Source organism: Cervus canadensis, chromosome 2 (genome assembly GCF_019320065.1).
Source record: "Cervus canadensis isolate Bull #8, Minnesota chromosome 2, ASM1932006v1, whole genome shotgun sequence".
Taxonomy (NCBI): Eukaryota; Metazoa; Chordata; class Mammalia; order Artiodactyla; family Cervidae; genus Cervus; species Cervus canadensis.
In genome coordinates this window covers 17,961,123-18,100,625 of record NC_057387.1, presented here as the reverse complement: position 1 = coordinate 18,100,625, position 139,503 = coordinate 17,961,123, and the positions used below count along the sequence as shown (strand labels likewise).

The 139,503-nt window shown below is 39.5% G+C and overlaps 2 protein-coding genes and 1 non-coding gene across 5 annotated transcripts; all 3 read right to left on the bottom strand.

The window, feature by feature from the left end:
• Nucleotides 1-50,565: 50,565 nt before the first annotated feature.
• On the bottom strand, nucleotides 50,566-59,895 carry PLEKHO1 (pleckstrin homology domain containing O1). Of its 3 annotated transcripts, none has more exons than XM_043457261.1 (6): nucleotides 59,767-59,895; nucleotides 58,460-58,606; nucleotides 54,013-54,153; nucleotides 53,223-53,327; nucleotides 52,740-52,841; nucleotides 50,566-51,387 (listed from the first exon to the last, which is right to left on the bottom strand). In XM_043457261.1, exons 5-6 carry the CDS (start codon nucleotides 52,746-52,748, stop codon nucleotides 50,683-50,685), a joined length of 714 nt encoding a protein of 237 aa, XP_043313196.1. In that variant the 5' UTR covers nucleotides 52,749-52,841; nucleotides 53,223-53,327; nucleotides 54,013-54,153; nucleotides 58,460-58,606; nucleotides 59,767-59,895; the 3' UTR covers nucleotides 50,566-50,682. The 3 variants fall into 3 exon arrangements, with proteins under 3 accessions (XP_043313196.1, XP_043313182.1, XP_043313192.1); XM_043457247.1 differs by lacking the exon at nucleotides 59,767-59,895 and adding an exon at nucleotides 59,287-59,635; XM_043457257.1 differs by lacking the exon at nucleotides 59,767-59,895 and adding an exon at nucleotides 59,100-59,226.
• Nucleotides 59,896-64,886: 4,991 nt separating this feature from the next.
• Nucleotides 64,887-129,683, bottom strand: VPS45 (vacuolar protein sorting 45 homolog). The gene is made up of 15 exons (XM_043457240.1): nucleotides 129,469-129,683; nucleotides 128,690-128,824; nucleotides 126,384-126,444; nucleotides 120,828-120,907; nucleotides 119,696-119,764; nucleotides 119,437-119,574; nucleotides 118,884-118,994; nucleotides 115,922-116,056; nucleotides 115,377-115,490; nucleotides 114,809-114,976; nucleotides 104,969-105,127; nucleotides 104,479-104,586; nucleotides 103,309-103,430; nucleotides 89,730-89,861; nucleotides 64,887-65,893 (listed from the first exon to the last, which is right to left on the bottom strand). The coding sequence occupies exons 1-15, from the start codon at nucleotides 129,559-129,561 to the stop codon at nucleotides 65,806-65,808; spliced, it is 1,713 nt and encodes a 570-aa protein (XP_043313175.1). The 5' UTR covers nucleotides 129,562-129,683; the 3' UTR covers nucleotides 64,887-65,805.
• An 8,505-nt stretch (nucleotides 129,684-138,188) lies between these two features.
• LOC122437411 lies at nucleotides 138,189-138,295 on the bottom strand. The gene has a single exon (XR_006268241.1). It is a non-coding gene; the product is annotated as a U6 spliceosomal RNA (small nuclear RNA).
• Between the last annotated feature and the right edge of the window lie 1,208 nt (nucleotides 138,296-139,503).

Genomic DNA, 139,503 nt, shown 5'->3' with positions numbered 1-139,503 from the left:
TAACGAAGCCATTCTTTGAGAGAATGGGATTCAAAAACACTTTTAAGTATTGTTTATTCCTTCCCTTATAATTCAGTTGGTTAAGAATCTGCCTGCAGTGTAGAAGACCCGGGTTCTATCCCTGGGTATGGAAGATCCCCTGGAGAAGGAAATGGCAACCTACTCCAGTATCTTTGCCTGGAAAATCCCATGGACAGAGGAGCCTGGTGGGCTGCAGTCCATGGGGTTGCAAAGAGTCGGGCCCGACTGAGCAACTAACACTTAAACACAACTTCATTCCTTGTTCTATATTTTAAAGAGAGGCTTTGGAACATGTGACATTTATTCTTCCCATGGCTGAAAATTTTCCCTCTGTTCTTCCTAGTACTGGATGCAATGATATTTTGCAGCTATTGCTTAATAATAGCATTCTATTACTGCATTCCTTTTTCATGTACTAATCAGCCTAAGATTTGAGAACCTGGCTTGGATAATTTAGTCTTAGGCAGCTACTTGTGTTACTAGTCTAATGGAGAGCCCTAACATGGAGGAGAACAGGTTTTTGCCACAAAATGGAAGTTACAAAATGATTTCCAGGAGAATCTTTAAAAATACTTTATATATTGGTAAAATACTTTTGTACAAATCTAGCCACTTTTTTGGGGGGCTTCCTAGGTGGCTCAGTGGTAAAGAATCCGCCTGCCAAGTAGGAGACAGATTGGATCCCTGTGTCAGGAAGATCCCCTGGAGGAGGAAATTGCAACCCACTCCAGTAGTCTTACCTGGAAAAACCCCACGGACAGGAGCTGGGCAGGCTACAGTCCATGGGGTCACAGAGTAGGACACACATGCCACTTTTTTTGTGTGGTAAGACAGTGTGGTTATCCCATGACAGCAGTTCTGCTTGAGAAAGAAGCAGAAGGGAGCCAAGTTAATGGCTTTCAATTTTATGAATATTTGCAAATAATTTATTGTTAAAGCATCATTTGTACCTGGTTATTTATAAAATGGACATGTCCACATTACACATCTGCAGGCCACTACAATATTGGTGATAACTACTCATTCTAGCTGTTCAAGAAGTGATTTTGACCCCATAAATAGCTCCCTGATTTCTCTGTATCTCCTATTCAATGCTCAGATTGTACCATCTTGCAGATGAAGGCCATGACCTGCGCCCCCCACTTTAGTTAACTTTTCCTGGATAGACTCACTCCCACAGCTCCAGAATTAACAGAGGCTACAGAGTTTCTAATCTAGCATCAGTCCTTCCAATGAACACCCAGGACTCATCTCCTTTAGGATGGACTGGTTGGATCTCCTTGCAGTCCAAGGGACTCTCAAGAGTCTTCTCCAACACCACAGTTCAAAAGCATCAATTTTTCAGCGTTCAGCTTTCTTCACAGTCCAACTCTCACATTCATACACAACTGCTGGAAAAACAATAGCCTTGACTAGACTGACCTTTGTTGGCAATGTAATGTCTCTGCTTTTTAATATGTTATCTAGGTTGGTCATAACTTTCCTTCCAAGGAGTAAGCGTCTTTTAATTTCATGGCTGCAATCACCATCTGCAGTGATTTTGAAGCCCCCCCAAAATAAAGTCTGACACTGTTTCCACTGTTTCCCCATCTATTTGCCATGAAGTGATGGGACCGGATGCCATGATCTTAGTTTTCTGAATGTTGAGCTTTAAGTCAACTTTTTCACTCTCCTCTTTCACTTTCATTGGAAGGACTGATGCTGAAGCTGAAACTCCAATACTTTGGCCACCTCATGCGAAGAACTGACTCATTGGAAAAGACCCTGACGCTGGGAGGGATTGGGGGCAGGAGGAGAAGGGGACGACAGAGGATGAGATGGCTGGATGGCATCACCGACTCGATGGACATGAGTTTGAGTAAACTCCGGGTGTTGGTGATGGACAGGGAGGTCTGGCGTGCTGCGATTCATGGGGTCGCAAAGAGTCGGACACGACCGAGTGACTGAACTGAACAGGATTTCTCCACCGGGAAGCATTTTTCTCCCACAGTCCTCTTTTCTCATCACGAAGAAGCCAGTAACTGTGCTCAACGGAGCTCAAGGCCATTTATAAAGACTAGCTCTGTCTGAGTAATACTGGGGTTGGTAGAAGAATCTATAAATATGGAAGGAACTGCAGTTGGAGCAACTTTTTTTTTTAAACTACTGACAGCAGCAACAGAGGAAGCTAGCATCTGCAAGGGAAGCAACAAGTACCATCACAGTGCAACTCTAGCCAAGAAACCAGTGCAGGTCATTTTTAGTGGTGCACCCCGCCCCCGTTTTCTGAAAATATTCTGAGTTAAGAACAGTCTCACTTGTGCAGTGTTGAGGATTTATTATTTGTAGGAAATGAGTGAAATCTTACTGAATAGGATTCCAGATTTGAGGCGGGGGTGGGGGGGGGGTGACCCATTCTTACCACGCTGTCCATATTGGGATATGTGGAGGGAAATTTAAAATTGTTTTGACATATTTGGCATTTTATCTTCTTGCAGTACTGCTTGATTCCCCACTGCGAAGGTTCCTGGGCTGTAGGAGTCAGTTCATGATGGATTAGAACCCTAGAATTCAGCCCCATTCATCTTGTTTTTACCCTATGCCCTTCTTACTTTGCGAACTCCAGCTTTAAGGCTGAGTTTCTCTAAAGCCTGTCTCCCGCCACACTCCTCTGGGGCGAACTAACCACACCGTGCAGGTTATTTTATCCCAGTATCAGTACTCTCGGATTCTTGATAGCAGTCTGGAATAAACAGCGGGAGATTTTACTTCAATGTTTATACTGAAATCTCAGGGCATGTCTTCGAGGTTATTATCTGTTGTAGTCTTTGCCTTAGTTTTCACCTTAATTTCCCTAATCCTCTACCACTGCGCTACAAAGCAGTTTTTCTTTCCTCAGTCAGTTCAGTTCAGTCGCCCCCGAGTCCGACTGTTTGCGACCCCACAGACTGCAGCCCATGGACTTTATCTTCCTAGGGGACCTTTTACAGCAAGACGCCCTCCAGCGATCCTGGAATCTCGCGCGGTCCTAACAGGAGTAGAGCGCGTTGGCGAGAGCAACAGGACTTGAAACTACAGAAATAACACTCTAGTTACAGGGGAAACGAAATAACAAGCGCTAATCACTTTAGAGTGTGCCCCTGACTTGATTAAAAAAAATGGCAAAAAGTTCTGACAAACTAGTTTCTTAAATTCAAGACCGAAGTCGAAACACCAAGAATTTAATAAGAGGTCAGGACCCTGGACCAACCGGGGCTACCGACATTGCTCTGCAAGGGCGCTTTCCGAAGCGCCTCCGATTGGGCCAGAAATGCCGCATTCCGGTCACGTGCCTTCGCCCCGCCCTCCTCCCCGCGCCTCTAGGTAAGCGGGGGCTACGTCAAGCCTTCAGCTTTAGGTCAGCGAGTTGCGCATGCGTGAGGCGTGGCGACAGCGGTCCCCGGTGAATGGGTCCCTCTGCCTCCCCCCTCTGACGAGGAGAGAAGCTCGTCCGTAGGCCCTTAGGGCCTTCCTTTTCTTTAGTCACTCGTGTCTTGCAGCTCTCGCTTAACAGTTTACAGGGCTTCCGTGCGTGCTAAGTCGCTTCAGCCGTGTCCGACCAGGTTGCCATGTCCTCCTTTAGGGAATCTTCCCAACCCATGGATTGAACCCGCGTGTCTTAGGTCTCCAGCATTGGCAGGCGCGTTCTTTACCGCTAGCGCCACCTGGCCAACAGAGCTTCTGTTTCCTTTCTAATTTTCAAATATTGAATGCTCTTAGCCCCACATTTGCGAATGTCATCCAATTTAATGACTATAAACTGAAGTGTGTTAGGTGCGATTCGAGCTGAGGTCACTTTGCTTCTCCGTCTCGTTCGTCCCTTTCCGCTTCAAGTTTGCACTTGAATAACCTTTGTTCAGTGGTAACCTTGGCTTCTCAGTAGCTAGCTAGCCTGCTCTCCGGTTCCTATTCCCATTTTCTCTATCTTGAAGCAAGAATTGCCGGATTGATCTGAGCCTTAATAGTTCAAGTAGGTACCTAAGGACGAATCAATTCTGGAGAATATTAGAGCAACCAACTAGCCGGAGGGAAATCACTGCAAAATGATGCGGAACCCACGTGTAAAATAATGAAGAGCTGTAACTAATATACGATCTTTTTCTTCTCTCCTAAAAGGAAAGAAGGGAAATATTGGGGAAATTTTGTGAAGGTCAGTTTGCAGGCTTTTAGTTAAAGCAACGGAACTGTAGTTTGTTAGAAGTGTCTCAAACTTTTGGAGAGAAATTGTCATCAAATTTATACTTTTAATATTTTTATTGGAATCAGTAAGTCACCTTTCAGGGACTGTTTCCTTCAGTTTGTCTAGTACACCACGAAGGTTTTTTTTGAGCTATAGAGGGTGTCAGCAAACGAATTCTTGGGTACACAATTTTTATAAAAATGTTAAAGGATGGGTTCTTGTCTTATATAAAAGTAGCAACTGTAAATGATTAACTTCAGTAAAACTAATGCCAGTAGTTTCTCAGGCATTTTCAGTGGCTTTTACAAAACAACGACAAAATTGGGTAAAACAAAGGCCATCTTCATTTGAAATAAAAGATGATAATATACTTGGGTTTTTAGAAGCCAAGATTTTCTGATGGGTAGCAGCATTTCTCAGAAAAGGATTTTCCAAGTCAGAAATTAATATGTAGGAGAAGTTTTTAGATTGTTTATTTCTCCTTATGTTGAGGGATGTTGTGTGTTTTCAGCATTGTTTTGATGCTGCTACAGTACTTAGAAACAATTACCAGAGGAAGTTGATAGTGAATTTTTTTTTTTTTTAACAACCCATAGGACATTGAGTAGCCACCTGCTGAGAAAGGGGCTGTTGCCATCTGGTCTATGTTATGAAGCCAAATCTTTACACTGATCCCATAAAAAACCTCCTTTCCTTTTTGTGTCATCTATTTTCCCTTCCACCACTGTTTTATATCAGCCTGCCGGAGTTCAGGGACAAATAAGAGGTCATATAATGTAGGTCATTGCATAATGATGAAATATCAATTCTGTACTCGGTCTCTAAGGCTCTGTCCTTGATAATATAGTGTAATGTGATTGTTGTAAAGCTTTCACTCCATATTTGATATTAGTTCTCATGGCTGTAATGTAACCACTTTCTTTCAGGTTTCTATGTGTTCAAACTTTATTAGTTACAATTAACAAATGAAGAAGTGAGGTTATCTACAAATTCTTTTCAAGGCAAGGAGGCCTGTAGCTATGATCAAAGGCATAAGATATGGAATAATGTTCATTTAACAAACTTTTTTAATATCTTTGTTTAAGGCACCCAAGTGCTAGGAAAACAAAAAAATAATACACGACTCTACCCCTTGAGAAACACAGTCTAAACACAAGATTATGAAACATGAGAGAAATGATGATGGAAGGTAGAGAAATGATGGAGCTGACCACTTGTGCCCAGGAAGCTCAGAGGATGCCAGAAGCTAGATGTGCTTACTTCAGTGAAGGTCTCATCTTCTCTTTAGGAGGGCTTCATTTTGTCAAAATCAGCCAGCTAGTGAGGGACAGGCTTGTGCCATGAAAGCTCACAAGAGGCTAATGTTCTAAATCAGAGTGAAAGTGAAAGTTGCTCAGTTGTGTCCGATTCTTTGCGACCCCATGGACTATACAGTCCATGGAATTCTCCAGTCCACGATACTGGAGTGGGTAGCCTTTCCGTTCTCCAGGGAATCTTCCCAACCCAGGGATAAAACCCAGGTCTTCTACATTGCAGGTGGATTCTTTACCAGATGAACCACAAGGGAAGCCCTCTAAATCAGAGGATCTGTTTATTGCTTTATATGCAGATTGTAATAATTATGTTGACTGCAGTATTCTTTTTATTTATTTATTTATTTTTGGTTGTGCTGGGTCTTCAGTGCTGCATGCGGGCTTTCTCTAGTCATGGTAAGTGGGGTCTACTCTTCATTGTGGTGCACGGGCTTCTTATTGCAGTGACTTCTCTTGTGGACTACGGGCTCTATGCAGGGGCTCCAGTAGTTGTGGTACACAGGCTTAGTTGCTCATCAGCATGTGGACTTTTCCTGCACCAGGGATTGAACCCATTCCCCCTGCATTGGCAAGTGGATTCTTATTCACTGTAACATCAGGAAGTCAACTGCAATATTTCATATTTATTTATTTTTATTTTTGGCTGCACTGGGTCTTGCTGTATGCAAGCTTTCTCTAGTTATGGCCCGAGGGCTTAGCTGCTCTGCCACATGTGGGATCTTCCCCAACCAGGTATTGGACCCATAGCCCCTGACTGGGCTATGGCAGGGGATAGGTGAATTCCTATCCTATTGTTAGGTGAATTCTTAACCGCTGGACCACTAGGGAAGTCCCTGACTGCAGTATTCTGTTCAATAGAAATATAATAATATCCGCAAATGTGAGCCAGGAAGTAATTTAAAACGTTCTTTTTAGCCATATTAAAAAAGTAAAAATAAACAAGTAAAATTAATTTTTATAACATATTTTATTTAACCCAATTTATCCAAAATGCTATTTAATTTTAATAGGTAGTCAGTATAAAATTATTACTGAGATTATTTTACTTTTTTTTTCGTATAGAGTCTTCAGAATTTCAGATGGATTTTATACTTAACAGCACATATCAATTTGAATTAGCCACATGAAATGTGGCTATGTGAAAGTCTAGGATATGCCTTTCCTGGAAGAGGTTAACTGGGAGGCCAAGTTAATAATCAGAAGACTCTCTGATGAGCACAGAATCAGAACAGGAGATGCTGGTTGGTCTTGGGGGATATTTTATTGGCCTGACAATTATGATGAACCTACCCTGATCCAGTAGAGTATACTTTTTTGGTGGTTTTAGAGTTTGTTGTATTAAACTTGTTTTGCATTATCAGTAATAGACTGATATTGCCAAATTCATCTTTTGATCTATTAATATTAGCATATTTTATTCAAAATAGTTAAAAAATTTTTTTTCTATTAATATTAGCATATTTTATTCAAAATAGTTAAAAAATTTTTTACCTCTTTTATATTTAGTCATTTGTGTATAGTCTCTGTGTGTAGACTGTCTGTGTGACTAGTGAATATTTGCTTTGTCTGTCCCTAATTTCTTCACTCAAGCAGTTACTTTATTTCATGGGGTTAATACTTTCTGTGCATATGTGCTAAGTTGCTTCAGTTATGTACAACTCTTTGTGATCCTATGGACTGTGGCCTGCCAGGTTCCTCTGCCCATGGGATTCTCCAGGCAGGAATGCTGGAGTGAATTCCCATGCCCTTCCTGACTTAGGGATCAAACCCTCATCTCCTGCATCTCCTGCATTGGCAGGCAGGTTCTTTACCACTAGCACCACCTGGGAAGCCCTAATACTCTTTACATCTAGATAATTTCATTCATGATGTGTTTTTTTAAAATAAATAATACTTTTATTATAGGTATATTTTAAGAATATAAATTAAAACCATATTACTGACAATTTGGAAAAGAGAAAAAATTTGCCACAATGCAATAGTTGCTTATTACAATACATATTTTAATTTAGTTTGACTCATAGGCTGTAAATTTACATTGTTTTTTCCCTTCACATAATAATACATAAAGAAGCATTTTCCCACATTATTAGAATTTCAAATGAAATTTCAAATGAAATAGAATTTTAATCTGTGGATAGGCAACCCACAGTATTCTTGCTTGGAATCTTCCACAGACACAGTTGTCTTGTGGGCTACAGTCCATCAGGTCACAAAGAATCTGACACAACTGAGCATGCATGCATGCAGGCATGGCATAATTTATCCAATAGTTTTGAATATCTATTCTCTCTGTTTTATTATTATTATTTTTTGTATAAATAGCACTCTAGTGAAAAGCTTGACATTACAATTACTTCCTATATTTTAGAATAGTTACTTAGAATGAATTCCCAAGAGTGGAATTTATAGGTTAAAGGATTATTAATATTTTTATGACTTTCAATTCTGAAAGGATTTTTAACATAGTATCATGAGACTAACAGTTTTACTTTACCTGTGCTTGTAATGGTTATATCTTTCTTCATGCGCTTACTTAATAGGCTTATCCATTTAAGCACTTGCTATGTCCCAGCAATGTTCTAAGCGCTCATGACACAACAGTGAATAAAACAGACAAAAATTCCTGGCGTCATAGGTCCTCCTGGGTGAAACAATCAGCTGGAAAAATAAATGAAATATATGTGCTAAAGGAAATAAAGCAAGAAGGAGAATATGAAGTTTCATACGGGTGAGCATTTTAGAGTAGCTAGTAAAGTTCTCATTAAATAAGTGACAAAATTTAAAAAAAATATTTTAAATTAAATCACAAACTGACAGAAAACTTGCAAGCATAGTAGCAAAATCTTTTTTTCCTGAACCATCTGAAAATCAGTTACTTACCCATATAATGTTCCACCTCCCCCCAAAACTTTACAGTATCTTTCCTATAAACAAAGACATTCTTTTATTATAACCAAAACGTAACCATCAAAATAAGAATATTAACACTGATACATTAATATTGTTTTATTCTCATACGGCCCGCCCCGTCAAATTTTGTCAACTGTCTCAATAAGGGCCTTCATAGCAAAAAGATTCAGTTCTACATTGTGAGTTGTTGCATTTAGTATCTTGTCTCTTTAGACTCCTTCAGTTTGAGATAGTTTCTAAGTGTTTTTTCAACTTTTATGACCTTGACACTGTTGAAAATTTCAGGCCACTCATTTTGTAAAATATCCCTTAATTTAAGTTTGTCTGCTGTTTCCTTATGATTAGACTTAAGGTTATGCATTTTTGGCAAGAATATCACAGAAGCAAAGCTGTATTCTTGTTGTATCTTATCAGATGGCACATAATTTCTATTTGGCCCATTGCTGATAATGTTTACTTTGCCACTTGATTTAGATGGGATCTTCCAAACTTCTCTGCTTCTTCTTTTTGTAACTAAGTATTTTGTGGGGGTGATACTTGATCACATTTCTCATCAAACTTTATTTGTTTATGTCTATGATGCTTTTGCACTGTAGTGTTGGAGAAGACTCTTGAGAGTCCCTTGGACTGCAAGGAGATCAAACCAGTCAATCCTAAAGGAAATCAGTCCTGAATGTTCATTGGAAGGACTGATGCTGAAGCTCCAATACTTTGGCCACCTGATATGAAGAACTGACTCATTGGAAAAGACCCTGATGCTGGGAAAGATTGAAGGCAGGAGGAGAAGGGGACAACAGAGGATGAGATGGTTGTGAAAGGTTGTTGCTGAACGATAAGACGCGGGATTCTTGGCCTCCAGAGGAGACGAATTCAATCCGGGGCCAGAGACGAGGCTGGATCACTCAGAGCTTTTGTGTAATAAAGTTTTATTAAAGTATAAAGGAGATAGAGAAAGCTTCTGACATAGGCATCAGAAGGGGGCAAAAGAATACCCCCCTCCTAGTCTTTAGCTGTATGTTATATAGTCACTCACAGTCTGTTAATGAAACGAAAGGAATGTCATAAAATTTAGAATGGCACCAGATAATTCATCCCTGGCCATAAAACGATTGACTTGAATCTTGTAGAAGGGCAGAATACCAACAAATAGTTCCGTTTACATAGATTAGGGGAACAATACCTGAGTAAGTAAGTTAGGCCGTTAGGCGGAACCAACTTGAAGATAGAGTCTGGGGTACATTAACATAGCTTGAGACAACATTTCTATAAGAAAAAGAAATGTATTGATTAACTCAAGGTTTGAGAGTAGTTAGCTTTAGGTGAGACCAGGTGTCATGGCAACACAGCGTGTTAAGAGAAACCTCCTTTTAAATTTGTATAGAGAAGGAAAAACATATCGCTGGTTTGTTTTTTCCTGCCGCTTAAGAGAGATAAAAATGTCTGGCACTTGCAGCCTCTTTCCTCCATTTGGAGACCCCTGGCCCTCCTGCCTGTTACCCTCTCAGTTGGATGGCATCACCAACATCGACATGAGTTTGAGTAGGCTCCGGGAGTTGGTGATGGACAGGGAAGTGTGGCATACTGCAGTCCATGGGGTCGCAAAGAATCAGATATGACTGAGTGACTAACTGAACTGATATGAGCTCATGGTTTCCTATTTTAGTCAATGAGTTAGTATCATTATTTTGGTGGTCAGATTGTCCTCAGACTTTCCCACTGGAACATTTCAAGTTAAGCTTCTGTCTTTCATCATGCCGCCATCATTCTCTGATTCTCTTGCTTTCTGGCATACCAGGATGTTCCAGGTTTATCTTGTACTTTGCTGCCCCAACTCTGGAATCAGGCATTTCTCCAAGGAGCCCATGGGAATGCTGTTTTGAAGCCATGCTCCGCATGCTAGGTATGCTCATTGCTAGTGGCGTTTTCCTTCTCCCAGGTACTCTCAATGGACTGAGAATATTTGTGTATGTACATATACGCAATATGCACATATATTTATTTTTTCTATAAATATATTTATACTATATATTGGAAACCATGAGTTTACTTCAGTTTCAGTCTAAAACCAGTTTTCATTCTAGTTTTATCCCTTTCCATCTTTGTACCTCTACACTCTATTAGTGAGAAATTAGCATCTTTATCGTCCATGTATTTACTTATGTGATCAAACCCTCTCTGTGTAAATAATCTCTTCCTCTTCTGTCACCGTTTCCCCTGCTTCGATGCCCTCTGACTAAATATAGGCTCGATATGGGCTCTGCCACTGCATGTGAGCACCTCTTCACCCTGCTCAGGTCTGACACCCTATTCCAAGCCACCCCTCTGCATGGGTGCCTTCTTGGTCCTGCTTGGCTTCAGCACACCTCTGTGGGCCAGCGTACCTTATTCTGCCCTGACCCTGAATATCTTTAAGACTGAATTGCCAGGAAAGGAAGGAAAGGGAGGAGGAAAAGAAAGGCAAATTTTTAGTAAAGACCAGAAGGAAATGAGAAAGTTAGCTATTTGATGTCTTCCTAAGAGTATTTCAGATAAGGAATAGCAAATGCAAAGGCTCTGTGGTAGGAGCATGGCTCGAGTGACTAGAACAAAGTAAACAAGAGGGGTATCCATAGTAGATGAAGTCATGGAGATAGGGAGTGAGGTGGGGTAATCATGCCTACGTTTTTTTTTTTTTTTTTTTTGAATGGGAATTGGATTTTACTTTGAATGGGAATGGGCAACTATTGGAGAGCTGAGCAAAGGAGTGAGAGCATGTGCCTTAGGTTTTGGCAGTTTCACTCTGGCTACTTTTGTAAGCATAGAGGAAGAGGGACAAGGACAGAAGCCAGGACATCAGCTGGAGGTCAATGCAGTAACCCAGCTAAAAGGTGGTGGTGGCTTAGATCCTGGTGGTGGTGATGGGTGAGTGTGTTGCTCAGTCATGTCTGGCTCTTTTCGATCCCATGGACTGTAGACTGCCAAGCTCCTCTGTCCATGGAATTCTCCAGGCAAGAGTACTGGGGGTGGGTAGCCAGTGGGTAGGGGATCTTCCGGACCCAGGGATTGAACCCGGGTCTCCTGCACTGCAGATGGATTCTTCTTTACCATCTGAGCCACCAGGGAAGCCCCCTGCTGGTGGTAGGGAAAGTAAAGTGAATTCTGGGTGTATTTTGGAGGTGGAGCTGACAGAAATTGTTGACTGATGAAATGTGGCATGTGAGAGAGAGGAGTCAGGATGGTACCAAGATTTTTGGCCTTAGCGACAGAAAGAATGGTGTTGTCATCAACTGAGAAGAAGGCTACAGGAGGAGCTGGTTTGGGGGAGAGAAGTATTGCATTAAGTTGGAGTCTGTTGTTAAAAAATTCAAGTGGAGATGGCAAGTAGGCAGCTAGATATCCCAGTTTGGGGTGGAGATACAAATTTTGGGGGGCTTCCCTGGTGGCTCAGTGATGAAGAATCCCTGGTTTGATCCCTGGTCTGGGAAAATCCCACATACTGCATTGCAACCAAGCTCGTGTGCCAAAACTACTAAGCCTGTGTTCTAGAACCCAAGAGCCGCAACTACTGAGGCCTGTGTCCTACAGCCCATGCTCCACAAGAGAAGCTATTGCAATGAGAAGCCTGTGCACCTCAACTAGAGTGTAATGCCCGCTCATGGCAACTAGAGAAAAGCCTGTGCAGCAATGAAGACCCACCTCAGCCTCTCAGAAACCCATTTTTTTGAATTGATAAATGGATTCTATTTAACCATGACACTGGTTGAGATCATTAGGTAGTGAGTCTAAGTACTATTGAATTCCTAGAGCACTTCAACACACAGAGATTGAGGAGATGAGCAAAAGAGGCTAAGAAGGAGTTGTCAGAAAAGTAGGGGGAAAAGTAGGTAAAATGGTACTTTGATGTTGCTTTCATTTGCATTTCTTTGGTTCTGGTTGTATATTCTTGTGTAGATGGTTTCTAACCTTTATCAATTAGGCTTCAATGATTTGATTTAAAAAAATCAATTGTATCAATTTTTATGTAATAGAGATTTTAAACTTTTGTCATACTAGACAAAAATATTTCTTCTCTTCTTTGCCTTTTTGTTGTTACATAAATGTTTAAAGTATGTAGGTAAATAATAAATTGATTAGTATTTTTGATTTATCTTCTTATGAAACCTAGAAATTTCTCTCACCCTTCAGAGGTTTGAAGATCATTTAATTCTACTTGATTCTAGCTTTTCATTTTCTTGATTTATTTTTATTGACCTTTTAATTTCTTGTTAACTTCATTTTATTGATCTTATTTTATTTACTTTCTGGAGTTTGTTTTAGTGCATCATGTGAGGTCAGGGTTTAAACCCATTTCCACAAAGGGCTCAGGCAGTCATCTGCCAGCATTATTTGGTTCAAGCAGGAATTCATAAATAGAAGGGTCAGCAGGCTGCAAGGGCCATGCACTTACCGTCCAGGAGAGCAGTGTACTTGCTTGAGTTCACTAGGTGTTCTGTGCTCAAACATGTGGGTGGCCTGAGAGTGGAGCTGAATTTGGGTGTTATATAACCTGACCTTGGGTGCCAGATCTTCAGAGAGCTGTCAGAAAGCTGCTGGAAACACTATCTGTCCAGCACTTGGAGACTTTGGGGGGAGATGAGATGAGGCTCCTTCAGATACCAGTCAGCTCATTATCAATCACCCTGGGAGAGCCCCTGGGCCCATTCTTTGGACAACTTTTTGTCTCTCTCTGCTCCCAAATTGTTAGTTTTTCTAGCACTATTTATTATGAACACATCTGTCCCTTTGCTGATGATTTTTGATGTCTCCTTTTTAGCATATTTTAAATTCTTATGTGTAATATTTTACTTATATCTAATTATTTTAAAATATTAATATCATTCACATCAAGATATTAAAATTCATGAAGTCAGATTTTAAACATATATGAATTTGATATGTAAAACATATACTGTCATTTAATACAGGAACAAATTAGCATTAAAAGAAAGCATTATTATATATATTTACTGTTCAATTTTCTGAAAAGCCTCAATTTCTGTCTCTAATATCAATAGAATTTTCTCTCTCTAGCTTGAGTGCTATGGTTCTCTATAGTTGAGAATTTTTAAATAAAGACAATGCTTAAAATAACGGTTTTCTATTTAATTAAAGCAGATATTTGCAAGTAGGTTTATTTTCACCTCACTTTTGGATACACTAAATTGTCATATACTCTGTTTTTACTTCTTCTTTTTTGGCTACTCAGCATGTGGGATGTTAGTACCCAGACCAGAGATCCAGCCCGTGCAGTGGCAGCACGGAGTCTGAACAACTTGGACCGCAGGGAAGTTCCATGTTGTTATAATCTTAAAGGTGAGGCGTTTGCTTATTATTCCTTTATAATTGTAAGTGACGGCCAACATTCTGGTTCATCTTTTTAAAATACCTAAAAGATGCCCTCTCAGTCTAAAAATAAAATTATCCATTGGAAAATAAAACTAGTAAGATTAATACTGAATACTAAAAATAAATCTTGTCTATAAATACAGACTTCAAATCTTAAATAAAGAGACAAGCAAGTAAATATTACAATAAATTGAAAGAATAATTACAGCTGAGAAATTGTGGAGAGTTCTGACAAAACATGGTCCACTGGAGAAGGGAATGGCAAACCACTTCAGTATTCTCGCCTTGAGAACCCCATAAACAGTATGAAAAGGCAAAAAGACACTGAAAGATGAACTCCCCAGGTCAGTAGGTGTCCACTATGCTACTGGATATCAGTAAGAAATAACTCCAGAAAGAATGAAGAGATGGAGCCAAAGCAAAAACAACACCCAGTTGTGGATGTGACTGGTGATGGAAAAAGTCTGATGTTGCAAAGAATAATATTGCATAGGAACCTGGAATGTTAGGTCTGTGAATCAAGGCAAATTGGAAGTGGTCAAACAGGGGATGGCAAGAGTGAACATCGACATTTTAGGAATCAGCAAACTAAAATAGGTGGAAATGGGTGAATTTAATTCAAATGACTATTATATCTACTACTGTGGACAAGAATCCCTTCAAAGAAGTGGAGAAGCCATCATAGTCAATGAAAGAGTCCGAAATGCAGTACTTGGATACAATCTCAAAAATGACAGAATGATCTTTGTTTGTTTCCAAGGCAAACCGTTCAATATCACGGTAATCCCAAGTCTATGCCCCGACCAGTAATGCTGAAGAAGCTGAAGTTGAATGGTTCTATGAAGACCTACAAGACCTTCTAGATTTAACACCCCAAAATGATGTCCTTTTCATGATAGAGGACTGGAATACAAAAGTAAGAAGTCAAGAGATACCTGGAGTAATAGGCAAATTGGGCCTTGGAGTACAAAACGAAGCAGGTCAAAGGCTAACAGAGTTTTGCCAAGAGAATGCACTGGTCATAGCAAACACCCTCTTCCAACAACACAAGAGAAGACTCTATACATGGACATCACCAGATGGTCAATACCATCAGATAGATTATATTCTTTGCAGTCAAAGATGGAGAAGCTCTATACAGTCAGCAAAAATGAGATAGGGTACTGACTGTGGCTCAGATCATGAACTCCTTATTGCCAAATTCAGACTTAAATTGAAGAAAGTAAGGAAAACTACTGGACCATTCAGATATGACCTAAATCAAATCCCATACGATTATACAGTGGAAGTGACAAATAGATTCAAGGGATTAGATCTGATAGAGTGCCTGGAGAACTATGGACGGAGGTTTGTGACATTGTACAAGAGGCAATGATCAAGTACAGCCCCAAGAAAAAGAAATGCAAAAAGGCAAAATGATTGTCTGAGGAGGCCTTACAAATAGCTGAGAAAAGAAGAGAAGTGAAAGGCAAAGGAGAAAAGAAAAGACATACCCATTTGAATGCAGAGTTCCAAAGAATAGCAAGGAGAGATAAGAAAGCCTTCCTCAGTGATCAGTGCAAAGAAATCGAGGAAAACAATAGAATGGGAAAGACTAGAGATCTCTTCAAGAAAATTAGAGATACCAAGGGAACATTTCATGCAAAGATGGGCACAATAAAGGACAGAAATAGTATGGACCTAACAGAAGCAGAAGATATTAATAAGAGGTGGCAAGAATACACAGAAGAACTATACAAAAAGATCTTCATGACCCAAATAACCACAATGTGTGATCACTCACCTAGAGCCAGACATCCTGGAGTGTGAAGTCAAGTGGGCCTTAGGAAGCAACACTACGAACAAAGCTAGTGGAGGTGTGGGAATTCCAGTTGAGCTATTTCAAATCTTGAAAGATGATGCTGTGAAAGTGCTGCACTCAATATGCCAGCAAATTTGGAAAGCTCAGCAGTGGCCACAGGACTGGAAAAGGTCCATTTTCATTCCAATCCCAAAGAAAGGCAACGCCAAAAAATGTCCTAACTACCGCACAATTGCACTCATCTCACACGCTAGTAAAGTAATGCTCAAAATTCTCCAAGCCAGGCTTCAACAGTACGTGAACCGTGAACTTCCAGATGTTCAAGCTGGTTTTAGAAAAGGCAGAGGAACCAGAGATCAAGTTGCCAACATCCATTGGATCATTGGAAAAGCAAGAGAGTTCCAGAAAAACATCTACTTCTGCTTTTTTGACTACGCCAAAGCCTTTGACTGTGTGGATCACAACACACTGTGGAAAATTCTGAAAGAGATGGGAATACCAGACCACCTTACCTGCCTCCTGAGACACCTGTATGCAGATCAACAAGCAACAATTAGAACCAGATATGGAACAACAGACTGGTTCCAAATAGTAAAAAGAGTACATCAAGGCTGTATATTGTCACCCTGCTTATTTAACTTCTGTGCAGAGTACATCATGAGAAATGCTGGGCTGGATGAAGCACAAGCTGGAATCAAGATTGCAGGGAGAAATATCAATAACCTCAGATATCCAGATGACACCACCCTTATGGCAGAAAGCGAAGAAGAACAAAAGAGCCTCTTCATGAAAGTGAGAGAGGAGAGTGAAAAACTTGGCTTAAAACTCAACATTCAGAAAACTAAGGTCATGGCATCCGGTCCCATCACTTCATGGCAAAAAGGTGGGGAAGTAATGCAAACAGTGACAGACTTTATTATTTTGGCCTCCAAGATCACTGCAGATGGTGACTGCAGCCCTGAAATTAAAAGACGCTCCTTGGAAGAAAAGTTATGACGAACCTAGACAGCATATTTAAAAAGCAGAGACATTACTTTGCCAACAAAGGTCCGTCTGGTCAAGGCTATGGTTTTTCCAGTAATCATGTATGGATGTGAGAGTTGGACCATAAAGAAATCGAGTGCTGAAGAATTGATGCTTTTGAACTGTGGTGTTGGAGAAGACTCTTGAGAGTCCCTTGGACTGCAAGGAGATCCAACCAGTCCATCCTAAAGGAAATCAGTCCTGAATGTTCATTGGAAGGACTGATGCTGAAGCTAAAACTCCAATACTTTGGCCACCTGATGCGAAGGACTGATTCATTGGAAAAGACCTTGATGCTGGGAAAGATTGAAGGCGGAAGAAGGGTCGACAGAGGGTGAGATGGTTGGATGACATCACTGATTCCATGGACATGAGTTTGAGTAAGCTCTAGGAGCTGGTGATAGACAGGGAAGCCTGCTTGCTGCAGTCCATAGGGTCGCAAAGAGTTGGATACGACTGAGCAATTGAACTGAACTGAACTGAGAAATTATTATCTGAGAAACTTGAGGATGATTCAACAATAAAAAATGTAATTTTAAAACTTTGAAAAAGTTTAAAAAAATACAATATCTTTTCAATGCTGAAAAGATATCTGATAAAAGTAAATATTCTATTTTAAGTACTTATTAGGAATGGAATAGAAGGCTACCTCAACGCGATAAAAGTCTTTTTCAATATAACAGTAGTATTCTTTCTTTCTTTTTTAATTGAAGTATAGTTGATTCACAATGCTGTCTTAATTTGTAGTTGTTTATTGATTTTAAAAGTAGCAGTATTATTCTTTTTTTGGCTGTGCAAAGTGGCATATGGGATCTTAGTTCCCCAGCCAGGGGTCAAACCCATGTACCCTGCATTGGAAGGCAGATTCTTAACCACTGGACCACCAGAGAAGTTCCACCAATATTATTCTTAATGGCAAAAAAAAAAAAATTCAGGATGTTGCCATTAAGATGAGGAGCAAAATTAAGGAAACCTGATATTGCCTGTGCAAATATATGAAGACCAACCAAATGAGAAAAGCAAAGGCTATTTTTTCTGAATTTGCTATAGCAAAGGAGTCAGCCTGGGTTACCTGAGTTTTGTCAATGACTCAAAGTCAGGTGCAGAAATGGGAATGCTACATAGTGGATGAAGGGAGGGCTTCAGATGTGCCCCAGTTGGAGGCTATTGGCTTGGAGAAACTTGTAGATGGGCCAACTAGAAATGGGGCATCCTTTGTGATTGGTTAGGAGTGCATATTTGGCTTTCTATGGTTGGTTCCACATCAGAAGTGGGAAACAAAATGAAGGAAACTGTCAGTTATTAATCAAATCCTGGCCATTTTGAGCCAGTTGTTACAGAATTTGTTGTTTAGCTTCTTGGATTGTCACTATAGATAGCAGCTTGGCTTACTCCAAGTCTGACATAGCAGGCCGGCTTCCTGGGTTGTTTATTGTCAATAAGGAGATGGCTTCCTGGGCAAGTGGCTGCAGCTTGTGGGTCAAGGTTCTATTTATTATGTAGTCTGGCCATTATGCACTTGCACACTTAGTCTCTCAGTCACTATAATTGAAAACTGTTTTGAAATTTTAGACCAATGCAATAAGATAGTAAATGAATAAGTGGTTTAAATCCCAGAGGGAAATAGATGATGGAATTTTTATGTTGAACTGAACATTTGAATTAATAAAGTAGTTCAGGAAAAAAATCATTCTACTATTCTAGCAGTAATTAGGTAGGAAATGTAACGAAAAAGATCTCAGTCATTATATCAACAAATGAAATTCATAGGCATGATTTTATTGAAGAATGTGTTTGACCTATATCATTCAAACTATCAAATTATTAGCAAAGAGAAAAAATATTGGGTGTTCCCAATAGAAAGGATGTTTATGGATGTTTCTATTAAAGGGTATTCCCTTTAATAGAAATATCCGTAGTTTTTTTTTACCACTGAATGGAAGGAGAGGCATGCTAAGTTTTTGATGGAAGCCCTAAACATTTTGAAAATTTTCAGGCCATCTTAAATCAACTTAGAAGCTCAATATAATTCTCATTTAAATTCCTTATGGAGCTTTATGGGGGGAACTGAAAATATTTTATAAAGTTGTTCTAAAAGAATAAACAAAAAGAGCAAGACTAATTTATTCATTCAATAAGTATTGATGTCTATGTTCCAAGCCCTAAGGATACATCAGTGAATAACATATCACAATTTAAAAGTAATCAGGTATAAGTAAAATGTGTTACTTTCTTTTCTTTTGAATTGTTATTATTAACAAATGTAATTTTATGAAGATAAAATATAGACCTGATATTTAAAAATTAGTGATAAAATTTTTAAAGAAATAAAGTTTAAAAAGGTGCTATATTTTTCTTATTAAATTCCTGTTATAGCAAAATACTGCTTTTAAAAAGTAGGTATATTAAAATGATAATTTAAATTTTCCTTATATTAACACAATTAAAAAAAACCCTTATTATTGAAATATATTTAGATAGGATTATTTCTGAGAAGTTATTCTAAGGAAATAATCGTAAAACGAATAGTGAGTACAGTAGGATGCTCATTGCAGGGTTAATTATACTAAGGAAAAACCGGAAGCAACCTAAATGTCCAATAGCAGAGTAATAGTAAATTATTCTTTACTCATAAGTAGAATATTATGATGCTTTGAAACAATTTAAATAAAAAAGGAAACATTGGAATTGAAAGGAACATTGGTAGTCATAGCCTCTTCATTTTACTGATAGTCTGGAGAGGTAGAGTGATTTGCCCAAGGACACTTATGAAGTATGCATTGTGGTTACTAGGACAGGCTCTAGAGTAAGGTGACCTGGCTTCAAATCTTTACCATTTACTGGTCTTATAACCCTTGAGACTTAATTTTCTTTCTTTTTTTTTTTTAACTTATCTATTTATTTTTGGTTGTGCTGGGTCTTCGCTGCCGTGTGCAGGCTTCCTCTAGTTTTGGAGAGCAGGGGCTCTTCTGTTGCAGAGCACAGGTCCTAGGCTCAGTCACTGTGGCACACAGGCTTAGCGTTGTATGTGGGATCTTTCTGGACCAGGGATCAAACCCGTGTCCCCTGCACTGGCAGGTGGATTCTTATCCACTGGGCCACCAGTCAAGTCTGAGACTTAATTTTCTCATCTGTATAATGGAGATGATAAAATAAGACCTTGTGAGAAAAATGTACCGGTTGCCTATCAAGTGAAAGTGTTAATCGCTCAGTTGTGTCCAACTCTTTGTGACTGGAGTCCGCCAGGCTCTTCTGTGCATGGTATTTCCCAGGCAAGAATACTGGAGTGGGTTGCCGTTCCCTTCTCCAGGGGATCTTCTCGACCGAGGGATCGAACCTTAGTCTCCTGCATTGCAGGCAGATTGTTTACCATCTGAGCCACCAAGGAAGCCCCATATCAAGTTCTTACTAAATATTAGTTATTAATATACATGGGCTTCCCTGGTAGCTCAGCTGGTAAAGAATCTGCCTGCAATGCAGGAGACCCCGGTTGGATTCCTGGGTCGGGAAGATCCCCTGTGGACAGGATAGGCTACCCACTCCAGTATGCTTGGGCTTCCCTGGTGGCTCAGATGGTAAAGAATCCACCTGTAATTTGGGCGACCTGGGTTTGATCCCTGGGTTGGGAAGATCCCCTGGAGGAGGGCATGCAACCCACTCCAGTATTCTTGCCTGGAGAATCCCATGGACAGAGGAACCTGGCGGGCTGTAGTCCAACCCATGGGGTCACAAAGAGTCAGACATGACTTAGTGACTAAAGCACAGCACGTTAGTGTGTGTATAATAAGCAATATATCCACTCTTTGTCTCCAGTTCCTGGTACAAACTGCAAAAACTTGGAATTTTCGAAATATGTTATTCATTACAAGCCCCTTTTTACCATACCCAAATTTATGCTAATGAAGTGACTCTTATTGGGTCTTTAGATAGCTTCAAGTGAGGGAATGGCCACACCAGAAAGACCTAGTGTGTGATTAAAGGATTAGAACTTTCAGCCCCACTGCCCTAACCCCTAGCCCCAACCTCCTGGGAGGGGAGAGAACTGGAAATTGGATTCAGTCATGTGGCTAATGATTTAGTCAATCATACCTACTCAGTGAATCCCCAATAAATATTCTGGATCTGAGGCTCATGGAGCTTCTTGATTCATAAACACATTAATGTGTCAGGATGGTGATGTACTGGATTACATAAGGAGAAGGGATGGAAACTCTTGTGTTCCCCTCCTCCGCTCCCCCACCGAAGACCTTGCCCTAGGTTTCTCTTCCATTTAGTTATTCCTGAATTGTATTTTTAATAATAAAACTGTAAGTACAGTGGTTTCAGAGAATTCAGTGAGTTATTCCAGCAAGTTGTCTATCAAACCCAAGGGGCTGTGAGAAACCTGAGAATTTGTAGTGAGCAGGGCAGATGCGCAAGTGGCTGGGGGACCCCTGACATTTGTGGCTGGTGTTTAAATAGGGGCAGTTTTGTGAAGGACTTTGCCCCTAACATGTAGGGTCTGCGCTAACTCTAGTATAGTGTCAAGAGTTGAATTGGAGGACATCCAGTTGTTGTTGGAGAATTGGTGTTAAAGTGTGATACAACTAACATAATAATGATAATAAATGTACACTATTCTCCTAGTCCCCAAATTGCCTTACCTTATTTCTTATCTCCTATAACCAATCTCTCTTGTATGTCCTATTCTTTATAAACCTTATGAGACCATTTTATTCAAGGCATCACAAACACATTCTTTTCCTAAGGTAGCTCTCTGACTTTGCCTGTTTATTTTTTCTTTTTCTATCATGAGTTTTACATAATCATGACAAATTAATTTCCCCAAATGGATCATTTCATTACTAATACTTTCTTTAAAAATCTTTTTTTTTTTTTTTTTTTTGTAATACTCTTTTACTTAAAAATATTCTGCAGGGGAATTCTCTGATGGTCTAGTAGTTAAGATACTGGGCTGTCACTGCTGGGGCCCGAGTTTGATCCCTGGGCAGCAAACTAGGATCTGGAAACCACGTGGCATGGCCAAAAAAGAAAAAAAGAAATTATGAAAAAAACCCTGTGGCACCCCTATTGCTTACTCCTCAAGGTCTTCTACAACTCTTTCCTGGGTTATTTTCATTCTTCCCCAAGGTGTAGTCTACTTTCTGGCCACACTGAACTTCTCATTACCACATATTGTGGGTTGAATTGTGTCCCCTGAAAAATATGTCCAAGTTCAAACTTGCAGTACCTGTGAGTGTGACCTTATTTAGAAATAGAGTCTTTGTAGGTGTAATCAAGTTAAGATGAGGTCATCCTCGATTAGGGTGGGCCCTAATCCAAATGACTGATAAGTCTTATCAGAATAGGAGAAGAGACACAGACACCCAGGGAAGACCTTCAAGAGAGACACACAGGAGAATGTGATGATGGAGGAAGAGATTGGACTGATGTCCAATAAGCCAAGGATTTCAGGCAACCATGAGAAACTAGGAAGAGGCAAGGAAAATTCTCCTCTAAAGCCTTTAGAGCGAGCATGGCACTGATAACACCTTGAGTTTTTACATTTAGCTTTCAGAACTAAGGGAGAATAGATTTTTGTTATGTTAAGTCACTTAATTTGTGGTACGTTGTTACAGCACCCCTTGGAAAACAATATACCATGTATCTCTGGTTTTGGTCAAACTTTCCCCTTTGCCCGGTACATCCCTCACCTCTACTCACTAAGATCCTGTCCATCATCAGGGAAGTTTCCTTTATGGATCCCTGGGGATACAGTCTTTCTCTGACCACATCCTTGGGTTGCTTGTCTAGTGCTCCCCCACGATATGGCTGATAGTCTCTTATCATCATTCTTCCTGCCCCCACCAAAGTGAAAACTCCTGGAAGGCAGGAATTATCTTTGCCTCTTCCTCCTTTTGCAGCAGCGCCTTGCTTATAATGCCTGTTTAGATTTTTAGAATCCGCTTAGTTATCAGTTGCCTCATTACAGAAGTACAAGAAAGGAAAAATTTCAAGTGTAGGTAAAAATGGCTAGAGTTTACTTTTCTTGAAATAGTTTCCATTAAACTCACAGTTTACTTCTTGTTCAGATATAAAGTTCTCGAGAAGCATTTTACCACATCAAAGGAGAAAAACAGTATAAAATATTCCACACAGGAGAACTACAATGAAATCTATAAATTACTATACAAATGTAATCCATATATTGCCAATTCAGATTAAACTGCTTAGTACAAAGGACACCGTGATGCCCAAATTGATGCCAGCTGAAAATAATGAAAAGATTCTGTAATAATTAATTTACTCTGTAGACACTATTTTAAAAGTCAATATATTAAATGACTGTTGGTTGAAGCTAAGAAATTGACTCATGGTCTAGTTGAAAGGCCAGCTGATACTGAAGCCTGACAGGAGATGAAGCAAGAGAATTTCTGAAGCTTACTTTCCTGAACTGCAAGTGCTAAGCTAAAGTGGGGCTTCCAGGTGGTGCTAGTGGTAAAGAACCTGCCTGCCGATGTGGGTTTGATTCCTGGGTTACCCACTCCAGTACTCTTGCTTGGAGAATCCCAAGGACAGAGGAGCGTGGCAGGCTACATACAGTCCATAGGATCGAAGCGTTGGATACGACTGAAGTGACTTAGCACAAGCTCAAATAATTTCTTACATTTCAAATCAAGGAATGCACATTTTGGCTGATTTAGGCCTATTAAAAGTAAATAGCAGGTATAGTTTAGTAAAGTACGATAGTTATTAGCAACCAGAGAACGAGCACCTATAATTTTAAAAATGATAAACACGGTAGTAATATGAGAAGGAATTACTCAAATGCTGAAATTCTGAATTAACAAGATATTGAAAGTACTAAAAAAGTAATGAAATAGTCCTGTGTGAGTTTCCTGGTGTTGCTACAACAAATTACCACAAACTTAGTCACTTTATAAAATGCAAATCACTTTTCTTATTGTTCTGGAGGTCAGAAGCCTGAAGGGGGTCTTACGGGAATAAAACCAAGGTGTGGGCAGGACTCTGTTCCTTCTGGAGGCCCTAGTGGGGAGTCCATTTCTTGTCTTTTTCAGCTTCTGGACATGGCCCGCTTTCCTCAGCACGTAGCCTCTTCATCTTCAAAGCCAGCTATTGCCTCACTGAGACCTCCCCTGCAATCATATTTCTTCTGACTTTGCTGTCTCCCTCTTTCACTTATAAGGACCTTTGCAATTGCATTTGACCAAGATAGATAATCTAGGATGTGCTTCCCATCCCAAATTGTTCATGTAATTACCTCCAGAAAAATTCCTTTTGCCAGGTAAGGTAGCATGTTCCCAGGTTCTGAGGGTTAGGGCATGGACTTCTGAGAAGAGGTGGGGTGATTATTCTGCCCACCACAGTTTCTTTAAATCAAAACCTAAGGAAATATTTTCCTTCACTGAGGGGTTGACAATGCTATGCAATTAACAATGAATATGTAAATGAATTTCCAGAGTAATTTGCTTTTTAGAAAAAGTTTTTAAATGCTTTAAAATAATTGCACATTACAGAATTTAACTAGGACTTTCTATACAACTGAAAAAAGTTCTACAAAATAACTCTTAAATAGTGTACTGGGTGACATGTATCACTCCTGTGTCTCTGATCAGAGTAAGATCCTTCCAGATTGTTTTCCTTTAGTTTTTTACTTTGCTCCAAATCATGTAACTTTCTATGTTACTGTTTTAAATATACATTCTATATCATTTGGTTTTCCTTTAAAAGAGCAAAGCCTAAAACCTCTTTGTTCCTGGCTTTATTATATGATTAGAAGCCTTTCTAATTGAATTTAATTAGGGAGGATAGAATGAAACCAATATAAAAAGTCAGCAAAGCAACAGGCTCTCAGAAGAGGTCAGAAGCGATCACAAGTGGCTCTGAGTGGCTAAAATAGATATCCATTCCAACATTCTGCTGATAAGGGCTTGTCAGTTGTAGAGCTTTAATACTTCTAATTTCACTAAGCAATAAATAAAATATTAGACCTGAATATATTAATAAAAAGTAATTTGCTTTTATAGTGAATTAAAGTTTATTGATTCTTATTTCTTGTTTATTTCTTCAGTAAAACCAGTTAAGCTAGAGAGAAATTTGATGAGGTAGTTTCAGTGTGTAGTCTAAACTACTTTTTTATGTTTAAAATATCAAATCCTCAGTCATTTGTAGGTTTTAAAATTCATAGAATCAGGACTTAAAACAAAGCGCTTACATGAGGAAAAAGATCATTCATAGCAGACCTGAATAAACCCTGCTGATCTAACTTTCTAAAGTCCGGATTTGAAACTTCTTTTGGTATTTTATAATAATTTTCGTATTATGTTTACAATCAATACAAAGTCTCCATTGCCTGATCCTCTACCCTTTGCTAAAACACAGTACAAACATTCATATTTCCCTCCACCGTTTCCTTATCATATTTCCTACATTCAGCTAGACGTGCAAGTTTTATTTTCTAAGTACTTTGAAAGGAAGTGAATAGATCTAAGAAGTGAAGCTGGAACATAAATGTGTAAAGACTTTCCCATCAGCCAAGATTTTGGGGGTGGGGAGAGAAGCTGAAAAATATTAATTTTTTTTTGTTTTTCACGCAGAAAGGAAATTTTCTTTTAATTTCACTCAAATGAATTAGTCTAGAGAGACTTCTTTTTTTTTTTTGCTTGTAAGAGACTAGTATGAATGTTTTGGACAGTTTCTAGTAGTTCTCAACCAGGGATGATTTTGCTCCCTAGGGACATTTAGCAAATATCTGGAGACATTTTTGTTTGTTACAATTGGGGTATGGGGGTGCGTCAGCATCTAGTGGGTAGAGAGGCTGGGAATGCTATTACACATACAAGAGACAGGACAGCCCCACAGCAAAGAGTTATTGACCCCAAATGTCAAAAGTATGAAGTTGAAAAATCTTTGGTCAAGAGGATGTTATTTAATTTTTGACAGGCTTGCTTTGAATATGTCAGTATTTAAAAAAAATTTTTTTTATAAACGTGTAAGCACTAGAGGGCAGTACCTGCCCAACAGTTGTGATTGATACTACTTTACTTTGGGGGGTCTTTTGATCTTAAAAAGGAGCTGTAATTTATGTTACTTGAAGATAAATGACTTTAGGAGACCCTTAAAGGACTATTCAAGTAATTCTAGATCAAAAGGCAGTTTTAACAATTACTCTTTCTGAAATCAGTAAAAGCAGAGCAAGCGGGATTTTTCTTCTTTTTATAAATGATGCCTTGTGAACTTTTGCCAGAGAAAGGGGAAAATTCACGCTAGGTTTTCACACACAGTAACACTAACGTCATTGCCACCTACACTTCTATTTGCTCTGTCGAAGCAGGTGATGGAAAGTCGCTATTCTAAGACATGTGGATCATTGTAATGCTGTGGAAGCAGTGTCTGGAACCCGGGGACTAACAGCAGACAGGCGAAGCTGATTGAACCCAATAGAAGAGGCAGAGGATCTGACTCAGCCATCTCTGAAACAGATAAATAATAGCCAGTTTGTGTGAAGGTATTTACATTAGCTAACTGTGCAAGAATGCAATGCCATTTTCTGTTTTCTCCTAAGGGTCAGTCCAGTTTTAAAAAATGAAACAATATTTTCTCTTTCAGTGTGGGACATCCAGGCTGAAGCCTAAGTTTTTGGGTATTTTAATAAAAATTGAAACTCCTTCCCCCAAACAGGACAAGCCATTTGCTAAACTACACATTGAACCTACACATTCCTGTTTATTAAACATTCAAGGTATGCTATTGTTGTTCAGTTGCTCAGTTATGCCCAACTCTTTGCAACCCCATGGATTGCAGCACAGCAGGCTTCCCTGTCCTTCACTATCTCCCAGAGTTTGCTCAAACTCATGTCCATTGAGTCAGTGATGCCATCCAATCATCTCATCCTCTTTCACCTGCTTCTCCTCCTGCCTTCAATCTCTCCCAGCAACAGGGTCTTTTCCAGTGAGTAGGCTCTTTGCATCAGGTGGCCAAAGTATTGGAGCTTCAGTTTCAGCATCAGTCCTTCCAGTGAATATTCAGGGTTGATTTCCTTTAGGATTGACTAATTGGATCTCCTTGCTGTTCAAGAGACTCTCAAGAGTCTTTTTCAGCACCATGGTTTGAAAGCATCAGTTCTTTGGCACTCAGCCTTCATTATGGTCCAACTCTCACATTTGCACACGACTACCGGAAAAACCATAGCTTTGACTATACTGACCTTTGTTGGCAAAGTGATGTCTCTGCTTTTTAATACACTGTCTAGGTTTGTCATAGCTTTTCTTCCAAGGAGCAAGCATCTTTCAATTTCATGGCTGCAGTCACCATCTGCAGTGATTTTGGAGCCCAAGAAAATACTCTGTCATTGTTTCCATTTTTTCCCCATCTTTGCTGTGAAGTGATGGGACTGGATGCCATGAGCTTCATTTTTTGAATGTTGAATTTTAAGCCATCTTTTTCACTCTCCTTTTCCACCTTCATCAAGGGGCTCTTTAGTTCCTCTTCACTTTCTGCCATTAGAGTGGTACCATCTGCAACACAGTATTAAGAATGGACATTTATGAACCAATTCAATTGAAACCCTCCGTGTACCCTTCACTAATCGCATTCTTCTCTTCCTGCCTCCTGTCCTGCCATCATGACCAGGAGCCCAGGTAAATGACTTTAATGTTTAACATTCCCATCTATTTCTTCATGGTTTTATTATATATGTTAAATATGTGCAGTAGTATATAACTTTTGCATATTTAAAAACTTACCAATGGCATGTAAGGATACTCTTAACTTGTGTTTTCCTTTCAATATTATGTGCATGATTTATCCATGTTGATACAAATATCTCCAGTTATACCAATACTTACTTATCATCCTCCTATTTTAATTATTTAGCTTATTTCCAATTATTTGCTAATTCAAATAATGATGTTATGTGTATTCTCATATGTATCTGCTTTTATGCAGTGGGAGAGTTCTCCAAGGCAGGAGTCAGCAAGCTATGACCTGGCCCATGGGGATTTCCACCTGTGCTTATATGATTCAGAAGCTAAGAATGGCTTTTACCTTATTGAATGGCTTTTTAAAAAAATTTAAAAACACCAATACTTTATGACACTTGAAAATTCAAGTTTCTGTGTCCACAAATAAAATGTTATTGGAACAGCCATACTCATTTGTTTATATATTGTCTATGGCTGTTTTCAGACCCAGTGAGTAGGTGCAACAGAGATTGGATGGCCTATAGAAACTGATATATTTACTCTCTGACCCGTCATAGAAAAAGTTTGCTGTTTTCTGCTCTAGCATATATACATAAGGATGGAATTGCTAGGTGGCACATATTCATTTTTTGCTGTCTTATCAGTTAAATCTGTTTAAACATGCCAAATTCCTATAATATGTTGCATCAGACTGTATATTTTCTCAAACTCTGAAACAAACATGAAAAAAATTCTTTGAATCTTATGCTTTCTTTTGGTTTAAGTAATGAGCTTAGACACATCTTTGTTGTAGCTTCTTTGCCCTTAGCTCTGGGTGGGTACTAATTGGTGTAGTGCTACAGAATACTAATTAGGTTTATCATTCTTTTGAGAGGGTGCTGGGAATGGGGAACAGACTAGGAAATTTTTTTTTTTATAATTTTTGAGCTGACTTTTAAGATCTCTTTCAAATATCCAAGAATATGTGATTGTGAAAAAACCCAAGTAGTTCAGATTGACTTTATTGTCAATTGGCTGTACTGCTGTTTACTAGAATGTAAACGCCATGAAGAGAGCAATTTTTGTCTATACTTGTAAAAATGCCTAGCACATAGTAGATGTTTAAGGGATATTTAGTTGAATGAATGGATATATAGAACATAATCCATCTGAATTATTCATTGAACTACTTTGGTATACATCATTTAATATTAAACAACAGTATATTTGGAATTATGCAAGATATTTCCTGTTTTCACCTAGGTATTTTATATACTAAAGGCATGGTTTGTGACTTTGCTCTCCTTGGTGAATAATAATGATAATGGAAATAGCTAACAGTAGTCTATAAGTGGCAGGCACAATTCTAAGTGCATTACATGTATACACTCATTTAACCCATATAACAACTCTAGAAGGGAGGTACTATTATTATCATCATCTCCATTTTTACTAAAGAGGAAACTAAACACAGGGAGTTTAAGTAGCTGCTTAGGGTTATAAAGCCAATAAGGGGCAGAGCAGAGATTTGAACTTAAGTTTTTGGTCAAGCCACATGGCTTGCAGGTTCTAAGTTCCCTGACCAGGAATTGAACCTATGGCCTCTGCAGTGAAAGCACAGAGTCCTAACCAGTGGACTGCAAGGGAATTCCTTGGAAGAATTTTATTGTTTAAACCTGGGAGGAAGGATCTTTGAAGTCCTGTAGTCCTTCAAGGTAAGCTGTATAATAGGAATATAACACAAACCACTTTTTTTTAATTTAAAATTTTTCAGTAGTCACATTTAAAAAGTTTTTTTAAAAATTGGTGAAATTAATTTTAAGAATATATTTTATTTCACCTAATTAACAAAATATTATCATTTAAATACATAATCAATATTTTACATTATTTTTTCATACCAGTCTTTACTTTAGACTGTGTTATGAGTTTTACATATTTGAATTTGCAGCAGGCTCATTTCAAGTGCTCAATAGCCACATGTAGCTCGTAGCTACTTTAACTGAACAGTACAGCTCTAAGTTAGAGAAGAGGGAATCTAAACCTTGAAAGCACATAAGTTGTCCAAAGTCATGCAGTTAGTTGGGTGACTCAAAGGTAAGGGTAAAAATTTTAAGGTTTTGGAGATGGTGGCAGTGGTGGCAGGGATGATGGCAAGTGAGAGTTTCTGAAACTCTGAGAGATGGACTGGGACCAGGGCAGACCCTTAGAAATGCATGGGTAATATGAGGTTCTCTAGAACCACTAAGCAGGTTTCAAATGGATTGACTTTAATGGCCAAGAAGTTATGTGTTCACATTCTGAATTGAGGTTCATTTAATATCATTTGTCTGCCTAATATGGTGAGATTAGTAGTAATATACTGTGTGTAGTAACTACACATCAGTTACATTTGATCTCAGTTATATTTGATTATTTCACTAGTTGCACTCTAGATACTAGCTCTTTACCAGTTAGGGAAACAAATAGTCATCGCCAGGAAGTTCTGGTTATGTGCAGAAAAGCGGGGGAGTGGGGAGTATGTTCAATACATTGAAACCGTGTGATCTTGGCTCTCATTAAGCTTGAAATCTAGTGGGAAAGTAATATTAGTATAGAGATTTAGAATTAACTTTAAACTATAGTCCCAAAGTGTTAAACTCCCAAAGTACTAAATTCATGTTCATTCATTCCAGAAATGCAGAAGGAGAGAGAGTTCATCATGGATTCTGAGTTAAAATGAAATATTTAGTTCTTTCAAAAACAACTTCATATTCATCCTAGCAGTCAGACTGGCATTATTTGCACATGTTAGAAACATTAAGTTTTAAAGTTAAGCTTAATCTGTTTTGTTCCATTAGGAAAAGGACCCTTTTAAAATTTGGAAAATATGAAAGAAAACATTAATCCATAATTCTAAAGACAACTATTTTTGTATATTTCCTTCCAGGCTTTTAAAAACATTAAAAATACTTGTGATTATGAAGTAGAATTGTTTATTTGTTTTTCCTTAAAATTATAAGCTTTAAAAAATGTCCATATATATAATTTCAAATACCTACTTGACAATAGTGAGATGTGTCATCGTTTGTTCATTCAGCCAGGCCCCATGGTTAGACATTCATTCAAATTTTTCACATCTGATGCTTCAGTGACCATCTTTGTGAAAATGAAAGTCGCTCAGTCGTGTCTGAATCTTTTTGACCCCATGGACTATACAGTCCATGGAGTTCTCTAAGCCAGAATACTGGAGTGGGTAGCCTTTCCCTTCTCCAGGGGATCTTCCCAACCCAGGGATCGAACCCAAGTTTCCAGCATTATGGGCAGATTCTCCAGCTGAGCCACAAGGGAAGCCCTACCATCTTTGTAAACAAACTTTTTTTCATATTCAGGATTCTTTTCCTTAGGTCCAACTCCTGGAAGTGGAGCTGCCAAGCAAAAGAGTATACCATTTTTAAGGTTCCTGATATATTTTGACACATTGCTTACCAGAAGAGTTATCCCATCAATGTGAGATCCATTTCACAGCAGTCAACAGCACAAAATAGTCTCATTTGTTTTTTATTTGCTAAATTGGGAGACAAAAAATGTTATATTATTGTTTTAATATCAATTCTTTGATATTACTATTAAGTTTGAACAATTCCTCATACTTATGGTTATTTCTTATTTATTTATATTATTGTTTACTTTGTAATTTTCTCAGGTTTTATCAGTTTGTTTGAGTTTTTGATGTGTTAAGACATTAATGTTAGGTTTTTTTTCTTAATGAATAAGTGTTGATGGTTCTTTTAAAATTATATTCCTTTAAACACCAATTTTCAACATGTAGGGTTTCTCGGTTTTAAAAAATATTATTTGGGGAAAACATTTAATTTCCGTTTTTTTTTTTTTTAAGGTACTCTTTTGGACTGGTTTCTTATGCTGTCAATGGATGTGGGCTCAAGTGGTATAAACTCTTTATACTAAGCAATTACTTTAAGAAAAATAAAATTACAATGATACATTTTCTGTAAAATGTATATAAGGTATACCAAAGTGTGGTAAAAAATTGTTTTTCGAAAAAAGTGTTTTGGGGAATATTTACTACTTTGAATTATCTGCACTATTTTCCTGTAGTAATGCCAATAGAGTAAGTAGATTGTATGTGAAAAGATTTTTTTGAGTTTTTTATATTTTTTTAAAGTTTATCTTTTGAGATAAAATTTACATGTGAAAAGATTTTTACCTTCAAATTTTGGAAAGCTATATTGTTTGATTTAGAAAGGATGGATGGGCTGTGTACCTTTTCTTTTGTATCCTCAAACCTGAAGCCTTGTTGTTAATTCCCAGCACCGATGACCTTTTTTTCAAATTAGCGCTGGTTTTTATGGGCTGCAAACTTTTCCCAATAGCTGAAGCAGAGACTTCTGGGCACTTTTTCATTTCTTCTTTCTTCACCGTTTTAAAAGCGCCCCTTGCCTCCTCGGTTTGTCATTACGTGTACTGGAGTACAGAATAGAAAATGCAAAAGAAGACAGCTGCACAGGAGGTTTTTCTTTTTAAAGAAGTTGATAGACAAATGGCACAGGGTTCACTGTTCTCGCCAGCTGAGAGTTTAGCTTCCAGAAAGCGCTACTTTAAGGGAACAAGTGAAGTAGTGTGCAAGGCCTGAAAGGCTTCATTGACGCAACAGCCGGGAGGCTCTTGTAGTACATTGTCTGGTATGCAATGCCCTTCGGAAACCAGCTCTTGAGATCTCTACACCCCCAACAACCCCCAAAGCTTAAAAAGTAGGCTTTTTTTTTTTTTTCCCCCCCACTATACTTGGTTTTCTAACTGAAATTCCTGAAAAGGAGTTTGTTTTTGTTTATCTTTTGCCTTTGAGTGTCAGTGATTCACATAATCTCTTGGCTTGCTTAGTGGGAACACTGGGGGTCTGGGCAGTAGGGCCAAATGGTTGTCCCTAACAAATTAGTGATCCAGCATTAGTGCTGGCTCTCTGAACTAGAATCTAAGAGCTGGAGTAAAAACGAGTCCTTGGGTGGGGGAAATAAGACAACTTTGAGGCTGATGATTCTGTTTTCTTGATGGTTGATCTGGAGAGATTTAAGTTTATCCTAAGGAATAACTTTCCAGTAGAAAAAGGTATTCAAAGTCATTAGATTTGTATCAGTGAAGTTGTAGACTCACTTGTAGGCTTTGAGAGAGTGCTTTGGGGAAGACACAACCATCTGTGGCATGCTAGTTTGCTGTAGAAGGGCTGGGGCCAGTCAATCTCTTTATCAATGGTTTTCATTCAAATATTAATAGAGCTCCTATTATGTGTCTAGCCTTGAGAAAGGATGTGGATTGTGCTCCTGAACTTTGAGGAGCTCAGTGTCATTGACCCCATTGACTGTGGAAGATCAGCAATTCACCCTTATTCTGCAGGGAGCACTGAGACCCAGTGACTTGCTAGAGATTATGCAGTTAGTGGCAGATTTTTGACTGGAAGCTACATCTTTTTACTCCCAGTTTGGTATTTTTCCATTTGACTGTTTTTGAAAGTACCCCTTGTTGTTAGAGAACAATTCAAGACAAGATATAATTAAGTATAGATTGAATAATCAGTTGCCATTGCACATGGGGAAATTTCATTGTTACCTGGTTTATCTGGAAGGTTTTGAGGAATGGGTATGATGTGAACATCACAAAAGAACCAGAAAAATCTGGTCTCTGCTTCTGTGTTGTTGGGGGACATACATAAAGAAATTTATATTCTTCAGTGCAAGTACAAGCCTTTAAATGTGTTGTCTGTCGGAGCATGTGCATACAGAAGTTCCTTTGGTGAACATCAGAATGAAAGTTGGGTGAAGGTTGGGAGGCTGAGGGTGGGGGATGAAGTGGAGTCCAAGTGATTCACAGATTTCTGAGTAAGCTGGGCCATCAAACATCAGAGGATGAACCTAGGTTGCTAAAACTTTGAGTTTATGACAGGAGTGGCCCTTGTGGAGGTCTTGATGTAAAGAACTTGAGTTACTCCCCAGGAACTTCTGCTCAGTTGCTAGGAATTAGTTATTGACCTTAATATTTGATTTCTTCTCATTCTATGCCTATGCCTTTAGGTTTTCTTTCCCATTTAAGAGCATTGCTAAAAGCAAAAGTAACAATCTTAACCATCTGCTACTTAAACCAGAGGGGATTTATTCCTTTTAATTGAAAGGATATTTGTTCCAACAGAAGGGTATTCTTTAGAGACGAAAGTCTGTGGCAGCACATATATTTTGGTCATTGCTCTGTAGTTACGCCGCGCGCGTGTGTGTGTGTGTGTGTGTGTGTGGAGGGGCGTTCCCCAAAGAGCAAATAACATATGAGAGTTTGGGGCCAGAGAGAGCACTGGTTCAGGGAACAGAAAGTTTTAGTGCATGGGCAATACGGCTGGAGTATGGGGTGAGGAGGGTGCTGGGCCCTGAGGCATCTGTTAAAGGCACCCTTTAAGGGTGCGGAGAGAGGGAAGATGAGTCTGCAGAAGCCAGATCTAGAGGGCCTTGTAAACTGTGTTAAAGAAAGCAGACCTTAATTCAAGGGCAATGGGGATATGGCTATGAGATTTAAATTTTAGATCACTCTGATCACTGTTGGATCATGGAAGAGGGAGATTGAGAAACAGTAGAATCAGTGAAACTAATAAGAAGAATGTTGCACTAGTTGAAGAGAAGAGCTGATAGCCTGAACCTGCAGGGGCAGAACTGCGAATAACAATTTTGGCATTCAAGGCAAACAGCTAAAAATTGACCTTCAAACAATTCTGTAATTCAAGCTATGGCTTGTAAGTGGGTGTGACTGTGATGTGCCTTCCAATAGCTTTCTATTTAACTAAATATTCTGAATAACCAGGTGCTGCTATTCCTTTAAAATACTTGTTTTTAAAAAAGCAAACAAACCCAGACTTCCCTCTCTACATGTTTGTCTCCACAGGCAAAGCACCATCAATTCCTAGTAGTTAGTCTCAGGCAGAGGCAGGGGGAGGGAGGGAGGTGGTCAGATCAAGGAGATAGTTGAAAAGTAGGATGGACAAGGAGAGCTTTTGAGGGAAAAAGATTTTAAAGTTTTTTTTTTTTAATTGAAAGAGTAACACGTGCCACAACAAAGTTCAAACAGTACTAAAGATGTACAATGAAAAGTATGTCTCCTTAAACAGAGTCAAGTTCTGTTACTAGTGCTTGTGTATCCTTCTAGAAGATTTTTGTACCACTGTAAGCTTAAATTTTTAGGATTTTTATTTAACAGTTTTCCTTTTTATGAAAACATTTAATATTTTTCTTTTTATAAAACTAGGAACATACAATACATCCTGCTTTTCCCTTTACTAATTCATTTACATTATATTGTGGCAATTTTGCCACATCTACTTCATTCTTTTTAATGATTGTCCATTGAATGAAATGTGTTATCATAATTTTTTGAAATTGATCTCCAAAATGATGGACCCTGGGGCTGTTTGCAATTTTTGGTATTTGATTTAGATTTGTACATAAGAGAAGAGGCATGAATTAATAAAGAAGGAATTTTAGGTTGTGAAAAAAAGGTTTCTATACAAACTGGACCCCCTGGCATTTTTGTGACTGTGGAACTACTCTTGCCTTGCCTTAGGGTGAGTATTGTTATAAGGGTGGAGGTGGGAGAGTAGTAAATGTTTACATGCACCTTTGAGTCTCAGGGACCAAAGAACTGGGTGTTTCTAACAGGGATGGATTGAAGCTGGCATAGTCACTTCTACACCAAGTAAAGATCTTTCAGGGGAGGAGGCTGCCACAGCTATGAACACTGACCACGCGTCCCTCCAGTAGAAATGCCCTCTTATCCATCCATGGCTGTCAGTCATGGTATTGTATCCTAAACCTACCTGCTGTCACAGTTGTTTATCTGGGTTCCCTAGCCACAGTGAGAGACAGGAAGTATTTGTGAAAAACAGAAAGTAGGTTTGATAGTTTGGGAGGAATGAGAAATGGGCCGTTTTGTAAGGCTGCCTCCCACGAGTTCCTCCCTTTGGTTTAAGCACTTTGTCCTCTCCCACTGATGCTGGAAGAAAGTTAGTTTCAGATGCAACCATTTACCAGTTGCATGCTCTTGGGAAAGTCTCAACATCTTCAAACTTCAGTTCCCCCCCCATCAGCAAAATGGGTATAATAATTCCTGGTTGGCACAGTGTTGGTAAGTTTGAATAAACCAATGGATGTGAAAGGGCCTATGTTTCATTTTACTGTTTTCCAAGGCCTGGCCAGAATGGAGTTTCTGAAGTAATATGTAATCCAACCCAAGACAGTGAAGCATATTCTATTCTTTCCTGGGATGTGCCTGCCAATGTAAGCCTCCTATACCCTCAGCTTTTGTGATTTATTGAATCTTTTCCTGAAAGGTCATCACCTTTAAGAAAATATAACCAGATTTGTATAGGACTCTATGGCTGGCAAAGATGCCTTAGTAACAATGATCTAACTTGAGGCTCCCAGCAAACCATCTGGATAAATAGGGCATATTTTATTCCCATGCAACAGATGGCATAACTAGCTTCAGAGAGATTGGTATAAAGAAACTGAGACTCAGAAAAGACAGGTAATAAAGAGTAGAGAGCAGCAAGAGGGCCCTCTAGACTACTGCATTACTACTCTCAATCTGCCTAGGCTTGCAATTCTTTTTTTTTTTTAATCAAACATTTATTTGGCTGCACTGTGTCTTAGTTGTAGCATGTAGGCTCTAGTTCCCTGACCAAGGGTTGAACCCAGGCCCCCTGCACTGGGAGAACAAAGTCTTAGCCACTGGACCACCAGAGAAGTGCCTAGCTTGGAATTCTTGAGTCTTTCTCCCCAGTCATGTTTTATATCCTAGTAAATACATGTCACTTTAAAAATAATTTCTCATTGAAAAAGAGTAGTATTAGTAAGATACTTTACAGTTTGCAAAATGCCTTAAAATCCATGGATGCATTTGATTCTTACAATAACCCCATGAAGTAGGTAGAGCAAATGTGAGTAATTCCATTTTGCACATGAGGAAATAGATTTAGGAATTGAGACCTGCCCAAGGTCAAACTATCAATAAAGAGAAGAGTCAGGATGGGAACCTGGCCTTCTGGCCAGCAACTTCAATGCCTTTTTATACTTTCATTATTGTTAGTCTGCTTTTTATTGGGCTATGTAATTCTTTTATTTAAAAATTCAAACTAGGTAGCTTTGTGCACACATTCATGAAAAAATATTTATTGAGTACCTTTGTAAACTGCTCACCATCTAGTTGGAAGAAAGGTAAATAAACAAATGGTTACCATCAAAGACAAAATATACTCGTCAGTTTGGAAACTTTAGTAAATGGTTTTTAATGACAGCATGATGACAACTTTTCCTCAAAAATTGATGATCACTACTGACTTTTGTGAAGAGTGGGATAAAGAAGCCATACATATACATGCCCATGTGTGTGACCGCTCCCTCTCCCCAACATCAGTGAAAGTCATCTCAATTTTACATTCTAATAAGTAATTTGCTTGGCATGTTAATCTGTAGGAAATTACAGGCTGGTGTTTGTAGTGTATCATCAGAAAATGTCAACTAGATTACAGTATTATGTTACTTTGATGTCACTGCCCAGCATTGTTTTAGTCTTTTTCTTACTAACAGATACATTTGCTAGATCTTATTTCAACAACATCATGTAAGAAAAAGAGAATTTGTAATAATTTCCTTTGCAAACAGCATATTTCTTGTTTGATAATAAAGACTTTGCTTAATTCTGTCCTCTTGCTTTCTTGGGGCCATAATTGGTTGTTGGTCTGCTCATCCTTCTCACTCTCCAGGGCAACATGTGACCTAAAGCAGACTCTAAAAGAGGAAGGATAGGTCAGACTCAGAGATTCGAGATTAAACAGAACAGTATGTTTAGAGCACTAGACTCAGAATTTTTTTTTAGAAAAGGAAGAGTAAAACTCCCCTGTATAATGAAGAATTATCTTTACCCAAAGAGATGTCTGGCCTTTGCCCTCAGCTACTGGGAGGTAATATCTAGGCCCCTCAGATGTCCTACCTGATAGGAGTGTCTTTGTCTGCCTGGGGGGTTTGGCTACTGGCCAGTCTAACAATGTGATTTAAGATGGGGGCTTTGAAACATGCGATCCATATTAGTTCTGCTTCCAGAGGAACAGTAGACTACAGGTCAGAGATGTGGGCAGTGTGTGACTGAGCCTCAGTAAAAACTCTGGACACCAGAGACTTGGGTAAGCATCTCTGCTTGGCAACACTCTTGAGAATTGGCACACATTGTATCCGGGAGGAGGTAATGTCATCCAGGACTCCACGGGAGATGACCAGAAACTTCATGTTTGGACCGCTCTGACATTTCACCCCATCTGTCTCTTCTTTCGGCTGCTTCAGATTTGTATCCTTTTGTAATGATAATACTTTACTAGCGTGTTCAGTGCTTTCCTGAGTCCTGTGAGTAGTTCTAGCAAACTCTCAAACTTGATGGAGTAACAGGATCCCTGCTTTTGAGACTAGTGTCTGAAGTGAGGGCAGCCTTGTGGAGGACTGCGCCCATAACCTGTGAAGTTTGGTGGCCTAACACTGGTAGTTGGTGTTGGACATCATTGCATTTCCCAAAACCCGATTTTAGATTTAGATTTTGGCAATTTCCAGGTTGGTTGCTTCTCTCAGCTTCAGATTTTTCAAAAATTTGTTTTTTAACTTTATTATGTTTTTAAATTTTTGGCTGTGCCCATGGCATGTGGGACCTTAGTTCCTCAACCAGGGATTGAACCCATGCCCCTGCATTGGAAGGCTGAGCCTTAACCCTTGGACCACTGAGGAAGTCCCTCAGCTTTAATTTTTTTTTTTTTAATCCTTCATTTGGGGGTCATTTCTGCCCTACTTTCCTCACAGGGTTAATTCTTAAGATCAAAATAAATGAACAATGTATGTAAAAGCTATAAATAGCAAACAAGAATATACTATTTAAAAACTGTAATGAACCATCAAAATATATTAACATTATTACAATGAAACTAAATGGTGGGGATGAATTTGGCAGAGGTGTGGGTGGGTTAGGTACCATTTTATTCAGTCATTCATTACACGAACAATTTTTGCCTTTATATTGTGTTCAGAGTGTTAGGGAGATAACAGTGAACAAGTCAACCCTGTCCCTATGGGGGTTATGTTCTACTCAGGGAGAGAGATAATAACACAGTAAACAAGGCAAGTAATGAGACTGTGCTAATTGTTGCTCTATTTGAGGGATATGATGGGGGCAGTTCCATTGGAAGGGATGCTTCTTCAGATGGAGTGGCCAGTAAAGAGTTCTCAGGAGAGCTGACATTTGAAAAAAAGATTCTAAGGACGAGAACTAGAGTGCTTTTTAGGCTGAAGGAATGGGAAGGGCAAGGTCTTGAGGCAGGAAAGACACTGGTGCATTTGAAAAACAAAAAGGAGATCTATGTGACTGCTTCTGGATAACATAGGGTGGGAGGTGTGCCTGATCAGAGGAAGGGGAAGAAGTCTGGATTTTTATTTTGTGATTGATGTGAAACTTCATGTGATGGTTTTAAGTAGGCAAGTAACATGAATTGCTTTAAGAATCTGGCTGCTGAGTGGGGAAGAGGAGAAGCTGGGGTAGCTCACCGGGTCCTAAGGGATTGCGAAAAGGGAGGTCTGCGGGACAACCTCCGGCTATTACTGTGGTTGGTCTTAGGGTGACAGCTGGTAACTTATTGTCCGCCTAACTCTGTTATCTAAATTCCACTCTCTCTGCTAGAGATGAGTCCACTGTTACCACTGCTGGCTTACCTGATGGTGTAACCCACACCCTTATTCTTTTTTAAATAATATTTATTTATTTGGCTGTGCCCGGCCTCTTAGTTGTGGCATGGGGAATCTTTGATCTTTGTTGAGGCATGTGGGATCTTTAGTTGTGGTATGTGAACTCTTGGGCTTCCCAGGTGGCGCTATTGGTAAAGAACCCGCCTGCCATTGCAGGAGATGTAGGATATGCAGGTTCGATCCCTGGGTCTGGAAGATCCCCTGGAGGAGGGCATGGCAACCCGCTCCAGTATTCTTGCCTGGAGAATCCCATGGACAGAGCAGCCTGGCGGGCTACAGTCCATATGGTTGCAAAGGGTTGGACACAACTGAAGTGACCAGCATACACAAGCACATACATGTGAACTCTTAATTACGGCATGTATGATCTAATTCCCTGACCAGGGATTGAACCCAGGCCACTGCATTGGGAGCACAGAGTCGCAGGCATCAGACCACCAGGGAAGTCCCCTCACACCCTTATTCTTGAGGTGGTCTGAGCCCTGATACCCTTATGCTTCACAGGCTGGGCTGTGGTTGCCATTCATGCCACAGTTAGGCCGCAGAGTGCCAAGAGATGCCCAAGTGGATCCCTGTGTTCCGTGTATCCCTGCCCCACATAGTACCAGGTCTACCTCTTTTTGCTGATTTGGGTCAATATTCCTGCCTCAGGCCCCTCTCAAAGCTGCAGCCTTGGAGAATGACATGCATGATATAACTTATATTTTTAAAATGTCACTCTGGCTGCTGTGTGGAACCTGAAGGAGTCAGAGTGGAAGCAGGGAGATAAGCAGACGTTCCTGTGGTTGTCCAGCTGAGACATGGTGGTTTGGGCCAAGGAGGTGGCCATGGAAATACTTCTACTTGCTAGACTACAAACTCCAGGAAGGCTCAGAGCTATGTCTTGTATACTTATGTATTTTAAGCTTCTAGAAAGTGCCTGGCACGAAGTAGGTACTCAAAAAACATTAGTTGGGTCAATGAGTGAGTAGTTACTATCTGAAGTTAGTCATGAATCAGGTTTAGGATAAATAAAAGTGTAAGCTCTTCTAAAAAAAGAAAAAGCTGCAACTCTGTATGTCCCCCAGTATATTGGTTAAAGCAATATTCCTAGGGGTGGAACATATTGTCTTGAGAACAAAGAGGTCCACTAGAGATTGTGTTTCCATCTTTGTGGATGCAAGATGCAGCAATTTGTCTTCTTCAAATGGATGTCCTAGCATAGTAGGCCGCTGGACCCCAAATGACTTTAATGAAAGGGCAAGTCCCTGAACCTTCATGGAGTTTATATCCCACCCTCTTGAGTGCTTCTGTCTTACCACGGCTTTAAGGTGCTAGTCATCTTTTGCTCATTCTCCCCAGTCAGCATAATATCATTGATATGAAGGATCAGTGTGATATTCAGTGGGATGTCCAGACAGTCTAGATTTTTACTGACTATGTCATGACATAGATTTGGAGAATAACCACAGTCTGGGGGGGAAAATGAAATGAATGTTGTCCAGTTCATATGAATGCTGTTTCTGATCCTCTTTCCTGATTGGGATAAAGAGGAATGCATTTGCTAAATCAGTGGCCACATGTCAGGTACTTGAAGTCATATTTGTATGCTCTGGCAGTGAGACCATGTCCGGCATGGTGGCTGCCATCAGGGCTTGCATTGAGCTGGCAGCAGTCTGTAGTCATTCTCCAGGATCCATCTGTTTTCTGCAGGGCCCAGACCGATGAATTAACCAGAAGTTTGGTAGAGACCACTATCCTTACATCCTTGAGATCCTAAAGAGTGGTACTGATCTCTATCCTCCCTCTAAAATGGGATATGGTTTTTTTTAATGTACCGTCTTGTCTGGGGAGCAGAGGAGCGGGAAGAGGCACACAGTTTCAGAGGTTTCCGTTTGCCCTTCTCCACTGTGAAAGCTCTTATCACATAAACCAAGACCTAACGTGGGGGCCTCTCGAACTACCAAATATATATCAATCTCAGCTACACATTCAGAGACTGGGGCAATGACCACCAGGTGGAGCCAAGGACCCAGTAGGCCCATTTGAAGATGACGTCAACCAGGGCTCCCTTTTGACCTGGCCCATGTCCCAGCACTCTGATTGGGGTGTGTGTTGGGGGGGTGGCGTTCATAATGACATTCTATGCCTCTCAATAGCAGTGTCATTTCAGACCCTGTGTCCTGTTGGATATCCACCCCCACCCCCCAATACCACCACCTAGTTTACAGTCACCCAAGTAAAATGGCTGTGAGTCCCTTTGGGAGAAAGACTGGTGGAATTATTATATCGTATACCTTCCGTGACATTGCAGGGCCCTGTCTCCTGGAGACTTGGACACTTTTTCATTCAGCAGATTTCAGGTCTGAAAACAGTTTCAGGTCTTTGAACTGGGCAAGGGATTATGACTTTTAAAAAAAGTGTTTTAAAAAATATATTCAGCTGTGGTTAAAAAAAAAACAAACATAAAATTGATCATCTTAACCATTTTTAACTGTACAGTTGAGTAGTCTTAAGCATATTCACAATATTGTGAAACCCACCCCAGAAATTGTTCATTTTACAATTTTGAAACTGCACCCATTAAAAAGTAACCCATTTCCCCCTCCCCACAGCCCCTGGAAACCACTATTCTACCTTCTGTTTATATGAATTTGACTACTTTAGATACTTCATATGAAGTGGGAGCACTTGTCTTTTGTGACTGAATTTCTTAGCAGTCCTAAAGGTTCATCCATGCAGTAGTATATGACAGGATTTACTACCTTTTTAAAGGCTGAATAATATTCTATTGTACATATATACAAAAATTTGTTTACCCACTCATCCTTTGGTGAATAACTTGAGTTACTTCCACATCAGGCCCACCTTAATGCTGCTGCAATGAACATGGGTGTGCAAGTGTCTCGTCAAGATCCTGCTTCCATTCTTTTGGATATATACCAGGAGTGGGATTGTAATTCTATTTTTTTGAGGAACTGCCATATTATTTTCTATAGTGGCTGCACCATTTTACACTCCCACCAACAGTGCACAAGGGTTCCAATCTCTCCACATCAAGGGATCATGAATTTTTTTTTTTAATTGGGGCAACAGTGCTCAGCCCTCTGTTCATCTAGTCTTGCATTCTATTTATGTATTAAACAATGCCCATCTGTTTTATCACTAAGGATATTGTATTCTATTGACCAACTCAAATATCTGTGGGTTAAGCCCCCTTGATTGGCCCTTCAATCTTCCTGTTCATTAAGATAATTGTGACTCCCCCCCCCCCCCCAGCTTCTACTGTTGCCACCTGGCCTCCATTCGTGGTGTGGGGGAGGGGGTTTGATTATCTCCATTGCTGTCCATAATCCCAACTTTGTGGTTACCTTCACAGAGGTAGGACCTTCATCCCGGTGTGCAGAGATGAGCCACCACTGAACCTAGTGATGCTGGTGCCCCTCTAATGCCTGTGGTGAATGGTGTGTCTTCTGGACTGTCCATGAAGTCTTCAGGCCTCAAAGAATAGATCCATTTCAGTACATCCACTCCCTAAGCTTTTTAATCCTTTCCTCCACTGTCTGATATAACTTTGCTCAGTGTGGGACATCACTTTTTCCAGGCTTCTAGGAGCACTCTAATAACACACTGGAACCACCTCTAGGGTGCTTTCTAGAATGTAAACCCTGTATCCCAAGAGCATGCCCCTAAATTAATAAACTCTTATTCAGTTTTATATCCTGGTACCCTTGATCAAGGGCTTTCCAGGTGGCGCTAGTGGTAAAGAACCTGTCTGCCAGTGCAGGAGATGTAGGAGATGTAGGAGATTCGATCCCTGGGTGGGGAAGATCCCCTGGAAGAAGGCATGGCAACCCACTCTGGTATTCTTGCCTGGGGAATCCCATGGACAGAGGAGCCTGGTGGGCTACAGTCCGTGGGGTCGCAAAGAGTTGGACATGACTGAAGCAACTTAGTATGCACACCCTTGATCAAGCACACTCAAAATCTAATCCATGGCATCTTCTCCTGCTCCTGCTATTACATGCTGGGTATTAGTTCCTTTTCTCCTTTATGAGGTCCAGTATGTTCTTAAATGAATTGTGTTGTAACTTAGCCCTAGTTGTTATCCTGGCAGCCAGAAAAGGTGATGGAGCAGATCCTGGTCCCTGCCACCTTTTAGGGAGGGGCCTTTCCTGGGGACAGGTGGTGCTAACTCTTAATGGGGAGGGGTGGCCCACCTTTGTATGGGTAACCAAAATCTTCTGGGAGGTCTACCATCCAAGGGGACCAGATGTCCCCACTCTGTGTGTCAGGGTTCCAGTGCAGGTTTTCTCAACTAGGGCCCTGAACTTGGCTCAATAGATCTACCTTGTCTGAAGGTTCTAGTTACCTGCCTCAGCTGGAAGTTCGTCTTTGAAGTTCTGCATGTCTGCTAGTTTCTGGGTTGAGCCTTCATTCTTTATTACTCTCTTAATGGCAGGAGAGAAGAACCAGAGAAGCCTCAGGCTTTCACACTTCGTTTCAGTTGGTTGGGAATTGCTTTTCCTTATCTCCCTGTAAGATGTCAAAGCAGTCGAGTAACTATCAGCCAGTTTTCTTGTCCTTGTATGAGTCATTTCCCTATCCTTTTCAAATACCTGAATCATTTCACTGGCTAGGAGGTCCGCTCCACCAAATCATTCTCCTGTTACCAGCGGTGGAAGTTTTTCTGGCTGGAGACCGGTCCTGCCTCTCTATAATTTTTCCTTTAAATTTTGCTTGCAAACCAAATGGTTCCTTCTTTAGTTCCTTTCTCTTGCAATACCTTATCATTTACAGCTAAGAAAAGCTTATTAGTACATTCGATATGTTTTCTATCTTCCTAATACCATAGGTGACAGTTTCATAAATTATCCCACCACTGTTTAACACAAGGTAACCCTTTCTCCAGCGTCCAATAGTAATTTCCTCCTGTTCATCCAGCCTCTACTAGTAGTCTCCTGGCTGCCTGATCCCAATGCCAGTGTCCTGTGTTTTAGGTTTTAATTATGGCCATTTCCCACTTCAAAGTTTCAGTTTCTACTGCTACATAACAAACCACCCCAGACTTAGTGACTTTAGACAATGACTTATTAATTTCTCACAGTTCTGTGGGCTGACTGGGTGGTTGGTCTTTGGTCTTGAATGGTGTGCTGCATTTAGCTTGTGTTTGCCCAGAGGCTTGAATCCTGGGATGTTTCGGTGTGGTTTCACTGCCTCTTCCCCCATGTGGCCTCATATCCCAGAGATGCTCGGCCAGGTTTATCTATGTGCAGCTAAACTTTAAGAGGGCCAGAGAGGAAACTGTAAGAGCTCTTAGGGCCTAACTCTGGAACGTATACAATGGCATGTTCCTCTGGCCAAAGCAAGTCACAAGGCAAAGCCAGATTCAAATAGCACTTGGAGGAACAGCAATGCCTCTTGAGTAGGGGAAGCAGTAAACTCACAATGCAAGAGCATGGAGGGAGGTTGATTCATTGAGGGTCACTATTTAAGGATCTACCACACTTAAGGTGCCTATTAAAATGGACTACTACTCAGCCATAGAAAAGAACGAGATTTTTCCTATTTGCATCAACATGGATGGACTTGGAAAGAATTATGCTAAGTGTGGTCAGTCAGAGAGAGAAAAAATACTGTATGATATCATTTTTATGTGGAATCTAAAAAATATAACAAACTAGCGAATTTAACAACGAAAAAAGCAGCAGACTCACAGATATGGAGAACAAAGTAGTAGTTACTAGTTGGGGGGTGATATAAGAGTGGGAGGGTGGGAGATACAAACTATTGAGAGTAAGGTAGGCTCAAGGATATATTGTACAACACAGGGAATATAGACAATATTTTGTTACAACTGTAAATGGAAAGTGATCTTTAAAAATGGTATTAAAATTTGGTAATAGATCCTGTGAATTCTCATCACAAGAAGAAAAAAAAAATAGATGGGACTTCCTTGGTGATGCAGTGGATAAGAATCTGCCTGCCAGTGTGGGGGACACAGGTTCCGTCCCTGTTCTGGGAAAAGTCCACATGCCTTGGAGTTAAACCCGAGCACCACAACTGCTGAAGCCTGTGTACCTAGAGCTCGTGCTCTGCAACAGGAGAAGCCACTGCAATGAGAAGACCTCAAAACACAAAGAGGAGCAGCCCGCACTTGCCATAACTAGAGAAAGGCCACACACAGCAACAGTGCAACCAAAAAAATAAAAAATAAAAATACATTATAAAAAACAATGCCTGTTAGACACCCAAGTAAAGGAGCCAAAAAAGTACTCAGTTGTAAGTGCCTTGGTCCCAGAGTTGGGGGTTAGGCCAGGAAAGAAACTGGGAGTCAGCACACAGCTTTGATGCTTATGTGCATCGTCCTGCCCGGCACGTTCCAGGTGGCTAAGGCAGAGTGCAGCCCTATGCGCAAGGCTGGGCGAAGCCTGGGGGAAGAGGGACATTCTGCTCTCACGGTGGCTCCAAGTCCAGGTCCCCACTCGGGTGTAGGGTATTCCACTAGCCCTCTCCTTCTTCCTGCCAGAGCCTAGGCATTAGGGATGAGGTTAGGATGACTGGCTTGCACGCAGAGGATGTAGGACAGGAAATCATTCCACTGCCTTGTCACCTAAAGGAAGGAACCCAGGAAAATGGGGAACAAGCCATCCATGATGCTCTGCTCAATCTTTTTTTTTGTTGTTGTTGTTGTTCTGCATTTGCTGCCAGGTAGGAGCAATTTGCAAAAGCAACCATAGTCCTATTGTTACCACCTCTGACCACTTCCTCTCATTCTTCATCCAGAAGATAGTAGTTTAGACATCATCTCAACATATCTTCCTTTGTGGCTCAGCTCTTAAAGAATCCGCCTGCAATGTGGGAGACTTGGGTTCGATCCCTGGTTTGGGAAGATCGCTTCGAGAGGAGAAAGGCTACCCACTCCAGTATTCTGACCTGGAGAATTCCATGGACTGGAGAGTCCATGGGGTCACACAGAGTTGGACACGACTGAGTGACTTTTCACTTCACCAAGATATCTGACATCACTTTGTTCAACCAAAACTGATTACCCTTATTTTAGATTTTTCTGTGTTTCTTGGGAGAAGGGGCTGTTTGCTGTCATGATTTTACTAGCAAGAATGAGATTGAATCTAGTATTTTTGAAAGAAAGAGGTGACTTCAGAGCTATTCCAAACCAGCAGGAAAGACAGGGGAGATAAATCCAACTTGTCCAAAGGAGAAAGCAAAGAGGAGGGGATGAGTTGGAGGCTGTTTTGCAGATCAAGGGTTCTCTGTTGCCTGCTCTTCTCTGAGTTACTCTTTTCCATATTGTCTTTATGAAAATGAAAACTCCCTTATGTCCCTTGTTTCTGCAGCTATATCAACCTCTCCATCCTGATAACTTAGGAGAAACTGGGAATCTGTATTCTCAAATTGCTCCCCAACCTTCACGTAGTTCTCTCCACACTTGTTAACTCTCCAAGAACGTATTTTTAAACTGGTTTTGCTAATTCTTGCATTCTCCCCAAGCCTGCTTTCAAGACAGCTCAGGCTGGGGTTGAGGTTGGGGCGAGGCACGTACGAGAGTTTCTGGCTCCGTCTCTCATTTCCTGAGCTGTGAGCTGGGCTGCACTAATTGACCTCGAGGGTCTCAGCTGCGCTAAGTTGGGTGTTTGTTAGATCTCGTTAGGATTGTAATTAGTGCAGAGAATCTGGGTCACAGGCAACTGGTTGGATTGATGATCTCAGGGGGCACGAATAAAGGCGGGGAATAGCAAACAGGTTCCTCGTTTCGTGGGTGGGATGGGCTGGGGCAGGGAATGGTGGGACTTGTGTCATACACACAGACAGACACAGGGTCGCGTGCAGAGAGGCGCTCAGGCTCTTAGGGGTGCACGCCTGTGTGTGAGTGTCTATGTGTGTGTGTGGTGTGTTCCCTCCTGCATTTACTCGGGTTTCTTTCCAATCTCTCCATATATGGTGTGGCTCTAGAGCAGGCTGGGGATTGGCTGCTGTTGTTGGGAGACTGGGAGGTAGGAAGAAAGCAGAAAAAGGAACGAACCCAGCAATGGGAGGGAGTGTGAAGGGAAGGGGGCTGTAGCCGAGCTTCTTCAAGGGTTGCAGAATAGGCTGGGTCCCCTTGCCCATAAGGTTTAAAGAGGGGAGAAATTCCTTGGGGACTGTTGTTTTGCGGGGAATGAGGTACAGTTTACTGTTGCAGAGGGGCTGGCAGAGGGCAGCTAATTCCCTAGGGTCAGCATGGCATGGCTTGTGAAGGCTGGAGCCGGAGTAGAGAAATTTGCTGTTCCCCTCCCCCCCACTTTCTTTTTGCCCTAAACAACCTACAGCTCTGCTGTAGAAATAGCATGCAAATTAATTCATCAGCTTTCCAGGTCAACACCTCAGATATTCTTCCTAATGGAGGCAGATCAGGACTGTAGTTCTGTTCCCCAAACCTCTACTTAACAGTTTAATGGGAGAAGAATAGGAAAAGTTGAGGAAAACGTCACCGAAATAGGAAACGACATTTAGTTCTTTACCTGCCTCTGTCCCTCACCCCATTTCAACTCTGTCCTGGATCTCCTCATCTCACCTGGGGCCTCCCAAAAGATTCTCCCTTTTCCAGTTCATTTGTGGAAGAAAAGAATATAACAAAGATGTTGGAAGAGAGGGAAGGAGGAAGAAAAACACACATCCTGAAAAATGTCAGCAACTATGTTGTAAGCAGGTTGCCCCACACCCTCTACTCAATCCACCCATTTACCCCAAAACACGTGACTGGGAAGAAGTAAGGGAAATATTTCAGGTAAAGAAACTGGAGTGATGGAGTGAGGGAAAGGGGTCTGGGAGGAGGGGAAAGCTAGAGTGCCCAGCATTATTATCCTTCAGCCACGTGCTCCTGCTTTGTTAACTGACATCAACAGGGTATACTCTAAGATGTTTTCTAGTGGGAAGCCTGGCTTTGTGCTAAGCTCTGAAATTTTTGAAGACAGGAGCTCAGGCTCTCCTCACCCCACCTTCTATCTGTAGCCTTTAGCACAGTACCTGGTATTCTCTCCTTGAAGAAAGGCTTATGGGCACAGTCCACACACTGGGTCAGTTCGTGTACCAGGATCCAGTGACAGTAAGCTCATCCTCTAAGCCTCATTCAGACTGTACTCCCACCAGCTGAGCTACAGTTATCAAGCCACTGAGTCAAACTAATCATAGCGGCAGCTGCCCCAGCTGCCACTTACCAATCAGCAGGCATTTGCCATACATCTTTATGCTTCCATTTTGCAGATGAGAAAACTGACACTTGGAGAGCTTGTGCCTTGCCCGGGGCCTCATAACTAAAAAGTCAGAATTTGAACCCAGAGCTGTCTGGTTCCAAAGCCGGCCTCATTTTACTACCCCTTGTGGCCTGGTTTTGGTGCCTGAAGATCCCAGCAGTCCAGTGCCTAGTTAAGTGTCCTGGGGTCCCTGGTCTTTCTTTTATGCTCCCCCTCACCTATCCTCCTCCTCAGCAGTGTCTCCCTCCATCCTTAAGCTCCGCTGGGAGACAAAAGATAATTGGCATGTTGGGATATATATGTCACTCTTGCTTTTGTCTTTTTCTTCACTATGTGGGAGCAACAAAGATTAAAAAAAGGGAAAATGCTGGTAAAATAAACTTATAGGAAGATGCAGACTTATATAAAGGAAGTAAATACCTTTTTTTTTTTTTTTTTAGTAAATATCATTTTAACCTAGACTATTTGTGACAACGGGTTTCTCTGCTGACCGTTCTTGGAGTTTAGGTGAGTGAAGCTTGTTTGGAGGACAGAAGTCTGGAGACCCAGGTTCCCTCCCCTCCTACGCCAGGAGACTCTGGGAGTAACATGTAGTGTCACCCTGGTGTTCTCTCCTCACTCAAAGATACATGTAATTATGTAACGACAGGATAGATCTAGGAAAAATCTTCATGACTGCGAGTGGTGGGGACCAAAAATGTGAGAATCTCTTTCCTACAGATGTTCAACTTAGATTCCACCATCTTGCTTATGTTGAATTATGGAGTAAAATCATGAGCACAAGAACTGCAATTGAGGGTCTTGCCCAAAGGAGTTTGTTTTCCTTTTACCCATCCTCCTGAGTGTCACATGAGGGCAGCCTTGTGGCCAAGATGTCGTTTGTTTCCATTTTCTCCCCTTCCTCCCTCTCACCCTTAGGGGAGCTCTAGGTTTTGGCTTCTGGAGGTTAGAGGAAATCTAGGGAAGAGGATAAAGAAGCTAACAAGCGGTCTGCAGTTGACCCTTGAACAACCCAGGTTTGAACTGCACAGGTCCACTTACATGCAGATATTTTTCAATAAATACTACAGCACAGCCTGTAGTTGCTTTAATCCTCAGATGCAGAGGAACCACGGGTATGGCTGCTAAGTTACAGGTGGATTAACCCTTGTATTTTTCAAGTGTCAACTGTATTTCCAAGGGTTTTTTTTTTGACCTTTCATTTGATTCAAGGGGCTATCTGTTCCCTTCTTTCCCAAAATCATTCATATCTTGCCTTTATGACTCATCTCTTGACACTATCACTGTTATTAACTTGATCTTAGAAACTTCAGAGGAAAGAAGCAATCAAAAAGGCTCCCCACAGCCAAGGATGCAGGGGAGTCTGGTGACCCCAAAGGTGGTCGGGAGGATGGTGGTGTGAGTGTAAAGATGTTTTTCTAAAGCTTGGGCTTGATTAGTATTGGAAGTGAGGCTTGAGGAAGGAGAGGGAGAGGCTACAGGAAACCCGAGCTTGGCCGAAAGAGGAACCGGGCACATACTTGGTTTTCCCCTTCATCCAATGCATCACAAGTCAGTTTCTTTTTTAGTTTGGTTTTCTGTCGGGTTGACTATCCCTGGTTCTCCTGTGCTAGGCACCTCCAGCCAAATCCAAACCCATACCCTCCGTCCAGGGTTGTATCTCTGAATCGGGAAGGGTGTGAGAGATGAAGGGAAGAAACACCTCATATTAAGAAAGCTGGGCAGCTTGATCTCAATCAGAGGCTGCTAGGCATGAGAAGCCAGTGCCTGGTGGGGTCAGGGAGGATTTTAATTGCACAAATCTTCCTTGGGGCTGGGATAAACTTCACTTCTGTGTGCATGGACAGGTGGCACTGGCTCTCACATCTCTAGAGTCGAGCAGCTGAAATTTCACCCTCAGATTGAAAACTTGGAATGGGACATAAGAGAAGCCCCCTCCCCTCCCCCTCTAAACTTAGGAGCCCAAACACATGGTTGGGAGCAGCAGGTTATTCCTCACACTTCAGAGGGTGTGTGTGGGTCAAATGGTCAAACTGAGCCTTCATGACCCTCTCTTCATCCAGGTGAAAGCTTCTTAATATTGCTGTAGGGGGTCACCTGCTCCTCACACCTGAGGCAGTTTAGGGCTCAGAGACAGACGGGGGGAAGGAAGGACAGGAGGTTGGGAAATAAGGACTGTAGGAGGGTCAGGCAGCAGCAAGAGCAACGAATTCGATTGTGTTTTTGTTTTCTTTTTTGACTGAGGTAAATAAAAAAGCTTTTATCCTGCAACACTTGGAGAGAAGAATCTGTCCACCCCCACGAGTTCCAGACTCTGGCACTGGCCTTCACATCAGGCTCTTCCGGTAGTGACTGTGCTGGGTGGTCTGTCTGAGGTGGGAGTCGGGGGTCTGCAGGTCCATCTGTCTGTACAGGTCCCTCAGCTCCCTGACCTCCTGCAGCACCCTCTTCGCCTGGCTCCAATTCGACGATGCCTCTCCCAGCAGCCGCTCCGTCTCCAGCAGCAGCTGCTCTGACTCAGAATCGGGAGGAGACCGAGGGGGGTCCTTGGCCTTTCGCTTCCCGTCTCCCAGTCCCTGAACCTCTGCCAGCAGCTCCTGAGTCTTCTCCAGTTTCCTGGCTACCAGGTCCTGGATCCGGGACAGCTGCCCCGGGTGGGGTGGGATGGGGGTTGGGGGGTCCTCGGCCCGTCGTTGGAGGGTGTGGGCTGGTGCAGCGTCCCGCTGAGACAAGATCTCCTCCAGGGAGGCACAACGGCTTTTTTCTGTGGCGGTCAACTTCTTGGGTGCCTGTGGGGTGTAGGTGGCCCCTTTGTCTGGCTTTTCCCAGAGTCGGGGAAGGCCGCCTGCCCGGTCCGAGGAGGGCTGGACACGATCCGAGTCTGCTCTCCGCCGGCTGCCTGCGAGCTGGGCCACAGACTTATCCAGGTCGACCCGGAAGCTCTCAGCACAGGAGGTTGGCTCCTCAGGGGAAGGGTCTTCCTCCTGGATCAGGTCCAAGGTCAGCATCCCATCCGAGGTAGAGGTTGAAGCCTGGAGGGAGAGGGCGGGAAGGAAGGGGGTAGATTGTCATCCATGGGCATTTCAGGACTGCCTGTCTGAAAGGGAAGAAGCAAGCTGTGGTCATTTCCCTCCTCAACGTGCCTTCCCTGAATGAGAAGCCCCCACTCCTGACAGAGCCCTCTGACTTTGTTTGCGCTTTCTTATTCAGTTGATGGTGATTTAAACTTAATTCTTTCATATTTCTGTGATTTAAAGTAATTTCTCTTGTTTCCCATATTTTCCACTTTCCCACGAGCTTTCTGAACAGTGTCTCTTCCTTCCGTGTTGTGGACTCTCAGCATCAACTGGGTCTGACACACACAGGATGCCTGGCATGGCAGTGTAACTGTTCTTTTCTTCTGTATCCTCTGAGCCACACACCTCAACCCACTCTGCAATTTGGACCTCAGAACCCCTTGCCTTTGAATAAAACTTGTTCTATTTCCAGGATACTGTAATTTTTTACAGGGTAAAATACTGTAATTTTTCAAAAGATAAAAAAATACTTAAAAAAATTATTCAACACCTCACATGTAACACACCTCACATGTAACACACCTCACATGTAACATACATATGTTATCTCAATCATTCCTCACAGCAGCCCTTCACATGGGCACGATTACGGCCCCACTTTACAGCTGGAGGTGGGCAGCTTCAGCAAAGCTGATTCCAACCCAGTTTTGTCTGATTTCAAAGCCCACACTCTTTCTACTATACCTGAGAGCCTCATTCCCTAGAGACTTTGAGCTCATACAAGTGAAAGAAAATCCTTGCTCCTCTAAATGCCTGCAATACGTAATGCTCTTACCTGTCAGGATAGCTAGCCACCAGACAGCATCTTACATTGCCTCATAGTATTCATCTCTTCTATTTCTCACTTTCCTTGTGAGTGTATCTCATTTTCCTCAAAAGATGCTAAATCTATTAAGGCATCCATATGTGCTAAGTCGCTTCAGTCATGTCTTGACTCTTAGCGACCCCATAGACTGTAGCCCTCCAGGCTCCTCTGTCCATGGGATTCTCCAGGCAAGAATACTGGAGTGGGTTGCCATACCCTCCTCCAGGGGATCTTCCAGACCCAGGGATCGAACTGGCATCTCCTGCATTGGCAGGCGGGCTCCTTACCACTAGGACCAACTGGAAGCCCCTACTGAGGGCACATCTTTCAAATTCACAGTAGGATAAATATTTTTGGTTTGGAGGAATCGAGAAAGGGAACAGGGTGAAGGGACTTTCCTAGCTTTTGACCTTGGTACACAAATGCCATACAGTCCCATCTGAGATGAACTGACATGGAGTTAGCCCTTCAGCAATTTTTACTTTCTTATAGCCTTACATACCACAGCCATTAGGTGTCCCCGAGTCGGAGGGCGGCGGGAGTGCTGGATTTTTGCCCTGTCTCTAGTAGGGTGGGCGAGATAGCTGTCCTCCTCAACGGTGACCTGAAGAGATGCGCTGTGAGTCATGGGTGCTATTCAGAGACTCCTTGTCCCAGACCAGCTTCCCCTGAGGCCTGAACATGCCTGGACTGGGAAATAACCCCCAGCTCAGGAACTGCTCCTGAGCAAATCTAAGGGCAAGGAATTTATGGGACATGAAGGGGCTTCTTAGGCTGGCCCATGCATCAGAAAGCAGGGAAACAGGAGCTGGCAGAAAAGACTTAGAGAGAAGCCAAGAGGTGAACAGGGCTTTCAAAAGGGAGATGAAGCAGCAGAGCTGGCGGGGAGCTAGTAAATGGGGCCTGCACCATCCTCTTCTGTCTTTAAGAGTCACCCTGCTCCCCGTGCCTCAGTGTCCACCTCCCCACAATTAGCCCCCCTAACCTCATCCAAGACGCGGTTCTTGGCTCGGGTGATGGCGGAGTTGAGGGCACTGATCCAGGATTCCTTCTCTTCTGGACTCACTGCCAGGAAGATCAGGTTAGGTGCCTGTGAGAAGATTTGCGTTTCAGTCAGGGTTTTTATAGAGCTGGCCTCACCTTGACAGTGTAGAAATGAGAAGTTAAACTTCACTCTCTTAGACCCAGCTCTTGGAAGGAGAGAGATTCTACTTCCGGAGTTACCTGTAACTTAAGGAAATCAGCCTCTACTGCAAGATGCTCTTGCTTGGAGGCTGTTTTAGAAATGACCGAGGAGGAGCTCTGAAGGGAACTGGATATTAATACAGCACTAGAGATAATTAGAAGAGGTTTGGTGAAGGACAGGTACTAAAATAAAGATCTTTAAATGTCTGAAGAGATAGAATGTGACAGGAATGGCTTCCCTGGGTTCCCTCAGACAAGAGAAATTAGATTCAGAATTTCAACCACCTATCATGGAACAGGGAAAAGTGACTGCTTTCCAAGAGGGGTGTGTGTGTGTGTATCTGAGAGCGAGAGACTGAGAGAGAGAGATGATTTTTGTGGCTGGACAGTTTAAAGGCTGGCTTGCCTGGAAGGAAGGAAATGGCCACCATGTTCTCAGATTAAATAATAAAAGCTGGTAGGAGAGCAGTAATTCAGGGCCTCTGAGTCAAACTGCTGACAGAGATCCCAAAGGGGAAGGTGTTCTCCTCTGGCCTCCACACCCCTGACCCGGTCCATGCTCCTGGGCCAAGGTGGCAGGAGGAGCATACCGTGTTCCCGGGCTGTTTGGAGTGGGCAAGAGTGAACTTGCTATGATTCTTCTTGCTCCTGCTCTTGGATTTCCGGAGCTCTTCACACTTCTCATAGTCACTCAGGTCAAACACCTCTTGAATGTTTTTCTCATCTTTTACCTAGGGGAGGATTGGAGATGAGGTGATGAGGATTAAAATTACTTAGTCCCTTCTCCCAAACTGTTAGTTTAGACCCGTCTTGGGAACCAGAAGAAGCCTGAGAAGGGAGGGATGACAGGATAGGAAAAGGCTGTCCTACCCAAGGCTCATAGAGGCCTGACAGTAGGGGGGACCCCAAGTCCTGATTCCTCGCATGGGTTTTCATTTAAACTCCTCATCCCAACTCCCCTCAGCCAAGCTACTCTTTCCAGAACCCCAGTAGGTCTCTTCATTATGATTCCTACTTTGTCCTTCAAAGGACACCGTTATAGGGCTCATACTTTAATCCTACCATTCTGAAGTAAGCAAGACCTGGATGGCCCTTGACTGTCCAGAGAAGGTAAAGGCAGAGCCAACATTAGGGGATGTCTGGAGAGAATGGAGGGCCTCCCCTTTCTTATGTGTATGTTGATGCTTTCTTACCCTCATTTAGCTCCTTCCTTAAATATATTCTATTATGATAAGACTCATCTATCTCCTTCATTTCAGCACCACAGGGACAGCCACCTCTGTGTTAGGTTTGTTCAGATAGGGTGAAAAATACACTTGTAGTTCCTACCTCACCTTATTCCTTCCAAGGTACCATTGACAACCCAATGTAGCTCCTGCAGGCTTGAGACGCCACTAAAGTCACCCACTTCGCTCTAGGCAAAGATACGTTTATACTCTCCCTGGAGGACTACTTGGAAAGAGTGTTCTGCTACCTCTTCCCATGATTCCAGTTTGAGCCCTTATAGTCAGGAAGTTCTTCCTTGTGTCTAAACTGAGCCCTTCCTGCTTGTAGAATCTATCCTGCAACCGGCTCCACCCTTAGCAGCTTTATCCATCATTTGGCTCTTAACTCTCTTGCTGAATGTCTAATGGAAGACCACAACTCTGTCTATATCCTCTGATCCCACAGGGTGAGCGCCACAAAGCAAATTCCACTAAATTTCTGTCAAGGTCCGTTTTAAAGCCCTCAGGGATTTTCCTCTTCTCCCCTGAGGTGATCCCACGGCTCTGGCCCTCTGAAGTTGTGATCTGTCTTACAAGAGGAGAGAAGACTTTGTCACTGGCCCAGAGGAGGAGTCTGTGATTAGAAAACCCTTTCACCCTCTGCTACTTGCACCTGAGGCTGAAGACCCTGGGGAATGAGCCTGTTCATGTCTTCTTGGGATGAGAGATGACAACCACCAGCACTTGTTAAAACTAAACAGATAGACATAGCGTCATATGTTCCTTGGGTGGTATCTACCCTCCCTGACTGGAATTATTTCACAAAAGAGTCCCCACTTCACAAGTTCTGACATAGGAACTGTGAGCGTGGAGGTGACTTCATCTATCTGCGTGGTTCTCTCTTCCATCCCCCAACCCATCTCTGCTCTTGTATCTGCCCATCCTTCTGACTTGCTGCTAGACCCAGGGGACGCAGGCCCATTCAGGTGAATGGCCGCTCACACACCCACCTTTGTTTGTTTCAACCTGTTGTGGCTCCTCCAGGCCTCTCCCCTATCCTGGCTTTGGGCTAGGGAGCGGCAGGGGCCTTGAAGGATTGTGGGTGGAAATGGACAAGATGCTGGCAAGGGGTGTCCCAGAACAATTCCCAGAAACATGGGCGCATGGATGCAGGGTGGTGCCTCACTCCTCTCCCCCTCCTTCCTCAGAGCTGAGACTATCAGCAGAGGCCAGAAATCTTGGAGAGGAAAGTGCTGGGTGTGTGTATGTAGCCAGGGGAAGAGAGTTACTTGTTTCTGTTTTCCTTAGGGGAGGGGAGGGGAGGGGAGGGGAAGGGAAGGGAGGGAAGGGAAGGGAGGTATTCTGGCTTGGACACGACTGATAAGCAGCTCTGGGAAGCATGAGACACTGACAGAGGTCAACCCTGCATACGGCAGGGGTAGGAGATGGGGTAAGACAAGCAGTGAGATGCGTATTCCAGTGCCCAGGGAAGATGGACAGCTCCAGGTCCCTAGTTCCCCACTGTATTTTGTTTTTCCCCATCTCATTCATACAGTCTCATTTATAATTACCACTCGCCAAGGTCAACCCTTCCTTTCCCTGGATTCTTTGTCTTTAGGCAACAGAAAGGAATTTTTCCCATGCTTGCCAAAAAAGATGCACTGAACTCAATTTCCTCTACCATGAGGTCTCCCAAAGGTCTAGTTTCTGTTCCTATACATCAGCCCCATGGTCAAAAGGTGCTCTTTGACTGAGAATGAGGAAAACAGTTATTAACAAATACAGAAGGATTTCTTTGGTCGAGGCACTTGCCTCGAAAGGAAAAGACTGGTGCAAATTCTAGGACAGAGGGTTAGGGATTTCCTTGCATTAACATGTAAATTACAGATATCATAGTACATTTTTAAAAACTCTTAATTCTGTCGGCTCTGGAGCTTTCAGGAAGGGGACAGAATACAGCCTACATCCTTGATCAGTTTCACCTTTAGCCTAGGCCTTTGAAGCATGGAAACTGGCTCCAAAGAAGAGTAATACCAAAAGGCTTGTTCCCTCTTCCTATGCCTTCCTCTGCCCCCATGACTGGTCAGATGTTCCTGACTCACAGGACACCAGACATCCTAGGCTGAGGTCATTCCATTCTTTCCCCTGTCTCAGTACCCCTTCCTCCACAAATAAGGGTCCGTCACACTCTTTCATCCCCAGACTGTTTTTCAGATTGGTACAAATAAGAAAAAAAAAAAAAAAGTCTTGTTCCTCCTACCCTTTCCCTGATCTCATGTTTTCCCCACTGACGTGTGGGAAGTTCTCCCCGATTGCTCACTAGAGTTTCCTGCCATTATGAAGTTCAGGGAAGACAGGAGATACACTTGGACATTTGCTTTAAAAAAGAAAAAAAAAACTAGAAAGTCAGCAAATTGTGAAAAAAACAAAAACAAAAACTTGGGTAGGATTTGGGGTTGGGTAGAGGTGACCCTTAAAGATAAATTCTCCTGTCAAAGTTTTTTCTCACCTCACTCCAACACCAAGTTCTCAGCTTAGTGTAAACAGCAAGGTTTAAACACCCTTAAGAGGGATCTCTTTGGCCCTGGCATAGCTTAGTTCTTTCTTAGCTGCTTCGGTAGATGTTCTGTTCAAGATGAATACTTTCCCCAGGACTGCGTGTGTGTCTTGTTTCAATACCATAAAAGGATTTATTTACCTAAATATAGTCTAAGCAGAAAGCAGAAGAGGTTAGAACTCAGGGAGGACTTCCCAGTTAGCCCCTGGTGAGGGAACTCACAGTCACAGAGATAGGGACTGGAATGGCTTCTAACCACGGAGGGGCAATTTCAGTTTCTCCACATGCCTATGTGTTATTGAGCCCAAGAATTAGGGATAGGAATCGGGTGGAGAGGGAGGTGGGAGGGGGGATCGGGATGGGGAATACGTGTAACTCTATGGCTGATTCATATCAATGTATGACAAAACCCACTGAAATGTTGTGAAGTAATTAGCCTCCAACTAATAAAATTAAAAAAAAAACAAAAACAAAAAACAGAGAAGAGTTTGGATTCAATATGTGGGCTCAGGTTCTGACCCAACGTGGACTGTTTTCATTTTAACTATAGAGCCAAAGACAGAGACATGCAGGGGTTCAGAACTCCACTCTCCCTTCTGATATAATTGGGGTGGGGGCCAGTGCTGGGTAGGAAGGAATGGAGAATGAGTTCCTTGCTTCTTTGTTTTTAAGTGGAGTGGGGGTGGGGAACAGAGAACATGTTAATTAAGAACACTGGCTTCAAGAGAAATAACTGCCACTTACAAATACTCTACCTGAGGTCACGTGAGACAGCCTCTGGATGTATGTGTGTTTTCTGTGATTTGGAGCAGCTGGACTGCTGATACGACTTGCATATGTCTCTGTGAGAGGCAGGAAAGGGGAGGCTAGCTGGGCTGGGGGGGCAGGAAGGAGGGAGGAATAAGCTGAACAGGGTGTTTCGGCAGCAACAGCAAAGAAAAAAGAATCCTACGGTCAGCTCGAGGCCAGGAGAGGGTAGGGGACAGTAGGGGACACTTAAGAGTTTTGGGGACATCTTGGGAGGGAGTTATCATGGTTATCAGAAAGGTATTTTCAAAGGAAAATCTTTAAATAAGATGCAACTTCTAATTCTAACTCGGGTCCTCTCACTGAAGGGCGACCTTTCTCTGCAGATAAGATGGGGGTAGAGACCAGCCGGACCGCTGAACAAAATGAGTGAGGGAAGGGGGAGATGAGAAGTACATACAACACCCCTTCGGAAAGACCAGGTCAGGACTATGAGAACACTGGGTAGTTAGCGGCAAGGGCACCTACCTCCTTTTCAGAGATGTAGAGCTGGTCCCCTTTCAGCACCACGTAGCGGTTTTTCCAAATCTCCCTGAAAATCCCTTTCCCGCAGAATTTCCGGACCCAGCCGACCTTCTCAGGCGGTGCACACTGATGGTTTCCATCCTGAGGCCCCTGCCCCCGCGAGTCGGACGAGAATCGCACGGTTAGGTGGTCGCAGCTTTTTCCTCCTCGCGTTCCTTCCCCCGCGCCCTCCCGAGTCCCCGGTCTCCTCCCCGCGTCCGCCCCGCCGCAGCTGGAGTCGGGGAGCCCCGCGTTCGCTCCCCACTTCTTCAGAGCCTTTCACTCCAAGGAACTCGCGTCCCCACCGCTCCCCTCCCCCCTTCTTCCAAATAAACAACTGGAATCGCCCGTGCCAGGGGTGAGGGCCGGGCCGGAGCCGAGGGGTGGCCATCGGGGCTCCGCCGGGCCCCCCGCCCCCTCCCCCAGCGCCCCTCCACGCCGCGCCGGGCTTTACAGCATTTTATTTCTCATTGTCTTCTCGCCGCTGCAGAGCTTGCTGCCAGCGGCCGCCCGCCGCCCGGGGAAGGCGAGGCCGGGGGTCGGGGCAGAAACTCAGCCAAGTTAACCCCCGGCCCAAGTAAACAAACAAAAGCCCCCGCGGTACCTCGTCGCGGGCCCGGCGCACAGAGGCCGAAGCTAAGGGGACCGGAGACCGGGCCGGGCCGGGCCGGAAGGAGGGGGCTGGCGCGGGGTGTCCCCGGTCCCCAAGCCGGCCGCCCGCGGGTCCGACGGGGCCGGGGTCCTCGGGGCACAAAGTCAGCGGCGGCCACGGGGCGGGCGGACGTACTCACCCTCTTGGTGGAATTGTTCTTCTTCATCATTCCGGGCTGCCGGGCGGGCGCCGAGGGGCGGCCCCGCGTCGGGGGCCGAGGCCGCTGCGAGGGGGCTCCTGCCCACGGGGAGGGTGCGCGGAGGCCCCCGGCGCCGCCGCCGCTCCTCCCTCCCTCTCCCGGACTCTCCCCTTCTTTGTAGCTCCGGTTACACTAAAGGCCGGCCTCCCTCGCGCTCGCACACACACGCACGCCTGCTCCCCGCCCCTCGGCGCCCTCCATCCCGGCGCCCACGCGGCCCGGTCCCCCGAGCGCGCCCCCGCCGCCCGCCAGCCCGGCCCGGCCCGGCCGCTGCCCCGGCCCGGCGCGATGTGGGCGGCCCAGCCCGCGCCCCGCAGCTCCATCCACCCGCCCGCTGACGTTGCGAGTTCAGAATAAAGGGCGAATCGCCGAGCCGGAGAGAGTGCGCTCCCCCCACACCCTCTTTTGTTTCTGACTCACTGAGGGTGAAGAAGACAGACCTACACCCCGCCGGGGAACGGCGTCTGGGGCGGCGGGGGCACCCGGACTCGCACTGACGGCCGGAGCGAGAGGTGGAGCCTGAGAAGACCGCCCGGGCCGACCTGCCGACAGAGCCGGCAGGGGCCGATGGAGCGGGTGATGGAGAGACAGGCAGGTTCATAAAGACCGGCGATAACCTAGATCGAGATCTTCTCCCTCCCAAACCCCAAACAAAAACAAGAACGTGAGCTGGGAGGGCGTGTTACCCAGGACTGGCATCCGGAATTCACATGCCCTAGGTGGTGGAGTAGTGGTCTGGGCAGGTCAACTGTTGGGGAAAAGTTTTATGCTTCGGAGGGTACCGATGTGTAGGGGCTCTCCGCGGAAGAGAACTTCATACACATTTCTTCCAGTTTACAAATCATTAGGCCTTATTTGAGCCTCGGGAGAATAACCCTATGTATGAGGTAGATATTATGATCTCGGTTGCACAGAGAGAAAAGTGAGATACAGAATTTGCAGACACATTGTAAGTGCTGGAAGGAATAGAATTCTTGCCTCCAAAGCCCTGATTTGTTAGACCAAGTGGCTTTAAATATAAGCACCAGGTAAGGCTTAAACATCCTGCTATCTGATGTCTCCCCCTAATGCACTGACATGTAAAAATACTACCCTGTCTACCACAATGCCCAGAGGAGGCCCTGGCTGGAGGAAACTGCTGATCACTCCTAAGCCGACTCTGCCTCGGAGCCCACACACCAACATCTTGGTGACTTCCTTTTTCCCCTCAGTACACATTTAATGGGAAGAGGAGAGAGGAAACCTAGTTTGGGTACTGGTTTCATCACTGATCTGTGGCCTTTGGTCAAGTCACTGAATTTCTCTGGGCCTCAGTTCCTCTGTAGGAACTGCCTGCTAGTTCCACCAACAGGAAAGATAGGGGAATACATGAGATGACCCATGAAAGTCCTTTTAGTATTGCCCTCTAGAGCTAATTACTAAATAATAATGAGCTAACGAACACACTGCCTGGCATATGGCAGGCACACAGAAACTTCCAAATAAATAAAAATCCCTGGCACAGAGGAGCAGAGGAAAGGAAGAATCACTTTTTCAGAGATGTCTCAAGATTAAAAAAAAAAAAAAAAGTCGGCCAAATTGAGGAGTGAAGTGGCCTTGGCTTTTTCTGGTATCTGTCAAATGAAGGAAGGGTCTTCTCTTTTTTTTTTTCCCAGATCCTTTCTCCCTAATCCAACAATATTCCTCTTAACCTCTTCTCATTAACCATACTAATTTATTCCTCTATTTTAGACTGATATAGAAATGTATCCTTTCAAAATGCTCTTATATATAGTTTCTTTAAATCTTTAGTGCCACCTTGTGAGGTATAAATATTATTTCCACTTGGAAATGAGGAATAAATATTATTCCCACTTGGAAAATGAGGAAACAGGGCATGGCAAATCAACCGACTTGCCCAAGTTAACACAGCAGGTTACTGGCTAACTAGGTTAGAATCCAGGTTTTCTGACTCAACAAAGCTTAATTAGGCTTTGTACACATACCCAGTCCCCTTCTCTCCATCTCTGTTTTCCACCCTCCCAGGCAAATAGAAGGGGGAAAAGTGGAAGCAATGACAGATTTTATTTTGGGGGGCTCCAAAATCACTGTGGAAAGTTGACTGCAGCCATGAAATTAAAAGACACTTGCTTCTTGGAAGGAAAGCTATGACAAAACCTAGGCAGCATATTAAAAAGCAGAAACATCACTTTGCCAACAAAGGTCTGTATAGTCAAAACTATGGTTTTTCCAGTAGTCATGTACAGATGTGAGAATTGGACCATAAAAAAGGCTGAGTGCTGAAGAATTGATGCTTTCAAATTGTGGTGCTGGAGAAGATTCTTGAGAGTCCCTTGGACGGCAAGGAGATCAAACCAGTCAATCCTACGGGGAGTCAACCATGAGTATTGGAAGGACCAATGCTGAAGCTCCAATATTTTGGCCATCTGATGCAAAGAGCCAACTCATTGGAAAAGACCCTGATGCTGGGAAAAATTGAGGGCAAGAGGAAAAGGGGGTGATAGAGTATAAGATGGTTAGATAGCATCACCAACTCAATGGACATGAATTTGGGCAAACCCCAGGAGACAGTGAAGGATAGAGGAGCCTGGAGTGCTGCAGTCCATGGGGTTGTAAAGAGTCAGACAGAACTTACTGACTGAACAACAACAACTATTTAAAAGTGATTTAAAAAAGAATGAGAAAACCCAAGGTATCTTCCTAAGCGAGGAAGCAAAATGTCCCAATATAGTGGTGAGAAAACTACCCTGCTTGATGTTTTGAAAGCTTGCTGGCCCAGGGAGATAGGAGTGGTTTGGACTTTTAAATAGGTTCTTGTTTATGGGAAAAAAAAATTAATTCATGACTTGCCTCATCTTCCTTTAGTCAGCAAATACTTGAGTACATCCTGCATGCAAGTTACTAGAGTCCCTGTGCTGTATCGGCAAGGAGCTGGAGCTTTGTGGAACATCAGGCAGGGGGACTGCTAAAATATCCAAACTCTCCAAAGTAATTTTCAGATTCCAGAACAGATGCTTGTGGGCTGGAGAACCTTCCCTGTCTATTTGCTCCTGAAGCTGTTACATAAATTTCTGGCTTTTCTTTCTTCATTAACCTGTACGGCTACACTCCCTCCTGTGATCATCCTGCCCTACCCTCCCTCGCTTGTCTCCTTTCGTCCTGTTACTCATCCCTCTTTCCATAAGCCATGCTCCTCCCCTGGCCCGTTCTTTAGGCTTTACTTCTCTCCAACAGGCGAACCGCGTCGTGGCACCTGAATTGGGATCTATGAATTGGGACTGTTTCCAAAGACCAATCTTTAAGTAAGAAATCTCAGAGTAGGAACTTATGGGTTCTTTTTCTCACTTTCATAGCACAGTCTCCTCAGTGAGCTTGACACGACCACACACACAAACCACAAAAATAACTCAAATACCCCAATTTCCTTCTTTGGTGGAGAGAAGATACTGGGGGTACTTATGGTGGGTTACCTCCCTAACTGCATTGCCATGGATAAGACCCAACTGCTCAGTAGCTTAGTTCTTAAATTGGCTACTTTATAAGTGAAAGTGAAAGTGAAGTCGCTCAGTCATGTCTGACTCTTTGTGACCCTGTGGACTGTAGCCTACGAGGCTCCTCCGTCCATGGGATTCTCCAGGCAAGGATACTGGAGTGGGTTGCATTTCCTTCTCCAGGGATCTTCCCGATCCAGGGATTGAACCCTGGTCTCCCGCACTGCAGGCAGATGCCTTACAGTCTGAGCCACCACGGAAGCCCACTTTATAAGTAACTTCACTTAAAAGAGGAAGAAGGGAGCCATCAGAGGTAAGGATTGTGAATTGCTGCCTGCACATTGACAGGCCAGAAACTGTTAGCCAAACAGTTGTTTAGCTAAATACAAGCACCTTGGCTTTTGTAGAGTGAATGGGACATAGAGGTTTTGACTAGGGCATTTCAATCTCTTAGAAGGAAGGTCATTGAAAGCATATGAGACCCTAATTAAAATGTTTTTAGAGATTTCCCTAGCAGTCCAGTGGTTAAGTCTCCAAGCTTCCAATGCAGGAAGCACAGGTTTGATTCCTGATCCCAGAACCAAGATCCCACATGCCATGTGATGTGGCCAAAATATATTTTTTTTAAATGATGTTTTTAAAGGGAAAAAAACAAAGGGCCAGTAATAATATTATCAGCTCTGTAAATCTTAAATATGAATCTCTGATCCTTAATAAAGAAATGCCATCTTCTGGTATAAAGCACCCTGAAGGTAAGGCTCATTTCTTAAGACTTTAAAATTTTTCCCTTTTTTTGGCTGTACCTCGAGGCATGTGTGTGGGATCTTAGTTCTCTGACCAGGGCCCCCTGGAGTGGAAGCACAGAGGCTTAACCACTGACTGGACTGCCAGGGAAGTCCCTAGACTTCTTTTTTATTTTTATTAATTATTTTAATTGGAGGGTAATTACAATATTGTGGTGGTTTTTGCCATACATCGACATGAATCAGCCACAGGTGCACATGTGTCCCTAGACTTCTTAATATTGCTAGCTGATTAGGCACTATGGAAGCAGGTGAATAATGAAGAGAACGATATTAGAAAAGTGTTCTTATTCCAGAGTTACCTTGCCAAGAGAAAGGCAAGCACAGGTAATCCTGTTTGGAAAAAGGAGGTTTCTATTTGAAAAAACTATGTAACATGTAAAATGCTGCATTTAAAACTTGTCTCCCCTAGCCTTAAAAGTAAGGCTCCCTTACTTTTTAAAAAAAATTATTTAAAAAACAAGAGACCAGAACTTATTAGATCTTAGCCCTTAGCTGTAATATGGACAAAAGCCTTAGGGGCTTCTCCTGAGTGTATGGTGAAACAATGGCCGAGAGCTGAGAGGAGAGGAAAGGGGAGATGGGTCCAATGACCCTTAAGCTCTTCCCTCCTACTTCTCAAACCGCTGATTCATGTAGTGGGAAGATGACAGAAATTCAGTCATTTTGTGTAGTGATTCTGTATCCCCAACTTGGAGACAGAATCCATATTATTTATATTATTATTAGTCAAATTTCATTGGGTGGTTTACTATGTATCAGACATTGTTCTAAGTGCCTTATATGTGTTCTCTCATCTTATTTAGTCCTTATGATCCTACAAGGAGGAATTTAATTACTCTCTTTTTGTATTAATAGATGAGGAAACTGAGCCACTAAGAGACTTAATAACATTCCCAAAGTCACATAACTGTGACACGGATTTGAGCCTAGGCTATCTAATGCTACACAAAGTTTATCAACATAAAAGGAAGGTTTAAAAATTTTATGCCAAGCACCAGGAAAGGACTGTGGTAGGATTTGAGCACACCGTAATTTCCTGGTATTAATGACATTATCATTTTCCACTGCTTTCAAGAGAAGTGAAATTGACACCAGAATGTATTATTTGCCTTGACATACTTTACCTATCCTTTGGGTATAGGCAATGCCTTCTCTCTGTTTGGCATACAGCCAGCTCATGCCTCATCTCTTAAATTCCCATAAATAGTTATTAACCCCAAAGAAACAAAAACAAATCACTGTATCTTTTCATAAAATGGATTTTTATTGTCTTCATACATGGTTTCTCAGTACCACAGAAAACTGCAATTTAGGGACAAACAATTTCTTGTAGAAATATGAATTTTCAGAAATGATTTGTGCAGAAATGTGATGTTAATGAAAAAGAAAAGGGGTCAAGAGAAGAGAGAGTCTGTAGTATATGCATCTAATTTTTACTTTTTAAAACTCCTCTAAGGGCTAATCCTTTACTCAAGTAAGAGCCCAACATAATTAGTGAGAAACTGAAGTGACTGTGCTATCAAATACAAGGAATACATTTTTTTGAACTGATACAAATGATTTAATTTTGTTAATCAATTCCAAATACTATAAACATCTGTACATACATATTTGTGTTCTTACTACTCAGTTTGCCTAAATTAAGTATGAGTTCATGAGCTATTTAAAAAAAATTCATTTTTATTGAAGTACAGTTGCTTTACAATGTTGTGTCAGTTTCTGCGGTATAGCAGTCAATCAGCTGAATGTATACACACATCCTTCGCTTTTAGTTTCTTTCCCATTCAGGTCACCACAGAGAATGGAGGCGAGCCCCTCGTGCTGTAGCTGTACACAGTAGGTCCTCATTAGTTTTCTATTTTATACATAGTAGTGTATATAAGTCGATCCCAATCTCCTAATTAAGGAACACATTTATTTATTTGATAAAGAAACCATGAGAAAAGTGGATTGGAATGGGCTCAGACTTACTCTCAACTCATCACTGGGAGCCTTGGTGTCTGTGCCAACAGTTCAGGAATCAGCAGGCTACCTGGATGTGGGTTATAACAACAAGCACAAAACCCAAGGCTCTTCTCCAACACCCCTCTGGTCAGTGGAGAAAGCCTGCAGCGAAGCAAGAGGGGAAGTTGCACCATTCGGCTCACCTCTCCATCACCATTTCATCTTCTGCTTGCTGACCTTGATGTAACCTGAGAGGTTTCCTTGCTTCGGCTGTGCAGTCCAGAAGCCAGAACTTCATCTAGGAAACTGACCAGTAGACTTGAGTTACTCAAAGGGGAGAAAAAAAGGCATCTCCAAAACAGAGTATCTTGCTCATAATATCTACGTAGATGAAAGGATATCATGAGTAGAACACAAGAAGCACTGGTCTGATATCTGGGTGCAGAACAGAGGCATCAGTTGAGCACGAAAACATCTGGACTAGGAGAGCGCCTTTTGCACTTCCCCAGAGTTCTCACTGTGTTTTCAGTTTTAAACTTGCAGGATTTTTCAAGTTTGAAATTTCTAGTCTGGAATCCAGAATTTTTAAGGACAAGGCTATACACTCTCAGAACCATATTATATCAGTACCTCTTACTTATACTCTTAAAACTGCCTCAGAACTTTTATTGTGCCTCTAATCTATTCTTTATCCAATCTGCTATCCAAAGTGGCACCAATTTTCTAAATACAAGTTATATCCTATTGTATACTTTCTCCTCTTCTGCTTTAAAAACTTTCTTTTGCTTATAGAATCATATACAGATTAAAATTCAAGGCTCTTTATAATGTGGCCTAATAATAACTAATAGTTGTATTTATTTTATTCTGAGAATTGGTTTAAGCTATGTGTGTGTATACATATAAATGGATATATGTATTTATGCTATTCTCATTTAAAAAATGAGAGATTAAGTGACTTGAGAAGGTCACAACAGCTAGTAAGTGGCTTAGGTGGGATTCAAATCCAGCTGTCAAATCCACACAATACTCTCACTTGTCTGGTCCCATCTCCCACCAAACATGCAGCCTATGTGCCTTTCATGCCCAACCATTCATTGTTCCCTAAATGTGTCCTAAGCTTTCACACATTTATGCTTTTGCTCTTATTATGTCCTAAATCTTTTTTTTTTTTTCATTTATTTTTATCAGTTGGAGGCTAATTACTTTACAATATTGTAGTGGTTTTTGCCATACATTGACATGAATCAGCCATGGATTTACATGTGTTCCCCATCCTGATCCCCTCTCCCTGTCCTAAGTCTTAAATGATTGACTACCCCTTCTTTGTCTGATGAAATCCCTTGTATCATTAAGGCTGAGGATTAAAGGCCACCTTTTCTGTGAAGCCTTCCCAAACTCTCCTCCACGCTGAGCTAGTCACCTCCATCACTCTGTCCTAGAGCTGTGTTAGTATCATATTATTATTAATTAGGTACTCCATACATTATTGATGTCAGAATAGACTGTGAGTTACTTAGGGTGGGGCTAAGATTTATTCATCTTAGATCTTCAGGGTTTAGCACAGAGGCTGACACTTAGTAGGGGCCCAATAAAGGTATACTGAATAAATGAAGTAATTAAAACAGCCACCCATTGGCAAGAAAGCCTTCTCTGTAATACAGGAGTTTGGGAGGCAGTACTTAGAAGTATGCTGGACTCATTCTCAGGATACAGGTCTAGCAGCAGGCAGAGGGTTGGTGAAATGACCAGGTAACTTATTACCACAGTTGTGCAGTTTTAGACCTGGAAGATTCTAGGCTTACAGAATTTAAATTCCAAACTCCTTTGCAAAAGAAGAAAATGGTGAAATAGAGGGAAAGGAGTAGAAGCTAAACTCATCTATTCACCCACTGAACACCTCTGTTAATAATGGCACCTCTGTCTAGCCTGGCTCTTTGGCCAGTTGGCCAGGAGACACTTTGAGGTCAGAAAATAAGTGTCAGGAAATGAGGCAGCATTTTTTTTTTTTTTTGAAAGATAACACAAGAAGTCTTTGATTAGTGACTTTTGGTAAGAATGAAACAAATATGCTGGGAAACCCTATCGAAACCTATGAGGTGATCTTTGCTTCACTTGAGACTATGCTACATGTGGAAAGGAAAGGAGTAACCTTCCTGAAATTGTACTTAAAGATCCTGCTCTGTGGACCAACAAGACCCCACATTCTTGCCTGCAAAAAGAAAACACTCTTTATATCTGTTAGGCCTAATTTTGTTCCCCAGGGCTATTGTGGCTTTTTAAAAACTATCTATTTGGGGACTTTGATGAGTCACTTCAGAATGCTTTAAAAATTATGGGTGATGAACATATTGGTATCTGTACCCCAGATTTAGACTATGTTTAAAAACAACAAAACAGAATGATTTTTCTTCCCAGATTTGTTTTAAATCCATCTTACTTAAAAAGCAAACTCAAAAATCCCCTTCCCCTGTGGTACTGTAATCCAGTCAATTCAGCTCAGTTCAATTAAATGTAACAGTATTTACTGATCCATTATATGGTAGGCACTGAATGAGGTGTATATATGAGCACTTCTAAACTTATGACTTTAGAAGTTATGACTTCTAAACTTTAAGGGTCAGAGGGATACACAATCACAAAGCAACGTGAGAGATGGTACAAACAGAGATGGTACCAGGAGCTAACCTAGTGGATTAGCTTGTCTTTGTTTGTGCTGTCATTTTGGGCTCTATGGAGAGAAGGAAGGTGGGCAGAAAAAAGCCGTGATTTTTAAAAGTCGACCTCAAAAAATCTTGCATCACACATTGAAAAACAAGTTTCTTTACTTTTAAGTCTTTGATAAGGGACTAGAGACTAACACAGAATTTTAAATCTTAATTACTAAAATAATTGAAAAGAAAAACTGTGTTCCTAAATAAAGCTATATATTATAACAATACCTATTTCTTTTTTTAAAAAAACTATACTCCACAGATGGAAATTACATGTGAGTTTCTTACAACAAAAACATTAAAGGAATTTAGAATCAGATCTGAAGACTGGTATAATGGAAAAAAATGAATGGAATTTCTGGGGAGCAAGAAAACAGAAAAAGACATTCTGAAAAATAATGAGAAAAAAGCCAAGATAGTTGCCTTAATGGAGTAATAAGCTTCTAATTATAGCCAAATACTTAGCTGGAATATCAGAATGGGGGAGAGGAAAGGACGAGATGGAACTTTTAATAGCTCAAAATACTGATTACAGCTGTCAGAGCTCCTACCGTGTTTCACACTTCTTGGCTTTTGCACATACTATTCCTTCTGTCTAGAAAGCTGCCCCATCCCTACTGTATTTTATCTAGTGGACTGATGCATCTTTTAAAACCCAACATGCTCTCACAGTACAAAGCCTCTAGGAATTTATTTGTTTTAGTATCTATTTTGCATGTAAGCCTATGAGTTTTTTGGAGTACAAGTAATACATGAATATATTCTTTTTGTAAAAGTGTTAAATAGTATACATAAAGCTCGTCTTCTTTGACTCTTATTTTCCCCATCAGTCTTTCCAGAGATAACAATTTGATCAACAAATATTTATTAAGTGCCTATGTGCCAGGCACCGTTTTAAAAGCTGTGAATATAGCAATAAGTGAAGTGAAAAAATTCTGCTCTCATGGCATACGTATTCCACTGGGGAAGGAAGAAAGATAAGCAAAATTGATAAGTAAAATGTAATAATAATAATGGTAAAAAACATCACTTACTACATGTGAAGTACAATTCTAATGAGATAGAAACCATCCTACTTCACACTGAAATTAAGGCACAGGAATCAAGTCTTATATCTTGAACGTGACCAAACTGGGATGCCAACTCAGATATGGGTTAACCATGATGCTACACTGCCTCTCTGTAATATGTTAGATGAAGAGAATGCTATGGAGAAAAACAAAGCAGGTCTGAAGGAGAGGTGGAGGTAATGGTGGTGTGAGATTTTAAATCCAGCGGTCAAGGAAGACCTCACTGAGAAATTGACATTGGAGCCAAGACTTGAATAAGGCAATGGAAGACATACCTGGGGGCTTCCAAGGCCTGGTGTGTTCAGGGAACAGAAAGGAGGCTGGTGTAGGCAGAGTGAGGTGAATAAGGTATTGGGTAGTGAGAGATGAGATTAGAGAGATTAAGGAAAGGGGATGGAGGGGAGCTGAAGATGAGCTCATGTGAGGCATGGTAATAAGGATTGTAAGGGTTGTGATTTGTACTTTGAGTAAGATGGGAAACACCTGGAGGGTTTGGTGCAGAGATGTGACATTATATACTTTCACAGATTCGCTCTACTGCTATACTAAGAACAGACTACACAGGGGGTTAAAGGTAAGGCATCCTGATGGAAGTGAGGGTGGTACCAATCAGGCAGTTGTGATGAGAGGGTATCAGATTCTGGACATGCTTTGAAGGGAAGGATCACAAGATTTACTGATAAATCAGCATGTAGGTGAGAGAAACAGGGGAGCCAGGAAGACAAAGTTTTTGGCCTAAGCAACTAGGAGAATGGATAAGTCTGAGAATGGAAAAGTGATTTCGGGGAATGACAGACATGAAAGGCTAAAAGGAGTGGCTTAAGGGAAGAGGTAAGATTTAAGATACAGGTTTAAGAGAATGTATAAGGAGAGGAATCAGAGGTCGTGAGTAAAAACAACTAGAAGATTATATTTAAGAAGAAATATTGGAAACCTGGTTTGATTATTGTTAAATAGGGATGTTTATTAGACATTCAAGTAAAAGTGTCAAGTAGACAGTTGGATATATACATCTGGATTTTGGGAGAGAAGCTCAGATTGAAAATAGTGATTCTCAGGACTTCCCTGGTGGTTCAGTGGCTAGGACTCTGGGCTCCCAATGCAGGGGGCCCAGGTTCAATCCCTGGTCAGGGACCTAGATCCCACATGTGGCAGCTAAGGATCCCTCTTGCTGTAACTAAGACCCAGTGCAACCAAATAAATCAATAAAAATATTTTTAAAAATAGTAATTCTCAATGGAGAGGTGTGTGATTTTATGTTCAGGATACATCTGGCAATGTCTGGAAACATTTTTGGTGGCCATAACTGTGGGAGTGTCACTGGCCTCTGGTGTGTAGAGGCCAAGGATGTCGCTGAACATCCTATAATGTACAGGACAGTTTCCGCCCCCCCCCCCCCCACTCCCAACAAACAATTATCTGTCCTCAAATACCAACGGTGCTGAGGTTGAAAAACTCAGACTAGAGATGTAAATCTGCGAGTCACTAGAGGATATAATTTAAAGCCATAAGACTAGCAAGGAGTGAGGTGTACACAAGGAGTGAGGGAGTCCGAGAAGAGAGTTTCAGGGACTTCAAAAATAGGAGAAATGAACAAAGAGACAGAAGGAATGGCAAGTGAGGTAGGAGGACTAGCAGAGTGTAGTTTCTGGAAGCTAAGTGGTAAAAGTCTTTCAAAGTGAAGGAACTGGTCAACAGTGTCAAATGCTGCTGAAATGTCAAGTAAAATGAGTACTAAAAGTTGATTCTGAGTTTAGCCACATGGAGATCCCTGGAACCACAACAAAAGTGATTTCGGGGAATGACAGGCATGAAAGGCTAAATGAAGTGGCTTAAGAGAAGAGGTAAGATTTAAAAGAAGATACAGGCTTCAGAAAATGTATAAGGAGAGGAATCAGAGGTCGTGAGTAAAAACAACTCTTGAAGAATTTTGCTATAAAAAAGGACAGAGGAACAGCATAGAACCTGGGAGGAGACAGGAGGTTAAGAGAGAGTTTTTAAAGTTTTAAAAAACCCAGCATGTTTCTCTGCTTCTATGAATGATCCAATAGGGTGTGAAAAACCCATTCAGGATTGAGAGGGAAGCAGGTCTGGAGCGATGCCCTAGAGAAAGTGAGGGAATGGAATCTGGTGCCCAAGTGGGAGGGCTGGACGCAGCCAGCAGCACTCACCACTGTGATGGGGCGGAAGGCAGAGGACAGCGGCAGTGTGGGAGCTGCGGGAGTTCTCTTCTGAAGACTTTTTACCTGCAAGTCCACCTCGAATAATAGCTTCTTGATCTGTGTATCCTCAATATAAAGCAGACACTGAATCAGGTATTTGCTGAATGAATACATGGATCAGATTTACATTTTTTAAAAGAAGTTACGATCTCAGCTTAAATGTCACCTATTGTGCTAAACTTTTCCTAAACATCCAGCAGCAATTTTATCAGGAGTAAGGGAACAAGGTGGCCTTGATATCTATGTCTGAAAATATTAAGAATCTCATACATGGAGATCATACTGCTCTTCACTGGGTGTATCCTTTACCCATTTGGAACTCATTATTTCTCAAATGCAATGGACCTTTCCCCACCACCTCCCGTTTTCAGTTATGCTGTTTTCTCAGTCCTGAATGCTCTTTCTTCCTATGGAAATCCAACTTACTCTTCAAGGTCTAGTTCAAATGCTATCTCCATGGTGAAGCATTTCCTGATTACGCTGCCAGAATTAATTATTTCCTTTTTGGACACATTTTATTTAACTTACATACATTAACGCTTCTCAAACTTTTGTACCTAAGAACCCTTAAACAACAGAAGAGAATCAATTTATTAGTATTGAGGGTACAGTCCAAATTGGTTTCCTGGCTTACATCTTTCTTTGAGGGCTGATATTTTGCTTTAAAACCACATAACAATTTTGTTATTTTTCATAAAAGGGCCTTTAAAATTTCAACATAAATATATTTTTATTTTTTGTATAGGAGTTGACCAGTTAAATTATTTAATTCTATTCCTGGAATTAGAAGTCCCCCCACCCCCCCCCACGACTTCTAAAGAAAACAGACATCCCAAAAGATGTGTCATGTTTATTCTGTGTCTTTGTGTGACTCTGGTACTAATCATATCCTAATTTGAGAAATACAGGTTTGTTTGAGTTTGCCACCTGAACCATAAGATCACTAAAGATAGGGATATCATTTTCTTTGTATTTTAGGCCCTGCCTTGGAAAAGTACCTTATATAAAGCAGTTACTCAATAAATATCGTCCTCCCAAATAGTATAATCATAACAATCTGTCAATACCCTTGGCTCACATTTTTTTCTTGCTGCTCTGTGACTAAACCAATAGTAACAGCCACAGTAAACAAAACAAAAACCCAATAACTCAAACGTCTATGGACAGATGAGTGGATAAGCAGGCTGTGGCACAGCAGAATGGTACATAGAACTGAAAAACGAATGAACAAGGTTACGTGGAATAGTACAGCTGAATCTTAGACATATGGCCAGTGAAAAAGTATGATACAATTTTCTTTATTAAGCTAAAAATAAGCAAGACTAAACAATGCTTGCTTATTCTATGTTTAGAAATACATGGATTAGTGATAAAAATACAACTCTCCCCATCAAAGCAAGGGAATTAAACACAAAATTTAGGATACGGTTTACTTGTTGTAGAGAGAGAAGAGATATAATTGAAGCAGAACACACACACAGATCCATCTTATTGGCAATTTTCCAGTCCTTTGGTGAAGGATCCAAGAGTATTCATTATATTCTCTAACTTATATTTACATATATTCTTGTTGTTTAGTTGCTAAACACTTTTGGGACCCCATGGACTGCAGCCCACCAGGCTCCTCTGTACATGGGATTTCCCAGGCAAGAATACTGGAGTGGGTTGCTATTTCCTTCTCCAGGGGATCTTCCTGATCCAGGGATTGAAACTGTGTCTCCTGCATTGCCAGTAGATTCCTTGCCGCTGAGCCATGAGGGAAGCCCAAAACTACTATGTTAAGATATAATTAAGAAAAAAGCTTCTATATCTAAATGGTTTCTATACTCTGACGTTTCTCACAATCTTTAACATGCAATCACTCTACTTTCCAGGAGGATACAGTGATTTAGTTGTCCAAGAACCTTTTTAAAATATCTATCAATATCTCCCCAAACAAATCTTCTATAGAACAAACCTTGGGAAACACTGACTTAAGATATAAAATATTTCCTTGATTATAACCAACTCCAATGAGGTTACTTTACCCCATGATACTTTCTTACAAGTAATGTAACCACCTGTTGTAGACTACTCCTTCCCAGTTCCCACCTTAGTAACAGACACCTGATTTATGAAAAAATAAGCAAAGCAAAGCAAAACAAATAAACAGGAGCCCTTGGTCTTACTTCCTCTCCCTCCTGTGAAGAAATCGGACAAAAAAGCAACCAGTGGGATTCTACATGTATCCAACACTGTGCATGTGTCATTCATGTGAGGAGAAAGGATTATCCTCATGGTCCATAGGGCAAAAGATGGACTCCTCAAAGACTGAACTGCCTGTAACACCAGTTTCATAAAGGTATGAAAGGAGATTATCATCTGAGAAGAAAGACAGTGATAGATGTACTTTCTCATCATTGGGAATATTCAAGACCACATCAATTTGTCAGAGCAACTACAGAAGTAGAATGGTAACCACCATACCAAAACAAACAAACACCCCCCGACTCCCCCAAACCAACAAGAAACAAAGCTCCAAATAACCTCTCTGTAGCAAGCATGGATGTTAAAGACTCTGTGAAAGTCTATTAATTATAGAGGTACTGAGTCTGGAGGTTTCAAAGGGGAAATTTGCGTGAGCACAAATGGAAATCAAGCTACTAAAGTTTTTCCTGCACAGACCACAAAAGTCACCTGGCAATTGGCTATTTTCATAGTAAATTTTACCATAACCCCAGTATTGCTGGGCATAATAATATAATTCTGCTCTTAAATTATTTTAAAGTAAGAGTTTTCAAACCAAGTGATTTGGAAGTATGGGTGACAGCAGAGGTGGTGATGATGAGTATCCAGTCTTTTTTTACTTGATTTCCCCCAAATGTAATGGTAATAACAACAGCAGCAGCAAGCAACACATATTAAGTGCTTCTCTTGTGCCAGATTTTCCTCTAGTATTTTATATATGTTATATCATCCAATCATTATAGCAATGATATAAGGAGCTATTATTACCTCCACTTTACAGTTGAGAAAATGGAGGCACAAAAAAGTTAAATGATTTGCCTAAGGTCATACAAGTGGACACATGGCAAAACTAGGATTTATAAAAGGTAGTCTGGGGACTTCCCTGATGGTCCAGTGGCTAAGACTCTGAGCTCCCAATACAGGGGGCCTGGGTTCAATCCCTGGTCAGGGAACTAGATCCCACATACTGCAGCTAAGACCTGATGCAGCCAAAAGAAAAAAAAAAAAAAAAAGCTTCCTTTTTTTGCTTCCTTAAAAAACAAATAAACAAACAAAAAGCTATTTATTTGGCTTCCCCGGGTCTTAGTTGTGGCATGTGGGATATAGTGCCTCAATCAGAGACTGAACCCAGTTTTCCTGCATTGGGAGCTCGAAGTCTTAGCCACTGGACCACCAGGGAAGTCCCTAGAGCTGTTGCTCTTAATTGCTGTGCTACACTGCCTCTTAAAAGACCAAAGGGTACCAAAAGGTGATTTATAAATAATAGGTTTCATTCAAGCCCAGGAGTTCTAATGATAATTCTAATGAAAGAACTTATGTCCTGAAAAATGCATCATTGAACTGGGGAAGTTAAACACAGTTTTGCAGGGCTGTATAGAGGGTACTCAACTATATACTTTACTACTTAATAATTGCAAATGGTACCAAATTGACTTTTAAAACTCTGTAGAATATCTTAAAATTTTTCTCATCATTAAAAAAACATTAAAATGCAAATAACATAAGAGATAAAGAAGCAAATGAGTCACTCAAGTCTCACCACACAGAGTTAGCATTTTTGAGTTTTTCCTTTCATTTAAAGTTTTTTACTGTCTAACCCAACAAATCCTGAGACAAATATGCAAACACTGGATAGGGTCTTACATACTACACAAAAAGGCATATCCTATAAATTTGCAAAGGAGAATATCCTTTTTCCTGAATGGCAACCTTCTGGTTGCAAGAAACAGAAACCCATTCAAACTAGCTCAAGCAAGATAAAAAAAGTATCCTCAGTGACACAGGGGTGGGGGTGGAGGCCTATCACTGAACCAGGGTAAGATCAGTGCTTCTTAAGGGCGCTGTGGAGAGCAAGTGGGGGCTGCTTTGAAACCACACAGTATCTACCTCTGCCTCTGCCTCTTATTTCTGGCTGTCTCATTTACTGGTCTCTTACTTCACACTATCTGCTGCTTCTTTTTTCTCTGCATTTGAGTTGAAATAAAATGTTTTTTAACCAACTTTCTCTGTACAAATTATTTTTTAAATTTGCTATTTTTAAAAATCAGGAGCAGTTAACCTCGGGGTTGGAAAGGTATGATGTGAAGGTATAAACAAAACTTTTCTGGATGGCAAATTAGTATTTAAGCATATTAAAAAAGTTAATACTCTCTGATGCAGTAATTTCATCTCAACATCGCTAGCAGTGCATGGAATCTAGGATGACAGAAATCTGAACCTGAATTCTAGCTTTGCGCTTCCTTGCTATATGACCTAAGGCAAACTACTTAATTTTTCTCTTAATGTTCCAGTTCTTTCACTTGCAAATTGGGACCACAACAATATTACCTTCTGGATCAGGAACATTAAATAATATATGAAATGAAGTCAGCAGATTGTTTGGCATTACTATTATCCTAAGTGAGTGTGTAAAGATATATATAAAATTATTTTTGTTATAGTACTGCTTATAAGAGTAAAAAGTGATAAACAATGACTATCAAAGAATATTTGTTTTGTTCATCACCATGTATCTAGTTTCAAGATAGCTTCTGGAATACATAAGTGCTCAGTAAGTACTTGCTGAATGGACAAAAAACTGACAATTGGTTAAATAAATTGCGGCACAATCACACAACAGAATACCATTCAGTCATTAAAAATGACATATAAGTATTTTCATTGAAAGTACATGTATAGTATAGTCCACTATATTTAAACATATATATGTATATATTCACAGAAAAAAATCTAAATCATCAAGACATTGACATTTCCGATGCTGAGATGGTGGTAGTATGAATATTTTTATTATCTTCTTTTTGCTTAGCTGTATTAAATTTTTTTTCCTATAAGGATTATATACTGATTTTGTAACAAAAAGCGATTTTTAATTAAAAAATATGTTTCAATGTACAAATAAACTGGAATCAGGGGACACACTTAGATTTGAATCTTGGGTTAATTTAGTTTTTTGAAAAAGCATTGTATTAGAGTTATTCATTTATATGCCTATTTTTCCATTAGATATTGAGATCTTTAATGATATACAAAATGTCTTCATCTTTCTAACACCTTACACATAATAGCGCTCAATAAATACTTGTCAGTGATAGGTGATACACTCCATCCAGCTCTTGGCAATGGTGTCTTAACATTTTGTTACAAGAGAAAAGTCAAACTCTCCCCCAAATCTCTACCAAGATGGTGAAAGTTCCAACGGTTTCAAAACTGATTCTGAAATACCTACAAGTGAAGAAGTGTCCTCTGGATTCCTCTTTCTTTGAAATGCAAATTCTGTCATAGGATCCTAATTTTTCAGTAAATAATTCAGAGATCAAACCAACTCATGGTTACAGGAGAAGGTCCAAGTTTCTAGGGTTACTTGTTTAAGTAGAAATCTATAAAGAACCTGTTGATAATATGAATCGGTATCCTCCCAGCTTCCCATTTATTTACAGAAATTCAAACTGTAAACTGTTTTCTAAGCCCTAAACTGTACTCTCTCTTAAAAAAAATTAATGAATCAGAATTCTATTATTACCAACATTCAGGCATCATCTCAGGTAGTAATGAAACTAACAGCTGCCACTAGTTAATCAAATTAGTCATTTTTACCCAAAGAGCAGCACTGTCTTAAATCTCATTCTTAATTATCATTGGATGGCAAAAACCATGAAACAAAACTAAATGATTCCTTACTTTTGTACTGTTTTTTTCCCTGCTTTGGTTTACAGTATTTTTTTAGTAAGCAGAAAGCATCACACAATTTCCATTTGGTAAAAACACATTTTGGCTATCTTATAAGTGACATTTATAAGCAAGGGATTTAAAAAATCATAGCTAGACAAACTTCCTAAAATATTATTTCAACTGTGTGCTCAGACTGGAAACAAACTGAGTTCAAATCCAGCTTTGCCACTTACTAGCTCTATGACTTTGGAAAAAGTACTTATCTCCTCTAAGTCTCATATGAAAAATGAGGTTGATGATAATACAAATACGTACCTCACTGGGTTGTTATGAGAATTAGACAAAAATTTAATGAATAAAACATTACTATCCCATAGAAATGAAAAGCAAAAGTGAGTGGCTATGTAATTTTAAATGTTCTAGTAAGCACATTAAAAAGATAAAAAGAAACAGGTATAATAAATTTTAATTGTATATTTTATTTAACCCATATAACTAAGACATTATCAACTTTAAAAATTGAGATATTTTACACTTTTTGTGTATTAAGGCTGAAATCCATTATGTATCTTATTACTTGTGAAAGTGAACTCACTCAGTCATGTCTGACTCTTTGCAACCCTATGGACTAATGTAGCCCACCAGGCTCCTCTGTCCATGGGATACTCCAGGCAAGAATACTGGAGTGGGTTGCCATTTCCTTCTCCAGGGGATCTTCCCAACCCAGGGATTGAACCCAGGTCTCCCGCATTGCAGGCAGATGCTTTAATCTCTGAGCCACCAGGGAAGCCCTTTATTATTTGTAGCACACCTCAAACTAGACTAGCCACATTTCAAGTACTCAATAGTACTCAGTAGTTACAGAGGCTACTTTTTGGACAGCACAGGTATAAAGTAAGGTGTCTAACACACAGTATATGTTAAATAAATTTTAACTTCTTAGTGTTATCATAATCGCCTCTTAGGAGTTGCTATGGGCCAGTGTTTCTCACATCATGTGCTCATAACACCAGCTTATATCGGTGGTTCCAGGGCATGTCACTACATAGTACTGAAATACATAATGAGAAAATTACTTCTGCAGCCACAGACTGTAGCCCACCAGGCTCCTCTGTCCATGGGATTTCCCAGGCAAAAATACTGGAGTGGGTTGCCATTTCCTACTCCAGGGGATCTTTCTGTCCCAAGGATCGAAGCTGCATTTCCTGCAGTGCAAGTGGACCAATCTTTTTATCCTTCTGACTATATCAAGGAAAAAGTGTCCGGTTGGTACTATAGTGCTGTTTTTTAAAATTTTAATTTTTTTTTTTTTTTTTTGGTAAAAATTTTAATTTTTTAATTGAGATATAATTCATAGGCAATAAATGTACCAATTTTAAGGATATCATTTGATGATTCTGAAAAATATATCCAGTCATGTAACCATTTCCTTCATCAAGATATAGAACATTTCTAACACCTGAGTCAGGGCTTCTTAAAAATCAAGAAACAAACAAACAAAAATCAAGAAGTGAAAAAAAAACTCAACAACAAGAGCCATAAAGTCAACTGCACGCCTTTGAATGTTGTTGTTGTTTAGTTGCTCAGTCCTGTCCATCTCTTTTGCGATCCCATGGACTGCAGCCCACCAGGCTCCTCTGTCCATGGGATTTCCCAGGCAAAAATACTGGGGTGGGTTGCCATTTCCTATTCCAGGGGATCTTCCTGCCCCAAGGATTGAAGCTGCGTTTCCTGCAGTGCAAGTGGATTCTTTACCAATTGAGCCACCAGGGAAGCTTCATGTTGCTTTCCAGAAAAGTTATGGATTTACATTTCTACTAGCAATATTTGAGACTGCCTCACTGTACATTTATCTTGAGAAAATATTCAGAGGTAGGACAAGGATTTATCGATATACATGATGCTTACTGCAATATTTATATCAAGCAAAAAACTATAAACAATCTAAATGTTGAATAGTAATAGTTAAACAGAGATACACCCTTAAAATTGAAACTGTAGAGCTATTAGGATCATTTAAAATAATTTTAATAATATGGCATAATTAAAAGTACAATTAAAAATAAGCAAAACAAGTCAAAACTTTAAAGACAATGAATGTAATGTGATCCTAAAACTCAAAAACCTTCAAGTAAAGGAAAAAAACATCAGGGGGGGGGCTTCCCTGGTGGTCTAATGGTTAGGAATCCGCCTGCCAATGCAGGGGACTTGGGTTCAATCCCTAGCCCAAGAGGATCCCACATGCCTCAGGGCAACTAAGTCCACATGCCAGAACTACTGAGCTAGTAGGGCCTGCAGGTTATAACTACTGAGTCCATGGGCCACGGCTACTGAAGCTTGCACGCTAGAAGCCACAGATGAGAAGCCCAAGCAACATAACGAAGGGTAGACCCCACTCTTCCCAACTGCAGGTAGCCTGCGCACAGCAATGAAGACCCAGCACAGCCAAAAATAAAAAAAATAAAAATAAATCTTAAAATAAAGTAGGAGAAAATATACCAAAATATTAACAGTGGTTAGCTCTGAGCTGTGTAATAGTATGAATGATTTTGACTTTTATACTTAATTTTTATGTTACAATGAGCATGAATTACTTGGAGGGGAAGCCTATTTTTCTTCATCTGTCCTTGCTAGTTAGAAAGAAAATAACTGAAAAGTGAAACAATTATTGCGCAGGCGTATAGTTAATGAGGGTTTAATTGGACCCAGTAGAGTTATAGAGAACCTGCTATGTGTAATCATTATTACTGGTTTGAAAGGGAATCTGGCAGTAAGACGATGGTTGATCTAGTGTTACATTTCCCCCTTGTCAAAAGTCTAAAGAAAGTACTGAACTGATGGACAGCACTGCGGAAGACTAACGTGCTCTCTTCACACAGTTCAGGGGCCCAGGTAATGCTGACAGCACTACTAATAATTCACCTATTCTCCTTCACTTCTACCCTGGATTCTGAGAAGACAGAGGGATTTCATCTATTGGGAGAATAATTCTATCCGTTCTGATCTGGTTCTTGACCTCTTGGCTCACACAGCTAACCTAGGGTGTCAACTGCTTCCAGCAAGGATCCAGAACTCCTTAACTCTGATTGATCTGTGAAGTCATCAGGCAAGCCAGCTCAAAACCCAGATCAAGATGCTTACTTATTTGTAAGGTAGGATCACATGCTTTGGAAACACAACTAGAATAATGGCAGCCTATTGTGGTGGTTTAGTCGCTTAGTTGTGTCTGATTCTTTGTGACCTCACGGGCTGTAACTCTCCAGGCTCCTCTGTCCATGGGATTTCCCGGGCAAGAATATTGGAGTAGGTTGCTATTTCCTTCTCCAGGGGATCTTCCTGACCCTGGGATTGAACCCGGGTCTCCTACATTGCAGGTGGACTCCTGCATTGCAGGCAGATTCTTTATTGAGCCACCAGGGAAGCCCTCGGTCTATAGTAGGTGAATACATAATGGATATAGTTCATGTATGGGCTTCCCTGGTGGCTAAGAACAGTAAAGAATCTGCCTGAAGTGCAGCATACCCACAGGTTTGATCCCTGGGTCAGGAAAATCCCCTGGAGAAGGGAATGGCTACCCACTTGCTAGTATTCTTGCATAGAAAATTCCATGGACTGAGGAGCCTGGCGAGCTATGGTCCATGGAGTTGCAGAGTCAGACACGACTGAGCAACTGACACTCTCACTTTCACGCAGCTCATTTATATAGTTCATTCAGTTTACTTCCCAGGTGGCCCTAGTGGTAAAGCATCCATGAGGCACAAGAGATGCGGGTTCAATCCCTGGGTCGGGAAGATCCCCTGGAGTAGGAAATGGCAACCCACTTCAGTATTCTTGTCTGGAAAATTCCATAGACAGAGCAGCCTGGCAGACTACAGTCCATAGAGTCACAAAGAGTTGGACATGACTGTGCGTGCATGCACACACACACACACTTAGCATGCATGTTCATTTATACATGTCTAGGAAACTTGCATTTTTATAATAACCCCTGTTCATTCTGAACATTTTAAGATAAATAATACTTCTCTTAATTCATTTTAGCTTTGATCACCATGGTGATTCTGCCAAAATATAAGTCAGATGTCATGATTCTGCTCAAAACTTTACAATACCCACAAAAACTTGTACAGAAATGTTTATAGCAGCCTTATTCATAACAGCCAAAAGGTAGAATCAACTCAAATGTCCACCACTGACAGATAGTTAAACAAAATATGGTATTTCATTTCACACAATGAAATACTATCCATCTGTCAAAAGTAAAGACAGCTATAACATAGATGAACCTTGAAAACATTATACTAAGTAAAAGAAGCCACTCACAGAAAATTATATGCTACATGCTTCCATTTAGATGAAATGTCCAGAACAAGGAAATCGATAGAGACAGAAAGTAGATTAGTGGTTGCTTAAGGCTGGACGATTCTTTTTGAGGTGATGAAAATGTTCTAAAATTGACTGTGGTGGTGTCTGCACATGTCTCTGAATACACCAAAAACCACTGAATTGTATACTTTAAAGGGGGTGAACTGTACGGTATATGAATTTTATCTCCATAAACCTGTTAGAAACAAAACCCCAAAGTCCTACGATGCTCTCTGACTCACGGTAAAAACCAGACCTCAAAATAGTCTACAAGGCCCTCCATGATCTGGCCACCAATACCTCTAGACTGCACCCCAGACCCCAGCCTCCTAGAATACACTGCAAGATCCTGCCTTAGGACCATAGCCCCACTGTCCTGAGATGCTCTCCCCCACATCTGTTTGGCTCATTCCCTCACTTCCTCCAAGTCTCTGCTCAGCCCTCTTCTTCATGAGGCCTTTCCAGAAACACTGAGTGGTGTGGCTTGTCCCTACTGCCTCCACACACTACAGACTTCCCTTCACTTTGCTCTACTTTTTTTTCCCCATAGAATTTATCATCTTCTGATTTACTATAAAGAATACCTATTTATTAAGTTATTATTTATTTCTGTCTATGCATTAAAATGTAAGCTTCATAAGGATTAGGATCTTTGCTTTTATTCACAGAGGCATTCCAATATTCAGTAAATACAGCTGTCCTCATTTGTTCAATAAATGTTTATCTATTCTAGAACTTATAACTAGGCCAAAATGACTTCTCACTGTTTCATGCAGACTTTGGTGGAAATATCTGTGGTGATATAGAACAACTCGTGTCATATACAGTGCCGGAAGTCGACATTTGAGTTATTCCCCGCCAACTGAGGCTCTATTAGGCCAGTATGACTAATGAGATAAATGAAGAGGGAGGGGGTAGAGGCAGGCGGAAGTCCTTCCACAGGAAGGGTGATCCCTGAGACAGCAGGCGAGAGTCTACACGCTGCAAACCCGCACGGACCCCAGAGGCAGCAAAGACTCCCTGCTCAGGGCAGGCACTTGCATGTGTTCAGGTTACTGCTGAATCCATTTACCCGGATCCTTTTTCAGGGCAGGTTCTCTGCTTTCAAAAAGGCATTAAAATTATGCCCTTAAAGAAGTCCCTGTGATTGGTTACTATCTTTTATTTCTTTGTATTTCATTATGTATACAGGAGAAGGGGAAGCAATCCAAAATTCATATTAAACTTCATATGGCTAGAGAGAGAAGAAAGTATCAACTGCCTCCCTTCATTTGGAAGGCAGTTTTATTAAGAATGTTGCTAAGGAGATAATTAGCTCCTGCAAAGTTCCTTGGTGTCTTAGCAGCAAACACACACCATCTATTTTAAATAGTGTTTAAACCTAAACAAAGATAATTACAATTACACCTAATCAGAGCAGGTCCAATAGAAATAAATCATATAACTACAAAAGGCCTGCTTCATTATGACCAGTGTTTGAATCTTTGAAAAAATGTCATAAAGAACTACTTTAAAGAATTAAGGTATTACTACTGAAGAGAGAGCAGCTTAAAGCAGAACTCTAAAAAGCAAGTTGAATTTCAGATTCAACTAATGTATATTTCCTTATAAAATCTAAGGGACATATATCTTCAGGTAACTTCTGACTTAAAACTTGGCTTACTTATACATGGTCCCTATTCTTTCACCAAAGTTACATTGAGTTCTGGAAGTATTTCAGAGAGGGAAAGAAAAAATTGCTCTTTATTTCTGTTTTTGTTTAACATTAAGATTTTGTTTCAAAACAAAAGTAAAGGTAATGTCAATGTATTTTAGAAACAGAAGGCATCCCATGATAAAGACTATTAAAGTTGCTACATGAGAGGTACAGATGATTTTCCAGGATGCAAGAGACCAATTTTGACCCATCTAGCTATTACATTAATATCTTGCTCCAAATCTCAAACTAGTAAGTGGTAGTGCTGGGAGCTGAGTGTAAAATAAATCAGATTTTATTTAATACACCAGGAAAATCAAGTGACCTGTATCCCAGAAATACCCTGGGATTTTCCAACAGGCATTTCCCACCCAGGAAGGATAACAGATCCTATATCAGCCTATAACACTCCGAGCTACAAGATATGATTTTTCTTTTTTTTCCAGCCACACCTCTCGCGGCTTGCACGATCTTAAGTTCCCCAACCAAGGCTTGAACCTGGGCCATGGCAGTGAAAGCAGTAAGTCCTAACCACTGCACCGCCAGGGAATTCTCAAGGTATGATTTCTGTTTACTGCAATGCTTACCAATCCAGATCTTCGTGGGGCATACCATATTTTACATAATTCTAAGTATAAAACGAGGGCACTCATCATGACACAGTTAAAAGTATACTGTTTCCTGGTCGCCATAATCTCTCAAAATAATACTTTTGTGAGAGAGAGCTGTGTCTTTATCAGTTATTCATTTGGACTTTTTCTTAAGAAATAATCCATTCATTACATAGGAAATTGTATAGACGCTCACAAAAATTAAACCCTAACAATTCTCAGAAACAAATCATTCAACTTCTCACCCCATATATTGTTGCTGCTCATAGCCCTACTGTATTGAGGTATAAAGCTGATTTTTAAAAAATATTAACCTTCCCATTTACTGAGAGTCTGGGATTTCAATATGTATTAAGAGTTGTGAACTCTTAATTACTTAATAGTCTAGTAATACCCAAGGTAGTCCACAATCATCATGAAAAATGAGCCTTTCCTCTAAAAGCTGAAACTGTTGCTTTCAGTTGCTTAAGCCTTTACAATAACTGGTTTCTGAAATACAAATTTTACTACCTTCTTACTGATAGTGAAAAATTTCACTAGCTACTTATTGCTAGAGGCTACATATTTATGAAAGTAAATTATAAAAACCAGTTTTTGGAACATTTATGTATTGCAAATATTAATTTTTTTCCAGGTTGGTAATTAGCAACTCCCTCTTTCTAAAAGTTTCATTGATCAGGGGCCAGTGAACAATCCTGTCCAAGATTTTCTTGAACCTTCTACTGCTAAGGATATCTGCTCAAATGTAATTTGGTATACTGCTTAACATATTATTAGGTCAGACAAAGAAATATTGAGCTGGCTAGTTGGAAGAATCTAGTCTATAGCTTTCACAAAGTTGCTTTACTTTCTTTTATTTTTCTGCCTTACTTTCTTACTTTGACATTAAACATTATTTTCTCAGGACCTGGGACACTAATTTAAGGGAAAATCTAGATATTTAGGGTCTCCCTCTCATTTTTAATAAAATAAAGTTTTATTCACAGTACAATTAATTAGCCAAACATACCTGAAAATATATGCATTTTTGTTTATATGTAATATGACTTAATTACAAAGAAATGTGTAAAAATCTTTGCTAATCTATCTTTCCCTCTAAATCCAAAGTATTTTTAAAATTGAAAGTGAAAGTCGCTCAGTCATGTCCGAGTCTTTGCGACCACATGGACTCTCCATGGAATTCTCCAGGTCAGAATACTGGAGTGGGTAGCCTTTTCCTTCTCCAGGGTATCTTTCCAACCCAGGGATTGAACCCAGGTCTCCCACACTGCAGGCAGATTCTCTACCAACTGAGCTATCAGGAAGCCCCCTTTTTAAATTGAGATACAGGTATTTAGTTTTAAAGGTCTAATATTTCAAGTTAAAGAGAAAATGCTATAGTTCTTAGGTATAGGTCATGAGGCTACAAACACTCAATGGGAAATATTAACTCTCAGAAAGATCACTTACGAGTCAATTAGCCCTTTTTAGATTCGGATAGTAAAGCCTACTTTAAAGCAGATAATTATATATACAAACATGAGAGAACTCATTTAGATTAAGAAAATAAAATCCTATATGTCTATCTAGTAATAAAACATTTTAAACCCTAAATTATTAAATATTATTTAGAAAATAATTGTCAGGCTTTCAACTAATATTTATGAAGGAAATGAAGAGTGATCAAAAGCATGGACTCTGGCTCTGAGAACTGGCTCTCTTTGTAACCATGTTTACTTGGGCAAGTTATTTAATCTTTCTGCCTCAGTTTCCATATGCAGAGTGCTGAAAATAATAGTATGAACCTTTACTGAGGATTAAATGACTTAATATATGTAAAGTACTTAGTAAACTGCCTAACACATAGTAGATGTTCAATAAATATTTACTACGATTATTATTTTTATTAGCAGTAGCAGGAACAATAGGCTTCCCAGGTGGTTCAGTGGTATAGAATTCGCCTGCCAAGCAGGAGATCAAGGTTTGATCCCTGAGTCAGGAAGATCCCCTGGAGGAGGAAATGGCAACCCACTCCAATATTCTTGTCTGGGAAATTCTATGGATAAAGAAGCCTGGTGGGCTACAGTCCATGGGGTCACCACCACCAGTAGGAACAATGGGAGAAAACTGAATAAAATAGTTGTGATACTTTGTGTCACTCAGTGCTCAAAAATATTCAATGGTACCCCACAGACTCCTGAATTAGGCACAAAATACTCAGTTTGACATTTTAGAATGCACAGCTAAGCTTCCAAATATCACCTAATAGTTTTCAAATTAGAGTAGTAGAGTTACTACCAATTTAAACTTTTCCAAGATCACAAGTGCACTTATACTTCCATTTCTGAAATGAAGGCCAACTAGATAAGGTGAAATTAAATAAAGCATATAGAAATGCTGGATAAAAAAATGACAAACATACTTTCAAATGAATAGCTAAACCTCTTAAGAAATTAAGGGAAACTCTAAGTCATCACAAAAAGGGAACCTAAACTTAGGTTGGCAAGTATAAACCAATGCTTATGACTACCCGATAAGTATATGGCAATGTTTATAAACAAAGGAACTGTATTTTAACAGCCACAAAGGATCAGGATCCAGGGTTTAGGACTCAGTAAGAAAGGGAATTAGAATTAAGACTCTTGAGTAATTGAGAGGCCCTCAATGAAAAGGAGTAGAAAAACAAAAATCCGCACAGGAAGATCACAAGGAAACCTAAAACAAACAGGTATAGGTTCTGCATGGTTCAGGAACTCTTCAGGACAGAAGTTAACATTAAAAAAGTTCTGAACTGATAATACTCTTTGGGTACCTGGCCTAAATGAAAGAAAAACTATGCAGAAGAGATATATCTTCAACTTAGGCCCCTCATGAGTCCTGTGAGTCTTCTTTAAGATAACCCATAATCCAAAATTACAAAACACATGCAGATGTGAGTCATCATGACTTAATGTCAGCAGACACAATAGCAGAATTAGATCTCCAAGGACTTCAGATAATAGAATTAATGTGGTTAAAGAAAAATTTGAAAAGGATTTGAAAATATGAGAAAAGAAGAAATTAACAAAAAATCAGACAAATTGGTAAAGGAAGCAAATAGAACTTACAGACTTAAACACAGATTAGGCATGGCTGAAGAGAGAATTACTGAAGTATTAATATGAAAAAAATTACACAGAAGACAGCACAGAGAGATAACAAGTAGATAATACAAATAAGAGGTTAAGAGACATGAAAAAATAGATAAATGCCTAACATATAGTGAACAGGAATTCCAGAAGGAAGGAATAGAGGAAGTAGAAAAAAAGCACTATTTAAAGAAATAATGACTGGAAATTTTCCAGAAATTATGAAATGCCAAACATATATTTTCATACCAACTAAAATAAATAAAAACAAATTCACATTTAGATATATAATACTGAAATAAGAACACCAAAGACAAAAAGATAATCTTAAAAAGAGCCAGAGAATATGTCTCCAGATGAGACACAATTATAGATGTTGAGAGTAGACTTCCTAATAGCAACAACTGAAAATAGTATTTCATGGTCATCTTCTTTTTAAAATTTTTTCATTTTTGGCCACACCACACAGCATGTGGGATCTTAGTTTCCCAGAGATGGGACCCATATCCCCCTGCAGTGGAAGTGCAGAGTCTTAACCACTGGACCATCAGGGAAGTCCCAGTATTCTGGGACTGTCTTTTGATTTCTAAGTGCTGGAGAAAAAAAACTAACTATTAACCTGAAATTCTAAACTTGGCTAAGCTAAGATATTTTTAGACAAAAATATCAAGTTGACCATGACCTGAAAGAACTGCTATAAGATGTTTTTAGTAAGAAGAAAATTGAATTGGAAAGAAGGACCAGGATGAAGAGCGAGGAGAGGTAAATATGTGGAAAAAATACTGAAAATAAATACTGAAAATAATGATTCATTTGGGGATTATAAAAAAAGTGGAACAAAAATGCTGGACGAAATATAGTTTATAAGTTGAAGGGGATTAGAGATTTGTCTAAGGATCTGTGAGAAAAGTAGAACTGATTAATTTTAACCATTCTTTATTCATTCAACAAGTATCTTTTATAGACAGGTAAAACTATAATAATAACAGAAGTCATAAGAGCTATTATTTTACATGGAGTTGTGCAAAGAAGGGGACGTGAGGCATAAGGAAGCGTTTCAGAGGTGCTGAAAACATTCTATTATTTGATCTATGTGGTGGTTACATGGATGTACTCACTTTGTGTTATTTCATTGAATTGTCTGCTTATCATTTGTATACTTTTCTGTATGTAATTACATATGTATGCACATGTAATATTTCTGCAAATTTTATAAAAATGAGCTCTACTACACAGTTTACACCAAAATAAAACTTTGATAGATTATAAATATGTAACTTTAAATACAAGTCCTAAAAGTCATGGGAAAAAATAGAGGTTAGTATTTATAGAATGTTGATTGGGAAAGAACTTTCTAAGCATGACATCAAAGGCAAAAATCATTGGTAACTCTGACTAAATAAAAGTTAAAAAAAGAAAAGTTTTATAAAACAAAACAAAAATACCAAATAGAGGAAACTATGTTTTGTAAAATATATAACAGAAAAATGGTCACTATCCTTTATATAAGGGACAAAGAACATGAATTGGAAATTTATGAGAAGAAATACATAAATGACCAGTGAGCTCTGGAAATCAACAAAGAGGTTAACTAATTTGCATAAATGCACAAAAATGGTAAAAGGGAATGATTCGAATCCAGTCTATATTACCTTTCAATTAATATTTGTTTATGAATGATTATATATTTAGAACTATAAGAAGTCTTTACCATAGACTACAAAATGCAGGTTGTAAAACAGAAAGTGCAATGAGGCAAATAAGACAAAGTGAAAAAGTACAAAAACACCACTAACGCCTTCCTGTGTATCTATGTATACATAGCTCAGCATGGATCTCTCAGGGCTCCCAATCGTTCAATTTAACTATCATGCCATGGGTCTCTAGTTTCCTCCTCATCCTCTGTCCTTCCTACCTTTAGCTTCCAAATTAATCTTCCTAAAATACTGTGACCTTCTTGTAACTGTCCTGCTTGAAAACTTTCAATGATTCCTCATTTTCTACGTAAGAAAGCAGAAAAAAATTCTTCCGCATGGAATTCAAGGCCTTCCACAATTATGGCATTCAGTTAACCTTTTCACTTATTACATACATTCCAGCTAGTTGACTACTTGCTGTTCTTTTTCTATGTATGTTGTCTATAGCTTTCTGTTACTTGTTCATGTGGTTAAATCCGCTTAGAATGTGCTCTCCCGCCTTATGTCCATTTTTTTTATCTAAGGCTCAGTTTACACACTATCGTCTCCATGAAACTAGTTTCTCTTAGCCACTCAGAATCCACGGCTCTTTGACCTCTCTCTCCAGGCACTTATTTTCTTATTTTTTATGTTCTATCTTTATCTTACCCATTTTCGTATTCAGTTTGGTCAGCACTGACCTTACTTCTCCTACATAAAGGGAATTTAAGTCTTCCTCTCTGGGAAAGGGGAAGAATTCCAGGACTGAATGTTCTCCCTCACCTTCTTGTATTGTGCACAGTGGTTCCTCCCAGGACAATCCTCACTCCAGGAGTGGTACGGTTCAGGTTATAAACTGTCAGAGCCTCTTCATAGGTGGCTCCTCCAATGATAAACACAATGATATCCTGAGGTCTGCAATAATGAAGAAAGTTAGGTTTAGAGCATGGGGGCGGGGGGAAGGCAAAGATTTGCTATACTCTTATATACAGTTTTAATTTCTGAATCTTTCTTTTTTGGTAAAGGAAGCAGAATTAAAGCAGAATAGAATAAAAGGTTTAAAAAAAGTTTTAATTATCTCAAATTGGCAGGAAACAGAGCAGGAAATGCTGAATAGTGATTTGCTTTCTGTTTATGAGCGGATGTCTTATAATTTCTGTGCTGTGGATTTCAGAATAGCACAATAGTGTTTGCTAGAACCAAATGTAGAAATATTCTTTTATATTCAAGAGGCTGAAGAGTACTTCACTGTGATATGATATCAATATAACAGTAATTTATGCTTACACATCTCCTTTCATATATAAGCCCTTTGTCAAATACTTAGTACAGTGTCATTACAATGGCTTCTGTCCAAGGACCTCAAAGTATTTTGGAAAGTACTGGTATATTTGGATGTCCCCATAACATGGGAACTAGAAACATTTAGTATTTTGAGTGCAAAAAAAGAATGGGACACATAAATTAAATCTAGAATCCCACCTCTTCTTAAAATTTTTGTTCCTCAATCCTTTGACAAACCAAGAAAAAGAAACCATGGAAACAAACAAAGAACTCGTGCGTATAGTTTTGATATTGGACATTCTGACACATCATCTCAGTCACCAGCCTCGTTTAGGGCATACTGTGTTGTTTCACTGTTTCAATCATTATCAAAATGGCTTCATAACAAAAGTGAGCAGTCCTCCTATTAGGTCCTTCTGTAGATATTAACAAGAAGATCACATTATTTTCAAAATTGACAAAGTCTGCTCTTTTCTCATGCCATCAGGAGAAGATAAAATTACTCAATCTTAGTAGGCAAGTAACTTTGTTAAATCACTTATTGGACATTACTTAAAATTACATCAAGTAGAAGCATCCATTTTGGAGGTTACAGCACAAAATTAAATAGAAACAGCTTTAGTCAAAGGATGTGCATGCTTATGTATAAATCATGAAAAAAAGCTCCCCAAAGCCCCAACAACCCTACACTGGCCTCTCTGTTTGTCTCTCTGTCTTATTCTAAAACATCTTGAAGGAATCACTAACCAAGAGAGTATTTGTTCTTGTGGGACTTCATGAAAACAGAATCAGAAATTGTGGCTATTTAAAAACGTTCGGGTGCAGCCACCATGGAAAACAGTAGGGAGGTTCCTCAAAAAACTAAAAATAGTGTTGCCATATGATACAGCAACCCCACTCCTGGGCATATATCCAGACAAAACTATAACTCAAAAATATTCATGCACCCCTATGTTCATAGCAGCACTATTCACAATAGCCAAAAGATGGGAACAATCTAAATGTTCACTGACAGATGAATGAATAAAGAAGATGTGATACATAAATACAATGGAATACTATTCAAGCATAAAAATGAATGAAATAAAGCCATTTGCAGCAACATGGATGGACCTAGAGATTATCATTCTAAGTGAAGTAAGTTAGAAAATATGACACAAATGAACTTACTTATGAAATAGAAACAGACTCACTGTAATAGAGAACAGACTTGTGGTTTCCAAGGGGAAGGGAAAATGCAAGAGGGATGGATTGGGAGTTTGGGGTTAGTAGATGTATTACATATAGAATGGATAAACAAAGTCCTACTGTATAACACAAGGAAATACATTCGGTATCCTGCGATAAACCATAGTGAAAAAGAATATAAAAATGAAAGTATATATGTGTATAACTGAACCACTTGCTGCACAGCAGTAATTAACACAACGTGGTAAATCAACTATACTTCAATTAAAAAACAAAGCAAACCAAAAAAATATCCGGAGACTTCCCTAGTGGTGCAGTGGGTAGGAATCTGCTGCCAATGCAGTGGACACAGGTTCGATCCCTGGTCCAGGGAGATCCCACATGCCGCGGAGCAACTAAGTCTGTGCACCACAACTACTGAGCTTGTGCTCTAGAGCCCAGAAGCCGCAACTAGTGAGCCCACATGCTGCAATTACTGAAGCCCGCGCACCTAGAGCCTGTGCTCTGAAATAAGAGCAGCCACCTCAATGAGAAGCCTAAGCATTGCAACTAGAGAATAGCTGCTGCTCACTGCAAGTAGAGAAAAAGCCTAGGCAGCAAGGAAGACTCAGAACAGCCAAAAGTAAAATAAAGAAAAAAAAATTAAAAATATATTGAGATAATCTCTGAGCTTCAGAGATAACCAATGAAGACTCCCAATGATGAAGGGATAGTTATTCTGCAATTGATTCAGCAGAGTCAATTATGACATTTCTGTGTGAACTTGGGACTTAAAACTATGCCTTTGAAATGCTACTTTTTAAGCCAAAATAAGCTTCGTTCAAATCTACCCACTGGAAAAAATGTACTTAGCACCACAATGCTTTAAGTGTTACATAGTGCTATATATTCGACAATCATTTTTTAAATTTTAAAATATACTGTTTTGGTGACTTCCCTGGTGGTCTGGCGGCTAGGACTCTTCTGCTTCTACTGCAGATGGCCCTGATTTATTTTGGGTAGGGGAACTACGACCCCACCAGCTGTGTGGCGTGGCCGAAATAAAATAAAATAAAATATCTGGCTTTGACTAGATAAATGTCTGCATATGGTATAACACAAAAAAGGGTATATTATTAAAAAAAAAAGCAAAAAAAAAAAGCTTTCTTCTCGCCTCAGTCCTCTTGCACCCCAGTTTCTTCCTAGAGGCAAACACTTACTCATTTCTTATGTATATCCTTTCAGAGATACTATGTGTATAAATTTGTGTATATACATGTATTCACAAATTTACATATTTTTATTATAAGATACATGCGTATATATGTATATATTTAATATGTATTTTATACACAGTTTATAAACTGCCTTTTATATATAGCTGTGTGGACATATTGTGCATTTTACATTTTGGTAGTTATCTCCAAGGTGCTCCACTGATGTCATTCTACCAGCAATTCAGGAAAGTGCCCACTTGCCATATCCTGTGAGTACTGTGTGTTACTGAGGCTTCTGGTCCTTTTAAATTAAGGTGATCACTTGGTCTTCCTCAAAATACTTTCTTTACTTGGTTTCCAGGACATCATATTGTTTTGGTTTTCTTCCTGCTTTGTTGGTTTACATTTTTCAGTGTCTCATGATGGTCTCATCTCATCTCCTTGACCTCTTAATGGTGGAATGTCCAGAACCCAGTCACTGGGCCTCCTTTCTTCTTGATCTACACTTACTCCCTGGATCTGTCTAATGTAGTAGCCACTAGCCACATATGGCTATTTAAATTTAAATGAATTAAAATAAAATTAAAAATGCAGTTCTTCAGTGTAGCTAGCCTTACTTTAGTGCTCAACAGTCATATGTAGCTAGTAGCCTATCTTATTAGATAGTATGGGTATACAGTACATTTCTATCATCGTAGAAAGTTCTATTGAACTGCACTTCCCTGGGTGACTGCACTCAGTTTTGTGGTTTACAATACATTTATCTGCTGATGACTCCCAAATCTCTCTCTCTAACCCAGACCTCTCTCCGAAACGCTAGATGTAAGTATCTATTTGACATTTCTACTTGGCTGTGTAGTTTATATCTGAACTCAGCAAGTTCAAATCCCTAATCGTCTCCTCCAAGCTTGTTCCACATATAGCTCTCCCCATCTTAGCTGATGGCCAATCTATCTTTTCACTTGCTTAGGAAAAAAACTTTAGAGTCATCCTAATTTCTCCTCTATGGTTGGTGTGAAGCACGTAAGTTAGAGATATAAGAGAGGAGCCTGGAGAGTCACTGGAGCCTGGCTTGCTGCAGTCCAGGGGGTCGCAGAGAGTCAGACATGACTTAGGCACGGAACAACGTAGTGAGCGGAAGAGGGAGAGCCTTGAATCTCATAAGTCGTGGGGGGATCACCGAAGGGCTGTAACAGGCTACCATGGTCAGATTTGCCTTTCTGGATGATAATTTTGGCAGCTATGTGAGAATGAACTGGTGGCTGCTGGTGGGAAAATTTGGGGAACAAAAGGCTACTCTTTAAGACTTGTGGGAAGATGTGATAAAAATTGGAAATAAACACCAGAAGTGGAGGGGAAGGACTGGATATAGAAGATACAAAAAAATGTAGACTCTAAAAAAAAAAAAATGTAGACTCTTCGGTATTTGGTCAATGATTAAATGTGAAAGATGAGGATAAAAGAAGAATCCATGATAACTTTAAGAATTCTGGCGTTGGTGACTAGCTATAGTAGTTTAAGTTTGAGAACAAAGAAAGCAAGACTGACTGACTTAAAGGAAGACAAAAAGATGCTGTCTTTTAGATGCCTGTGGAACATCCTAGTGGAGTTGTCCACCAGACATCTGGACATTGAGACCTGGTGATTTCCATGAATATAAGTGGCAAGTGAAGCCATGGGGATAGATGAATTCTACCTAGGGAGATCAAGAAGAATGAGAAGAGAACCAAAAGACAGAGTTGGGAGTGGATTCTTTAAGATTTACAGGAAAAGCAAGAAGAGTAGCTAGCAAAGGCAGCTGAGAAGGAGACTGTCAGAAAGGTGGGAGAAGCAGAGGGGAGAGGCCAAGAGATGAGTTTCAGGAAGCACAGAATGGTTAAGTGAGGACTTAAAGAGACCACGGTGTATATTCTTGCAATGCGACTTTTCAAGAAATGTTTCAGTGTATTAGAGTGAAGCAAGAAGCCAGGGTATATGGATTGAAGAAGTGAGGAGTGAAGGCAGTAACTTTATCCAAGAAGCTTGACTGTGAAGGGAAGATAGGTTAGAAGAGAACCCTGACTCAAGGGCTTTAAACCTATTACTTAACAGGAGAAACCTGAGTTAAGTGTGGAGCCTGCAGGAAAGTAATCAGAGGAAGACAAGCTGAAAATACAGAGGAAGGAGGGAGAGGGAGAGAAAGAGCAAGGAGAGACAGTGCAAATAATTACAGAGAAAGGCTTCAGAAGTGATAGTAGGAGTCTAAAGCTAGTGATAGCAAAGAGGTTAGTTCTAAATAAGGAAAAGAGGATGTATTTCCTTTAGAATGAAGGAAGATGATAAAGGTCGATACATCTAACTAATCCTATAAACATGGGGCTAGACACTGAGGGAGCTAATGTCTGACACATGCAATTTTTTTCACTGTGAAGCAGAAACACTAGTGTGGGTTAGGTGACTTGGAGATTATGGCAAACATTCTAAACTGATGTGGTGAAGAAGACAGAGAGGGTTCTCCTCTCTCTTTATGTATCTAAGGACACATAAGTCTGATTGAGTACCCCTGAAGGCCCAAGTGAGGTGAGAAACAATGAATTTGTAGTGGCCCTAATATATAATTTGTATGATCTCCTCTAGTGGTACAGAGAAGTAGATATGAGCCTTAAGGTTGTTCCTAATCCAATAGGAATCTGGTGCTTTAGGCTCCACACCAGATTATTTTATACACTTCCTATAAATTTATAAAATCCTCTATAAACTTATAGGAAAGCATCATCACTGTCTATGAATGACTAAAATTTTCTACACTACCAAGGTTTTTTCCTTCACGTCTTTGCTTCCAGTTACTGGCCAGCTATTTCTTGTGGAAAAGGTCATTTGCTTAAGAAGAGTTATATAACGGTGATAGTAATATGTTTCTGCAAAGTATGATGATCTCTCAATTATTCGGGGACTGAATATTCAGGCAAAATACAGGTTCTTTGTCTTTTCTTACATCTGATATGTGTTGTTTCAACTCTTACTAATATTTCTACAGAAGTATTTCTCTTAGAAATACTAATATCTCTAAGATTTCTACGAACATCTAAAACTCAAGTTCTGCTCTTGTCAGGATCTTTAGGGGTTTATTTCATGAGAAAGGGGTCAAATAAACTACAGTTGGTTGTAACTTTAAAAACTGATATGAGTCCCCGCAACTTTTACCATAGTATTACCCTCATGAATAATCACTAAATTTCTAAGGATATATGTTTTTAATTCTTCCCAATATATTGGTTCTAGAGGTACCAGTTGATTCTGAGATAATAATGGCTTTGTCTGAAGTGCAGTCTCAACTGGTTCAATATTCATTAAAAGATGAGTTCTGTGTGGGAGAAGGTGAGGGTGGGATGTTTTGAGAGAACAGCATTGAAACATGTATATTATCAAGGGTGAAACAGATCACCAGCCCAGACTGGATGCATGAGACAAGTGCTCGGGGCTGGTGCACTGGGAAGACCCAGAGGGATGGGGTGGGGAGGGAGGTGGGAAGGGGGATCGGGATGGGGAATACGTGTAAATCCATGGCTGATTCATGTCAATGTATGGCAAAACCCACTATAATATTGTAAAGTAATTAGCCTCAAACTAAAAAAAAAAAAGATGAGTTCTGTGGGAAAAAAAATCCAATGTTCTAAGAATGTGCCACCAAGAAGACAAGAAGACACTCTACCAATAGTTGGTCTATGTAGGTCTACCAATAGGTCTAACTATCTAGGACTAGCCTACGTATTTAGAAAATAAAAGGAGAAAAAAATATAGGCAGTTACAGTATTCATAAATAATAAAATCTTCAAAACTGAAATGATTTTTTGCCAGAAAATGAGTACTTTTTACAGTAACATTCCATAATCAGTGCTCTTTATATTAAGGGATGAATCCAACCTGAGACCCATCTTGCAGCTTATTTTCAATAAATACTCATGAATTACACAGATTACTTCATTCAGAATAAGGGAAGTAGGTTTCTCTCTTACAGGGGTACACACGACTGATGAGAGGAACTAGACAGTAACACTTTTGTTTTGAGCTCCTGGTCTGATATGTACGTGTGCATGCTTAGTCATGTCCAACTCTTTGTGACACCGTGGACTGTAACCCATCAGGCTCCTCTGTTCATGGGATTTTCCAGGCAAGAATACTGGAGTGGGTTCTGTTTCCTCCTCCAGGGGATCTTCTCGCCCCAGGAATCGAACCTGAGTCCCCTGTGTCACCTGCACTGGCAGACAGATTCTTTACCGTATGAGCCACCTGGAAAGTCCCCTGGTCTGATAAGTCAATTTAAAAAGCAGCTGAGCAGAATAACAAGGCTCATCCTGGGACATGATGTTGCTTTTCCATAGCTGCCCTCTGCTGATCATCTGCTTCTAGAGTACATCTCTTTTTTTCTTTAGAGTACATCTCTTTCTTATGGAAAAGAAAGGCAAGAACTGGGAAGGAATAAATTCAAGTGGGTTTCTAACACAGCCAGAGAATACTATCTTTTAGTCTGATAATTTCAGGGTGCCAGAGTATTTTTGTATTGCTGGAGAGGGAAGAAAATGTCATGGGTGGTTAACTGTGTTTAGGTTGTATCAATGTAAGGACAGACTTAAATACAGGGATAGGTTCATAGAACTTGACTCAGTTGTGTATCTAACAAAGATGATTATGTCACATTTGGTTACGAAAACATTAATAAATGTTTTCCTGTGCTTCCTACTACTTAGGCTAGCTTAAGGAGGAACATCGGTGGAAAAAAATAAAAAATCTCTGACACTTTTCCATTTAATTCCTTTCTCTGGTGAATTTTAAAAGTAGATGTTCTGATGAGGCCCACAGTAAAACATTTTTATATAATGGTTAAAGGTAAATGGAATACACAGGTTCAATTCTTTGTACACATCTTCCTGTGCTCTGTAATTCACCATAGCAACCGAAAGCATTAATTAATGCAGATAGCAAACATTAGAAAACATTGGTCTGTTCATGCCGCATACAGATATACAGGGATACCCTGAGAACCCAACCAATTTATATCCTATTCCCAGGTGGTTCAGTGGTAAAGAATCTGCCTCCCAAGCAGGAGATGTGGGTTTGATCCCTGCGTTGGGAAGTTCCCCTGGAGAAGCAACCCACTCCAGTATTCCTGCCTGGGGAATCCCAGGACAGAGTAGCCTGGCAGGCTACAGTCTACAGGGATGCAAAAGAGTTGGACTAAACGACAACAAATTTTATTAGAAGATAAACAAAAACATTTTCACATACAGTATTTCTGTAAATCATCAATTATTAAGTTAAGCAGAAAAACTTAAAACTTTTAAGAGGCAATATTTTACCTATTTTGTGGGCTGTTATGGCTAAAATTCAAATTTTTGAATTAGTACTTACAGATGGTTAAAGATCATATGAGCATTGATTGTAGGAGAAAAGGCCAATGAGAAAGGACTGCTGCTTCCATAGAAACAAAAGCAAGATTCTACTCAGTTGGTATAAATGTGAACGAGTAATTCCTTTTTGAATTCCACTAAATTTGGAATGCATGACCAGATAGCTTCATTTTCTCATCATATGTTTAAGTTGCTTGTTTTTATTAGGGATAAAAAGCAATTCTGGAGCAAGAAAAAAAATTTAACCGCAATAAGATATGTGAAAGTACCATCTGCGGAGAAAGATCAAACCTAACTTGTGGCTATAGCTACACTGCCAAACAGGTGAACCACTAACTTAGCTAAGGGCTAAAACATTTCTACAATTGTTCCTGGTTTTGCAAAGCTGTGTTCTTGCCAGATCTCCTTTGATATGTTCTATCATTACAGTAACAACAAAACCAAGAAGTTCTATCATGATGAGACTTAAGTTAACCATAAAGATGACTATAATCAATGACTGTTTTAAATGTGATGATCTAGGGTGAAGACAGTGACTAGAGCTTAGGGTGGGGCTAAGTGAATACAGAGTCAAAAGACTGTACAGGCAAACTGCAAACATTGGAATTTTCTGGTAATATCAATCAAATTTATTCTTTAGTTTAAATTTCCCAACTATAAGTCTTGTCATGTCAACCACTACAGAAGGCTACATAAGAAATCTGACAAATCTATTGAACATCTATATGTAAAGCACTGTGTTAAACATTGTGAAGAACCCAAATATTAATAACACATAGTTCTTACTTCAAGATTAAGTACTTCATACCTAGTGGGAAAGATAGATGTGTATATAACTACTTTTTTTTTTTTTTTTACAACTACTGTCAATATCCAGAGGTAACCATTATTAAAAATTTCTTATTTATTCTCTCAGATATATTTACTGTATATATAACCATACATGTGCTTGAATATATATATATGTGAGTGAGTGAAAGTCACTCAGTCGTGTCCAACTCTTTGGAATTCTCCAGGCCGGAATACTGGAGTGGGTAGCCTTTCCCTTCTCCAGGGGATCTTCCCAACCCAGGGATCGAACCCAGGTCTTCCGTATTGCAGGCAGATTCTTTACCAGCTGAGCCACAGGAGAAGCCCGCACAGATATATATGTATAGTCAAGCTCAGACTTATTTATATACACCTATGTACACAATCACATTTATGCTAATATACAGTTTTACACAAAAGGGGTATTATAGCATCTTGATTTTCTATCTAATATATCTTAGAAAGTTTTTGGTATCACGCCATGAAGAGTTATGCCATTTCTTAAGAAGAATGCACAGTAATGTACTATAATCTAGGTAGCTAGTTCTCCATTGAAAAATATTTACCTTGTTTCTGGATGTTTTCTTTTTTTTTTTCACCACTACAAATGATGTTTTGGTAAATATCCTTGTGTACATGTCTTTGTGTACTTGTGTGAGTATATCTATATGGCAAATTTTAAAAAGTATTGTCCTCTGCGGTCTTCTTTCTGTTAAGAACAGGGCCAGGAGGTGGTAGAGGTATCTTCTGTGCCTCCTACCACAGCTTCATAACCAATTTTCTGCCTTCTTCACAATTTTCATTGTCTCAGAAGCTCAGGACATAGTTGCACTGTTTTCTCCTGACCTCCTTTCCTGGTCACTCTCTTATTCCCTGAAGACTTTAACTCTGGTTTACTGTCCTCCTTTTCATTCTTGCTCCTTTCAAGATTTTCAGTGACTTTAACATCATCTCACATCCCAGTCTTCTCACCCATACTGATTTGTTCTTCCATCCCTCACAGCCACCAACACCCATGATTGTAACATAAACTTTTTCATTACAAGTATCTGCAATACAAAAGGGCTTCCCTGGTGGCTCAGCTGGTAAAGAATCAGCCTGCAATGTGGGAGACCTGGGTTTGATCCCTGGGTTGTGAAGATCCCCTCGAGAAGGGAACGGCTACCCACTCCATCTTGAATTCAAAGCTTCTTTCTCTAATAACCAGTCTCTCAACTTTCAACTCACTTATGCCAATATCTCTACTAAGAAATAATTCCTTGACCTCATCAATACTTCCAATTCATTCAACAATACTTTTTTCACTATCCAATACCTTCCTTTTTTTCATTTCCCCAAATCCTGGCTGAACCCAGCTATCAGCCTTCTCTTCATTTACTCTAGTGCAGCTAAAAGCTGCTAGAGAAAAACCACGCAACTAGGCGCAGGGGCTGTATTTTAAACCAACACCACAAAACTCCAATGGGCACTCAACCCTGCTTAGAAGTTTTACTTACATTTCCCTAATAAATTTGATTCCAAGCCTAAAAATAACAATTTCACAATGTTTTTTCTTTTTATCCTGTACCTCACTTAACAGCTTGATGTCATATTTTACTGAAAAAATAGAAGTAATCAGACAAGATGGTTTCCATGTTCTCACCATCAAAGCTATTACAGTGAAAGAAGTACCTCTGTTCCTATCAAAATCTCCTCTGCTGGTGTTCTAGCTCCCTCAGACTTCACTTCTGCAACTCTTCCCCTTTCTCTTCTGCAGTACCTATTTCTCTTTCTTTAGGATAATTCTCATCAGATTATAATTATGCTCTAGAATTTCTCTTTCCCCCAAGCCCACAGTCTCTTCTAACTACGATCCCATTTTCTGACCCCCTTCATGTAAAACTTCTTAAAAAGTGTTACATACATGTATCTGTTATCTCCATCTTATTTCTTGTAACCCTAATTTGGCTTCCAAACTCACTGAAACTGGGGAATAAAGTCATCAAAGACCTTCATATTGCCAAATTTGATGGATTCTTCACTGTCCTCAACTTTTTATGTCTGAGAAGACTAGTCTTTAGGTAACCACTCACACCTTGATCTTTACGACATCAAGCTTTTCTGGTTTTTCCTCCTGTCTGTCTGTCTCTTCTTCAGTCTTCATTGCTGACTCCATATCCTCTATTCAGTGCTTAGTCCTGGACTCTTTCTTTTCCCCTTCTATGCTCTCTCCCTGAGTGATCTAGTCTAATCCCATAGCTTTAAGTCACCAAAATCTTGTTGACTTCCAACTTAGCATTGAACATTTCCAATTATCTAAGAGATATCTTCAGTTTAACAATAAAACTCTTGATTTCCTTCTAAAACCTGAGAATTATTCTTGACTTCTCTCTTACCCTTGTCCCATTACTCTACTCCCATTAAGTAAGTCTATTGATTCTACCTTTGCGCCCAGGCTCCTTATCCAAAGCATCTTCATTTCTTACTTGGACTACTGCAGCCACCTCCTAAGTAGTCTTTCTGCTTCTAACTTTGCCTTCAATAATCCATTCTCCCCACAAGCTTATCTTTTAATATATGATTCAGTTTATGTCATTTGAATGTTTAAAGCTCTTTAGTGGCTTTCTATGCCACTGAAAATAAAAACCAAAAACAAAAAAATCTTTACCAGGGGCTACAAGACCCCATGTGATCCAGTCCTACTGATCTTCTCAACTTATTTCCTCCTTACTTGCTTATGCTCCAACTGCACTGGACTTTTTTCTGTTCCATGAACTTGCCAAGTTTTCTTTCTTCAAGGACTTTGTTCTGGTGTACCCTCTGCTTATGATGCTTTTCTTTCTCATTATTATGTGATTGGTTCTTTCTTGTAATTCAAAACTCATCTTCAATATCACTTCTTTAGAGAGGTTCTCTCATCTAAAGTAGCCCTCCCCACCTTGACAAAGTACTCTGTAGCTTATTATCCTATATATTTCCTGAACAGCACTTATCTCATTCAAATTATATTTTTTATTTGTTTACTAGTTTACTGTCTGTCTCCTTCATGTAAGTTAAGGCAGGTACTTTGCCTTTCCTGTCACTTCTATTTCCCCAGCATCTTAAGCAGTTCTTGACATAAAGAAAGCATTCAAATATTTGTTATAAAAAAAGGATGAAGCAATTGAATTATTAATATATATTTAGGTAATAGTGACAAATGCTTTAACAAATGCTGACAACTGATAAATTGTGCATTTTGCTGGAAGAGCATCATTTTGAAATTTATTTGGAAAGGAATTCCCCAAATTAGAAAGGTTTGCTGTTATGAACTAATCATCCACTCTTCTGGTGATCTATTATGTCCCTTTAGCCAATTTCTTGTTCAATAATTCTTATATGAAATTCATAAGAAAATCAATATTTTTACTTTTATCATGTTAATTAGCAGGCTATTTAATAGAGTTATACTGTTTTTGAAAAAGCCTCTCAGGTGAATAGCTTTGGGCTGGCTTTCCTTTTTACCACTTTGCTGACATTTCTAAATTTTGACGCCAAATAAGTGTACTGTCTGAATTTAACCCCGGATGTTCTGCTTCTCAACCTTGGATTTTTAAAAAGAATTTTTTTCTGTTCTGTTACCAGACTACAGTTTTTTTAAGAAAAAAAGTGAAAAAGTATATTTTTATCATACAAGAGTAATTTATGTACCTCAAAACATTTTTCTCCTTTTGGAAATTTATTACATTTATAAAACACTATTCTTCCAAGGACTTAGATTACAATTAGCTGAAATAATAGAAGAATTATACCAATGGTAACAATTCTCAAATCAATCTATCTAATAGGATTTAGCTACATATATTAGGCCCTTTATAATATGTTGTCCCAATAAAAAATACATACTTTTTTTTGTATAGAATTTATAACTAGGTAGAATTTATGTATATTTAAAATTTCAGGTTGGCTTATGTAAGTTTATTCTGGACAAGTTTTGCTTTTATTAAAACTTAACAAACCACCGGATTAAAATTGCTTCCTTTGGTTAATACCTAAAAAGAAAACCATCCTTTCCTCCAGTGTGACAAAAGGCCTTTGTTAATTAGGTCTCAGTGTGTATACTGGCCACATTTGGCAAAGTCCAGTCCTCGCCAAAAATAGTAACAACCTGCTCTGGATGGCAATCGAGCAGCAAATCTATTTTCAGCTTTAATGTTTGAAACTCCAAATGCTAGATGCCATGGAACTGAACCTTAAATGGCATAAGTGAACTAGTCTGATACTTAAGGACAGGACACAAGTATTTGGAGTGCTCCAAAACATTTGTTTCTGTATTCCAACAGAAATAATACTTTAGTCTTGATAGAGGAATTTAAATCTAACTTTGACACATGTAAAACCAGAAGAATCTGAGAATTGAAACAACTGGGAAAGGAAGAGTAGAATGATAGAATCTTAGTTGTAGTCTCTTATAGTACCCTAAATTTCCTATTTTCTTAGTGTTTCTGATTTTTATTATTAATATCTTTGTTCTCTTACCTGTCTCTGAGTGTGCTGGGGCCTAGATAAGGATACAGGTTTTCTTTAAGCTTTCCTTTGATGAGATGGTCCAGGGTCTCATGTAAGAAAGGTTGATGCTGAGTATATACATTTTCTACTCCCTAAGACAGGGGGAAATGGTTCTTATGTCATTTTTTTTGAAACGTGCAATGTAACTGTTAATGATAACTCATATCAGAAAAGGACATGCAATAGATTTTTCATGGGATAAGAGTCAAGCAGGAATTTTAGGAGAATTTTAGTTAATTATTTTCATCAATAGAAATGTTCCAATCTTATGAAAATACTCTGTAATTTAAGGCTAGCTATTATAAAGGAATTTTTAAAATGCAACTGCTTAAATTCCTTATCATCTCTTCACTGATTCATTCTTTTGAGAAAATATTATATGATAGGTAAATAAAAAGAAAAGGACAATGTAGCAAAAGAGACGAGACACACTCAGGAAAATGAAAAACTTTCAGGAAACATAAGAAAGGCTAGCAGATTACAACTAACTTTTGACCATATTAAGAAAATAGGTAGTTTTAAAAGATTTATAATTGCTTGCTTCATCTTTAATTTCTGTCACAGAAAAATTACCTGACAGACCTTAAATTATAAACAAATGGAGTAAAACAGTTATGACTAACAGAACTGTCTGCCTTTTTATTCTTGGGTATTTCTGGAAATATCTTACTATTCCCTTGTTAGCTATTTGGGCCAATGCTGATGCTGTTCCAATACAGAAAGCATTAAAAAAAAAAAAAAAAAAAGTAAAGAAAAAGCTTTCAAGCGACCATCTGCTTTAATTTCACTTAACTGCATGCATGCATGCTAAGTCACTTCAGTCATGTCCTACTCTGCGACCCCATAGACTGTAACCCGCCAGGCTCCTCTTCCATGGAATTCTCCAGGCAACAGTACTGGAGTGGATTGCCATGCCCTCCTCCACAGGAGGATCCCAACCTAGGGATCAAACCCGCATCTCCTGTATCTCCTGCATCGGCAGGCAGGTTCCTTACCACTAGCGCCACCTGGGAAGTCCCTCATTTACTGACATAGTACTAAATCAGCAGCAATCCTCAAGTTACTTGGAAGATCACATTCATTCACTCTCAGGGTCAGGGGCTTCAACTGTTTCTCATTTAGGAAAGCATAGTGATATACCTTTAATCCTTTGAGGAACTGTTTGGTAATAGCCACAGCATCTTTGGGGCTGAAGAGGTCACTTCCTCTGACCCGTTTACCACCATATTCAATTACTGCAGACACAAGCTTTGTTTTAAAAAAAAAGAAGAGAGAGAGAGAGAAATAACTTCTTACTGCTTGGGGAACAGGAAGAAAACTTTACTAAGGAAATGAAGACATGAGAGGACAGAAATAGGATCGAACCCAGTCTCCCACATTGCAGGCGGATTCTTTACCAGCTGAGCCAAAAGGGAAGCCCAAGAATACTGAAGTGGGTAGCCTATTCCTTCTCCAGTGGATCTTCCTGACCCAGGAATTGAACTGGGGTCGCCTGCATTGCAGGTGGATTCTTTACCGAGCTACCAGGGAAGTCCATAAAGACAGTATGACTCATCATCTGTCGGAACTAAAAGGCTGTAACAATAGAGTTGGTTCCTGTTTGGTGGGATTCATACATAAATCTGGTTACCTTTCGATACTTCTCAGAAACACCTTTATTCCTAAGGTCCATCATTAACCCTGGTAGGCTATTGCTGCTGTGTCGCTCGTAATGTAGCGCATAAAGCATCACCAGGCGGGCAGCATCAAACTCCGTCACTCTGGGGTTCTGCAGGAGCCTCTTTACGTTCTGAAAAAACAGAGAACTGATATTTACCCTCCCTTCACTTGGGTGATGTATAATATCTTAGTTCTAAGAATTACTGAATGGTAGTGATACATCTGACTAAGATATGCATGACTAAGATCACTGGGCTTCCCAGGTGGCTCAGTGGGTAAAGAATCTGCCTGCAAAGCAGGAGACACAGGAGACGCAGGTTCGATCCCTGGGTTGGGAAGATCCTCTGGAGAAGGGCAGGGCAACCCACTCTAGTATTCTTGCCTGGAGAATCACATGGACAGAGGAGCCTGTCGGGCTACAGTCCACAGGGTCGCAAAGAGTTGGACACAACTGAAGTGACTGAGCACACAAGATCACTACGAAGGCAATGTACAGGTCATAGGCTTAGCAACTGTTTCAGTGACAGAAAATTAAACGCCTTTTGCCTAAGATAAGAATTAAATAAGGACATAAATTCTCATTTTAACTGCTTAAGACAAATATGAATTTAACCATGGTTATTTCCTCTTTTCTTTCCTTTGACTAAGATAGTCCAGGGTCTTATGTAGGAGAGATTACAATTTCCTTGCCAAAATAAGGAATACATATTATTCCCACCACTAGTTCTACTGCTTCAGTCAATACAGCACACAAGGGAACTTACCAGTCGACTCGGGAAACTATTGCCTTCTTTCAGTGTTAGTCACTGACCAGTTAAACGAAGACACGTTGGTAGGATTTTACATAGAACGAGTTAAACGAAGACACGTTGGTAGGATTTTACATAGAACGGGCTTAACCTCCAAGAAGCATCATATGTAACAGTATGTCTCAACATGGTTCACAGAGATATGAATATGTAACAGCAGGTAATCTGTAAATTGAGCACTTATGATCTTAAGAGGGCAGGTACTGACAGCAAAGGAAAGTAGACAAAATGATGTTTAGGTTTTATCAATTCTCCCATAAGGAGACTTCCCTACAGTAAAGATTTATGTTTATTATGCAGCAGAACCAATTAATTAGAGCCAACAAATACTTTTAATCACTCTTGTAAGCACAAGGTACTATGCCAGGCACTGGAGGTGATACAGAGATGAGTTAGAGACACTTTCTGTCCTCAGTGAGTTACAGACAATGGGGTGAAGGAGGATAAAACAGTATAGCTCATTCTGCTATAAAATACATTTCTTAATGTGCTTTAGCTCTACAAGATTGGTAAACATGGGAATAACACAGAAGGCATATTGGTTTGTACGTAATTTTTCAGCAAGTTAATATTTAGAAAAGATCAGGGACAAGTTTCCTCTTTAAAGAACATGCTTCACCAATATGTTAAGGAAAAAGATGAAAATTCAACAGAAGTGTTTTTTGTAAGAAGTAACTGGCTTTGTAGCTTTAAGAACTGCTGCACTTTCCACAATGTTAAGCTACATGGGGAAAGGGAAAATGTGAATGAAAAGAATGCAAAGATGTTTATCTGTGTCAAAAAGAAAAACAAAACAACCACCCAAAACTGACTGATATCCTCATATTGTACTTTTAATTTTGACGACACAAGTCTCTATGAGAAGCAGATATTTTCGAGGCCTTATCTGTTGAAGAAAAAGACATGCGCCACAGAGTAAAACCACAAAGGATGGTCTGAGTACATTTCTAGGTGCAAGTGTCAGTCGCTGTCATACCCAACTCTTTGCGACCCCACGGACCGTAGCCCACCAGGCTCCTCTGTCCATGGAGTTCTCCAGGCAAGAAAACTGGAGTGGGTTCCCATTTCCTTCTCCAGGTGCAAATGCCAGTGGAAATTTAACTGTGCTAGCATTTTAATTAGGATTGTTATTATTATTTTTTTTTTTAGGATTGTTATTATTTTATTAGGGCTCTGCTTGCAAAGTTATGTAGACTTTTCTTTCTTTCTTTTTTTAGTTATATAAATTTTAAGTGATCTGCTTATAACCCTATTTTCCCATAACCCTTGTTTATTTTTAGTGCATGATTTTGCAGAATGTGAAGTTTTTTCAGGAACACATATGTGGTATTATAACAGAAACATATGTATGCAAAAACCAAAAACTGAAAATCAGTGCAGTGGGGGAAAGGGAACCCAAAGTAAAGAGACGTCCGTCTAGTTACTGAGGAATCATAAAAGACTTCATTTCTACAAAAGGCCTCAAAAACTAAGCTTTCGGAATTAGTTTGAGAGACTGAAAGAGATGCTATTAATAGGGATATGGAAATCAGAGAAAGAAATGAGTTGAAAGACTAGTAAGAATTTTGGAGGGCACTGGATTCTGAGGACATAACCACTAACATCTGTATAGTACTCTGCAACTTACAAGATGCTTTTAAATACATTATCTTTTTAGTACTTCAGGACAACCATGTCTAATGTCTGAGAACTCTACTGTTCACACTAAAAAGAGGGACAATGATGAAATGCAGAGCCTCCTAGGTAGCTTTCTAGTAGAAAGTTCTCTCAGTAGGATTTCTACTGTTGCTTTTCTGGGTGAACATTTCACTACCATCATCCTTACAGGATCAAAAAGGAAGAAATTTCTCTTCTACAGATTTAAACCCTGCAATCACAAAACTTTCTTTACTTCTTTTCCCTTTTGTGGTAACTATTCCATAGAGCAGTGACTAAATACAGGCTATTTAGAATAGCCTGTTCACACATTCCACTAATTTCTATCATAATATGGAGAAATTTCAGGATACAAATTCCTTATCAAGTAAAAATATACCGTTTCATACGTATCTCAGTTACTTGGCTTAAGTTTAAAACATCCATCTGAGATCTCTGTTGTTGCTTTTCTTATAAGCACAATGTTTCATTTTCTGCCCCTGTAGTCTCTTTTTACCTTAAATCTACTCAATTTCTGACTGATCTGTCTTTGTTGTTTAGTTGCTAAGTCATGTCCAACTCTTTTGTGACCCCATGGACTGCAGCCCTCCAAGCTCCTCTGTCCACGGGATTTCCCAGGAAAGAATACTGGAGTGGGTTGCCATTTCCTTCTCCTGGGGATCTTCCCAACCCAAGGATGGAACCCCTGCCTCCTGAATTGGCAGGTGGATTCTTTACCACTGAGCCACCAGGGAAGCCCGACCTGTCTTTGTACATCTAAGCAAACATGATACTCAAGTAACTATAAACCCACAAAAACCAGAATGGTGACAAAGACTATTTGCAGTAATTAGTTTATACCCTTCCTGTTTGCCCCCTTTCTAATTACCTTCCCTTCAATCTTGATTCCTGGCTCTGTTTCCCATTAATAAATCCTTCCCACTTCTATTCCTTGAAATGTGGTACTGGTTTTTAGAGTCTGTGGCTTGACGCTTAGCTTTTCCTCGATGGGAGGCCTTGTGATCTGATAGCCCAGATCTGGTCCAAGACTACTCTGCTTTCTCCTGAGCCCTGAGGACCCAACCCATGGCTCAGGTCAGTATTCCAGTTAAACTCACCTAGTTCCTCATGAAAAGACACATGTAGGTACAAGCTGAATTCTTTCTTCTTTCTCAGTTATATAAGTCCTTGAAGAAGCAGGGCCTTTTTGTCTGCCTGGATACCATGTTATCCTTTGACTTAATTTTGAACTACTTCCCTCATGGCTACTTGACTCAACTTGACTAATAGTGACATACATTATACGAGATTCCAGGGTGTTAACCAGGGAAGAGGAGAAAAAGAATCTGAGAGCCTTCAATTACATAGGCGGTATATGCTTCATGGAGGTATTTATATGTTGAAAATATGGCTGAATTACATAATGACTTTTTGGTATCTTTTTTCTTATTAAATCTCCCATAACCTAGAGGTAATCAAGAGAGAAAAAGTATACTGTTACATAATAACAGCAGCTGAGTAAAGAGTGAAACAGAAAACTATTGTCCACTTAAGAAGATGGGATTCAAAAATCTTCCACTGAATTTTAACATTAGTGTAGGCCCAATGAAGGAATAGGAAAAGAAACGCAAAAACACGATCTGTGAAGGTCAAGTTTCAAAATGGAGCTAACATTCATTCAAAAAGACATTAACTAAAAAACAATTCTGATATTTAGAGATTCTTCTGTTATCTTGGGCTGACTACTTTTCTGTTTTCTTCTACCAAAACTATGCTAAAGCAGCACAAGAAAAAAACATTTGTATTGACATACCTATATTTCATGGAGAAGGAAATGGGAAACCGACTCCAGTATTCTCGCCTGAGAAGTCCCATGGACAGAGGAGCCTGGTGGGCTACAGTCCATGGGGTCGCAAAAGAGTTGGACATGACTTAGTGACTAAAAGATGACAATGACAACCTATATTTTAAACTATTGTACAAAATACAGTTGAAGTCTGCAACTAAAGATAATTCCGCCCCCCCTTTATTTTGGCTTTAATTTAACCTCAAGAACAAGCTCTGTACCCTGTTATCAACTATCACAGTTTTGTAGTAAAACACTCAGTGAATAGCATTATAAGCTAACAGACTAGAACAGTAAGACGAAACTGGCAGAAGTCTTCAGCATGTTGATATGATTTTAAAATTGGGTCTAATCTAACAGTCTGAGAGAACAGTGTTATGGGACTATAAAGAGCTTATCTAGAAAAAAAAGATAGAAAGTAGGCGAGATCCAGTTCCAGTTCCACTAACTGGAAAATATATTTGAGTCAGGTTTCTTTTACTTAATGACTAGTCAAATTTAGCTTTGTTGTAGGTCTTCTGCTGGTCAACACTGTTTCTGAAACATTAGTTAAATGATGGTTTAGAGAGACAGGAACATTTTAAATCTTAGTTGGTCAAAGTAAAATTGTCAGCTCAATGTGTCCCAAACAATTTTCTTACGATTCTAATGAGAAGCAAAAAAACCTTTCTAAAATCAGAGAGAGTTCCAAGATAACTAGTGAATTAAAAAACATGTCCTGGATGCCATAAAAAAGGGAATGCACCATCAAAAAGTAATACTAAAAATAGTGATAGTTAACATTCATTGAATGTTATAAGCACCAGGTACCATATTAAGTGTTTTATATGTACTAGCTCACTGGATCCTCACAAAAATCTTTGAGCTAAGTACTGACATTTCCCCCCATTTTACAGACAAAAAGACTAAGACTGGAGTGGCTAAGAGTCATTTTCAAACCCAAGACGTCAAAGATCCAAGCCCTTTCAGTCGCTATTCTATTCTATACTGCTTCAAACAGAACTCTTTACCTTCATTTCGCTAACAAATATTTATTGTCCTATGTGTTATTAATGGCATGATTTAAGATCTTTTACCCAAGGTCAGGAAAGAAGAATATAAAATAGACTAGATTCTTATTTCGAATGAAAAGTTGTGATATGACAACACAACCATGCAGAGAGGGAAGGGGAATTGTTTATTTTCTGAAGATTTTTCCTTTATGGTATGAAAAAAAATCTTCCTTACTAATCAGTCTTTTCCAAGGCTGTGCACATGTTTCAATGACAGTACACTGCAGTTTGGTTCTAGTGCAATTCTTCTGAATCAAACTGGATAACTGGTTATTAGCGGCAGCAATTTTTAGGTTAATTTTTAGCAATGTATGAGCTTTTCCTCCCTCACCATGATACAGTCACTATTCACTAAAGCAAACCTCATCTCTACTCAAAAATCAATTCATTGTTCCATGACGTTATCATCATCTAAGGTCAAGCCAAGGAATGCTTTATCCCATCTGCGGGTCAGGCCCTTGGCATCTGCTCATTATTAAACAGAAGTTCTCTTTATTGACTATTTACATCATGTTGGCAAAGAAATCCTTTATGGTGGTGGAGTCGAAGTCAACTGCTCACTGTAAAGCCCTAATACCATGGGCAAGAAAACCTTCAAAAGATAATTTTTAAAAATATAGGGATTTCTTAGCAGTCCAGTGGTTGAGACTCTAGGCTCTCAATGCAGAGGGCACGGGTTAGATCCCTGGTTGGGGAACCCTGCATGCTGTACTGGCAAAGTGGATCACAAATGGAATTCATATTTTAAAGTGTCTATTTTTCTTTTAAAATGAACAAAAAATAAGATTTCAGGCAAAGGAATTATAGTAGCCATTTCTAACTGCTTTCCATATGGTGAGATACAAATAAAGATACTAAAATTGGCTAGTGATTAAGTTTGGTTCTATTGTTTTAAAGGGAAAGCTAAAATGATAAAGAAACATAAGGAAATTTAAATTTAGTTACAGGACACAATTCTGTTTTTATTTCATAAGAGAACAAAATTCATCTTATTGAGAAAAATAAAAAGTTTTCCATAGGAATACTTCTATTAGGCCCACAGACCAACTCTAAACTGTTATTAGCAGTGTTGTTTAAAGAAAGTTGGTGAAGTTAAATAGATTATGAAGTATCTTTATAAAGGAATACTATTTAGTGATTTAATAGAATGAGTGTTTAGGTTCTAGTCTGGAACAGTCTCTGAGACACAAAGTAAGTGAAAAAGCAAAATGCAAAACTATGTGTACAATATGGTATCATCTGAATTTTTAAGAAGAGAGAGAAGGAAATATACACACTCACATAGGCTTGCACATACACAGAACAACAGTAAGGATGCAAGTGAAACTACTAACAGATTCAGTTTGTACTATTTATCTCTTTCATCAAATACTTATATAATCTATTTAAGAATTAAAACTTACACTAAACCATAATAGAAAAGAATATAAAAAAGTATATCTATATAAAACTGAATCACTTTCCTATACAGCAGAAGTTAACACAACACTGTAAATCAACTATATTTCAACAAATATTGATTAAAAACTAATTAGAATTTAATACAACTAAAAATAAAAGTCACCCTAAAAGTTCTTTGTGAAGATTTAAGAATACAGAGATAAAATTAGAACTGCTGACAGAAGTACTTTTCATAAATATAAAGCAAATAGCATCTCTATGATTTTAAAAATAATGTTTACCAAGAGGAAATCTTGGTAAAGATTTTTAAAAAGTAAAAATCAGCAACTATAAATCACAGTAAAGGCTTTAGTATATATAACTAGAGCAACCACAGGTGGGTGAATTTGTTTCTTTCAATTGTATCATATCTTTAAAAAACTACGCTAAAGGACTTCCCTGGCGGTCCAATGGTTAAGAATCTGCCTGCCAATGCAGGGGATGCCAGCTGGATCCCTGGCTGTGGAACTAAGATCCCACACACTGTGCAGCAACTAAGCCCACGCACCACAACTAGAGAGGCCCCGCACCAAGGAAAGATCACCAGTGCCACGGCTATGACCCAGGCTGTGGCTGTCCTTAGTCGCTCAGTTGTATCCGACTCTTTGCGACCCCATCGACTGCAGCCTGCCAGGCTCCTCTGTCCATGGAATTCTCCAGGCAAGAAGAATACTGGAGTGGGCTGCCATGCCCACCTCCATGGGATTTTCCCAACCCAGGGATCAAACTGAGGTCTCCCACATTGCAGATGTATTCTTTACTGTCTGAGCTACCAGGGAAGCCCAAGGCAGCCAACAACAAAACAAAACCAAAAATTATGCTAAGAGGAAAGAAACTAACCTTTACAAAGCACCTATCATATGGGAAGCATTTTACATCTCACTGAATCCTGATAACAACCTAAAAGTTTGAAATCATTATCAAACTTTATGATAAGCTTGGGCAAAATAAGTAATTTTCCCAAAGAAATGTTGATACATAGAGACAGGATATAAGCCAAGACAGTCTGGCTGCAAACCCTGTGTTGCTTCCATTATACCATGCTGGCTTTATTTTATAAAGTACAACTGCAAGAGAGAAAGAGACTAGGATTTAGAATATAGGGTCCTATTAGTAAGGAAATGTGCTTCTTATAATAAATGGCTTAGAAACAGCCATTTCCCAAAGGACTCTCATTCCCAAGTTACTTACTGTTGGTGATACCACATTTTGTCACGTCTCAGGAACTTTGGAATTATCTCTGATTTGTTCTCTCTTGTTATCCTTATAGCCAATCTGTCTCTAAATTATTTTTTCCCTTTGATACTGTCTTTCACATTTGTCCTTCTGTACATTTTTACTACTATGAAGAGTTTTTTAAGCCTCCCTGGTTTTAATTTTTTCACCTCCAAAGCAACCTTATTAAATTTCCTAAAATACTACTTTCATCATATCAACTTCTACATAAGACTCTATGCTGGATCTCTTTGCCTATCTCAGCAAATACAAATTCCTCTCACAAGCATCTTCATAAACTAGCTCCTGTTTACCAATTCAATTTTATCTCCTATTTCTCTTCCACACCCACTCTCAACAGGTCATGCTGTTTATTATTTTTTTGCATACTTCTGCATCTTTGCTTTGCTGAAATCCTCCTCCAGATTCCATTCATTATTTACAGTCCATCTAAATATCACCTTCTCTAAGAAACTGTCCCTAATAACCTCAAATCTTACTATAGTCAGTACCACAACTTTGACTTAAACATTAACTTGAAATGCAGCCCAATTGTCTGATTATGTCGCTTTTCTGCTAAAATCCTCTGATAGCTCCTGTCATTTTAAGATTAAAGCCCAATCTCCTTCAGTGGCCATAACCAGGCCTTATGTATCCAGCACTAGCTACATTGAGTTAGTCTCTGTTCCCTTGGTTCTTTTCCTTAACATCTCCATGTCTGCATTCTCTCTGCTGAGAATTTCTTTTCTTGAAAAGTAATATCTTCTTCTCTAAGAAGCCACATCCTTACGGAAAACAGCTGTCCTTCCTCTGTATTTCCATATTCCTTTGTAATACCTCTAGTATAGCACTTATTGCATATATTATAACTCCTAGTTTAAACTTCTTTCTCCCTTATTAATATGTGAACTCTTTGAGGAAAAGGTAGTATTTTATTTATTTTTGTTCCTCTAGATACTCATTGTACTATGCACATGGAGCAGGCATTCACATGATTGTGGAATAAAAAGCAGATGCTCAATAGTATAAACTTCAGTTCAGTTGCTCAGTCACGTCCAACTCTTTGCGACCCTATGGACTGCAGCATGCCAAGCTTCCCTGTCCATCACCAACTCCCAGAGCTTGCTCAAACTCATGTCCATCGAGTTGGTGACGCCAGCATTTTAATAGATGTTGTATCTTTAAATCTTCCTAACAGTCCTGTGAGATACATATCATTATACCTATTTGACAAATAAGGAAAATAGCTAAGAAATTAAGCCAACAGCTCCAGGTCCCAAAGCCAGCAGTGGCATTTCAAACACTAAAATTTAGATCTTCTGATTTTAGTCTAGCATTCTTTCTAGTTGCCTGGGTTGCCCTCCTAAACACTTAGTTAATTGCCTGAACCCTTAGGGACTATACATTTTTTCTTCTCCTGTGTCTCTTATCATCTATCTGTCTTGTGTGTGTGTTAGTCACTCAGTCATGTCCAGCTCTTTGGAACCCCATGGACTGTAACCCACTAGATTCCTCTGTCCATGGATTTTCCAGGCAATAGTGGAGTGGGTTGCCATTTCCTTTTCCAGGGGCTATCTTCCCCATCCAAAGATAGAACCTGGGTCTCCTGCAGTACAGGCAGATTCTTTATCATCTGAGCCACCAGGGAAGCCCATCTATCTTAAATAATACTAATTTGTGTTCCTGTCTCAACTCCTTGTTAGACTGTAGACTCCATGTTGGTTAAGAAGGATTACTTGCCTTCGTATCGCCTGCTCTGCTTGCCACAGTGGCTTACTACAGTAGGTGCTCATCAAATGGGACTGAATAGGTACCTGGAGAGCACTAGAATGGTCATTCTGACAGGCCAGTTCTTGCTCAACCTCTGAAACCTCCAGCAGATTCCGCTCACTGACCAGCCGAGACAGTTCTCCAACCACTGTCACATGCTTTGACACAGTCCCAGACATCTTCTTGAACTGTGGGTAATTCTCAACAAAGGCCTGCCATGAGAAAAACATCAATTGGGGGTTCTGTTATTTCTTCAGGACAGGCATGTATGAAGAAGAGAAAAAAAAAGGAAGGGATTATTCTTCTGCCCAGACTAAGGCATCTAAAACTTTCAATCACACAGCATTTTGTTATGCTTAAGAAGAGAAGGACTGGTATATGTCAGTAGATTGAGTAATTAAATAGTTCAAATATGACTGAAGAATGGAAAGAAGTTCATGGCTTACTATGAAGTTTTCACTATATTGTTTCCTAAAGAGAAATAGAAAATAATCTTGAACCAAACAAAAGGATTTAAGGCAGAAATCAGACCCAGAATATTCCAGAAATGTTGCTTACATGAATAGTTCCAAAGTCTTGCATGTTAGTCATCCATGTACATGTTCAATTTACCTTCATGTCTGCTATTGATTCTAGTTTTTGCTGTTCTTTTGGTTTCTTCTTCTGAAAGTCTTCCATGAGATTCTTTATGTTGCTACCAATCTCAGCAAAGTTCAGGTACATATTCTGTGAAAAAGGAAGTTGGAAACACAGTTCTATCCACTAGGCTGACTTTCAGACAATTTAAAAGAAGTGAAAAAGAACAATGAATACAGTTAGAATTGAAGGGCAAGAAAATTTCATTGTAATTACCAAATCTGGATATTGTCCAGGACACTGGTGATGAATACCACTACTAATCTCACAAAGAGCTACGGACAGGAGGGCAGTAAATAAACTGGGTTCTAATCTTTAAAGTACAAAACTAAGTACAGGATTACTAAGAAAAAAGTATTGTTGAAGGGTTAGAAAAAACTCTTCTGTTTTCCCTTGAGATGCAGTTTATCTATAGGATGTCTCTCTCATCCTTCTACACGAAATCCCGCACTTGCTCTCATTCTAACAAATCAGGATTAACCTCACATAGAAACATTTAAGAAGAACTTTAAACCACTTACGTTAGCATAGAACTCATCATTTTCAGCAGATAGGACCACCTCTCTCAAATCTTTACTGATTCCCGGAACTCTGGAAAGATCAATCCGATTGTTGTTTATACCGAGTAGTTCATGGACCATGGCCTGGTATGTCCACTAGATAAAGAATAATGACAAAAAAATTAGTAACTGATAATATGTGGAAATATTAATTGGCAGGAAAACAAAAACTGATAATATTCTTAGTAAACTAGTCTTTTTTACATGGAGGTTCTCTATTTAGCTCAAATTTTATTAATATTTTGTTCTATACTAAGCATTATGATTCTCATTTTAATTGGTTAAACATCCAAAAGTCAAAATACTTTTAGATTTCACACTTCTGGAAGAAGGGCAGCCAGATTAATATTCCTGATAAAAAGAAAACAAATTAGATCTATCATTAGCTCCAATTTTTGCCTGTGAATTAAGAGTATATTTTTGGCTTCACAGACAGGGCTATATTGGTGCTGCAGTTATAAGCTGTGCCATTTCCTGTATGCTTCTGTGGTTTTTCTGCAGCATGAGAAGTGTGTTCTTGCAGATCTGAGTAGTGCTATATTTATCCTGGGAACACTAATATTATCAGAAAAAACCTTGTAGGTTCATCAAAACATGCATATTTAGAAAGTTGCTTGTGAATCCATTTTATTTTATATTTTTACTCAATATGCATTGTGAAGAAGGATGGGCTTCCAGTTTTACAAAATGTGAACTTATTTGGTAAAACTGAAAAGGAGAAACCCCAAAATTTGCCTTCTCACCTTTTACGGAGAATAGGTTACTTTAGTAACTATTAGTAATAGTTTTAGACTTTAGTAATAGACTTTTAGTAATAGTCATAGGCCCATTAGAGAAAACAGTATTTTCCAGCAAATTACCCCCTAAATCTAGAGTCTAAAACTAAATATTTATCTATGTATAAGTGTATACATATATAAATAATCTAGATTTGTTATAATAACATAATAGATTATAAAAGTAGGCACTTTATTTCCTAAAATATTTGCCAAGTGAATCCTTGAAAAAACAAGTTTCATTAGAGCATTTAAAATAAGTACAACAAAATGTTTTATGTTTCATACACAGCATCCTGTGCATGCTTTTGCCATTAGCACATACTTCATAATTAAAATGAACTGTTTACTTTCTCTTCATTGGATCATGAACTCTTTGAGAACAGAGACTGTATCTTTTAACCTTTTATCTCCAGTACTTAATACAATACCTGGTACCTAACAGGTCCTCAGTGAAATTTGTTGAATGAATGATTGCTTTTCTTTGGGAAACAAATTATAGGCAATTATTTTTCTTTCTACTTTTTTACACTGTCAAAATTTCTTTAATTATTACTAAAAGTATATAAAATATATAATATATAAAATGTGTAAAGTTATATTACTTTGAATTTTAAGAATATAAGGCTATTGTATCATAGAGGAGTTGCACTCCACAGTCACAGATTTCCCCTAGCATTAACATTATTATAAGCTGAGCTGCAACTGAAATATAGACTGTGCCTTCTCCTACAAATTTAAAGTCACTATTAATAAAGTGTCTATAAACTGTAAGGCACTGCACTTGAATTCACAGAACAACCATTAGTAAGACATAATCTGCCTTGAAGGGATGTATAACCTAGGAGAATGTGAAAACAAAGATACCACATAGAAAGTGCAGTGTGAGACACGAGAGAAAAAGTTCTACAGTAATTCGAAGGAAAAAAAAAAATCATATCTGACCAAAGAGTAAAAGCTTCAAGGAGATGTTTCAAGTGGTTTTAAAAAGTAAGAATTTTAAGAGGTGAAGATGGGAAGAAAATGTATTCCAAACATTCCAGAGTTCAGATCTAGGTCACAACACGAATAAAATGATGGCAGAGAATAATGAGGCATATCTACACAGTAGTGAACTAAAGGTTTTCTATAAGGTTGGGCCCACATTATGAAGGATCATGGTGGTCAAGTTCAGGAGTCTGTATTTAATCCAGCAGGCAAATGGGAAACAGGTAAGATTTTTAAGTCAGGAGTAATAGGATAAGAGCTGTGAGCTTTAGTAAAAGTAATTTAATAACATTGTATCTGTGAGATACATTATAGTGGAAAGTAATTAAAAGAGGGAAATCAAGTAGATGACTATTTCAGAATTCCTATAACAGAGGGGCCCCCAACCCCTGGGCCGCAGACTGGTAGTGGTCCTTGGCCTGTTAGGAACCAGACTGCACAGCGGGAGGTGAGCCTTGGGTGAGCGAGTGTAGCCAAGCTTCATCTGCCACTCCCCATAGATTGCATTACCTGAACACTACCATACAAGGCCAGAACACCACCCCTCTGGCTGCCCTCCCTCCGAGCCCTGTCCGTGGAGAAACTGTCTTCCATGAAACCTGTCCCTGGTGGCAAAAGGGCTGGGTACTACTGCTGTAAAAGATCAGTTACACCAAGATAAGGCAATAAATGGGAAAGAACAGACAGACACTGGAAAAGTAGAATCTACAGAACCTAGTGTGAATGCGTGGTCAGTTGTTTCAGTCATGTATGACTCTTTGTGACCCTGGCTCCTTTGTCCATGGGAGTCTCCAGGCAAGAATACTGGAGTGGGTTGCCAGGCCCTCCTCCAGGGATCTTTCCAACCCAGGAAGTGAACCCGTGTCTCCTGCATTGCAGGCAGATTTTTCACTGCTAAGCCATCATGGAAACCAGAGAATCTAGAAGTTGCCTTAATTAGGAATGGTGGCAGAAAGAGACAGGAAGGAAGAGGGAGAAGCAAGAGTTGAAGATGACTGTGGCTAGAACACTGATACCAGAATACTAGGAAATACAAGGCAAAAACAAGAATAGCTGAAAATAAGGAGGCAAATAAATGGACCATGTTCATTTCCACATCTGCATTTTGATGAATACCACTTGAAATCATCCTTCCATTGTGCCAACAAAGGGCTCTGCACCTGGTTTAGCAATGGGGTGATGGCATCATCGCAGCGATCTAAAATAAGTAGCAGTGGAGGAACCTCAGTCCGCCGGAATTCAAACAGTTCATATTCTTTAGTTATCACTTGCTGTGGGTAAGACAGAAAGACGTTTGGTCAACCAATTGGGAGCAGATAGAGATGACATAAATAGAAAATTCATACATAAAAACCGCATTTACAATAGTTTTTTTGCACTTTCACAGGCCTCCCATAAAAGGATTCAAAAGCTTGACAAAATTTTAGTAGCATTCTGTTTAAGGAGTTAGGATTTGAAACTCTTATTTTGCAAGTAGTTTAACTGGATCAAAAGAAGTTAAGTAGCTTGCAAATGTTTCCTGAGTTAAACCTAAGAATCTTAGCTCTAATTTGTTGCCTTGGGTCTTAAAATATAATTCCTACCTCTTTGCCAATAAACCTAACATATCATCTCCTTGGTTTCAGAGAAAATATTCTTTTAGTTTCTGAAAAATGATAAGGAAATGAATGAATGGTCTTGATGTTTTGGAACTGAGGATACAGAATGCCGTACCTTAACACATTCTGCAAGTCTCTTTGCTGCTTCTGATGAAAGTTGATAACGAATCATTGGACATTTCTTCAGAGATAAAAGGAGAGCTGTCAGTCCTTGAGTTGTTCTGGATAGTTGGACTGGATCCCAATTTCGACCCTTTTTGTTAAAAACATACATTCATAGATCATATTTGAATTTTTTCTTACAAGTCCAATTACTTACTGAATTAACTTCCATCTGATAAACAAACAAACAAAAACCTCCCTTCTTTCCATACCTGGCAGCAACCCAAAATATTGAGGGAAAACAAATGTGGATTCACAGCAATGTAATCACCATAAAATTCCTGCAAACAAAGCACCAAGATCAGTCAGTTATTCCACAAACTCCTAACTGTATCAGGCAATAATATTTTTCATATGTGATATAATACTACGTGATACAATCAAATGGAGGAAATGCAGGTATAAAAAAGAAAAATTGATCAATTAACAACTGAGTAACAATAGTCAATGTGAGGGAATTAATAAGACAATTATAGAATAGAAACAAAAATAAATCTTAAAAAAAAACCCCAATCAAAAACAAAAGTTGTATAAGTATACATATCATATTTGAGGAGACTTTTCAATTAGTAAAAATAAAACACTGCTAAAGATATACAGTGTTACACTCAGATGAGTAAGAACATTGCTATCCAGTGTATTCTCATGAGGGAGAATGTGATTTAAAATAGGTCATTCTTTTTTATTAATTTATCACCTAGCACATCCTTCTAAAAATCCAAAAGTTGCTTATTTGCTCCCCTGAGGATGATATTCTTCACTGAGGTGATAAATATGTTTAAAACATTTGTGATAAATGTATTCAAGAACACTAAAGGGTTTAAGAAGGAAAAGGTAACATGAACTGTTCTAATGTGAGGTATTCCATATAGCATGTAGAATATTGAAGAGTTTCCAAGTTTTAACCTAATGACCAATCTGCTTCTTCCCAAAGCAAGATAATCACAAACAGAACTTTCACAAACCTCATTCATCCTTTAAGTCTTATTCTTTCCCAATCAGACATAAACTATAACTGCGTGGATGAACATTCTTATAGCATAGCTCATAAGACTACCTTTACAAAACATAACTGGCTCTGACTCCAACACTGTGAAACCCTCCCTACCAATCCAGTACATTCCAATCTCCTTATTCCCACCAACTTCTTTAATTCTATTCCCATTCAATTTGATACCTCTTCCAAACTTTCTATATATATATGAGTAGAGTGTGATGCAATGCACATTTATTGTGTCTGATCAATAGCCTCCTTTCTTAAGAGATAGCACTTTCCTTATTTATAGACTCAAATCTTTAGAAAGGGCCAATAAAAGAGATGTGTTAGAGGACCAATATATTTACCTGAACCTCAGCCACAACTTCCTGTTCATCAGCTTCAGCTAATGACTTCACATCACTCTTGCTTATCACATTACTGAAATCTGAAACAGACATCTAAGTTGTGGTTTATTCAGAGGAGATAATTTTTGTTACAAGTAGACACAAGGGGGCCTGACAGGTAAAGTCTAATGAATTAAGTGAAGTTTAGTATATGTGGTACTATACATTGTGGTATAAGTCAAACACCTTCACATTGGAATGAATAGCACAAATATGTTTAAATCTGTAAATTCATAATATTAAAAAAAAAAAGGAACCATCATCATAGGCATTGCAGGATGCCAAGGAACCAAATCATTATATTGAAAAGAGCAAATACTTAGAAAGAAATAAGTATTTGTCCTTTTATATCCCAACTGTACCACCAGATGGACACCTAGTCCCATCACTTCATGGGAAATAGATGGGGAAACAGTGGAAACAGTGTCTGACTTTATTTTTTTTCTTCCCAATTATTTTTATTAGTTGGAGGCTAATTACAATATTGTAGTGGTTTTTGCCATACATTGATACGAATCAGTCATGGATTTACATGTGTTCCCCATCCTGAACCCCCCTCCCACCTCCCTCCCCATCCCATCCCTCTGGGTCATCCCAGTGCACCAGCCCCGAGCACTTGTCTCATGCATCAAACCTGGACTGGTGATCTGTTTCACAATTGATAATACACATGTTTCAATGCTATTCTCTCAGATCATCCCCCTCTCGCCTTCTCCCACAGAGTCCAAAAGTCTGTTCTATACATTGTGTCTCTTTTTCTGTCTTGCATATAGGGTTATCGTTACCATCTTTCTAAATTCCATATATATGTGTTAGTATACTGTATTGGTCTTTATCTTTTTGGCTTACTTCACTCTGTATAATGGGCTCCAGTTTCATCCATCTCATTAGAACTGATTCAAATGAATTCTTTTTAATGGCTGAGTAATATTCCATGGTGTATATGTACCACAGCTTCCTTATCCATTCGTCTGCTGATGGGCATCTAGGTTGCTTCCATGTCCTGGCTATTATAAACAGTGCTGCGATGAACATTGGGGTGCACGTGTCTCTTTCAGATCTGGTTTCCTCAGTGTGTATGCCCAGAGTGGGATTGCTGGGTCATATGGCAGTTCTATTTCCAGTTTTTTAAGGAATCTCCACACTGTTCTCCATAGTGGCTGTACTAGTTTGCATTCCCACCAACAGTGTAAGAGGGTTCCCTTTTCTCCACACCCTCTCCAGCATTTATTGCTTGTAGACTTTTGGATAGCAGCCATCCTGACTGGCGTGTAATGGTACCTCATTGTGGTTTTGATTTGCATTTCTCTGATAATGAGTGATGTTGAGCATCTTTTCATGTGTTTGTTAGCCATGTGTATGTCTTCTTTGGAGAAATGTCTGTTTAGTTCTTTGGCCCATTTTTTGATTGGGTCATTTATTTTTCTGGAATTGAGCTGCAGGAGTTGCTTGTATATTTTTGAGATTAATCCTTTGTCTGTTTCTTCATTTGCTATTATTTTCTCCCATTTTCTCCCATTCTGAAGGCTGTCTTTTCACCTTGGTTATAGTTTTCTTTGCTGTGCAAAAGCTTTTAACTTTAATTAGGTCCCATTTGTTTATTTTTGCTTTTATTTCCAATATTCTGGGAGGTGGGTCATAGAGGATCTTGCTGTGATTTATGTCAGAGAGTGTTTTGCCTATGTTCTCCTCTAGGAGTTTTATAGTTTCTGATCTAGTGGCTGACTTTATTTTTCCTGGGCTCCAAAATCACTGCAGATGGTGATTGCAGCCATGAAATTAAAAGGCACTTACTCCTTGGAAGGAAAGTTATGACCAATCTAGACAGCATATTAAAAAGCAGAGACATTACTTTGCCAACAAAGGTCCGTCTAGTCAAGGCTATGGTTTTTCCGGTAGTCACGTATGGATGTGAGAGTTGGACTATAAAGAAAGCTGAGCACCGAAGAATTGATGCTTTTGAACTGTGGTGTTGGAGAAGACTCTTGAGAGCCCCTTGGACTGCAAGGAGATCCAACCAGTCCATCCTAAAGGAGATTAGTCCTGGGTGTTATTGGAAGGATTGATGTTGAAGCTGAAACTCCAATACTTTGGCCACCTGATGCAAAGAGCTGACTCATTTGAAAAGACCATGATGCTGGGAAAGACTGAGGGCAGGAGGAGAAGGGGACGACAGAGGATGAGATGGTTGGATGGCATCACCGACTCAACGGACATGAGTTTGGGTGGACTCCGGGAGTTGGTGATGGACAGGGAGGCCTGGCGTGCTGCAGTTCATGGGGTCGCAAAGAGTCGGACACAACCGAGTGACTGAACTGAACTGAACTGAACTGTACCATCAGATAACCAAATAGTATTAATAGACGAGGGGAAACTCTTTATAGCAATTTTCCAGCTAAAAAGCAAAGCAGGAATGCTAACGATAGAATTAAAACACCATTTTTTTCCTCCAACTCCTAATGAATCAATGGATGGAACTAAATATTGAGCATTAACCTTTGCTAGTACCACAGTAAGATAATCAACGGAAGCACACAACACTGCTGATGAAATATTCTTGTCAAAAAGAAATCAAATCTGAATTTAATTAAACCTGTGTATCCAAGTACCAATTTATAGGAACTGAAGGACAGAGGAACATTTTAAATTGCAAAGAACATGTTAAACTATCCCATGTGGATGTAATCAGCAAGATTCAGGCTGAAGGACACTAACCGAAGGAGGTGGTTTTGTGGTTTCTTCAATAAATAGCCTGTGTGGGGGTGAAGTTAGAGAGAGGAACTATAGAAGATTAAAGAAATTTCAACAATGTATGTTTCAGTAGCAATGTGTGGACCTTACTATGATCCTAATTCAAACAAACTGAGCAGGAAAAAAAAAGGCATGAAAGAATTTGAAATTTGAGCACTGAATGAATACTTGAATAAACAGAAATTACTTTTCATTGTTTGGATGTACTAATGGTATATTTTAAAAATGAGTCCTTATCATTTAAAGATGCACATGGAAATATTTATGGATGAAATCATACGATCTGTTAGATTTTCTTCAATATAATGTTGATGAGGGAGTAGATAGCAGTACAGCTAAAACAAGATTGGTCATGGTACAGTAAGTGTAGAAACTGGGTGATGGGTACATTGGGATTTATTAGGCTATTCTGTCTACTTTTGTACATATTTGAAAACTTCCACAATAAAGTTTTTTTTAAAGTAAAGGATGGCATACTAAGATAATTAGTATGCCACACAAGATATTTAGTAGACATAAGAATATACAACAATAAAATTATTAAAAAATGACATGAGCAGAAGGCCAGTTTAGTGCTGATATAAATTGTGCTGAAAGTCTATAAAGAATAAAATCATATATACTCATTTTAGTTTATTTCAATTAAATAAAACTGTGAAATTGCTCCACCCAAGACATTTCAACAGTCTATTTTTCCTAGGCTTAGTGCTAACTACTTTAACACATATAACTGTTTTCTTCAACTTCATAGATTCATGGCCTAAATCAATCTCTAGAACCAGAAGAGTAAGTACTAGATTGATTATTCATTATTAATCTTGGCTACTGCATCAGATAACTCTTCAGAGGAAAAAGAAGTCTTTTATCTCTATTCACTTTTTATCTATTCACTTTTTAGCTAAGAGACTTAGCAAAACAGTGATTCTATTAAATGTGCACATAGATTTGGCAGCATGGAGAATCAATCTCTTTCTATAAATGTGTGTGTGTGTGGCTGAATACAAAAGTTTCTATACTTTCCTATCCTAAGTGCCTAGCTTGTAATCAGACTAAAAAATTACTGAATGACTACATACGTATCAGAATGGCTAAAATGAAAACCAGGGACAACACTAAATCCTTGTTCGGATACAAAGAAATTAGATCGCCTGGATATTGCTACTGGAAATGTAAAATGGCACAGTCATTCCAGAAAACATTTAGTAGTTTTTAAAAACATTAAACATGCAGCTACCATATGACCCAGCAATTGATCCCTGGGAATTACGTATTACAGAGAAATAAAGACTTATGTTCACACAAAAACCTGTACACAAATATTTATAACAACTCTATTTGTATTAGCCCAGACTAGAAACAACTCAGATGTCCTTCATTATATGAATAGTTAAACAAATTGTGGTATAGTCATACCATGGAATAAATTAAAAAAAAAAAAAATTTTTTTTTAAATCAAGTATTAATACACAACAACCTGGATGAATCATTAGAGAATTATGCTGAATGAAAAAAACAGCCAATTTCAGAAGGTTATATACTGCATGATTCCATTTACATAACATTATTGAAATGACAATTATACAAATGGAAAATAGGTTGGTGGTTGCCAGAGGTTACTGAGGAGGCTGGGATGTGAGGGATCCTAGGAAGATGGAAATGCTTTGCATCCTTACTATATCAATGTCAATATGGTATGATGTGATACCGAACTATAGTTATGTAAGATGCTTCGTTAGGGGACACTGAGTAAACAGTATATGGGATCTATGTATTATCTCTTACAACTGTATGTGAATCTACAATTATCTCAAAAGAAAAAGTTTAATTGAAAATGAAAACCTGTGATTATTAACCGAAAAGAAAACAATGACAAAAACAAAAGTAGGATAATAGATATGAATAAAATTGCCTATTTCTACCTCCTGAGGTTGTTTTAAAGGCTGAATAAAATAATATATGAGAGAGTTTTTATAAAATACAGTGTCTTATCACAAATGTTAATTTTTGGTACCATTATTAAATTGTAATATATCCTGAAGAAAGTATGTATGTCTTAGACTATAGTCTAAACCCAAAAACTCCAAAGCTTTTAAGTAAGCTACATTAATGTTATAAAGATCAATAATGACATCTAGAGGAGAAAAGATGTAACTTCCAAAGCAAAATGTATTAGATCAAAAAAAAACACCATATAAATTGTATGATTAAACAAATCATACAATAAACAAACCTAGTTTATTTCCAGGCCTCCACCTCTCTTTCCCTCCCCAAAAGTGGTGCAAATAGGACACACATATCTGATGACTTTTACTTTCAAGTATTACATAAAGTTGCAAAGAGAAGAATGGTATGTAAAGTAAATCTCTGCTTTTCCAACAAACTCAACTATATCCTCCCTCCAAATAAATAAACTGGCTTCTATGCCTCAGTTCATAAGTGTAAAATAGGAATAAGTATATATACATTTTTTGGCAAAGATGGAATGTGAAAGTTAACTACTTACAACTTTTGACTTATAAAGAAATTTGAAAGGCAAGGTAAAGCTTACATTTTTTTTTTAACCTAAGCAGTCAATGATGAGTGGAAACCACATTCAGCTCTCAGAAACAGAATGCTGGTCCAACACTGGTAATTCTTTGAAAGACAAAACACCCACCAGACTCTTAGAGTGTTGGATTCAATTAATTTACTGATGATATGCAGTACCTAGTAGAACATATTAGCTAGGATTTAGTGATATGATTGAACAGGTGAAAAAATACTTACAAATAAAATATGTACTATATTTAGGTCTTCGGAGCTCCTGAATCAGATAATCCACATTCTCCTAGAAAAGAAAAGAACAAACAAACAAAATGAGGAAAACCACTTAAGTGATGAAGTAATAAATTATGTATCATCCATTGATTTTACTAAGAGTCTACTGTGCTGAGGTCTAGATTAAGTGTGCCTATGTTGGGAAGGGTGAGGACTGGGGATAAAAGAGATACATTAAATATAATGATCAAATCATATGTGATATAGCTGCACTGCTCTGGCCAAATTAGTATTAAAAAATACAAAGTACATAGATGTTGAAATACAACATAAAATAGATAATAATTATGCAAATTTGCCTCAAGTTATTTGTCTGTAAATTTGTATTCATCTGATCAAAATTCTTATTTTTTTGTAGAACGTCAAAATTTGTCTAGTCCTTTAAAAGCCAACATTCAAGAGAAAATATAGTTAATTATATTCACTTGGGTTTTTAACTTATTGGGACCAAAAGTGGCAGAACTACAGTATTTTTGAAGTATTTATAAACAGTAGGCTAAGGCATTTTGTATAATCACATTATTTAAAAATAAAACATGAAATTTAGAAATAAAAAACAACTGATTTTCAAATGGTCAAAACATAATCCCAATTATGTAAGATCATAATGCAGGTTTTATCTACTTTTGAAACTATAACATATGGCTAAATTTCAGTATAAAGTTGATCTCCAAACTATACATGATATAAAATATCATTTTCGAATGTTAAAAAACCATACATTTCCTTACAGAATGAAAAGTAATGTAAGCAATACATATTGCTTGTTAAATGGATAAAAGACCTTAAAAATTGTCATTTAAATTGTAAACCATATTAAAAATTAACTTTAAAAAATTAACTTTAAATGTAATCGTAAGGAAAAATTGTTTCTAAGTACACATTTTAAGCTTGAGAGAACATATACATAAGGCTGTGAAATAGCTTCTCTAATAAAAAAAAGTTTGGCAATGATGGACTAAATTATCTTTAAGACCCCTCTCAGAACCTAAATTTCATGAAACAATTGGAAACTACTATAACAAAAGAATTATACTTGATACATTAATTAACTCAGAATTACTTATTGAGTATCTGCTATGTGGTAGACACTGGGGACACAGTAGTGTGAAAATATGGACATCATCTCTGCTCTCCTGGAACTTACTGCTGGTACATGAGACATATTAATTAATCATACAAATCATATGAGACTTCAACCATGACAAGTAATAGGCCAGAGAAGATGGTGCTATAAGTATTTATAAGAGGGGGGTTTGACCTGGTCAGCAAGGCCAGGAAAGATTTGCTTGAGGGAGTGAAGACTGTCCAGGCAAACAGAGAAACCAGTGCAAAGGTCCTGTGGCATGATGGAATATAGCAGACTGAAAGAATAGTGTGGCTAAGACCAAACGGGGAATGGTTTGAAATGAGGCTATAGAAATAGTAGGAACTAGACCATACATGGCCTTGCAGGCCACACTTAAGAAGGAGTTGTGTGTTTATCATAAAAGCAATGAGAAATCATTCAACGATTTCAAGTGTGGTGAAACGGTCAGATTTGCATCTTGAAAAGTACATAATGTACAAGCACTGGAATTAAGAACATGAATATAAATCAAGAGAATATACAAAATAAGACAAATAGTAAAGGATTTTCAAAGGAGGATTCAAGTTAGATTTCGAAGATAATGGACGAAAACTGACAGAAGGCTAAAGAACCTTTAATTAGGAGAAAAGAATAAACAGGGCAGGAGTGAGCATGTAGAAGGATCATACAAAGGCCTATTTGGCGGCAGTGGAGGAGCAGAGACAGGACATACAAGCCTGAAAACATAAGCGCAGACCAGGACAGCTAGAGGAGAGCTCTGAGGGCTACTAAATATGTCAGGGAAGTAAAATTGAGCCATTAAAGATTCCTAAACATAGATATGAATAAAATGATAAAGACTCAAAACACTGACATAAGTATGTAAGATTAAATGGTAATGGTGTTCAGTGTGATAGGTGTGGAGTTTCATTCAGAATAAAGAGGTGTGGGTCTCAGGGCAGTTAGTGGCTTTGCAAGTAGCTGAGAACCTACATAACATCTTGAAGGAAATCTAGCTGTGAGGAGTGACTGAGATATGAAAAGGAGGAAAGTCATGGTTATAACTGATAAGCCAGTATAATTATGATGCCACAAATGATAATAGAAATTTATTTTGTCTTCATAATACTTCCAGATCATAGTGTGCTGTATTTGCCTAAGCAGATGGCAGCTGTTTATGTACTACCTTGGTAGGTCGAAGAAAACAAATTGCTTTCAGGTGTTTCATGATCTCTCGATTTTGAGAATCAATGCGTTCAAAAAGGTACACTTCCTTCTGGAGAATTTCCGATTGTGTGTATACCATACTCACTATGCCAGTCTGTAAAGAAAAAAATTAACTAATATTATGCTAGTCCAAAATAATAAAAACAAGCAGCAATACCTAAGAGTTAAAAAAATTTTTTTTTCATTAATACTATACTTACTGGGATAACTTAAATACTAACATATGTAATAACATTTACTGAGCATCTAAAATAATAAGTAATGTACCAGAATGAAATGCTCTCTCCGAACACGGACAACCCATAAATTGACAAATAAAAAGTTTCCCACCACCTTAAGTTTTTTTTTTTAATTTTGTGACCGATAAATAATAACCTGTCATCTCAGTTTGAGCTCTAATAGCTTTACTTTAAAAACACAACGCTGAGTGGAAATAACAGGACCATCCCAAAGTCTTCCCAGTGGTCTGTCTTATATATCATTTCTTGGCAGAGGCATTTAGAAAAGGATTTCTGATTTCAGTCAATTGTTTTGGGTACAAGAAGACTCTCTGGCAGTAGTGAGAATCATTCAGACTGAAAACCATCTAGGCAAGCTTTATAAAGCCTTTCAGTTCCATGATGAACTTACAAATCTTGAATTAAATGCTAAATCCTACAGTGGCATGGGACCAGTTACTGCAAAGGAGGAGGGTTCCCCCCGTCCCCCCCCCCAAACACTGAGCAAAAGCAAACTCACCGTCTCTTTATCCATGAGAAGCACTTTCATGCCAGGTCCGCTGTCCTCTATCATTTTGGAAATGTATTGCTTTACAGCAAAAACCACGTTCATGGTGGCGAATTGACAGGTTAGCCCTAAAGCTCTTCCCACCCCCCGTTTTTCTTGCTAAATTAACCCCCGTCCTTTTGGCCGGGTCTCAGCAACTTCCTCCCCGGCCAGCTCTGGCTTCCGGAAGTCCGGGCAGCAGTGGTCACGGGAGTTGTAGTTCCGCTACGCGGTCCGGGGAACCCAGCTTCCCGACTGGATGCAAGAATTCAGCAGAGACACCCAGCCAATCCCGGACGTGATTCTCGATCCACCTCCAGCCCGGAGGTTTTTGAGGCTTCGATGCTCAGACCCCTCCCCGCCCTTAGCCTCGAGGCCTGGCCGCGGCTTGCCACCCCTCCTGCTGGCTTGGGGAGAAGGTGGCGCCTCGCGGTGTGGAGGAATTGGCATAAGGCTGGCTCGGATGCACGCACGGCAGAGCTTCGCCGTGGTCGCTCTGCCATTGACGCTTTCTTGGGTGGTAGTGAAGGATGAAGGGAAGGGAGGAGGCTTTATGTTCCCCGCAGATGCCCGGCACTTGGAGGGACAGCGTTTGGTAATATCTGCTAAATAGCTCCCGACATTCGTCTTCCGCAGCTTCTTTGGGTCATTAACAAGGCGAGGACACTGCCCTGCAAAGTGAGGCCTGAAATGATTTTCCGAAGACTGAGGGGCATCGGAAGTTGAACACGTTTGTTGAACAAACGAACAAAAGGAACAGGATTTTCTGGGAGAGGTCTCAGGTCCCCTAGCAGAGCCTGGAGCTGTGGTCTGCCGCTGGAACTCGCAGACTGTGGGTCCAGCGGAGCCAGGAACCTTCCAGTTTTGGGGGCCCTGGGTTTTTGGACTCCGTGGGCTTCAACTCGCCCCGGATACCGGGGACCTGCGATGCTGAAACTGCTGGCAGGAGCAGTGAACAGGATCAAAAATGGGTAGGGATCATGTACTTGGTTGGGCTAATGCAAAGAAGCGCTGGGATTTTAAGGAAAAACTCAAAAATTTTGTTTGAGAAATGACAAAAACTTAACAGAAAGAATCTTAAAGTCATCAACTTCCAAAAGTCTGCATTTGTGTTTATACCCTGCGAGTCTTCTCTTCATCATGCCATTTTTCGAAAAGGAGGGTAAATATTAGTTTTCTGCACCTTTGCGCTGGGGAATTGTAAAATCAGGAACATAACAAGAAACAACTGCAAGAAATCAGTGACTGTAATTGCTTGTAAATATTTCTACCAAAAAAGTAACCAGTGTTTATTGGGCTCACAGTTTAATCAATACATTCAACATCACCAAATCATTATTCTTTCATTCTATTGTGTGAAGTGTACAGTTAAAACTACACCCGGAGCACGCTAACATGAATCTGGCTGTTAAGCTTATTTTATAAAACTTTGTATACAATTTTCAAATCCTTTACAGATCAGAAACCGCTTGAAATACCATAGGTTTTTGTCCCCTCTGAAGTTTCTTTCCTTTTCAGCTTTTCTACCGCATAAATAAAACTTCCCTTTTGGCGTTCTTTTCTATTTTTGAGGTACATTTTGCAAGAAAAATTATATTAAAGTGAAAATATGAATCTTTAAATGGATACAAATGAGAAAAATCTTAATATCTAAAAATTCTGTTCTTTTTTAAAATGTTATTTGAATTTTTAAATATAATAAATATTTTACTTAAAGTATAATACAATTTAAAATATAGAAAACAGCAAACAATTGTTAATGAAAGAAGTAACTGCAGATCTTGTAAGTTATCAATAGTTGAAAATTCTCTCATGTCATTGGTTTTTGTTTTTTCTTATCTACAATTTGGGCTTCCTTGGTGGCTCATTGGTAAAGAATCCGCATACATGTGCAGGAGCTGTAGGTTCAATCCTTGGTCCAGGAAGATCCCCTGGAGGAGGAAATGGCAACCCACACCAGTATTCTTGCCTGGAAAATCCCACGGACAGAGGAGCCTAGCAGACTACAGTTCACCAGGTCACAAAGAGTCAGACACAACTTAGCAATTGGACAACAATAGCAACCTATAATTTGAATTTCAATGTGGTTTTAAGATTGTTTTCCATTTTATTCATTTTTCAGAAGAAACAGGGAGAGAAAGGCTTGTCTATGAACTTTGTGCTTTTTTTAGACAATTGTCAACATGGACACTGCATCCTTTTAAGTATTTAGACAATTATAACATTTTAGAAGGGGAGGAATATGCCTATTTTGACAAGACTTACTGACTCATTCCATTGCTCATGAAATTCCACTGATGTCACTGGCAGTGTTATTTTGTATGTGGCTAAGATACAGTATTTAATAGAATGTAAACATTTTATGCAAGATATATATTTAGTGGATGTCGTGATGATCCTGAAATTTGGCAGCCTATTTCCTTTTTGAAGAAAACTAAAAAAGCCATTTTAACTGTCTCTAGATTAAGAACTTCTTTTGTATTCCCATCCCTCTAAAAATAGGACTGAAAGGAATGATCAAGTCTCCAGCATAAGCCCAGTGACTTGTTTTGTTGTAGGCAAGACATGGCAAATCCAGAAGCTAATATGAAGTACCTTGTGTGTGGACTAAGTTGCTTCAGTCCTCTCTGATTCGTCGCAACCCTAGCGACTGTAGCCCACCAGACTCTTCTGTCCATGGGATTTCCCAGGCAAGAATACTGGAGTGGATTGCCATGTCCTTCTCCAGGGGATCTTCCCCACTGAGGGATCGAACCCGTGTTTCTTGTATCTCATGCATTGGCAGGTAGGTTCTTTACCACTTGCGCCACCTGGGAAGCCCATGAAGTACCTTACTTCTATTTTAGCAATTGAGGGTGTAAATAAACCATAATAAGACATTTTTAATGATAAAAACTTCAAATTTGAAAAATAAATGCAACAGTCTTCAAATATAAATGATCATGTTAATTATAAACTTTCTGATGCAGTTATTTGAAATTTTTTTTTTTGCTAGATTCAAGGAATCAGAGCTTTAATGGTGGAAAACAGAACATTAAAAAATATGGTGTTTACAGATGTAAAGAATGGACTTTTGGACTCAGTGGGAGAAGGAGAAGGTGGGATGATTTGAGAGAATAGCATTGAAACATATATATTACCATATGTAAAATAGACAGCCAGTGGGAGTTTGATGTATGACGCAGGGCACCCAAAGCCAGTGCTCTGTGACACCTGGGGGGGCGGGCAGGAAAGTGGGAGGGGGCTTCAGGATGGGGGGGACACGTATACCTGTGGTCAGTTCGTATTGATGTATGGCAAAAACCGTCACAATATCATAAAGTATTCTCCAATTAAAATAAATTTTTAGAAACTTAAATATGGTGTTTATATGTGTACATTTTGTTTAGACTTGTAAATATGTGTGTAAATGAAATAATCAAGAATGATTACATGTGCTTCAGCTTCTTACAAAGTGTGTATTAACTGAAGTTTAACTGCCCATTTTATATTTAATCAAAATCATGATTTTCCTCCATAAGAACTCAAAGTTTGATATAAAACAAAGGGTATGTAAATAAGTTCAGTGTAATTATGATAACAATATGGCCAACTCTTAGTCATCTTAGATTAGTAATTATTTACCATTCTTGTTGCTGTGTATTAACATACATCTGCCTAGGAGGAAAGTAAAGATAGAAGTCAATGAAACTCAAATTAATTAGATTGTCTTCTTGTTAGCAATTGAAAAAAATATTTAGAAAAAGAATGACAGTGTTGCTTGTGTCAGACAACCCATCCTTATACAATATTTTTAACCTTTGTAACCATTTACTCATCTGATAAGTGTTGGTAATATAATCAACCTTAGGAAATTGTGAGAATTAAATGAAATAATGTGCAGGAAAAAAACTGTGCCTGGTACATAGTAAAGACTCAATAAATATCAGCTTTAATTATTTGAAATCAAAAGATACACATACCTTTTATTTTTTGCTTATGGCATATTTCAGTTTCCTTGGTTAATAATATTTAAAAATAGAATGGATTTCAGAAGTTGTAAACTATAGCTTCCAAATATAATTTCCATAATAACTGTATCTTGCATTACTATATAATAATAGAAATATTAATGGGAATATTTGGGCTGTTTCATCATAAATTTCTTTAAAGGGTACAGTTTTCATGAAGACAGAACAGTAAAAATGCTTCAAGTGATTTTAGAGACTTAGTGCCTACCTTGTCACAAATCAAGCAGAATTTGTTAAGTTTTTGTCACAGTTGGTAGTTTAGTAGCAAACTTTATGGCAGCAAAAGTATTGAAGAGCTTTAAATCATTAAGTAAAAATTTTTTTAATGGAAGGTTCTGTCTGCACATTCAGTAATTACAGTGATTCTACCCTTCTGGCAGTGATGTTAACTTTGATTACTTTGTTTAGGTGGTGTCTGCTGGTTTCTCCACTGTAAATTTACTAATTTTTCTCCTTATATTTAATAAATACCATATAGAGAGATGCCTCGATTAGTTGCAAATATCCTATTCTTATCATTTACCTGTTAATTTTAACAGGTAATCCATCAACAGGAATCTGTTGATGGTTCTTGCTTGCAAAAGTTGGTGTTTACCTAATGGTAATTATTTTCCTCATTCCTTCTACAGTTATTTGGAATTCTTCTGTAAAAAAGCCATCCTTTCCCCTCATTTATTTATACAATCATTTATTTATGTCAGACTCATGGATATTTAGAGAATTGTCACTTTTCAGTAATAGATATATATAGAAGTTGAGAGCACTGACTCTGGAATCAGACAGCCTGGATTTGAGTCTGCTGTTGACTAGTTGCAGGACAGTGGTAAGTTACATAAGTGATTAGTGACTCAGTTTCCCCATTTGTTAAATGGAGAAAATAACACCTGTATCAGGTTATTGTGAGAATTAAGTGAGATGATACATGTAGTCTTTAGCCTAGCTTTAACTATTTTTTCTTAGTGAAAGTTTTATATTGTGCTTAGTTTTTTTAAAAAAACATTCACTTATTTATGGTTGCAAGCAGCTTTCTCTAGTTGCAGCGAGTGGGGTCAACTCTTCTTTGCCTTGCACGGGCTTCTCATTGTGGTGGCTTCTCTGTGGAGCACAGGCTCAAGGCGCAGGGGCTTCAGTAGTTGTCTCACACAGGCTCAGTAGTTGCAGCTCCAGGGCTCTAGAGTGCTGACTCAGTAGTTGGCTTAGTTGCCCTGGTATGTGGGATTTTCCCAGACCAAGGATCAAACCTGTGCCCCCTCCATTGGCAGGCGGATTCCTACCACCAGGGAAACCCTATACTGTGCTTAGTTTTACTGTTTGTTTCCCCACGTACAAACTGAATTAAAAAAAAAAATTGTTACATGCTTGCCCTCCCTGAGAAATTATTAAAATTCACAAAATAAATTTTAAGTGCTTTGTAATGTTAGCGAGATGTTTTCTAAGTTCTTATTTCTAAAAAGAAAAAGATTACACTAGAAATTGCTAAGATTCTTTTGATGACCATGATTCTGTTCTTGGGCTGCTTTTGTTAGAAATGTTCAGTTCAGTCGCTCAGTGATGTCCAACTCTTTGCGACCCCATGAACCGCAGCACGCCAGGCCTCCCTGTCCATCACCAGCTCCTGGAGTTTACCCAAACTCATGTCCATTGAGTCAGTGATGCCATCCAACCATCTCATCCTCTGCCATCCCCTTCTCCTCCTCCCTTCAATCTTTCCCAACATCAGGGTCTTTTTAAATGAGTCAGCTCTTTGCATCAGGTGGCCAAAATATTGGAGTTACAGCTTCAACATCAGTCCTTCCAATGAACACTCAGGACTGATCTCCTTTGGATGGACTGGTTGGATCTCCTTGCAGTCCAAGGGACTCTCAAGAGTCTTCTCCAACACCACAGTTCAAAAGCATCAATTCTTTGGCTCTCAGCTTTCTGTAGAGGACCGTAAAATGCAATGAATTATTTTTAAATTTTAAATATTTCAAGAGAATAGGCAAAGCATATGAACTAAGTACCAGAAAATGCGTGTTCTTACGAATCCTCAATTTTCTAAGTGGTAAAGGGGTCTTAATTACATTTTTATACTGAAATAATTCCTTTAGAAATGGCTAATTACTGATTTAATAAGCAACTCATCAGAATCACTTATTTTTCTTTACTAGAGAGGATAATGTTGAAAAAATAAAATAGAAAATATTTTGTTTACATATCTTTCCATTTGAAGCAAGTGAAATTTAATGTAGGATGCTATTATTTAAGATTTCTCTTAACATTAATAAATAAAAACAACCACCTTTTACCGAGCATTTACTATACGCTGAGTCCTTTGTGCATATTTCAGTTAACTTGCGCAACTTTGCTTTGAGGTGGCCTTTATCTCCGTATTACAGATAAACTGAAGTTCACAGAAGTTGAATAACCTTTCCCAAGGTAACACAGAAAGCAAACTGAGAGAAGCTTGTCTTTTTCAATGCACATCTTACCCTGTATTTCTTTTTTCACATCCTTTTTAAAAAAGTAGATTGCCGTTTCTTTGAGGTTAAAGAACTGTTTTCCCCACCCTTTCACCTAGTCAGTGTCCTGTACACAGTGATACCCAATAAATATTTAATGTTGGTGATACACATTACTGGGTGAACTGCTACAGTGGCATGTTAAATAAAGTATAGACTTTTATGTAGACAGAACAAACAAAGAGATCAATATACTTATCTAGGTGATCCATGCCAACAATTATATTGAACTATGTGAAGTAAATTCTGGGGAAAAGAGCCTGGATTTTCTTTCCAATTCCCAGTAAATTAGAGAAATGTAAGACCTGAACATTCTGGTGCCCTTGTAAAGTGACATTTGTTTTTTCTGACAATATGCTAGCAGTGATTAAAGAGAAGATTAATTTCATAAAGTGTTAAGAATTTACTTGAAAAGCATCAGCTTAAAAAAAAAAAAAAGTATTTCATTTAGTGTAGAGTTATATTTTTACAGCTTCCAGCCAGAGGGCGCCCTTGAACCACTAAGAAGGTATGAATAACACTAGGATCTTTGTAACTGGGCGCTGGTTCTCTGAGTAATGGTTACACCAATGAAGGAAAACGCATCATTTTGGCCAGAATAGATCATGAAATGCTTTAATGTTGAGTTTAATCTGTTTTGGCTTTAAATCATACTGAACTGTTGCATGAATCTATTGCTTTATAATTTTTTTCATTTGGGGAAGAACTAGACAGAACTAATAGCTATAAAGTTTAAATAAACAGGCATTCAATTTGGAAAGTTATTTTAGTATAAAGTCTAAAATTTGAAGGGTGAGAATCCGATTATAATTTCTACTCATATCTGATTGCAATTGACAGTGCGTACGTGCGTGCTAAGTTGCTCGGTCGTGTCTGACTCTGTGCGACCCCATGGACAGTGGCCGCCAGGCTCCGATGTCCATGGGATTCTCCAGGCAAGAATACTGGAGTGGGTTGCCATTTCTTCCTCCAGGGCAATTGACAGTAGATGTGTCAATATACACATGTGTGTTTTATGCCATGTGTTGAGTACTTTTCATGCAATTGAATACAGCATATTGATTCTATTATTCTTTTTTTGTTGGGCCACAGGGCTTGCAGGATCTTAATTCCCCAACCGGGGATTGAATCTATACCCTTGGCAGTGAAAGCCCAGAGTCCTAACTACTAGATCACCAGGGTATTTTGTTACCCTCCTTTGGAAAATGAGAAAATTGAAGCTTAGAGAGATTAAGAAGATTTCTGGTAGAAAGTGACAAAACTGGGATTTGAACCTGGAGATGTGAACACCAAAATCTATGTTTATACCAGAACACTGTACTGCAAATGACAACTCCTTCCATTCATGACAGGAAATATGCAAATAACAGTGAAATTGTTTTTTTCCTTTAATTTCCAGTTACTATTGAAATATCCAGACTCACCACAACTTAATTTAGGCATAATGTTGAGAAATAAGACTTTTATTTCCTGGTGATGTAGTAATTTAAACTCAGCTACTCTAGAATTCCTGGTCAGAGGAACTCTCAAGTTTAGAGAGTACCATGATAGAATGAAAAGAATAATGAATTCGGAGCCAAGTCATCTGATTTATAGCATACTTCATTACTAATATTTTTTTCTTCATTTAAAAAAATTAATTAATTTATTTTTTCATTTATTTATATTAGTTGGAGGCTAATTACTTTACAATATTGTAGTGGTTTTTGCCATACATTGATATGAATCAGCCATGGATTTACACGTGTTCCCCATCCTGAACCCCCCTCCCACCTCCCTCCCCATCCCATCCCTCTAGGTCATCCTAGTGCCCCAGCCCTGAGCACTTGTCTCATGCATCAAACCTGGACTGGTGATCTGTTTCACAATTGATAATACACATGTTTCAATGCTATTCTCTCAGATCATCCCCCTCTCGCCTTCTCCCACAGAGTCCAAAAGTCTGTTCTATATACCTGTGACTCTTTTTCTGTCTTGCATATAGGGTTATCCTTACCATCTTTCTAAATTCCATATATATGCTTTAGTATACTGTATTGGTGTTTTTCTTTCTGGCTTACTTCACTCTGTATAATGGGCTCCAGTTTCATCCACCTCATTAGAACTGATTCAAATGCATTCTTTTTAATGGCTGAGTAATATTCCATTGTGTATATGTACCACAGCTTTCTTATCCATTTGTAAAAATATGGAACGCTTCACGAATTTGCGTGTCATCCTTGTGCAGGGGCCATGCTAATCTTCTCTGTATCGTTCCAATTTTAGTATATGTGCTGCCAAAGTGAGCACCATTATTAATATTTAGATGTGTTTCAGAGATGATTTAAGCTCACTAGACCTCTGTCTTTCAAATGAAGGAAACGGACTAGGAAAACTTCAATTTGCATATGGAAACCATTGTTTTATATCTTCATATTAAACATCTTACTTAATTCTTGGGAGCAGTGTACTCATAGAAATCTAACAGGGCCATGCATTTGCTTAACACTGGTATGGAGCCCCCAAAATGGCTCTGCATAGGCATCTAATTCTCAACACTGGTTACTAGAGGGTTTGTAGCGTGTATTCATTCTTTCGACAAGCATTTATTGGATACCTACTATGTGCTAGCTATGGAAATAAGCATTACAGGAAATCCCTGGCAGTCCAGTGCTTAGGACTCGGTGCTTTTACTGTGGTGGGCTACTGTTCAATCCATGGTAAGGGAAATCAGATCCTGTAAGCCACATGGTTTGGCCAAAAAAAGGGGAAATAAGCACTGAACAAAACAGACAAACATTCCTCATCTCATGGAATTACAGTCTAGTGAGGACCATCAGACAAACAAAATAAGTAAAATTTATGGTAGTTCAGTTCAGTTCAGTTGCTCATTCGTGTCCGACTCTTTGCGACCCCATGAACCACAGCACGCCAGGCCTCCCCGTCCATCACCAACTCCCGGAGCTTACTCAAGCTCATGTCCATCGAGTCGGTGATGCCATCCAGCCATCTCATCCTCTGTCGTCTCCTTCTCCTCCTGCCCCCAATCCCTCCCAGCATCGGGTCTTTTCCAATGAGTCAACTCTTCGCATGAGGTGGCCAAAGTATTGGAGTTTCAGCTTCAGCATCAGTCCTTCCAATGAACACCCAGGACTGATCTCCTTTAGGATGGACTGGTTGGATCTCCTTGCAGTCCAAGGGACTCTCAAGAGTCTTCTCCAACACCACAGTTCAAAAGCATCAATTTTTCAGTGCTCAGCTTTCTTCACAGTCCAACTCTCACATCCGTACATGACAACTGGGAAAACCATAACATCAGACAAACAAAATAAGTAAAATTTATGGTAGTTAGATGGTGATAAATTTCAGTCAGAAAGAAACAGTTTAAAGAAGGGAGATGGAAAAGTATTGGGGCGTATAAAGTTTGCAATTATAGATAGGGTGGTCAGGGAATCATTGACTAAGAAGTGGACATGAGCAAAAACCTTGAGGAGATGAAAGGAGTAAGCCATGTATTA

Bases quoted from the DNA above. Each gene is read 5' to 3' on its own strand.
- PLEKHO1 (XM_043457247.1), bottom strand. From the start codon at position 59,316: ATGATGAAGAAGAACAATTCCACCAAGAGG. The intron at 58,607-59,286 runs GTGAGTACGTCC...TCGCGGGGGCAG, and splicing joins AGAACAATTCCACCAAGAGG to GGGCCTCAGGATGGAAACCA. The intron at 54,154-58,459 runs GTAGGTGCCCTT...ATCCTCCCCTAG, and splicing joins TCTACATCTCTGAAAAGGAG to GTAAAAGATGAGAAAAACAT.
- VPS45 (XM_043457240.1), bottom strand. From the start codon at position 129,561: ATGAACGTGGTTTTTGCTGTAAAGCAATACATTTCCAAAATGATAGAG. The intron at 116,057-118,883 runs GTGCAGAGCCCT...TTCTTTATCTAG, and splicing joins TCACCCCATTGCTAAACCAG to TGGACATACCAGGCCATGGT. The intron at 114,977-115,376 runs GTAAATTGAACA...TTCTCATGGCAG, and splicing joins AATCAATAGCAGACATGAAG to GCCTTTGTTGAGAATTACCC.